General features: G+C 51.3%; 6 protein-coding genes, 1 long non-coding RNA gene and 4 pseudogenes across 11 annotated transcripts; 8 read left to right on the plus strand and 3 right to left on the minus strand.

The window, feature by feature from the left end:
- Positions 1–9,048: 9,048 nt before the first annotated feature.
- Positions 9,049–10,194, minus strand: LOC133264296 (olfactory receptor 14A16-like; annotated as a pseudogene).
- A 10,428-nt stretch (positions 10,195–20,622) lies between these two features.
- On the plus strand, positions 20,623–21,923 carry LOC133264301 (uncharacterized). The gene is made up of 2 exons (XR_009741632.1): positions 20,623–20,660; positions 21,627–21,923. It is a non-coding gene; the product is annotated as an uncharacterized LOC133264301 (long non-coding RNA).
- Positions 21,924–22,664: 741 nt separating this feature from the next.
- LOC133264300 (ankyrin repeat and MYND domain-containing protein 1-like) lies at positions 22,665–26,971 on the plus strand. 3 transcript variants are annotated; one of them, XM_061444247.1, is made up of 4 exons: positions 22,710–22,784; positions 24,498–24,556; positions 26,011–26,157; positions 26,664–26,971. In XM_061444247.1, exons 1-4 carry the CDS (start codon positions 22,710–22,712, stop codon positions 26,665–26,667), a joined length of 285 nt encoding a protein of 94 aa, XP_061300231.1. In that variant the 3' UTR covers positions 26,668–26,971. The 3 variants fall into 3 exon arrangements, 2 of the variants coding, with proteins under 2 accessions (XP_061300231.1, XP_061300230.1); XM_061444246.1 differs by having other exon boundaries at positions 26,011–26,182; positions 26,664–26,963; XR_009741631.1 differs by lacking the exon at positions 24,498–24,556 and having other exon boundaries at positions 22,665–22,784; positions 26,011–26,182; positions 26,664–26,967.
- A 5,739-nt stretch (positions 26,972–32,710) lies between these two features.
- On the minus strand, positions 32,711–37,477 carry LOC133264299 (sperm-associated antigen 4 protein-like). Of its 2 annotated transcripts, XM_061444244.1 has the most exons (7): positions 37,327–37,477; positions 36,431–36,527; positions 35,833–35,917; positions 35,180–35,292; positions 34,461–34,628; positions 33,989–34,078; positions 32,711–33,196 (listed from the first exon to the last, which is right to left on the minus strand). In XM_061444244.1, the coding sequence occupies exons 1-7, from the start codon at positions 37,332–37,334 to the stop codon at positions 33,071–33,073; spliced, it is 687 nt and encodes a 228-aa protein (XP_061300228.1). In that variant the 5' UTR covers positions 37,335–37,477; the 3' UTR covers positions 32,711–33,070. The 2 variants fall into 2 exon arrangements, with proteins under 2 accessions (XP_061300228.1, XP_061300229.1); XM_061444245.1 differs by lacking the exon at positions 33,989–34,078.
- Positions 37,478–42,720: 5,243 nt separating this feature from the next.
- LOC133264297 (olfactory receptor 14A16-like) lies at positions 42,721–43,812 on the plus strand (annotated as a pseudogene).
- Positions 43,813–56,162: 12,350 nt separating this feature from the next.
- LOC133264302 (sperm-associated antigen 4 protein-like) lies at positions 56,163–58,571 on the plus strand. 2 transcript variants are annotated; one of them, XM_061444248.1, is made up of 4 exons: positions 56,163–56,394; positions 56,946–57,113; positions 57,496–57,585; positions 58,378–58,571. In XM_061444248.1, the coding sequence occupies exons 1-4, from the start codon at positions 56,296–56,298 to the stop codon at positions 58,501–58,503; spliced, it is 483 nt and encodes a 160-aa protein (XP_061300232.1). In that variant the 5' UTR covers positions 56,163–56,295; the 3' UTR covers positions 58,504–58,571. The 2 variants fall into 2 exon arrangements, with proteins under 2 accessions (XP_061300232.1, XP_061300233.1); XM_061444249.1 differs by lacking the exon at positions 57,496–57,585.
- Positions 58,572–64,005: 5,434 nt separating this feature from the next.
- Positions 64,006–71,338, minus strand: LOC133264298 (ankyrin repeat and MYND domain-containing protein 1-like; annotated as a pseudogene).
- A 14,057-nt stretch (positions 71,339–85,395) lies between these two features.
- On the plus strand, positions 85,396–88,742 carry LOC133264306 (olfactory receptor 14C36-like; annotated as a pseudogene).
- A 2,871-nt stretch (positions 88,743–91,613) lies between these two features.
- Positions 91,614–95,317, plus strand: LOC133264294 (SUN domain-containing protein 5-like). The gene is made up of 5 exons (XM_061444240.1): positions 91,614–91,743; positions 92,257–92,341; positions 92,896–93,008; positions 93,565–93,732; positions 94,984–95,317. Exons 3-5 carry the CDS (start codon positions 92,910–92,912, stop codon positions 95,107–95,109), a joined length of 393 nt encoding a protein of 130 aa, XP_061300224.1. The 5' UTR covers positions 91,614–91,743; positions 92,257–92,341; positions 92,896–92,909; the 3' UTR covers positions 95,110–95,317.
- Positions 95,318–108,021: 12,704 nt separating this feature from the next.
- Positions 108,022–111,727, plus strand: LOC133264304 (SUN domain-containing protein 5-like). Its single transcript, XM_061444252.1, has 5 exons — positions 108,022–108,151; positions 108,665–108,749; positions 109,306–109,418; positions 109,975–110,142; positions 111,394–111,727. Exons 3-5 carry the CDS (start codon positions 109,320–109,322, stop codon positions 111,517–111,519), a joined length of 393 nt encoding a protein of 130 aa, XP_061300236.1. The 5' UTR covers positions 108,022–108,151; positions 108,665–108,749; positions 109,306–109,319; the 3' UTR covers positions 111,520–111,727.
- A 12,721-nt stretch (positions 111,728–124,448) lies between these two features.
- Positions 124,449–128,152, plus strand: LOC133264305 (SUN domain-containing protein 5-like). The gene is made up of 5 exons (XM_061444253.1): positions 124,449–124,578; positions 125,092–125,176; positions 125,731–125,843; positions 126,400–126,567; positions 127,819–128,152. Exons 3-5 carry the CDS (start codon positions 125,745–125,747, stop codon positions 127,942–127,944), a joined length of 393 nt encoding a protein of 130 aa, XP_061300237.1. The 5' UTR covers positions 124,449–124,578; positions 125,092–125,176; positions 125,731–125,744; the 3' UTR covers positions 127,945–128,152.
- The last annotated feature ends 10,024 nt before the right edge of the window (positions 128,153–138,176 follow it).

Raw genomic sequence — 138,176 nt, forward strand, 5'->3', positions numbered from 1 at the left:
TGTTTTGGCACTTGAAACTGCATGTGCGTTCTACTTTGGTGAGCACTTTTGGCTGTCCTGGACCATGGCTTACACTTTCTCCGACAAAAAAGAAGAAACCTTCTCAAAAAAGAAAAAGATACGGCGTACAAACAGCCCCCATCCCCAGCCCACGGCTGTGTGCGCCAAGCTCCTGCCTGCGTGCAGCCGCCAGCACTGAGCGCGGGACTCGTCCCCCGGCAAGAGCAACCCCCCTTTCCTCGCGGGTGGCGGGAGACTCGCTTGCTGGGCTCGGGGAGCGAGCGCGCAGGCGCAGAGCATGAGGCCGCGGACCCCCGCCCCACCGCCCAGCTGCTCCGGGGCGGTGCTGCTCTCCGGGGACTGGGGCTGCCCCCAGCGGCCGGCGGGTCCGGAGCGGCAGCAGGGAGGGGGGTGTATACACAGGGCTCTGTGTGTGTGTGTATGTGTGTGTGTGTGTGTGTGTGCGCGTGTGCGTGTGCGCGTGTGCGTGCGCGTGTGTCCGTGTGTGCGTGTGTGCGCATGCCGCGGGGGGTGCTTGCGGGGGGTGGGTGTGGCGGCGTCTGCAGAATGCCAGATGCAAACGCTACTATATTTCAGTGTCAACCAAAACTAGGCTGACTAAATGAAACTTGATACCAGAGAGCTCTCGGCTGTCCTGCCGCGTGGCTCACAGAGCGTGAATGTCCAGCCCCTGCTCCCACAGCTGAAGAGCTACGACAGAAAGACGGTGCTGGGCATCACCTACACACGGGGAGGTCCGCAAGGGCGCCACCAACATGGCAATCTGCCCTGGCTTTGTGCATGTGTGTGTGCCGCGGGGGGCGGTGTGTGGGGGTGGGGTGCGCACGCCGCAGAATCCCAGGTGCATCAGCGCCTGTATTTCAGTGCGTCCCGGGTTCAGCAGCAGCAGCAGTCATTTTTCTGCACTGACGGTGCAGTGCTGTGTTTTCGAATTTAGTCTGGGAGCAGTGCTGATGATAACACAGTGATGCTTTTAGTTCTTGCTAAGTAATGTTTACTCCGATCAAGGACTTTCTCAGTCTCAGGCTCTGCCAGTGAGGAGGGGCACGGGAAGCTAGGAGGAAGCAGAGACAGGAGACATGACCCAAACTACGGTATCGTGGTATTCTGTTGTGGTATTGTGGTGTTCCATCTGTTATAAATTGGGACCACAACGGATCATAATCCAATTGAATTTTATTAATTATAGCAAGTAGAATATGAGCAAAGACAGCGCTGGACGACAGGGGAGTCTGTGCTCCGACAACTGCCGTACTGAACAGTTCTAACAGTCCCTTTTTATCAGTCCTCCAGTTCCGCATTCGTATCTTCAACGGAGTACTCTGCGCATGCCCCAGTTGCTTGAGGCTGAAGGCTTGAAGTCCTCCTCGGTTACCTTTAGATATCCTTTTCCATATATGGTCTTGTTATAAATTGGGACCACAACGGATCATAATCCAATTGAAATTTTATTAATTATAGCAAGTAGAATATGAGCAAAGACAGCGCTGGACGACAGGGGAGTCTGCGCTCCGACAACTGCCGTGCTGAACAGTTCTAACAGTCCCTTTTTATCAGTCCTCCAGTTCCGCATTCGTATCTTCAACGGAGTACTCTGCGCATGCCCCAGTTGCTTGAGGCTGAAGGCTTGAAGTCCTCCTCGGTTACCTTTAGATATCCTTTTCCATATATGGTCTTCAACTTGCTGTGCAATAATTTTTAGAATTGTTTTGCAAAAGCCCTTAGTAAGCGTCTCGGTTTGTAAATAATTTTGGTGTCAACTTATGCAAGTAAAGCACTTAAGCAAAGCAATAGTTGCCCCCACCCATATGTCTGCCAGTTTTTTTTTTAGAACATCTTGCAGATATTTCCTCAAAACTTGCAGATGTTTCCTCAAAACTTGCGCAAGCGGTGTCTGGTTTAATCTGCACAAGTGACCACGGTTATCTTTTCTTTTGTTGTCTAATCTTTACATCAGGCTTAGCATAAATCTTAATAAACAATACCATAGTCCCTAGTTTTTCACAATCCCCCCTTTTTCTTTTTATCCTATTATTGTTTATTAGATGTTACTTTCATTTTCATTCTCAGTACTGTAAGCTAATTTGTTCCCACACTCCCAACACTTATCATAACATTCACAAGGTAATACCTCGCAGTTACATTCATAGCATTTTCGTGGTATAGTACATTCACAGTATTCTTCCTCTTCATTGATAGATACCTTCTTATACTTTGTTTCGAATTTTGTAGTTAGAATAAGCAATTTGGCTATGTCAAGCCTTTCCTTAATAAAATGTAAAATATAACGCAATATACAAGGTCCAAATACAAGTCCTAAGATTAGCATAATAAGCGGTCCTGCTAAAGTAGATAACAAAGTGGTTAGCCAGGGTGAAACATTAAACCAGTTCTCATACCATGACCTGCCCGCCTCACGATTGTTCTATTTTTGCTAAATCCTCATCTACAGCCATCTGCAAACTTTGTAATTCCTGACTTTTTACTAGGGAGGCTATGCCTGTGCCTGCTCCAACTCCGCCCGCTATCAGCAGTGTAGCTAAGGTTACCACTGTAATTGGCTCTCGTTTTTGTCTATTCAGGTCTCCTTCAAAATGGCGTAACACCTCCTCAGAGGTGTGATAGATCAGACGAGGAACAATAATCACCTGTACGCAAAACTGAGATTTATTAAACACCTTTAGGGATAGGCAAGGCGTTACTCCGATGTCTGAACAAACCCATTTAGCTCCTGGTGTCGGGATAACCCATTTGTCATTTTTATTCTTGTGTTTCTCTATAGTGTGTTTTTCTATAGTGACTGTTCGGTTGCACAAAGGCTGATACTTTTTGGGCACTGTACCTATACATGTTCCTTGGCCTGTTACTAATTGAATAGTAATGCCTTGCGTATGGTTTCTCTGGTCATCCCATGGGCATTCTTGTGGGTTTGAACCACTAGACCATTGAATCTTCCCTACTTTTCCAATTGCCTCAAAATATGGTGGTCTAACATTGTAACATAACCAGCATTCCTTAGTTAGATCTGGTTTGCTTTCATTAAGGGCACGATAAGAGGCTTGCATTAAATCCCATAAAGGGTCTTTGAATTCTGACTTTCCTGAATCCCTAACTACAGAAGACTCAGTCACCGCGTCTGTTACTGATAGGGAGTTAACACTTGTGGGGACAATCTTTTCCTTAGGAAAAGTGGGTGGATTCAATACTTTATTCGGCCCAACAGGGAGTGGATCATGTGGTATTTTAACTTTTCTTATGAGAAAGTGCCCTCCCCTGTCTTTAGGAGTTCCTGTATGGATACGTATTCCCCATGTTCGTCCTATTAACCACTTGTCATCTTGGGGATTTAATACTTGAAATTTGATGTAGGTACAGATTTCCCTGTCACGTGAAGATACATATTCGTCACGTAGACCTGTAAGATCTACACCTGTGCCTTCAGGTACACATCCGTTAGGAGTCCAGGTTGCTTTTATATATTTATCAGGAGTATTTACTGACCAGCCTGAGGCTATTGTCTCACATCCCCAATACCCACAATAGTAATGTCCGGGATAATTACAGTAAGTTGGTCCAGAGGCCGGGCATATATAAAATGGAGGCCCCTTTTCACAAGGTATTGGTATTAATTCACAAAGTTCCACTATGAATTCAGGTGGCCCTGGGTCGCTAAAAGTGGCTATTGTTCGTTCCTTCCCAAGATACTAGTTCCCACTTAAATGGTTCATGTGGGTTTTCCCCTTTTGCCTGGGTTATTATCAATATCAAGACTAATGGTATACCAGGAGAAAGGGTGTTTGTCAATTTTGCCAATTTAAATATATTCTTACCAGTCCTGGGGAAGTTCGGCCATGGCTGCTTCTGCATCCCATTTTTCTGGCTCTTTTCTCCACGGTTTGTTTCTCTTCTGCCTCGCCCGTCGACTCGGTTGCTTCGAGCCACGGGGTGTACCATCTTCTCGGCAGCAAGGGAATTCTTCAGGAGAATAGCTGTTTCGGGCTTTTTGCCTGCTTACATAGGCTTCCCACTTTACAGCCTTAATTAATGGGGCCAAGCAAGACACGGTTAGTACTTCCCTCCGGCACTGGACAGCCACGATTTCAATCACAAAAGGGACTGGTTGATTTGAGTGGTAACAATAATATTGGGGGTGTATTCCCTTAGTAAAAATATCCCACCATTGGGGGAATCCTTTTACAATTTCTCGTCTTTGTTCAAATTGTTTTAATTTCCAATCGGTTAACCATCTTTCAAATTTATAGCATTGTTCACAGACTCCGTTCGGAGGGTACCCCTCATAACAGTGCACCCACCATTTGTCCTGGCATACCTTGCATTTAAAACATACAAATGGATAACAATCACACTGTGGGTTGCTACACCTTAATCGTAGGTTTTGTATATAATTGTTCCTTATTCCCGTGGGGTCTCTATAGTCTATATCAGGTTGCATGGGTATTTAACAATTCTTACGACCGCACTTGGTATGTTTCCACAGGTAATACACTATTAAAGACATTATAACAGCAATTGCAAAACAAATCACACACTTAACTCCAAAGGGTAAAGCTTTAAAATAATCAAACCAAGTCTCTATCATAACTTTATCTTCTTAATATTATCTTGGTATCACCTGGTGCACTGATTACTTTCCAGTGGGGTTTCGTCACTGGGCCTTTAATGCGACTGGCATGAGTCCATCCGCGCTCAGCAGTCCGGACAGCTGTTTCTTCCACGATTCGTGATGACCCGTCTATAAATAGTATCTCTCCACATCGTAGTTCTTCTTCCTCTAAGTCTGGTCTAATACGTGTCTGCTGTTCAATTGTTTGAAAGCAATTGTGCAATAGTTCATTACCTTCTCCTGGGTACAAAAATTCAGCGGGGTTAACTGCCCCAATAGTTTTTAAAGATAATTTAGGGGATTCTACAAGTATTCCCTCTTAAATCATGTACGAGCCGATACTTCCCATTTGGTTTCTTTACAGGCAGAATGGGAGTATTAAAGGGTGACATACAAGGCTCTAAGACTCCTTTTGCCAACAATCGATCGATTTCTGGTTTTAATCCTCTCCGTCCTTCTAGGGAGATGGGATATTGTTTCACCCTCACAGGTATGTGGGGTTCGGAAATCTGGATCTTAATTGGTGGGATTTCCAGTCTACTTATTGTATCCGGAGAGTACCAGACATCGGGGTTAATTTGTTTTTGATCATCCACGGTCAAAGGATAAGTAGACACTGTTAGTTCATTATTTTTTACTTTAATTTCTAATTGCAATTCAACAATTAAATCTCGTCCTAACAGATTAAATTCTGCTTCAGGGACGAGCAAGAGTTCACCCATTCCAAATTTATTTTCAGTTTTGAATACTACATTTTTGATTCTGCTTACTTTAAAGGGTTCTCCTTTTGCCCCAATTACTTGTACTTTTTCAGGGGAAACTTTACATCCCTCAGGTATTTGCTTAATAGTTGATTTTTCAGCCCCAGTGTCTACTAAAAAGGTGAACTCTTGTTTATGGGGACCTATTCTTAATTTTATCAAGGGCTCATGATGACTCCGGTCCCCTAAGATATAGAGCCCCTGACTCTCCTATTCTGTTTTCAACATTTCCTCATCCCTGATCCTTTGTCTGCAATTCTTCTTTATATGTCCCTTCTTTCCACAGTAAAAACAATATCTCTGTTCCTTCTCTACTACTACGTTCCCTTGTTTCGTTCCAGCAGATCTGTGTTCACCAGTTCGCCCTTTGCGATCCTCTCTGACCACTGCTACCATCATTTTTACTTGTCGCTTGCTGCTCTCTTCTTCCCGCCTTACATAAACTTTCTGAGCTTCTCTCAGTAATTCATCCAGCCCTCTATTCTGCCAGTCTTCTAACTTTTCAATCTTCTTTCTGATATCTTCCCATGATTTTGCCACAAACTGAGTTTTGAGGAGCGCTTGCCCTAAAGGGTCGTCTGGATTTACCCCAGAGTACAGTTGAAGGGCTTTCCTCAGTCGTTCTAGCCACTCAGTAGGGCTTTCATCTTTCTTTTGCATTTCATTAAATGCTTTATTGATATTCTGGCCACGGGGTACTGCTTCTCTAATTCCCTGAATTACTATTGTTCTCAGATCCTGCATATGAGTTCTATGTACCGGATCTTGATTATCCCAATTAGGTCTTTGGAGTGGCCATTTAATATCTGCTTGGGGTCCCTGGACATGTTGAGCATCCCACAGTCTCATTCCTGCTCGTCTAATCATATCTCTTTCCTCAGTAGTAAATAATTGACCAAGGATAGATTGCATCTCCTCCCAAGTATAAAGGTTTGGTCCCAAAAATTGATCTAATCTTTCTGCCACTCCGAGTGGGTCCTCAATTAAGTTTCCCATCTCGGTTCTTTTAAAATCTCGTAGGTCAGCCGAATTTAAAGGTACGGAAATATATCCGATCACAGGTTGAGGTCCCCCCATGGGTATTTCCCTTAGAGGGTACATCTGAGCTGCCCCTTTTTGACTTCTAGTTACGCGTCTAGGAGGAGGGGGAGACTCTTGTTCCGACTCTGGTGGGGGAGTGAATGCTCTGGGGGCCTCTGGAGGGGCTGTGGGAGCAGGAGGAGGAATATAAGGGGGGGGGGGTCAGAAGGGTTTCATCCAATTCTTCCTTCTTTTTCTTTAATTTAGTTTTCAGTTCATTCAATGGATAAAGTCTAGTTCCTGGTTTTTCCAGCCAGACTTCTGCATATTGGCTCTCCTCCGGGTTAAGGGGTTTTTTTTACTATTAACCCAGAGGTTTAATTGCTGTCTTACCCAATCTTCTTCTGACCCATAGACTGGCCAAAAGACATTTTTTTAAAAATCTTCTTCCCTCCCCATATCTTAGTACAATATTCTATCATCTTCTGCTTATCTTTCCCTTGGGTTCCAGGGAAATATCTCCAATTATCTAAGATATATGCCAGAGGGGTATTCTTAGGTACAGTAGGTACCCTTCCCATGGGAGCCGAAGGCTTGCTGCCCTTCGCCCCCATCTTCTGGAATATCCACAAACACACACTCAGTCACTCCCCTTGTTCCTGGCCCAGTCCCTCGCGGGAGATGGAAAACGCAGTACTTAAGGGTCCACACTCGCTTGGTTCAGTATATCGAACCTCTCATTTGTTATATTCCAGGAAACCCAATCCCGCCCGAACGGCAAACCCGCGAAAAATTTCGCAATATACTTACGCGTCCTGCGTCTTCGTCCGGACTCCTGTGCACAGAATTTTATGGGATTTTACCGGTTTCTCCTTTGCTCATTATTCTAGAATTTAGGTTCGTCGGTAAGGTTGGGGTGAGCTGTTGGTCGCGGGGCCGCGAAATGTCGCGGGGCGCCTCCCCGGAGGACCAAAGCCCACCGTTCCTTATCCGAGTCACGGCACCAAGAAATTGTTATAAATTGGGACCACAACGGATCATAATCCAATTGAAATTTTATTAATTATAGCAAGTAGAATATGAGCAAAGACAGCGCTGGACGACAGGGGAGTCTGCGCTCCGACAACTGCCGTGCTGAACAGTTCTAACAGTCCCTTTTTATCAGTCCTCCAGTTCCGCATTCGTATCTTCAACGGAGTACTCTGCGCATGCCCCAGTTGCTTGAGGCTGAAGGCTTGAAGTCCTCCTCGGTTACCTTTAGATATCCTTTTCCATATATGGTCTTCAACTTGCTGTGCAATAATTTTTAGAATTATTTTGCAAAAGCCCTTAGTAAGCGTCTTGCGGTTTGTAAGTAATTTTGGTGTCAATTTATGCAAGTAAAGCACTTAAGCAAAGCAATAGTTGCCCCCACCCATATGTCTGCCAGTTTTTTAGAACATCTTGCAGATATTTCCTCAAAACTTGCAGATATTTCCTCAAAACTTGCAGATGTTTCCTCAAAACTTGCGCAAGCGGTGTCTGGTTTAATCTGCACAAGCGACCACGGTTATCTTTTCTTTTGTTGTCTAATCTTTACATCAGGCTTAGCATAAATCTTAATAAACAATACCATAGTCCCTAGTTTTTCACACATCCCACAGCACGTCATGCCCACTACATAAACTCGGGGAACTATACAGAAGGCCTAGAAGGAGGAACGGGTGTGTGGAGAACAATGGTCAAGGATGATCCTCCCAAGAAAGTTGCTGCTCCAGTCCTTGGTGAGCAGCTTCCCAGATGGAGTGGAAGAGCTGATTTTACTCCAACTCCTGTGATAAGGAATACTAATCCCTTTCTAGTCTGCTGAACCCAGGACAACAAGACATAAGTGGACAATCTTATGATCATTAGAGGGGCCCTGCCTCCAGCCATGTAGAGGAGCGGGAAATTCGGGTTTGCTGGACTGTGTGGATCAGATGGCCTGGCACATCAGTCCCACAGAAGTATAAGGCTTTGGTAAATACCAGTGCACAGTGCACCCTGACGCCACCAAACTGTTGAGGGGAGGAACCCATTTGTATCTCTGGAGTGACAGGAGGATCCCAAGAGTTGACTGTACTGGAGGCTGAAATCAGCCTAATTGTGAAGGAGTGGCAAAAGCACCCTATTGTGACGGGTTCAGAGGCTCCATGCGTCCTTGGCATAGACTGTCTGAGGAGATGGTACTTCAAAGACCCAGAAGGGTACAGGTGGGCTTTTGATATAGCTGCCTTGGAGGAAATTAAGCTAGGCTGGGTGTCAGTGGGTGGGTGATGAGCAATTGTATTGTGCATCACTTGTGTTTATTGTTGGGTTTTTTCCTTATCCCCTTTTAGTTCTGTATTATCTCCCCTTGTTATTTCCCTTATCATTATTATTATTAGTGGTAGTAGTAGCAGTGTTATATTATACTTTAGTTATTGGAATGTTCTTACCTCAACTGATGGGATTTACATTTTTTCAGTTCTCCCCATCGCTCCAGGAGTGGGGAAAAGGGAAGAACTGGGGGGGGGGGGGGAATGAGCTAGCAGCTGCATGGGTCTGAGTTACCAACTGGGCTTAAACCACAACACACAGAGAAGAAGTTGCTGCAGAATCATTTATTTCCCTTAAGTACAGTGAGAGCCCCCCACTGACACAAAGTCTGCAGGTCACACAAGATGGGCAGATACTGAAGTAGCAGGGGATGAAAATTGACATGTCTTAGAGGACAACATCACAAGTGGAAAAAGGAAAACAAATGTAAAGGAGGAAAGACAGACATGGCCTGTCATGACCTACACTTGGAGCCCTTTGCAGAGGAAAGCAGGCAGTGTATGGCTGCTGAAACACATCCAGTCATCAGCATCCCCAGAACATCCTTGAGCTCCTAGTTCCTCAGGCTGAAGAGGAGGGGGTTCACTGTTGGAGGCACCACCGAGTACAGCACGACACCACCAGATCTAGGGATGGGGAGGAGCTGGAGGGGTGCTTCAGGTAGGCAAATGTGCCAGTGCTGACAAAGAGGGAGACCACGGCCAGCTGAGGGAGGCACGTGGAAAAGGCTTTGTGGCATCCCTGCTCAGAGGGGATCCTCAGCACGGCCCTGAAGGTCTGCACATAGTACCCCACAGCGAAAACAAAACACCCACATGTTATAGAGGTACCAACCACAAGAAGCCCAGCTTTTCTGAGATATGATTCTGAGCAGGAGAGCTTGAGGATCTGGGAAAATTCACAGAAGCACTGCTCCACAGCATTGCCTTGGCAGAAAGGTAAAGAAAATGTATTAGCTGTTTGCAGCCCCGCACAGAGAAACCCACTGCCTCATGCAGCTGCTGCTATGTGGACACAAGCTCTGCTGCCCTGAAGGGTCCTGTAGTGCAGGGATTTGCAAATGGCCACGTAGTGGCCATAGGACATGACATTGAGAAGAGAAAATTCTGCTGAAATAAAAAAGACAAACAGAAGAACCTGTGCAGCACATCCCAGGTAGAAGATGGCCCCGGTGTTCTGGAGGGAATTGGCCATGGATTTAGGGACAATGGTAGAGGTGGAGCCCAGGTCCAGGAGGGAGGGGCTGAGGAGGAAGAAGTACATGGGGGTGTGGAGGTGCTGGTCGCAGGCTGTGCTGCTGCTGCTGAGGCCGTTGCGCAGGAGCGCAGCCAGGAGTATGCCCCGGAAGAGCCAGAAGTTCCGGAGCTGCAGCTCCCGCTTGTCTGAGAATGGCAGGAGGAGGAGCTGGGTGATGGAGCTGCTGTTGGACATTTACTGCCTCTGGGCATGGGGCGCTGTCATCGGAGAAAAAGGCAGTGACAGGTTAGGACAGGAGGGATGTCCGATACAGAAGTTCAATTTACACACGACTCTGCTCCCACTGCGCAACCTACTCACCAAGAGTAAAAAAACATCAATGCTCAGGATCCTTCCCTAGCAGGTAAATGCTGCCTCAGTGTCTTTCAGAAGGACGCTCTGAAGAAGTGCTCAGAGGGACTGGAAATTGGAGCAGCATCACCCACCCAGCACTTCCCTTTCCTGCGAGGGGTTGTTCCTTCCCGCTGTGATAAACACATAAATGTATTGGCTTTCACAAATCATGGGTGTTGCTATGTGGCTATAACTGTATGAGTTTGCAAAGCCTGCTAAAGGCAGAAGATTAGACAGCAAGTTGAAAATGGCCAGAACTCTTGAGCAAAATGGAGTCACATAGCAAAAGAACTTGTAAAGGTAAAAGAAAAGGGGGGGGGGGGGGGGGGGGCAGAGGGGTTGATATAAGAAAAGCTAGTGCCTGGAAAACACAGGGTTAAAGTACTTTTAGACTAACTTAGGTCGAAGATAAAGAACAATGTTTGTCTGGCAGAACGAGTTGCTGAATGTGCATTTGCCTTTCGCTGTGTGTTGCTGTGTGCATGCCTGGGCACCTTTAGCTAAAGTCCCCCTGTCACAGCGGCATGCTTGATGGAAAACTCCCGTGTTACCAGGACATTGCTAATGGTCTGCTGCTGTTACTGACTGGCATTTCTCCCCTCTTTGGTGAGGAAGGTAAAGGCAAGAGAGACAAAGCCAAGGGGCAGATAAAATACATCCCTCAAGGGCTTTTAGAAGGCCTCCCAAAGGAAAGATCTACTCTCTGATACAGACTGGAGTGACATGCCCAGAGAGTCCATGTGGCAGGGCAAGCTCATGGCTGGAACTGAGCTGGCACTGGAACTGGTTCCAAGTCCAGAGCCCTCCTAGCTCCAGCCAGACATTGCTGGATGCCCCTGCTCTGACAGCTGATCCCCAGTGTGTGAGAAGTGTCTGATCCACCGTCTGCTTATGCCCTTTGAACAGCTTGTGATGTGTGAGCGCGCATCAGCATTGAATAGCTGAGCTAGTGAAAGGCAAAGATGTGTTCCTTGGCCTCCCTCTGGGCCAAGGCAGGGGAGCAGGGCTGCTGTGCTGTGGCTGGTCACTCCGCCAAGGTGGTCGTGTGTTCTCAGAAGGTGGGGATGTTCAAGGGCTGGTAGCTGCAAAGCAGAGGAGGAGGGGCAGGCAGACTGCCTTACCTTACCCAGGTAGTAGTCCTGGTTTTGGCTGAGTTCATTCTCTTCCCTGTAGCTGGTGCAGTGCTCTCTTTTGGCTTTAGTCTGAGAACAATGCTGGTAACACACCAGTGGTTTAGTTGTTGCTGGGTAGCACTTACCCTGATCAAGGACTTTTCAGTCTCTCATGCTCTGCCAGTGAGGAGGGGCACAAGAAGCCAGGAGGAACCTGACCTGAACTAGCCACAGAGGTATTCCAGACCACAGCATGTTATGACCGGTATAGAAACTGGGGGAGTTGGACGGAAAGGACCGTTTGATGCTGGATCAGGCTGGGTATTGGTCAGCGGGTGCTGAGCAATTGTATTGGGCAACACTTGTGTTTTCTGGATTTTCATTTTTTCTGTTGCTTCCTAGTATTATTATCATTTCTGTTATTGTTGGTATTATTTATATTATCACTGTATTTTACTTGCTTTCAATTATTAAACTGTTCTTACCTCCACGTACAGGTTTTCTATTCTTCCGATTCCCGTCACCGTCCCACCAGGGGATGGGCGAGCGGCTGCCTGGTGCTGAGTTACCAGCTGGATTTAAACCAGGACAGAGGGACGCTCCAGTTTGCCCTCATCTGCCCTTACCTGGGGCACACGGTGTGTGGGAAGGGAATCTCCTTTACACAGACACCACAGGAGCCCACACTCCCTCAGCCACTCTGCTCACTGTGGTGATGCAGCCAGAGAGGATCCAGGCATGCGGCCGCTGGCAGAGGAGAGGGGGCACAGACACACAGAGCGCAGCTTTGCTGAACGGGTTTATTGATCATGAGAGGGAGATGGCCCAGGGCTCCCCAGGGCTCAGGTGGGGTCCTCCAGGGACGACCACCTCCTCATGCCGCTGGAGGGGGACACGATAAGGATATCACCACCACTTCCGGTCCTGAAAAACAGATCCCAAAATGAAACAGTCGCCCATGGTGTCTGCTGGCACATGAGAGGGGCCTTGTCCCCAGTGTCTCTCTCTGCAGAGACCTGGGGAAGGAGAAGGGAATTGGAGACCCCAGTAAGCCTAGGATAGGGCTTGGCTCTTGTGAGATCCATAGGGCGCCCAGAATCCCTTACAACAGGATGCCTTGAAACCTCCCGGAGCCCTGCCCAGCCCTCACGGTGATCCTGGGGGTCTGCATGGCACCAGAGCCCTTGCCTGTCCGGCACGGTGATCCTCTGGGTCTGCTGAGCCCCGCTGAGTGCAAGGAAAGGCAGCTCTGTCCAGCTTGCCCTGGCACATGGATCATGGACAGTCCCCTCTGTTTCCGTCTTCCATACCCAAGCTCTGGCCAACCCTGAGGGCTCAGGGATTTCCTGGGTCTCAGAATCCCTTGTGGGGCTGGAAATGCCCTGATGCTGCTCACCTAGACACGAAGACCTACAGCCAGGCGTTTTTGGCGGAGAAGCACCTCGAAAGGAACCTGGGGAGAAAGGGAGGGTTAGGGACACCCTTGGGTGCACTGGGGTGTACTGGCAGGCAGGGAAGGCAGTGAGCAATGGGGTCCTTGGAGAAGGTGCTTTCAGGGAGAAATTGGGTATGTGAATTTGTACGGTGGCACAGAGAAAGCAGTGGGGATCCTGGGGAAGGGGCCCACCTGGGTGCATGGCCGTGTATTGGGGCATCCTGGGGTGCTCTGGGTTGTAATGGGATGGATGGGAGTGCAAGGGGGACCCAGGGGAAGGGGGCCTCCCTGGAAAAACACTGGGGTGTGGGGCTGCTCTCGAGGGTTGTAGTGGGATGCACTGGGCTGCGCAGGGGCACACTGGGATGTCCTGGAGTGTTGTGGCCGTGAGGGGAGCATCTGGGGACAGCAGAACTCATGGTACCTACCTCAGGCTTCTTCCCTTCCTCTATTTTGAGTTCCCCCTGTAGAGAGACCACAAAAGCTCACTGGTCACTGGCATGTCCCAGTACCAGCAAGGGACCAGCAAGGGATGGGAGGCGCAAACTGCCATCCAGTTCCCCAGACTGGTTGCCCTCTGAGTCCACCCCAGTACTTACATTCAGGCTATCATCTCCACTTTCTTCTAAGACTGCCTGGGAAAGAGAGCAAAGAGCTTGTCCGGATTGGACCTTGGTGGGGCTTTGCGTGGGGTACAGGGGTCCCCAGCCCCATGGCTTCCCTCTGGTCTGAGCAGGAAGATCCTTTCTGCTCCCCCCACCCCATTGCTCCAAGTTGCGCCTGGGATACCTGTTCATGCAGTGACCAGGGGTGGGGACAGAGGGAAGGACAGCCTGGGGAATTAGGGATCTCCAAAGGGGATGGGGTGACTGGGACGCAAAGACAGGGCACTGGCGTGAATTAACCAGGCTGATGGCGCAGAAGGGACAGGACTGTATGGGATGTTAAGGTGGGGTAGAGGAATTCAAGTGCAGAAGATACTGGGACTTCAAGCGTGGTGGTTGGTAGAGGCAGAAGGACGACTGCAGAGGACCACAGTGAGGGGACTGGGAGAGTTTTTGGGAGCTGGGGTTCAAGGAAGCGTTTTGGGGGACATTACCACAGTAGACAGGATGAAAGGCAAAGGACTGAGGGGGGCGACGTCCCAAAGGCATTGGGAACGATCAAAGGGAGGGCATCTGGGGACCCTAGGTAGGATAGAGAGGAGGTCCCAGGGAGGAGATGCCTGAGGGGACCAAAAGGACGAAGGGGCCCAAAAGGGAGGGGTGTGGGGGCACCGAGAGAAGGAATGGGTCAGGCCCTCCTAGGGCGGAGATAGGTCCAACCATTCAGGGAAGAAGCTGGGCTCTGGGTATCAGGAGCTATACTGCGTGGAAGCTTGGGAACAAACAGAACTGTGGAAGGCAGAAAGCTGCATCACCTGGGGCTTCTCCCTTTCCTCTTGCTTGGGAAAGGGAGAAGCCAACTCAAGGGGTTTCATGCTCACCACTATGATTTCATCCTGCAGGGGAGCTGATATCTTGCAGCCAAGACCTGTTCCCAGCCTTGAGCCCCTCCACGGGGCACTGGGGACTCACCTGAGCATCTGCTGGGGTGCACAGCAGGATGGTGAAGAGCAGGGCCATGCTGAGCACTGCGACTTTCATGTTTATCTGCGGTGTGGTGAGTCCTGGATGAGGCTGGAGAAGGTGAGGGGCAGATTTATCCCTCCCAGGACTCCTCCTTGCCCTCCCCGAGAGCCCCCAGGGCAAAGCCAGACTTGGCAGAGACACCAGCCCTGGCAGCAAGCCCGGCCTAGGCACAGAGTCACCCCTGCCTCCAGCATGGCTTCAGCCACCTTAGCTGGCATCAGTCCAGCTTCCTGCACGGGGCAGCTGGACATGCAAGTGCCCAGGCATCTGGGGATGTTGAAGGGGAACAAAGGACCCCTGACAGCCAGGCGTCCTATGGTGTCTGCCCACTGCTCCAACACAAAAGCACCTTCCAACAGCCCCCAAAGCCAGATCCCCCTATCTCCCAGTGCCCCTCACCTCCCAGCACTACCATCTCCCAGCACCGCCTGGCATCAGCTTAGGACGGTAGCTGGGACACGGCCTAATACAGCCAGCAGGTCATGGATCAGCATGGGGAAGCTGACAGACGCTTCTGCGCAAGAGCCCTGTGCATTGCCCACCCCCTTTCTGGTGGGCCGTGGCTGAAAGCATGGCTTGCTCTCCCAGCAAGCACTGCGAGCAATCGGCATCTTTTTTGTTTTCCTCCCACAGGAGCCTTTTCACAGAGGTGGAGCTGGTGAAATGCCTTCCTCAGTCCACTCCCAGCTCATCCTCTCCAGGGCCACCCAAGCGTCATGACAAGGCCACTGCACTTGCAAGTAAGCTCAGCACTGGCTCTTGCTGCAAAGTCCTTGGGGTGAACTCCGAGCGCTGCACTGTGCCAGAAGTCTGGCAAAATGTCACAAGTGGCTGGAGAAATGCAGGCTGCTCTGCTCTTCACCCCAGAGAGGTGGTGCCCAGGCCTCGGTGCTTGCCTCCCTGCAGGGAGCCAAAACACTCTTGGCTGAGCGTCCTGGAGAAGAGACCTCAAGACAGAGGCCTAACTTTTCCCTGGTTTCTTTGCCCAGGGACGGTCTTCAGCCTTGTTTGCCATGCGGCAGGTACCCTTGCATCCCTGTGGAGATACCTGCTGATCGTGTGTATCTTCACTGTGTACATACTGCTTGTTTCTGTAGTTGGGCTTTTGGGGAGGGGGCAGCCTCATGCTGCAGGGGTCAGGGTGCATGGAGGGAGCGGGTGAGAATTGGGTTGTGCTGCCAGCTGTGCTTTGAGCAGTGGGGACTGCTGCTGCCGCTGCCAACTTCTTCCTGTTGCTCCACTGCAGGCTGCATCTTTGCTGTCAAGCAGAGATGGGGAAAGGAGTATGTATGTACTCCGTGTTTCTGTGTTGGACACGGGGAGAAAGGAGATGTCTGAGGGCCAGTGCAAGCAAAGGGGAGAGCAAGGGGTGTTCCTCAGCCAGCTCCCCGCTCCCACAAGCACTGCTCATGTTGTGGCCGTTCTCAGGGAGAGCCAAGAGTAAAGCCACTGGGCAGTCTCCTTGCCACACATTCACCAGAGGCCCAGACTTTGGTCATGGTAGGACAGCCTGCTGTGTAGCCAGACGCAGGGGTGCGGAGCCGAAAGTCTTGATTTGCTCTACCTCTTTAGGTGGAGATAAGCAGTTTGAAGAAGGTAACCCTGCATTTTGGAGAAGAAGGCTTGGCTGGGCAGAAGCCCTGAGGAAGCACTACCTGGGATTAGTAGTGGGCTCAGCCTGCTGAGCGCAGCAAGCCAGCTTGTGCCAGGGGATTGCTGGGTGAGCTTTGGCACTGCCCAGGCCCTTCTCTGGGCCCAGGTTAACTGGTGCTTCAGGCAGTAGGAATCTTCCAGCATTCTTCCCTTGGCACGGGCACCTTTGGCTGCTCTGGCTGGGCCCTGAGCAGCAGGGAGACCCAGGCCCACTCCCATGGCCAGCCTTTGTGGACATGGCCTGAGCATGGAAGGTGGGAACAAGGGAGTGAGGACCCCATGGTCGTGGCCACATATACTGTGCTTGTGGCTCATGTCAGCTGCAGTCTCTCAGCTTACTGGACAAGGCTTGCCTTGTGTTTCTGACACTGACCCTTTGCCTTCCTGGGTGCTGGTAGCCATGCTGAACTGACTGCTGACGTGCTCATTTTCTGTGCTTGTTTGTGTCTTTCCCAGGAGAGGCAGGAGATGAACCAGGCAGCCCTGGAGTTGGCTTCGGAAGTCTACATCAGAAGATCTGACTGGGCCCTGAAAAGATCTGGTATGGACACAGCAGCCCATTCTCCTTGCCATGCACTTGTCTGTAGCACTCCCCAAAGGAGGATGTCCTCCAGGTGCTGCTCTCCTAAGCAGGGGAGCTGAAAGCAGGGGAGCTTCATGAGGTCCGAGAGCAAGTCTGTGGCAGTGGCTCTCTTGGATTCCCTCCTGGTCCCGCTTCTGCGCAGGTGCCTCTGGCACTGCCCCTCCCACATTCCAGGGCTGACGGAGGGGCTCTCTTCCTCATCAATGCATTTGGAAAGAGAACGGATGGGTCATCCTTTATTGCCCACGCAGCAAGCCCTCAGCTTTGGTCTGCCCTCATTCACCAGCACCCTCAGGCCTTCTACTTGTGGCGCTGAGAGGAGCAGACACCAGGCATATGGGTGCTGTCATCCTGCGCAGCTAGGCACCCCTACCAGCATGGAGATGAGGAGAGGACTGACAGACGTGGAGCTGTCCAGCAGCATCAGAAAGGGCGTCTGAGCACAGGGTCCTCCTACTCGGTGGCCTCGTGCAGTCACCTGCTCTCCCTTCCTTACAGGTGCCACCATTGACATGCAGAGAACTTCAAAGACCTATGACTGCAAAGAGAATTGGGGCTGCAGGGTTTTATGGTTCTTCCACACTCCCAACCCTCCTGATACGATTTTGGAGGTATTGTAGCAGAAACCACCAGTGCATGTTTCCTTCCTGAGAAGCTGGGGACTGACCTTGGGCATTGTCCTCTCAGTCCAGTGGTAATGCTCAAGCCCACAGTGCTGATCTGTTGCCTGAAGCCAAAGCTTGGACTCAGGGCTGGCCTCGATAGAAAGCAGTGGCTCCCCTCAGGAGGGGAACAGAGCTCAACTGCAGCATCTTGCCCAGAGTCCTCAGTCACAGCCGGGTGAACGACTTTCTCCCTGGTGACCTCATTTCCATACTCAGCCCTAACAGTTCTTTTCTGGGGTGGGAGGCAGGGGGTCCTCTGCAGAGCCACTGGGCAGAGAGCTGTGTCTGTAAGGGCCTGACTAGGTTGGCTTAGTAACAGGTATTCTCCTCTTTTCATCATACTGAGGCGCTGCTGCTTGTGTCTCATTTTCAAGCCTCATTTTCAAGCTGGACTAGACAGCAATAGAAGAAGTGAAGAATTGTGATTGTTATTTAAGTGTTTTTTGCTTTTAATTAACAATTTTTGATCGATTTATATAAAATATCTTCCAAATGTTTGGTTTTGCTTCAAAGTGGTGAATACCTTAAGGTGTTTGTGACTTAAATAAATGACGATCAGATTTCAGTCAGGTACAGTCAGGTGAGCAGGTTGGTAGCTAAGGTTTTCTTCACTGAAGAGAGGGGGTTATGGACAACTTTTTTACGGAGCATCTGCCACTTTTGTACAGTCCAGCACTTTGTTTACCTATGGTACAAAATTTCATCAGTGCTTTCTACGGAAGGGTGAAAGTGACAGTTCTGGAGCACTTTTAAAGCAAGTGGTGTGTAAAGTTTTAATAATCCATTCACATGCGTCTGACAGTTGAAGATTTTTACCTTTTGTTTTGAATGCAGAATGCTCAAGGTGCGTTGGCATACAGGTCTTTATGACAGCTGTTGAGTGATTGAATAGATGTTGGTTTATCCTCTGTCGTTTAGCAATGAGAATATGAACACTGAGATACATCTACTGAAGTAGTATGAACTACTGATTGCTATGTGATGGAAGAGCTTCTAGAGAAATTGGTAAAATCTTGGCTGGGCTTTGAAGACCACAGCTAAAGTGAAGTTGAGACTGTGCCCAGTCTTCACTGTGTAACAGATTCATCCTCTTCACGTGTCAGTTGCCTGCATCTTGTTAGTCCTGCTCTGTTGCAGTAAGAATGCGATTTCACTTATTTTTGTCCTACCAGTTGTATCATTCTTGTTGTCTTGTCCTCTTTTGTGGATTACAGAGATATGTGGGAAAGTTGTACGTAGGTCACCGCCACAGAAACGGGATTTACTACTGGCCTGATGGTTCCAAATTCACAGCTCTTTATCTTGGCTGTGTAGAAGGCTATGGGACGCTGGAATGGAAGGATGGCAGAAAATTTCAGGTAACTGGGAAATTGCTGTGCTAATACTGCAATTCCCGTGCCTTTCAAAGTCAGCAGTGTTTTGCTTTGGTTTGGTTTTTTTATTTATTTTTTTTTCGAGTCGCTCCCTTAGTGTTTTAGTTCTTTAGAGCAAAATTGTCATGCTTTGATCTGCCATGATTTAGGATGCTATTTCAACAGCTTAGCTTCTGCTGTACTCCACTTTTCCACGGGGAAATGTTGAAGGAGGTGATAATAGGATCATTTGAGCTGGAAAAGGCCCTTAAGACCATCAAGTCCAACCATTAACCCAGCACTGCCATGTCCACCATTAAGTGGTGTACATCCGTTAAGTGCCACATCTACATGTCTTTTTAAATACCTCCAGGATGGTGACTCTACCACTTCCCTGGGCAGGCTGTTCCGAGGCCTGACCGCCCTTTCAGTGAAGAAATGTTTCCTAATATCCAGACTAAACCTCCTGTGGTGCAACTTGAGGCCATTTTCTCTTTTTACTCTGCAAAAGAGACCAACCCCCACCTCACTACAGCCTTCTTTGAGGTAGTTGTAGGGAGTGATAAGGTCTCCCCTGAGCCTCCTTTTCTCCAGGCTAAACACCCCCAGTTCCTTCACCACACTTGTGCTCCAGGCCTTTCACCAGCTCCATTGCCATTCTCTGGACCAGCTCCAGCACTTTAATGTCTTTTTTGTAGTGAGAGGCCTGAAACTGAACACAGTATTTGAGGTGCAGCCTCGCCAGTGCTGCCTGGGAAAGTTTCTTGTTCACGTATCTAATGTATATAATTTTGGTACTTATTCTCCTTCTTTGATGAAGAGCTTATTTGTTAGACAGTACTCTCAAAAGGCATATTAGGATGCCAGCAGTAAGAAACTGGAAAAGTACTGCATATTAGAATGCCAGCAGTAAGAAACTGGAAAAATACTGCATTTTAGGAAACTGTGAAGATAGCACTCTGAAGTTTCCAGGTAGCTGGTTGGCTGTTGGGCATCATTTTCAGCCCTGATGTTGCTAGTAGAAGCTGGAAGTCTTGTTTTCTAAGATCGTGCAGTCCTTCTTCATTTTCCTAAGAGGTATAGCTGAAAAGTCCCAAGTGTAGGAGAGCAGTGCCCACCTGTTCCTGCTGATCCCTGGGTATCTCTGCAATTCATCAAATAATCTAAAACATAGAGAGAAACAATGTAAGAGTCTTTGCATTTAGAGGATCAATCAACACTGAGGAGACATCAACAAGGACACAGCATTCTTGCTCAGTGTTGATAATGTGGCATTAATTACAGATTCAGGAGAGCTTTAGTTTGGGTATATGATGTAAAATCTAAAGCTAGGGGAAAAAGAGAGACACTTCAGATCATAACCATACTCAGAATTTTATGCTTGCCAGCATATTCTGCCAGTGATAGTGCTTTTCTCCTACTCGTTTATCTTTGTAGCTAAACAGTTCAGTGTGACGTTGCTGATTTTTGCTCCAAATGGCTGTTTTGAGGTTGTGATAGCTTCGTGTGAACCTGTCTTGAGCCATCTGTGGACACTCAGAGATCATCTAATTAAACTATGTACTGAAGTACCTGGTTATTTTTCTGTCTTGGATTATCCAGCACACTGCAGATACATTGATGACAGATCTCAGAAGGAGTATATTTCACTTGAGGAAGACCCATTTCTCCATAGCTATAAACATCTCCCTTTTGATGATAAGGATATTTTACCTGAAGGAGTCTTTGCATATTCCCTTAACATGGATCATCTTGCTTTGACTCACTCCTTCCTGGAAGAGTGTGATGCTCTGTATTTTCAGAACACCTGGAAGCTTTCTGAGGAGGACCCTTGGCATGTTAGAATGCAGATGCATGTGTATAAGCACAGGTAACTGTTGATGGTTTGTTTATTATGTGTGGGTTTTTATCAGTTACTATCCATGGGTGTTCATTATTTTCGAATTTGCGTTGCAGGATAAAAGCTGCACTCCAGATTGGGTTTTGTGGCCTTGAGATTACAAGTTGTCAATAAGGTTGTTTTTTTTTTAAAAAAAGGAAGCAAATAACGTATTCACCTCTCAATTTATAGATTTTATTCCTTTAAGTTAAAGGTTAGGTTTCTCCTGGTCACACCTAGAAAAATAATCCCATTACTCATTACCAAGTCAGGGTTTGTGGAAGTCCAGTTTTGAAAAGAATTGGGAGTCAAGGGCTGTGGAGACCTGTTCTGATCTTCGCTGTCCTGAGAATGTAGTCTTGCATGGAAATAAAAATACGGAGAAGCATAGTGCCAGGTTTTCGAAAGTACTGAAAATGTGGCTGTTGATAACTCGCTGTGGTTGTCTTGACTCTTGTTCTTCTTCAAGGCTATACAAAATACGCTGTAACAAAAAAGTCTACAGCCAGTAGAACTGCCAACTGCACATCAGTTTTTATGTAGCTTGATACTTGTATGCGGAGATGCTTTTTGAGCCCACAGAGTATTTCCTTATTTGCTTTTTTGATAGGAACACAAGCTACATATGTATATTTTATAGTCAAAGCAGGCGATGAAAATTAAATCATAAACAAATGTCATGACTCTGCATGCTAAATTGGTTCATAAAAACACATGGAAGTTACATTTTGTTTTCTTATCCATCCATCAAACATCTAAAATACTTTTAACTTGTCTACATAAAAGCTGTATGCTACTGCCAGCACCCCATTAATATAAGCAAGCTCACACTATCTAAAATAGCTCTTAAAATGATAGCTAGCCTTATTTTCCCATCTTGCTGACCAGCATATTTTATTCTTGATGCATTTTCTGTAACTGCAGCAGTGGTCTGAGAGTACCTGGCTGCTTAAACGGAGTCAGTCAAATGGAGTTCAGTTCAGATGTCAGCTTCATTCTCAGCGGAGCCCGCAATGCTTACGGGCCTCCACGCCCCAGAGAACTTGCCTCGGAGCAGCTAATTAAGAAGGCAGCAAGAGGAGAATATGATGGGGTCTGTTTGATTCTGAGGAACGGGCTTGCTCATCCAGACGTAGCTGACAAGCGTGGATACACAGCACTTGCTGCTGCAGCTGCAAGATTCTAAGCATGACTCTTTACCACATGATAAGAAAATTCCTGGGGTAGTAGGCTGGATTAAATTTTTCTCTTGTTTCTTTACATAGTACGAAGGAATGTTCAACAAGCAGGAAAACCAGAAAAGCGGTGTGGCATGAGTAGTGTCCGTAATGACTGGTATCGTGCCAACCCCTGTGGTGAATAAATAACCTAAAAGAAGCCCTTCAGTAAATATTAGCAGTGATTTCGAATGCCAGGTTTGATTTCAGGTTGTGATTATGCGGTGTTACGTTCTTGGATGTGACTGTGCACTTATTATTTTTTCTCCTATTTGAAATCAGATGCACACAGAGTTGTTTTGGTTTTGCTGAAAAGTGGTGGTGGCTGAAGCTATGCGTGTACAACTCCGATTTCTGTCGGAGGGGGATGCAGTCTCTCCCCCTGCCTTTCTTCTTTGTTTTGCTGTCAGCTGTACTCAGTATTCACTGTAAATGCCAAGCAGAAGCTAGATAATTTCAAACGCTGTATTTCTCCTATAGCCATCTCAGTCATTTCTAGTCTCTCTGTGCACGAATCCTCGATGAATTCCTGCAAAATCCATTAGTTTAAAATTAACCAAAAAATGTTCTGTTCTGAACCCTGTAAGACACTGAGCTTCTGTTTTGAGGAAAATATAAATGTGAATTAGACAAACAGTGTAGAGCATCATTACCTCAAAATTGTGTTGTCAGTTCTTTCCATGTCCCACGCTAGAAGTGTGTTCTTATATGTGCAAATATGGATGTTTCCCCTCTACAGGTTCATTCCCATAATGCTGTTGTCAATCTTCTTCTTCATAGTGGAGCTGATGTGAGTAAGTGTAGTGATGAAGGATTACCTGCTCTCTCCATGTGTTTTATTCTCATTTATCCAGAAGAATCTTTTAAGGGTAATACTGCTGAGAGGAGCTTGCACAGTTACAAGGTTTGTTTACTTCTAATCTAAAATAACAGAATCATAATGCATTATTTTGTCAACCTGTAAGCTTGCTTTTAAAATTTACTGTATATACTCCCTAGGACAAACTCAGAAGTTTAATACATTTTGCACTCTGAGACTACAGAATAATCTCTGCTCTCACTGCTGACTCCTAACTCGAAGGAACATGCCCCTGTGCAGTTAGTTACAAGCTTACTCAGCAATTGAAATAAGGCACTGTGTCCATAGCAGAATGCGAGGCTATGCTGGCGAGGTGTTTAACACGGTGAGGATGCAGTGGGAGAGTTAATGGGAATTACAAAAGTGTAAGTAGAACAGTAGGATGTAGGTGATTCTCCTGGTGCTAGGTAACCTTGCTGGCATCATGGAGGTGGCTACTAAAAAGCAATTGTTCTGTCAGAAGTCTGCTGATGCTTGGGGAGTACTCAAAAAGGAAGAGTCGTATCCCTAACCTTTCTTCTGCCACAAAATGAAACACCTGCTCTTGCTTCCTGTGTAGGAACAGGATATGAATTTTGTAAGAGTACAAACATGGGAATGGGAAAGCAATGAAAGCAAGGATGTCGGGAATCACCAGCCAGGATGAGAAAACGGCTGAAAAAGGGGTCTGGGCAGGAACTGTGTGGTCTTAGAAGTGTTTCAACGTAGTCTAGAAATGGAAGGGGTGCCTCTGGGACTTTCGCATGAGGTTAGACAGATTAGGCCCATGCTTCGAGGAAACTTGTTGGAAATTAAGTCCCAAGTAATCCTTGGTTGCTCTGAAGTCACTCTTCTAGTGCCAAGAGTATGATCATGTGATCATGCGAAACACTGCTGAAGTTGCAAGGCAATTATGGGAAAGGGAGAAGGGGAGTGAGAGAGAGCTGCTGCTGGAAACTGCACAGAAAATCAGTGTAGAGCTGGTAACTCTCATAGTACTATAATGTAATGAGGAGTAGAGAGGGGATCTTTCTATGTTGGTCCGTGTCTGTAACAGTTGTGAGATTTGACGAGTAGACATACACTGCTTTCACTTTTCCTCTGAGTTGAACGTGCACCCAGATTTGGAAGAATTAACCTTGTAGATCCTAGTATCAGATTCTCATGCAAGCTAATGCAGGTTGAAAATCTGTGTGTGTCTCGTTTTATTTCAGCAATTCTTTTTCTCTTAAATTAGGTGATGTATACTGGAAGAAAGATTTAACTGTTCTAAACATGCTTTAGACACCATGGAATCATAGTAAAATTAGGGTTGGAAACGACCTTAAGATCATCCAGTTCCAACCCCCCCTGCCATGGGCAGGGATGCCTCACCCTAGACCGTGTTGCCCAAGGCTCTGTCCAACCTGGCGTTGAACACTGCCAGGGTTGGAGCATTTACCCACTTCTTTTTTGGGCAACCTGTTCCAGTGCCTCACCACCCTCACAGTAAAGAACTTCTTCCTTATATCTGACCTGAACTTCCCCTGAAATTGAAGAAGAAAAATATTCTGTTATTTTAAGAAATTAAACCAAACGAACAAGCAAAAACGTAGTTACAATTTACTTCTAAATTATTTCCCTAACAGTGGTTAACAAAATTCCAGTATCATTATACGCTGTATTGCATTAAAGGTGTGATTAACAGGTGTGTTAGTATACTCAGTCATGCACAGGAAGAAGATTTTTTTAACCTTTTTAGTAACCTTTCTTTTCTTTTTTTTTTTTTTAATCTTTAAGTGGACTGAAAAATCAGAATCCTCAGAAACTGTCAGTGATGCTGAAGGCATAATGTCAGAGTAAGTCTCATGCGCTAGGAATGGGAGACCAACTCTCATAAATGGTTTTGCAAAAAGGAGGTAACATTTTTTCACATATGTCACATAAGCGTGCATCCATTGCAAGGAAAGATATTTTTTGATTGTTTAACTGTACAAATCTTGCTTTCAAGTAGAAACCACTAATTGTTTATACACTCTAATGTGGCTCATGGCAGCAGCGACAAAGATTATAAGTTGAAAAATGCAGTTCAAGCAAAGGACATTGTGCTTGAGCAAGACGTCTTGTTAGAAGAGTGTGAAAAGCTTCTAAATATGCCATGGACACTTGCAGTGTAGTGCAGAGCTGAGGAAGGAGAATATATTTGTTTGTTACTTGAAGTCTTGACTGCATATGAACTTGCTTGTTGTGTTCTGCAAGTGTCTGTTCAGCAGTGATAACTGAAACGTAGGCCAACTGTTTCGCATCTGTGGATCTTTGAAAGGGGCACTTTTTGCTTTGCTTACAGAGCAGTCACCAAAGATGTCAAAATTTTTGTGTGGGTTTTATGGCAGTGTAGGTCATTTTGACATCTCAAAACCCCCAGACTGAAAGTTCATGGTTGGCCTTCTGACCTTCATCCCTTACTTGTGCCACATTTTACTTTTGTGGCACATCCTCCCACCTCCCATGATTCTTGTTGTCTGAAATAGTGTGCATACTGCATATCGTTCATTGGAATATAGAGATCTGCTGAATGTAGGGCTTGTGGGTAAAGCAGAGTTACTGCAATGCCTGAAAAGATGAGTATACCGTGAGAACACTTTGTGATGCAATTTCTGGGTGATATCCAAGTATTGGTGATATCCAAGTGCTGTTTGCTTTATTTTGTTGGGGTGTCAGATTCTTTTGTGTGTGTGTGTGTGGATAGTTTGCCTCCATAGAAATGCAGATGGCACCTGGAATATACTGTCCTAATCTAGCATAGCTCCAGTGCCAGCTTTTGTTTAAGAGAAACACTGTACCTTTGTTTTGTTGGGATGGATGGGTAAATGAAGTTTACTTGAGGAAAGAAACTTCCAAGCAGTCTTTGATGGCAGGAAGGAGGACTCTGTTTCTTTCATTAAACAATACTAAGATTAAATGTTTTACAAGTCACATGTGAGATGGGTGAAGATGCAGAGAACCTTGCCTAGCTTCTTTTATCTGTCCCCATGCTGCAGCTTTTCATGACTGCAGAGGCTGCTCTTTGCATGCCACTGCTTTAGTTTAGAGGGCTGAGATACACTGACTGTACCATCTCCTCTTCAGGTCATAATATTGTTGCCTGCTTGGGGTATGACAGTTGTGATGTGGTCCTAAAGACTGCTATGTCTTCCCTCTGCTAAGTGACAGTTATAGTCTATTACCTGCAAGCCATTTTAGTCCACTAGCTTTTAGAGTTTTCTTGGAAAGTGCCAAGATGTTATTCTGGTATTTTCTATGTCAATTCTAGACGACAGAAGAGATGGGAAACAATCCAGCTACTGCTTCGTCGAGGTGCAGATCGCAGCGCATCCTGGGCCCCACCACACCTCCTGTTCTTTGCTGTTAAAGGTGCGGATGCAGAAGCAGTGGAACTCCTCTTAAAAAGGGGAGCCAGGTCTGATGTGCGGCTTCCATCGAAGGTTTTACTGAATGGTAATTCATAATAATGGGATTCTAGATGTGTACTGCAGCTTCAGTGCCCTACCGTAAAATATCTTGCACGTCAGAATCAGCCTTAGAACGGCCAGAAAGCTGTTTAAAGCAATTATCCTATTCAAAGATTTATTTTTTTTTTTTTAGTAGAAAGAACTCAAAGCTCCTTACTGTCCAAGTATTTTTTTCTTATTATGTTTTCTGGTTGCCAAGCTTGTGAGTGGTTGAGGAATATTTGCAAAGCTGCTCCTCACGTTGGTTACAGCTGTTGTGATATTTAACAGGCTAAGCGTCTGGGGCCTTTAGTATTCCACAGTCTTATAAGTCCGGGCTCTAGATTTCTGGTGGCCATTCTGAGGCACAGCATATGGGAAGAGTGAGCTTGGATTATTCTTAAAATACTATTTATCACTACTTAAGTGCTGCTTCTGGTAAACAGGAGTCTTAATGCTATGTTTGTGTTTTCAGTTAGGGGGGTTAACTCCTCTCCACATGGCTGCCTCGATTCCTGGGGAGGAAGGGGTCCAGGTAACCCAGTACCTCCTGCATTCTGCCCCAGATCTTAATGCAAGGGCAGAAGATGGAAATGAGATAAATGGTCCAGACAAGGTATGTTGCTTTTTGAGCTCATCTTTCAGCTCTTGAAATTCAGATTGCAGAGGACCTGAGCAGGCAGTTGAGATTACTGCCTGCCTGTTCTTATAGTGAAAGCTTTGCATTTCACTGAAAGAACCTTAAAAAAAAAGAAAACCAACCCCCCCCAAAACCCCCAAACTAAATTCACTTTGAGGTCTATTGTATTAAGTTGTAAATAACACATCCTTCTGGTGCCCCAGAACACTCTGCTATCATGTCTTTTATATAAGACAGAGTCTTATATAAGACAGAGGTTTCTTATGTGTAGTCCAGTACAAATCATAAAATCATTGAATCATAGAATAGTTACGGAAAGGACCTGAAAATCATCTAGTTCCCCCCCCCTGCCATGGGCAGGGACACCTCACCCTAGATCATATCACCCAAGGCTCTGTCCTGATTTCATCAGGTTCCATGGGCTTGCGCACGTTCAGGTTCTTAAGATGATCTTGAACCTGATCCTCTCCTACAGTGGGCCTAAGGTCTTCATTCTCACAGTCCCTGTGTCTGCCTTCCAAGACTTGGGCAGCGTGGTCAGAGCACTTGCTGGTGGAGACTGAGGCAAAGAAGTCATTGCAAACCTCAGCCTTCTCGAAATCCAGGGTAGCCAGTTCTTCTGATAGCTTCTGGAGAGGGCCTACATTATCCCTAGTCTGTGTTTTGTTTGCTCCATACCTATAGAAGCCCTTCGCGTTATCTTTCACATCCCTTGCCAGATTTAATTCTAACTGGGCCTTAGCTTTCCTAACCTGGTCCCTAGCTTCCCGGACGATGTCCCTGTATTCTGCACAGGCTGCCTGTCCTTGCTTCCACCTTTTATAAGCTTCTTTTTTCCTTCTAAGTTTTCTCAGCTGTTTCTTATCCACCCATGGAGGTCTCCTGGCCTTCCTGCCACATTTCCTTCTAGTCCTTACACAACACTCCTGAGTTTGTAGGTCAGGATACAAGCATCCCTTTCCTCAAGCCGGTTGATCGTTGAATATAGACCAGCAGTCTTGGGCCCTCCTGCCCTTCAGGGCTTTATCCTGTGGAACCTTACTAAGCAGGTTCCAGAAGAGGCCAAAGTCTGCTTTCGTGAAGCCCAGGGCAGTGAGCTTGCTGTATACCCTTCTTACTGTCCTGAGGATCTCAAACTCAACCATCTCGTGATTGCTACAGCCAAGGCTGCCCTGGAGTATCCCTTTCCCAACCAGCCGCTCCTTGGTGAGTACAAGATAAAGCATGGCACCTCTCCTTGTTGGCTCCTCTATTACTTGCAAGAGGACGTTGCAGACGCAGAGGATCACCGTGCCGGACAGGCAAGGGCTCTGGTGCCATGCAGACCCCCAGGATCACCGTGAGGGCTGGGCAGGGCTCCGGGAGGTTTCAAGGCATCCTGTTGTAAGGGATTCTGGGTGCCCTATGGATCTCACAAGAGCCAAGCCCTATCCTAGGCTTACTGGGGTCTCCAATTCCCTTCTCCTTCCCCAGGTCTCTGCAGAGAGAGACACTGGGGACAAGGCCCCTCTCATGTGCCAGCAGACACCATGGGCGACTGTTTCATTTTGGGATCTGTTTTTCAGGACCGGAAGTGGTGGTGACATCCTTATCGTGTCCCCCTCCAGCGGCATGAGGAGGTGGTCGTCCCTGGAGGACCCCACCTGAGCCCTGGGGAGCCCTGGGCCATTTCCCTCTCATGATCAATAAACCCGTTCAGCAAAGCTGCGCTCTGTGTGCCTGTGTCTGTGCCCCCTCTCCTCTGCCAGCGGCCGCATGCCTGGATCCTCTCTGGCTGCATCACCACAGTGAGCAGAGTGGCTGAGGGAGTGTGGGCTCCTGTGGTGTCTGTGTAAAGGAGATTCCCTTCCCACACACCGTGTGCCCCAGGTAAGGGCAGATGAGGGCAAACTGGAGCGTCCCTCTGTCCTGGTTTAAATCCAGCTGGTAACTCAGCACCAGGCAGCCGCTCGCCCATCCCCTGGTGGGACGGTGACGGGAATCGGAAGAATAGAAAACCTGTACGTGGAGATAAGAACAGTTTAATAATTGAAAGCAAGTAAAATACAGTGATAATATAAATAATACCAACAATAACAGAAATTGTAATAATTTAGGGGAGAATTCTCTGGGTGAAACCTGATGCATTTCTCACAGAGCACCCTGAAACTGCCTCTTCTCTGGTTTCAGGAAGACTTTTGGCAGGTCCCTTCCCTGAGCTCTGGTACTTTATGCTGAAATTGGGCTAGGATAAAGCCAATAGCCTTCCTTTGGGCACTTCAGAGTGCACACAGCTTGCAGGGTTAACTCCTGTAAGTGACAATTGCTGTTTTGGTTTGAGGTGCTTTGCAGTCTTTCAAAAAATACCCCCACACAACACTTTCTCCAGCAAAAGAGATAACTTTTTTTTTAATTCTAAAGGAGAAATCCAGATGTTCCAAATGGAAGGTACATGTCTTCTAGATATGATGCTGTGTGTAGCTTGTGGCACAGGTTCACAGACTGGACTTTTGAGCGTGAAGAAAACAGAAGCTACATCTTACTGATGCCCCCAAACTGACAAAACATGCTTTGCTGGAATTCCTCTGCTCAGCCAACGGCTCATAGAGAGCATGTATCTTCTCCAGTGGGAGGTCTTGTACCATGCTGTTAAAGGATGCTGCTATACACTTATTTAGGCTACCCAGAGGGATTAATTTATCAGTTTTTTCTTCTTCTTGTTGCTGTAGACCCTGTCTTTTGGTTATTTCTGAGCACTGTAGTAGAACCAGAGAGCTGGAGGATCTCCAGTTAGGTTTGTGTTTTCACCACCAGTCCCTAGGGTGAATAATTCAGCAGGGCTGTTGCTAAAGAGCAGCAGCTTCCATAACAAAAAGTAGAGGAAAACCAAAACCTCGTTCCAAAACATACTGCATGCAGCAGGCCTTGTCCTCAGCAGACTTCTCTTTAAAATCCAGAGAGGAGGTATGTCTTGCAGTTACCCTGGAAGTGGGTAATTTGGGAATTTCTGACATAAATAAAACTACAGTGAGCAGTTCTAGAAATGGCTTGATTTTTTTTACATGCTGGCAAGTCATTCGTATTCCTGCAAAGGTCAATATGCCTTCCCACAGAGCAACAGTGAGCCGTGTTTTAATATAAAGTAGCCTCTTCTTTTTCTAAAAGATGAATGAAGGAGACATTTGAACACTGACACTTTATACAGTCTCTTGTATTCAGTTTTGGAATACCTGCTCTCTCTTTTGGCCTCCGACATTCCCTCTGCATGGCTCCTCTACTACTTCCAATATGAGTCTAATAAAAAACACTCCCAAAGAGCTGGTCTCTTGCCTTCAGCTGCAGTGCGAGGGGGTGTGCATGGCTGAGGATGACTGTCTGTCTTCATTCCATGTCTGTGCCGCAGCCAAAACCCAGCAAGGTGAGGACGAAGGGAGAGGAGCAGCGTGAGCAAGGCAGAGAGCTCTGAGAGCATCATGTCACTTGAGTGGAGCTAAACACTGCCCTGTGAATGCAGCACAGCCCTTCTCTACATGCTCTCTCCCAGGCAGGGCTGTGTGTCCCGCAGGAACAGGGGTTTCGCCAAGGACACAGCCCATCTCAACACTCCCCTTTGCAGTGCACACAGGTGGCTTCTCTGAAGGGTGTAGCCAGAAGCGCAGATGCTCTGCATGACCTTTGCCATGGGTTAAATGCCACAGACAAGTCCCCCGGAACACCAACAGTTAAGGAGAGAGAATCGCAAATTACAGTCTGAAAGACTCCTAGAATCTTGGAAGTCGGGGACCTCTTTGAATAGGAACCTTGTGATGTTATGGGATGTGCTCTGGTGACGAAGCTTGTGCTCGCTGCTGGGGGGACCCACAGAGAAAAGGCTGAGTGGGAGGAGGGCTCAGGACTCGCCCTGCTCCCCTGGGACAAGCCCTGTCTCAACGGGTCTCCCAGAGCTGCCCTGGGACAGGACCTTCCCTCAACCCTCAGGTGTCACGCAGCAGGCAGGAGCACACAGACAGGGGCTGTCCCTGGCTTGGACAGGAAGAACTGGTGAGATGAAGCTCCACTCTTGGGCCCAGGACCTTGCTGCTCTCCCCGCAGACCCCAGCGCAGGGGGTCAGCCATGGGTGGGGGAGTGTCGTGGTTTAAACCCAGTCAGACAGCTTGTTCACTCACTTGCCCCCCCTTCTTGCTCTCCCCCTACTCCCGGAGGGACAGAGAGGAGAATCGAAAAGAATGCAACTCCCACGGCTTGAGATAAGAACAGTTTAGTAACTAAGGTATAACACAGATCACTGCTGCTACCACCAATAACAACGATAAAGGAAATAACAAGGGAAGAGAATACATCACCTCACCACCAGCCGACCGATAACTCACCCCGCAGGCCCGACCAAGCACTGACCCATACCTCCTCCCACCCTGCAGTCCCAGCCCTTCCGGCTAACTCCCAGTTACATCCTGGGCATGACGTGCTGTGGTATGGAATACCTCTTTGGTCAGTTTGGGTCAGGTGTCCTGTCTCTGCATCCTCCTGGCTTCCCCTCCTCCCTGGCAGAGCATGAGGCTCACAAAGTCCTTGGCCAAACCAAAACATCGCTATCAGCTCTGTTCCCAGGCCGAAAGTCAAAACACAGCACTGCACCAGCTACCAAGAAGGAGAAAAATGACTGCTACTGCTGAACCCAGGACAGGGAGTAAGGGGGAAAAGCCTGGCAGATGTGCCCCATGGAGGGGAGCCACTGAACATGGGCAACTGAACCTTGCCTGCTTCTTCCATGCTGAGCTGTAACCGATCTCCTCATACATGGCCTCAGGGAAGGGCTCCCAAGCTCTCCCAGAGCTTCTGGACAGTGGCAGAACTGTCCCAGAACAGGCAGAGTGGGGACAGGAACCCACTCTGCTCCACCAGCTTTGGTCCTTTGGGCATTGCCTTAGCAGAGGGAAGTGACAAAGTCCCACAGTGTGCAGCCGAGAACTGGGGAACCCTCTGGCCCAGTCAGCTGCTGCCATTGTGGACACAAAAGCTGTGCTGCCCAGGAGGGTCCCGTCATGCAGGGGCTGGCAGATGGACACATAGTGGTTGTAGGGCGTGATGGTGAGAAGATAAAACTCGTCTGTGTTTGAGGAGAGAAAGAAAAAGACCTGGGCAGCACATCCCAGGAAGAAGGTGGCCCTGGTGTTCCAGAGGGACCTGGCAATGGCTTTAGTGACAGCGGTGGACATGGAGCACAGGTCCAGCAGGGGGAGGTCGAGGAGGAAGAAGTCCATGGGGTGTGAAGGCACTGGTTGCAGGCTGTGGTGGTGATGAGGAGTTCGTTGCCCAGGAGTACAGTCAGGTAGATGCCGAGGAAGAGTCAGACATCCAAGAGCTGCAGCTCCCATGTGCCTGCAAATGGCAGGAGGAGGAAGTGGGTGACGGAGCTGCCACTGGACATTTGCTTGAGCCTGTTATGGGGGGCTTTCCAAAAGGGAAAGGACAGTGACAATTTAGGGGAGAATTCTCTGGGGGAAACCTGATGCATTTCTCACTGAGCACCCTGAAACTGCCTCTTCTCTGGTTTCAGGAAGACTTTTGGCAGGTCCCTTCCATGAGCTCTGGTTGGTGCAGGCTGAGGGTGTCCCTGGAAGGAGCGGGCTCTGCCGGGGCTCTGGCAGAGCCAGTCCTGCCCTCCAGCAGTAAGGAAAGAGGAACACGGCAGGAGCGCATATGGGGCTGTTGTGTCAAATGAAATTCACACGAGATATCAAAGAGCTTTTCAGAAGATCTCACCTGTCCATCAGCTTTGGTCTCAGCTGCCCTGCGCTGGCTCTTTCAGCAGGGAGATGACTTCACCCAGGCTGCTCCAACTCGCAGCCCCTGGGGTGCAGGGACCCTACTTGGAATGACAACCCGCGGTACCCCTGGCTGCACAGCTGGCTGCACACCCCTGAAACCACCCCCGGGAGAAGGCAGGCATCACACACACCCCTTTGATGGTGCACTGGGGAATCCAATGCTTCTCCAGCCCCGCTACTGGGAAATTAAAAGAGGAAGCTCACAAGCCCCTGGCAGCCCCAAGGAGCTGTCCCAAGGATTGTGGGTGACCCACATCCGCTGCCTGCAGGCTGCCCTGTAGCCCTGTCAGCGGGTGCTGCTACCCATCCCCCAATGGACCTTCCTGCACACCTTACTTTAGAGACAGATCCTCTACACCACTCTGATCTGACAAACCATTTATTCCTCCTCCCCCATTTCTCTTTTTTACTTGTGTTCTTTTTCTTGTCTGGTTTCAGCTGAGGTTTTCTTGTTCTTCCATCTTTCCATGAACCTGCACTCGATAAATGCAGGTGTAGGCCGTGTTTCCCCAGTTGCTCTTCACAATAAGTTTGATGTGCGCAAAGGCTCTGTGTGTGTTCTGTGAAGAGAGTGACAAGAAAACTGAGGTGTTAAGTGTGACGGTGCAATTGACGTTTCTCCCCCTGCCTGCCCTGCTCCTGCTCAGGAACAAGCTTCCAAAAGTGGGTAGGAGTGGCTGTAGGCATCTGAGGCTCACTGCTGGTACCAGGGCTCCTGCAGAGACTGGAGGCACGGGAAGGGAGAAGACACCCTCTGGAACCTGGCCTGCTGGGGACTGCGCCTCCCTTCCCTTTGCCCCCTTCCCTCTGCAGCTTGCTGTGTGCTGACAGAGAGGCTGGGGAGGTCCTCCTATGCGTGAGACAGTTGGTGTGAAAGTCCATTAAGCTCCCGCCATGCTCTCTGCCTGCCTTCCTCCTGGCAGGTGTGAGGGCACCAGGAGAAAAGGGACGTGTTGTGCTGGGAGGAAAGGACACTGTCCAGCCTGTCAGCAGGCCAAAGGGTGGAGCGACAATGCTGTCCGGCAGCTTTCCCCACCAGGTATCCCTATTTCTCCTGGCACAAAGATGTTGCTTTGGTGGAGAGGCCATGTGTGCAGCTGGCTCTGCTGAAGGCAGCAGCTGCAGCCAGGGGTCTCTCAGGACTTAAGCTCCCACAGGAGCAACCCTGCCCTTGCAAACCTGTTGCTGCTACCCCCACGGCATGCTACTCAGTCCTCCCAGCTCCACCAGGCCTCCTCGGCAGTGGTCTGGGCCCCTGCGCCAGGGGAGAGAGCATTCACGCTCTTCCTGCCACGGACTTGCAGGCACTGCTGGTTTTCTCTGGGCATCTTGCCTTCATGCACAGACTGTACCTTCAGAGGGAAGGTTTGAATAGCCTCTTTTGCCACGTTGTACACGAACATCCCAAGGAGAGTTTCCTCTTCTCTGTCTGCATTCAATCCCTCAAGGGAAAAGCACAAGGAGGAAGGAGAGAAGCTCAGACTTGTCCCGGCAAAGAGGATGTTTGTATGTGCTGGATCAGCATATACTGCATGGGCTGTTACCTACTGAGCCTCTCCTGGGGCTCTAGCAGTAGTTAAGCACTGTCTCCACCTTGTGTTTTATTCAAGAGCCCTGAGGTGCTCTCACCAGAATGAGTCTTGAGAGGGATGGAACCCCTAGAGCCCCTGAAGTATCCTGCAAGTGCACTGCAGGGCTTAGGAGAAAGCAGGACACAAATCTCCAAGGACTTGCTTGCACAAAGCTTGCACAAAGCAAGCAAGTTCCAGTCACGGCTTTGCCCCAGGGCCACGTGCCAGCCAGAAGCACCCAGCAGAGACTTACAAAGACAGCGATGTCTCGGGGGGCACTGGTGACGGTCCCAGATGGAGAGACCTCTTTGTAGGTGTGCTGCACACTGACAGCAGTCAGATGGACTCGTGCTGGCAACCTGATGACCACCTGGCCCTGGTGCCCTTGTAATGGCCAGCAGTTTCCTGGGGAAATATCCGGCTGCAATCAGAATGTGAGAGTTAATGAAACGTGAGCCCATGTTCAGTTCAACACAGCTGCTCATGTAGCCTGAAGCACAGGTGCTGGTGTGTCTGGGGGGTCTAGTCCATCTTGAAAATGAGGCTTGAAAATGAGACACAAGCAGCAGCCTCTCAGTATTATGAAAAGAGGAGAATACCTGTTACTAAGCCAACCTAGTCAGGCCCTTACAGACACAGCTCTCTGCCCAGTGGCTCTGCAGAGGACCCCCTGCCTCCCACCCCAGAAAGGAACTGCTAGGGCTGAGTATGGAAATGAGGTCACCAGGGAGAAAGTCGTTCACCCGGCTGTGACTGAGGACTGTGGGCAAGATGCTGCAGTTGAGCTCTGTTCCCCTCCTGAGGGGAGCCACTGCTTTCTATCGAGGCCAGCCCTGAGTCCAAGCTTTGGCTTCAGGCAACAGATCAGCACTGTGGGCTTGAGCATTACCACTGGACTGAGAGGACAATGCCCAAGGTCAGTCCCCAGCTTCTCAGGAAGGAAACATGCACTGGTGGTTTCTGCTACAATACCTCCAAAATCGTATCAGGAGGGTTGGGAGTGTGGAAGAACCATAAAACCCTGCAGCCCCAATTCTCTTTGCAGTCATAGGTCTTTGAAGTTCTCTGCATGTCAATGGTGGCACCTGTAAGGAAGGGAGAGCAGGTGACTGCACGAGGCCACCGAGTAGGAGGACCCTGTGCTCAGACGCCCTTTCTGATGCTGCTGGACAGCTCCACGTCTGTCAGTCCTCTCCTCATCTCCATGCTGGTAGGGGTGCCTAGCTGCGCAGGATGACAGCACCCATATGCCTGGTGTCTGCTCCTCTCAGCGCCACAAGTAGAAGGCCTGAGGGTGCTGGTGAATGAGGGCAGACCAAAGCTGAGGGCTTGCTGTGTGGGCAATAAAGGATGACCCATCCGTTCTCTTTCCAAATGCATTGATGAGGAAGAGAGCCCCTCCGTCAGCCCTGGAATGTGGGGGGGGCAGTGCCAGAGGCACCAGCGCAGAAGCGGGACCAGGAGGGAATCCAAGAGAGCCACTGCCACAGACATGCTCTCGGACCTCATGAAGCTCCCCTGCTTTCAGCTCCCCTGCTTAGGAGAGCAGCACCTGGAGGACATCCTCCTTTGGGGAGTGCTACAGACAAGTGCATGGCAAGGAGAATGGGCTGCTGTGTCCATACCAGAACTTTTCAGGGCCCAGTCAGATCTTCTGATGTAGACTTCCGAAGCCAACTCCAGGGCTGCCTGGTTCACCTCCTGCCTCTCCTGGGAAACACACAAACAAGCACAGAAAATGAGCACGTCAGCAGTCAGTTCAGCATGGCTACCAGCACCCAGAAAGGCAGAGGGTCAGTGTCAGAAACACAAGGCAAGCCTTGTCCAGTAAGCTGAGAGACTGCAGCTGACGTGAGCCACAAGCACAGTATATGTGGCCACGACCATGGGGTCCTCACTCCCTTGTTCCCACCTTCCATGCTCAGGCCATGTCCACAAAGGCTGGCCATGGGAGTGGGCCTGGGTCTCCCTGCTGCTCAGGGCCCAGCCAGAGCAGCCAAAGGTGCCCGTGCCAAGGGAAGAATGCTGGAAGATTCCTACTGCCTGAAGCACCAGTTAACCTGGGCCCAGAGAAGGGCCTGGGCAGTGCCAAAGCTCACCCAGCAATACCCTGGCACAAGCTGGCTTGCTGCGCTCAGCAGGCTGAGCCCACTACTAATCCCAGGTAGTGCTTCCTCAGGGCTTCTGCCCAGCCAAGCCTTCTTCTCCAAAATGCAGGGTTACCTTCTTCAAACGGCTTATCTCCACCTTCAGCTGAGCCACCTCCTCCAGCAGAAGCTGCAACTTTTGGGTCTGCTCTGTCAACAAGGTGTGCAAATTCCTGCAGGAACAGGAAAGCAGATGTTGTCAGAGAGCAGCCCATTCCCTCTGCAAGGAGCAGAGACACAGGGCTTTCTGGTTTGTGAATGCTTCCCTTGCTCCCCACGCTGAAAGAAAGGCAATGGCCAGAGGGAAGTACAGGAGCCGTGGCTGTTAGAAAAATGGGTGCAGGTAGCACGAGGTTGTCCTGGGTTCAGCCGTAGCAGGAATTTTTCTCCTTCTCAGTAGCTGGTGCAGCACTGTGGTTTTGACTTTCAGCCTGGGAACAGCGCTGATAACACCGCTGGTTTTAGTTGGTGCTCAGTAATGTTTACTCTGACCAAGGACATTCTGAGTCTCATGCTTTGCCAGGGAGGAGGGGAAGCCGGGAGGAAGCAGAGAGAGGACGCTGCACCCAAACTAGCCAAAGAGGTATTCCATACCACAGCACGTCATGCCCAGTATATAAACGGGGCAGTTACCCGGAAGGGCTAGATCACGGCTCTGGTCGGGCTGGGAACCATTAGCCGGTGGGGAGCGGTTGTATTCTCTTCCCTTGTTATTCCCTTTATCATTATTATTACTGGTGGTAGCAGCAGTGGTTTGTGCTACACCTTAGTTACTGGAGCGTTCTTGTCTCAACCCGCGGGAGTTACATTCTCTTGATTCTCCTCCCCATTCCTCGGGGAGCAGGGGGACAGAGAAGAGGGGGAGTGAGCGAGCGGCTGTGTGGTTCTGAGTTACGGGCTGGGCTTAAACCATGACAGGTTGGCTGATGCTGTTTGCATAGGTCCAATTCCAGCTCAGGAAACATCTCTTACCTCAGCATCTTTGTTTCTGCTGCGGCTGCCCGTGTCAGAGCCTGAAAGGGAAAAACTCTCTGTTAGAGTATCCACCACCAGAGCTGCTGGGGCTTCCCAGGAGAGGCTTCCCTAGGAAGCCCCGGCAAAAGCCACTGCTTCTTTGGCTCACTCTGTGGGGACACAGAAAAGCCCACGATTTAGCCAGCCACTGTCAGCAATGCTCCCTTGCAGGAGCTGCCTGTCCCAGAGGGTCCACCAACCTCTCTCTGTGCCTTTGCCTGCATTGTCCACGCTGGCAGTGAGGTCCCACAGTAAACACCAGCTGCAATTCACATCACCAAGAGACAGTCACTTGACCTGGGTTGCTAGTGGTCCCTGAAGCACCATGGTCTCCTCCTGGTTGCCTTGTGGATGGGGCAGCAGCTAAGCTGAGGAGGTGGGGAACACAGGGTGCAGAGACAGGACGTGCCTCTGACTGGAAACCATCACCACAGGCTTCAGGGCATTGTGTAGCCATGAGCTTCAGGTGTGCTCGGTGACCCAGAGCTCTTTCCCATTTCCCCTTACTGCTCCTGTGAGCCCTGAGACCAGGCTACATCAGCCAGGAGAGGTATCAGGAGGGGCATCAGTCACCCTGCACAGCCCCTCTGGGTATCCCCCAGTTCAGGCTTGGAAATACATGCTCCCTTCTCTCGCAGGCTTGCAGACTAAGCAAGCCCTTTGGTCCTGTGGCCAGTGCAGCAGCATGGCTGGGAGGCTACCAGTCTTACTGCTAGCTGAAAAGCAAGTCCTTGTCAAGGATGCACACCAGAAGCACTTGGACAATGCGAGTTTCCACACATATGGGCCAAAAAGAAAAGCTGGCACCCAGCACAACCAGGCTGTTACTCTCAAATGGTTGCTCACACAGACTCACCAAGAACCACTGGAAGCAAGAAGACAATGAATCTCAAGAACCTCTTCTTGTGCACGGCCATCTTTTGCCTGAAAAAGGAGGGTGTCCTATGTCTGTCAATGAGCCAGGTTTCGAGCAAACCAGCTGGATTACCACTTCCAGGCACGAAAGCCACTGTTTTGGAAGCCTGCTGCTGACAGACAGCTGCCAGGGAAGAGCCCAGGAGGGGCACTTTCTGTCCACACCTTTCAAAACTGCCAGCAGCTCTTCCCCCAAAGAAGAACTCCAGGACTCACTACTCCCCGAAAGTAAAGAGGTTGAGCAAATCAGGACTTCCGCCTCCGCACCCCTGCGTCTGGCTACACAGCAGGTTGTCCTACCATGACCAAAGTCTGGGCCTCTGGTGAATGTGTGGCAGGGAGACTGCCCAGTGGCTTTACTCTTGGCTCTCCCTGAGAACGGCCACAACATGAGCAGTGCTTGTGAGAGTGGGGAGCTGGCTGAGGAACACCCCTTGCTCTCCCCTTTGCTTGCACTGGCCCTCAGACATCTCCTTTCTCCCCGTGTCCAACACAGAAACACGGAGTACATACATACTCCTTTCCCCATCTCTGCTTGACAGCAAAGATGCAGCCTGCAGCGGAGGAACAGGAAGAAGCTGGCGGCGGCAGCAGCAGTCCCCATTGCTCGAAGCACAGCCGGCAGCACAGCCCAATTCTCACCCGCTCCCTCCCTGCACCCTGACCCCTGCAGCATGAGGCTACCGCCTCCCCAAAAGCCCAACAGCAGAAACAGGTAGTACGTACACAGTGAAGATGCACACGATCAGCAGGTATCTCCACAGGGATGCAAGGGTACCTGCCGCATGGCAAACAAGGCTGAAGACCGTCCCTGGGCAAAGAAACCAGGGAAAAGTTAGGCCTCTGTCTTGAGGTCTCTTCTCCAGGATGCTCAGCCAAGAGCGTTTTGGCTCCCTGCAGGGAGGCAAGCACCGAGGCCTAGGCACCACCTCTCTGGGGTGAAGAGCAGAGCAGCCTGCATTTCTCCAGCCACTTGTGACATTTTGCCAGACTTCTGGCACAGTGCAGCGCTCGGAGTTCACCCCAAGGACTTTGCAGCAAGAGCCAGTGCTGAGCTTACTTGCAAGTGCAGTGGCCTTGTCATGACGCTTTGGTGGCCCTGGAGAGGATGAGCTGGGAGTGGACTGAGGAAGGCGTTTCACCAGCTCCACCTCTGTGAAAAGGCTCCTGTGGGAGGAAAACAAAAAAGATGCCGATTGCTCTCAGTGCTTGCTGGGAGAGCAAGCCATGCTTTCAGCCACGGCCCACCAGAAAGGGGGTGGGCAATGCACAGGGCTCTTGCGCAGAAGCGTCTGTCAGCTTCCCCATGCTGATCCGTGACCTGCTGGCTGTATTAGGCCGTGTCCCAGCTACCGTCCTAAGCTGATGCCCCATGCATGAGCAGCCAACTTCGTACCTACTCGCCTGGCTGTGGCTCCGCCCTGCAGCATCTCGTGCTGACCGTTGGTCAGCTGTGGTCTCAAAGGAGACATTTAAGGTCTCTTGGTCTCTTTTCCACGGTGCCTTTCTCCTTGCCATCTCTGGGCAAAGGCAGCCTCCCTGCTCAGTTCTTCCTCCTAAGCCTCAGCAGTCTGGGCTCCTCAGGCAAAACCAGTTCCAGCAGCAGCTCCACGCCGCCCTTCCACGGGAGTGTCCCTGCCCCGGGCAACAGTCACGTGCAGCTGTGGGCTCTTTCCCTGCCCCACAACGCTGTATGGGTGCCCAGTTCTGCGTCAAGATTGGCGGCTCTGATGTCACAGTGGGGCTGAGCAGGGCTCCCTCTGGGCTCCCCTGGGGCAACATGGGGACTGGACCAGACTGGGGCCTGCAGGGTATGGGAAATGGGGTGGGCTGGAGCTGGGCACCGTGACCACCCCAGCACTTCCTGGCCCTAGGCAAATAAAGCTTATCAGCTACACACAGACAGGAGGGATGACAAGAACAAACATCTCTCCTGTTGCCATGGGAACTCTGTTGTCCCTGCAATTAGCTCCAAGTGGCTGCCTGAGGACAAGCATCTGCTTCACGGTGTCCCTCCGGGTGGCCACATCCTGCTCGGGGACAGAGCTGGCCTGGCCAAGGATGAGGGCATTGAAGGGACATCCCTTGGGGACAAGGGCCTTGGGTGACCAGTGTCCGAGTGCCACCCAGGGAGCCAGAGCCTTGCTGGGGACAGAGTCATTGGGACCCACCATCTGGAGGCAGCTCTGCAGAGTGGGACTCCAGTGACCTGGGTGGGTATGGTGGCCCCAGGCAGTGGCAGGCTGGTGGTCAGGGCAGGGGATATTCTGCTCCGTTCTCTGCACTGGGGAGGCCATGGCTGTGGACTGCCCAAGACTGGGGACTACAGTGCATGGGAAATGGGGTGGGCTGGAGCTGGGCCTTCTGACCACCCCAGCACTCCTTCAAGCCGAACCCTCATCTCCCTGTGCCCAGCATTCACCAGTGCTCCCCATCGCCTCCTGTGACTGAAGATCCCAGTCACCCGGCAGTATCCCCACCTGCCAGTGCACCGCAGCTGTCCTCCCACCTCCCAGTGTTCCCTAATCCCGGGATCCTTCATGCCCCAGGAAGAGGGGTCATTCCCAGCCCCCTGGTTACCCAAGGGATGGAGAGGGGGCAGGGAGAGTCCTGCTCAGAGACCCCTGGTCTGAGGCTAGCAACATTCCTGGGGGAGTCCTGGGGGAAAACACAGTCCTGGGAGGCAGGCGGGGCTGGGAGATGGTAGTGCTGGGAGGTGAGGGGCACTGGGAGATAGGGGGATCTGGCTTTGGGGGCTGTTGGAAGGTGCTTTTGTGTTGGAGCAGTGGGCAGACACCATAGGACGCCTGGCTGGAGCGTCCCTCTGTCCTGGTTTAAACCCAGCTGGTAACTCAGCACCAGGCAGCCGCTCGCCCATCCCCTGGTGGGACGGTGGTGGGAATCGGAAGAATAGAAAACCTGTACGTGGAGATAAGAACAGTTTAATAATTGAAAGCAAGTAAAATACAGTGATAATATAAATAATACCAACAATAACAGAAATGATAATAATACTAGGAAGCAACAGAAAAAAAAAGAAATGAAAATCCAGAAAACACAAGTGTTGCCCAATACAATTGCTCAGCACCCGCTGACCAATACCCAGCCTGATCCAGCATCAAACGGTCCTTTCTGTCCAACTCCCCCAGTTTCTATACGGGTCATAACATGCTGTGGTCTGGAATACCTCTGTGGCTAGTTCAGGTCAGGTTCCTCCTGGCTTCTTGTGCCCCTCCTCACTGGCAGAGCATGAGAGACTGAAAAGTCCTTGATCAGGGTAAGTGCTACCCAGCAACAACTAAACCACTGGTGTGTTACCAGCATTGTTCTCAGACTAAAGCCAAAAGAGAGCACTGCACCAGCTACAGGGAAGAGAATGAACTCAGCCAAAACCAGGACTACTACCTGGGTAAGGTAAGGCAGTCTGCCCGCCCCTCCTCCTCTGCTTTGCAGCTACCAGCCCTTGAGCATCCCCACCTTCTGTTGGGGCTTCTGAGAACACACGACCACCTTAGCAGAGTGACCAGCCACAGCATAGCAGGCCTGCTCCCCTGCCTTGGCCCAGAGGGAGGCCAAGGAACACATCTTTGCCTTTCACTAGCTCAGCTATTCAATGCTGATGCGCGCTCACACATCACAAGCTGTTCAAAGGGCATAAGCAGACGGTGGATCAGACACTTCTCACACACTGGGGATCAGCTGTCAAAGCAGGGACATCCAGCAATGTCTGGCTGGAGCTAGGAGGGCTCTGGACTTGGAACCAGTTCCAGTGCCAGCTCAGTTCCAGCCATGAGCTTGCCCTGCCACATGGACAGGGCATGTCAGTCCAGTCTGTATCAGAGACTAGATCTTTCCTTTGGGAGGCCTTCTAAAAGCCCTTGAGGGATGTATTTTATCTGCCCCTTGGCTTTGTCTCTCTTGCCTTTACCTTCCTCACCAAAGAGGGGAGAAATGCCAGTCAGTAACAGCAGCAGACCATTAGCAATGTCCTGGTAACACGGGAGTTTTCCATCAAGCATGCCGCTGTGACAGGGGGACTTTAGCTAAAGGTGCCCAGGCATGCACACAGCAACACACAGCAAAAGGCAAATGCACATTCAGCAACTCGTTCTGCCAGGCAAACATTGTTCTTTATCTTCGACCTAAGTTAGTCTAAAAGTACTTTAACCCTGTGTTAAAGTGCTTTGTGGGTGATGCTGCTCCAATTTCCAGTCCCTCTGAGCACTTCTTCAGAGCATCCTTCTGAAAGACACTGAGGCAGCATTTACCTGCTAGGGAAGGATCCTGAGCATTGATGTTTTTTTACTCTTGGTGAGTAGGTTGGGCAGTGGGAGCAGAGTCGTGTGTAAATTGAACTTCTGTATCGGACATCCCTCCTGTCCTAACCTGTCACTGCCTTTTTCTCCGATGACAGCGCCCCATGCCCAGAGGCAGTAAATGTCCAACAGCAGCTCCATCACCCAGCTCCTCCTCCTGCCATTCTCAGACAAGCGGGAGCTGCAGCTCCGGAACTTCTGGCTCTTCCGGGGCATACTCCTGGCTGCGCTCCTGCGCAACGGCCTCAGCAGCAGCAGCACAGCCTGCGACCAGCACCTCCACACCCCCATGTACTTCTTCCTCCTCAGCCCCTCCCTCCTGGACCTGGGCTCCACCTCTACCATTGTCCCTAAATCCATGGCCAATTCCCTCCAGAACACCGGGGCCATCTTCTACCTGGGATGTGCTGCACAGGTTCTTCTGTTTGTCTTTTTTATTTCAGCAGAATTTTCTCTTCTCAATGTCATGTCCTATGGCCACTACGTGGCCATTTGCAAATCCCTGCACTACAGGACCCTTCAGGGCAGCAGAGCTTGTGTCCACATAGCAGCAGCTGCATGAGGCAGTGGGTTTCTCTGTGCAGGGCTGCAAACAGCTAATACATTTTCTTTACCTTTCTGCCAAGGCAATGCTGTGGAGCAGTGCTTCTGTGAATTTTCCCAGATCCTCAAGCTCTCCTGCTCAGAATCATATCTCAGAAAAGCTGGGCTTCTTGTGGTTGGTACCTCTATAACATGTGGGTGTTTTGTTTTCGCTGTGGGGTACTATGTGCAGACCTTCAGGGCCGTGCTGAGGATCCCCTCTGAGCAGGGATGCCACAAAGCCTTTTCCATGCGCCTCCCTCAGCTGGCCGTGGTCTCCCTCTTTGTCAGCACTGGCACATTTGCCTACCTGAAGCACCCCTCCAGCTCCTCCCCATCCCTAGATCTGGTGGTGTCGTGCTGTACTCGGTGGTGCCTCCAACAGTGAACCCCCTCCTCTTCAGCCTGAGGAACTAGGAGCTCAAGGATGTTCTGGGGATGCTGATGACTGGATGTGTTTCAGCAGCCATACACTGCCTGCTTTCCTCTGCAAAGGGCTCCAAGTGTAGGTCATGACAGGCCATGTCTGTCTTTCCTCCTTTACATTTGTTTTCCTTTTTCCACTTGTGATGTTGTCCTCTAAGACATGTCAATTTTCATCCCCTGCTACTTCAGTATCTGCCCATCTTGTGTGACCTGCAGACTTTGTGTCAGTGGGGGCTCTCACTGTACTTAAGGGAAATAAATGATTCTGCAGCAACTTCTTCTCTGTGTGTTGTGGTTTAAGCCCAGTTGGTAACTCAGACCCATGCAGCTGCTAGCTCATTCCCCCCCCCCCCCCCCCCCCCCCCCCCCAGTTCTTCCCTTTTCCCCACTCCTGGAGCGATGGGGAGAACTGAAAAAATGTAAATCCCATCAGTTGAGGTAAGAACATTCCAATAACTAAAGTATAATATAACACTGCTACTACTACCACTAATAATAATAATGATAAGGGAAATAACAAGGGGAGATAATACAGAACTAAAAGGGGATAAGGAAAAAACCCAACAATAAACACAAGTGATGCACAATACAATTGCTCATCACCCACCCACTGACACCCAGCCTAGCTTAATTTCCTCCAAGGCAGCTATACCAAAAGCCCACCGGTACCCTTCTGGGTCTTTGAAGTACCATCTCCTCAGACAGTCTATGCCAAGGACGCATGGAGCCTCTGAACCCGTCACAATAGGGTGCTTTTGCCACTCCTTCACAATTAGGCTGATTTCAGCCTCCAGTACAGTCAACTCTTGGGATCCTCCTGTCACTCCAGAGATACAAATGGGTTCCTCCCCTCAACAGTTTGGTGGCGTCAGGGTGCACTGTGCACTGGTATTTACCAAAGCCTTATACTTCTGTGGGACTGATGTGCCAGGCCATCTGATCCACACAGTCCAGCAAACCCGATTTTCCCGCTCCTCTACATGGCTGGAGGCAGGGCCCCTCCAATGATCATAAGATTGTCCACTTATGTCTTCTTGTCCTGGGTTCAGCAGACTAGAAAGGGATTAGTATTCCTTATCACAGGAGTTGGAGTAAAATCAGCTCTTCCACTCCATCTGGGAAGCTGCTCACCAAGGACTGGAGCAGCAACTTTCTTGGGAGGATCATCCTTGACCATTGGTCTCCACACACCCGTTCCTCCTTCTAGGCCTTCTGTATAGTTCCCCGAGTTTATGTAGTGGGCATGACGTGCTGTGGGATGGAACACCACAATACCACAACAGAATACCACGATACCGTAGTTTGGGTCATGTCTCCTGTCTCTGCTTCCTCCTAGCTTCCCGTGCCCCTCCTCACTGGCAGAGCATGAGACTGAGAAAGTCCTTGATCGGAGTAAACATTACTTAGCAAGAACTAAAAGCATCACTGTGTTATCATCAGCACTGCTCCCAGACTAAATTCGAAAACACAGCACTGCACCGTCAGTGCAGAAAAATGACTGCTGCTGCTGCTGAACCCGGGACGCACTGAAATACAGGCGCTGATGCACCTGGGATTCTGCGGCGTGCGCACCCCACCCCCACACACCGCCCCCCGCGGCACACACACATGCACAAAGCCAGGGCAGATTGCCATGTTGGTGGCGCCCTTGCGGACCTCCCCGTGTGTAGGTGATGCCCAGCACCGTCTTTCTGTCGTAGCTCTTCAGCTGTGGGAGCAGGGGCTGGACATTCACGCTCTGTGAGCCACGCGGCAGGACAGCCGAGAGCTCTCTGGTATCAAGTTTCATTTAGTCAGCCTAGTTTTGGTTGACACTGAAATATAGTAGCGTTTGCATCTGGCATTCTGCAGACGCCGCCACACCCACCCCCCGCAAGCACCCCCCGCGGCATGCGCACACACGCACACACGGACACACGCGCACGCACACGCGCACACGCACACGCGCACACACACACACACACACACATACACACACACACAGAGCCCTGTGTATACACCCCCCTCCCTGCTGCCGCTCCGGACCCGCCGGCCGCTGGGGGCAGCCCCAGTCCCCGGAGAGCAGCACCGCCCCGGAGCAGCTGGGCGGTGGGGCGGGGGTCCGCGGCCTCATGCTCTGCGCCTGCGCGCTCGCTCCCCGAGCCCAGCAAGCGAGTCTCCCGCCACCCGCGAGGAAAGGGGGGTTGCTCTTGCCGGGGGACGAGTCCCGCGCTCAGTGCTGGCGGCTGCACGCAGGCAGGAGCTTGGCGCACACAGCCGTGGGCTGGGGATGGGGGCTGTTTGTACGCCGTATCTTTTTCTTTTTTGAGAAGGTTTCTTCTTTTTTGTCGGAGAAAGTGTAAGCCATGGTCCAGGACAGCCAAAAGTGCTCACCAAAGTAGAACGCACATGCAGTTTCAAGTGCCAAAACACGGGCGGATTACCGTGTTGGTGGCACTGCTGTGGAGCTCACGTTGTGTGCGCGCGATGGCTAGCAATAGCTTCCTGTCCTGGCATCTCGGCTGTTTGAGCGGAGGCTGGAAGTCTGCACTCTGTGGGTCGTGCCCCAGGACAGCTGGAAGTGCTCACCAGGAAAGCAGAATGCACGTGCAGTTTTATGTGCCAAAGCGAGAGCGCCTTGCTGTGTCGGTGGAACCGTTAGGAAGCTCATTGTACTTTTCACCTTTGGCACAGTTGGATGCCCCAGTAATCACAAAACTAGCTGAAACCAGCCGTATCTGTAATTCTTCGTATAGCTGGCAAAGATTCAGAACAGTGTGACCTTCGTGCAAAATTTATTGCAAGCAAAACAGGATGGGCAGACAAGGAGTATCCAAAACCAGCAGATGTTTGGGAGGCACTGTCTCTAACTGATAAGTAGAAGGGTGGTGTGAAATAATTCCCTCATGTTTAGTGGGGCCACTAAATCCTGTTATCTCACCACAGACTTACAACACAAACATTGTTCTTTATCTTCTACCTAAGTTAAGCTAAAAGTACACATTTCTATCATATCATAATACACATTATCTATCTTACATGACCCTGGTTCTAACATCTTCCTTTTCCCTTTTATCTTCACTACAATATTTTAACCTTCCAGTCATAAAACAAAGGCAAATAGCCTGCACACAGTGTCAGTTTGGATAAATATTTCAAACAGCACGGGTGGAGTCCTAGCTCTGCAGATGCTTGTTATACCAACAGACGATTGGATCTTTTCCCCTTTCTCTCCTACAGCGTTATCCCATGGAGAGTCAGTTTTATGATCACATCTCTGTGCTGTCCAAGATTTGCTATATCAGTTTCTTACAGGAAGCAAAGCTAACACGAAATTGCCATCTCTGTGTCTGCTTGAGCCCTTGTCAGATTTTCTGTTTCCCCATCCCTCAAGAATTAAAGCTGTTTTATGAATAAAAAAGAGACATACGCAACCAACTGCTGCCTACACGGAAACTAGAAAACTGTGCCCTTAGATGATCTGAAAGCCCATGAGCCTGTCAGCACATAACAAATAACGGATTAGTTTTCAAGAGCTCTAACCAAATGAATGGCAACCAGGAAAAACAGGCTTGGGAAGGTTGATGGATGAACTGTAGAGGGGTTTGGATATGAAGAGTGTTAGCAACATAGCAAGGAGGATTGGCAGACACAAGAGCGCTGGTGGAAAATTGTAGGAGCTGTAGGGAGAAGATTCTGGTAGCGGGGAGAGTATCCCGAGGATGAATTGGAGTGATTCCAGTAAAAACTACAAGCTGCTGCTTGGAAGTTTCTATTCAGGTACCGCAGGGAGGTACTAGATGCTCTCACCACATTTCATGACACTAGGAAACCCTACAAAGCTGAGCAATCGTATTGGGCAACACTTGTGTTTTCTGGATTTTCATTTCTTTTTTTCTGTTGCTTCCTAGTATTATTATAATTTCTGTTATTGTTGGTATTATTTATATTATCACTGTATTTTACTTGCTTTCAATTATTAAACTGTTCTTACCTCCACGTACAGGTTTTCTATTCTTCCGATTCCCGTCACCGTCCCACCAGGGGATGGGCGAGCGGCTGCCTGGTGCTGAGTTACCAGCTGGGTTTAAACCAGGACAGAGGGACGCTCCAGTTTGCCCTCCTCTGCCCTTACCTGGGGCACACGGTGTGTGGGAAGGGAATCTCCTTTACACAGACACCACAGGAGCCCACACTCCCTCAGCCACTCTGCTCACTGTGGTGATGCAGCCAGAGAGGATCCAGGCATGCGGCCGCTGGCAGAGGAGAGGGCCACAGACACAGGCACACAGAGCGCAGCTTTGCTGAACGGGTTTATTGATCATGAGAGGGAAATGGCCCAGGGCTCCCCAGGGCTCAGGGGGGGGTCCTCCAGGGATGACCACCTCCTCATGCCGCTGGAGGGGGACACGATAAGGATGTCACCACCACTTCCGGTCCTGAAAAACAGATCCCAAAATGAAACAGTCGCCCATGGTGTCTGCTGGCACATGAGAGGGGCCTTGTCCCCAGTGTCTCTCAGAGAGACCTGGGGAAGGAGAAGGGAATTGGGAGACCCCAGTAAGCCTAGGATAGGGCTTGGCTCTTGTGAGATCCATAGGGCACCCAGAATCCCTTACAACAGGATGCCTTGAAACCTCCCGGAGCCCTGCCCAGCCCTCACGGTGATCCTGGGGGTCTGCATGGCACCAGAGCCCTTGCCTGTCCGGCACGGTGATCCTCTGGGTCTGCTGAGCCCCGCTGAGTGCAAGGAAAGGCAGCTCTGTCCAGCTTGCCCTGGCACATGGATCATGGACAGTCCCCTCTGTTTCCGTCTTCCATACCCAAGCTCTGGCCACCCCTGAGGGCTCAGGGATTTCCTGGGTCTCAGAATCCCTTGTGGGGCTGGAAATGCCCTGATGCTGCTCACCTAGACACGAAGACCTACAGCCAGGCGTTTTTGGCGGAGAAGCACCTCGAAAGGAACCTGGGGAGAAAGGGAGGGTTAGGGACACCCTTGGGTGCACTGGGGTGTACTGGCAGGCAGGGAAGGCAGTGAGCAATGGGGTCCTTGGAGAAGGTGCTTTCAGGGAGAAATTGGGTATGTGAATTTGTACGGTGGCACAGAGAAAAGCAGTGGGGATCCTGGGGAAGGGGCCCACCTGGGTGCATGGCCGTGTATTGGGGCATCCTGGGGTGCTCTGGGTTGTAATGGGATGGATGGGAGTGCAAGGGGGACCCAGGGGAAGGGGGCCTCCCTGGAAAAACACTGGGGTGTGGGCTGCTCTCGAGGGTTGTAGTGGGATGCACTGGGCTGCGCAGGGGCACACTGGGATGTCCTGGAGTGTTGTGGCCGTGAGGGGAGCATCTGGGGACAGCAGAACTCATGGTACCTACCTCAGGCTTCTTCCTTTCCTCTATTTTGAGTTCCCCCTGTAGAGAGACCACAAAAGCTCACTGGTCACTGGCATGTCCCAGTACCAGCAAGGGACCAGCAAGGGATGGGAGGCGCAAACTGCCATCCAGTTCCCCAGACTGGTTGCCCTCTGAGTCCACCCCAGTACTTACATTCAAGCTATCATCTCCACTTTCTTCTAAGACTGCCTGGGAAAGAGAGCAAAGAGCTTGTCCGGATTGGACCTTGGTGGGGCTTTGTGTGGGGTACAGGGGTCCCCAGCCTCCCCAGGCCCATGGCTTCCCTCTGGTCTGAGCAGGAAGATCCCTTCTGCTCCCCCCACCCCATTGCTCCAAGTTGCACCTGGGGTACCGGTTCATGCAGTGACCAGGGGTGAGGACAGAGGGAAGGACAGCCTGGGGAATTAGGGATCTCCAGAGGGGATGGGATGACTGGGACGCAAAGACAGGGCACTGGCGTGAATTAACCAGGCTGATGGCGCAGAAGGGACAGGACTGTATGGGATGTTAATGTCGGGTAGAGGAATTCAAGTGCAGAAGATACGGGGACTTCAAGCGTGGTGGTTGGTAGAGGCAGAAGGACGACTGCAGAGGACCAAAGTGAGGGGACTGGGAGAGTGTTTGGAGCTGGGGTTCAAGGAAGCGTTTTTGGGGACATTACCACAGTGGACAGGATGAAAGGCAAAGGACTGAGGGGGGCGACGTCCCAAAGGCATTGGGAACGATCAAAGGGAGGGCATCTGGGGACCCTAGGTAGGATAGAGAGGAGATCCCAGGGAGGAGATGCCTGAGGGGACCAAAAGCACGAAGGGGCCCAAAGGGAGGGGTGTGGGGGCACCGAGAGAAGGAATGGGTCAGGCCCTCCTAGGGCGGAGATAGGTCCGACCATTCAGGGAAGAAGCTGGGCTCTGGGTATCAGGAGCTATACTGCGTGGAAGCTTGGGAAGAAACAGAACTGTGGAAGGCAGAAAGCTGCATCACCTGGGGCTTCTCCCTTTCCTCTTGCTTGGGAAAGGGAGAAGCCAACTCAAGGGGTTTCATGCTCACCACTATGATTTCATCTTGCAGGGGAGCTGATATCTTGCAGCCAAGACCTGTTCCCAGCCTTGAGCCCCTCCACGAGGCACTGGGGACTCACCTGAGCATCTGCTGGGGTGCACAGCAGGATGGTGAAGAGCAGGGCCATGCTGAGCACTGCGACCTTCATGTTTCTCTGCGGTGTGGTGAGTCCTGGATGAGGCTGGAGAAGGTGAGGGGCAGATTTATCCCTCCCAGGACTCCTCCTTGCCCTCCCCGAGAGCCCCCAGGGCAAAGCCAGACTTGGCAGAGACACCAGCCCTGGCAGCAAGCCGGCCTAGGCACAGAGTCACCCCTGCCTCCAGCATGGCTTCAGCCACCTTTGCTGGCATCAGTCCAGCTTCCTGCACGGGGCAGCTGGACATGCAAGTGCCCAGGCGTCTGGGGCTGGTGAAGGGGAACAAAGGACCCCTGACAGCCAGGCGTCCTATGGTGTCTGCCCACTGCTCCAACACAAAAGCACCTTCCAACAGCCCCCAAAGCCAGATCCCCCTATCTCCCAGTGCCCCTCACCTCCCAGCACTACCATCTCCCAGCCCCGCCTGCCTCCCAGGACTGTGTTTTCCCCCAGGACTCCCCCAGGAATGTTGCTAGCCTCAGACCAGGGGTCTCTGAGCAGGACTCTCCCTGCCCCCTCTCCATTCCTTGGGTAGCCAGGGGGCTGGGAATGACCCCTCTTCCTGGGGCATGAAGGATCCCGGGATTAGGGAACACTGGGAGGTGGGAAGACAGCTGCGGTGCACTGGCAGGTGGGGATACTGCCGGGTGACTGGGATCTTCAGTCACAGGAGGCGATGGGGAGCACTGGTGAATGCTGGGCACTGGGAGATGAGGGTTTGGCTTGAAGGAGTGCTGGGGTGGTCAGAAGGCCCAGCTCTAGCCCACCCCATTTCCCATGCACTGTAGTCCCCAGTCTTGGGCAGTCCACAGCCATGGCCTCCCCAGTGCAGAGAACGGAGCAGAATATCCCCTGCCCTGACCACCAGCCTGCCACTGCCTGGGGCCACCATACCCACCCAGGTCACTGGAGTCCCACTCTGCAGAGCTGCCTCCAGATGGTGGGTCCCAATGACTCTGTCCCCAGCAAGGCTCTGGCTCCCTGGATGGCACTCGGACACTGGTCACCCAAGGCCCTTGTCCCCAAGGGATGTCCCTTCAATGCCCTCATCCTTGGCCAGGCCAGCTCTGTCCCTCAGCAGGATGTGGCCACCCGGAGGGACACCGTGAAGCAGATGCTTGTCCTCAGGCAGCCAGTTGGAGCTAATTGCAGGGACAACAGAGTTCCCATGGCAACAGGAGAGATGTTTGTTCTTGTCATCCCTCTGGTCTGTGTGTAACTGATAAGCTTTATTTGCCTAGGGCCAGGAAGTGCTGGGGTGGTCACGATGCCCAGCTCCAGCCCACCCCATTTCCCATACACTGCAGGCCCCAGTCTGGTCCAGTCCCCACGTTGCCCCAGGGGAGCCCAGAGGGAGCCCTGCTGAGCCCCACTGTGACATCAGAGCCGCCAATCTTGACTCAGAACTGGGCACCCATACAGCGTTGTGGGGCAGGGAAAGAGCCCACAGCTGCACGTGACTGTTGCCCCGGGCAGGGAAACTCCCGTGGAAGGGCAGCGTGGAGCTGCTGCTGGAACTGGTTTTCCTGAGGAGCCCAGACTGCTGAGGCTTAGGAGGAAGAGCTGAGCAGGGAGGCTGCCTTTGCCCAGAGATGGCAAGCAGAAAGGCACCGCATAAAATTATCCAAGGGACCTTAAATGTCTCCTTGGAGACCACAGCTGACCAACGGTCAGCACGAGAGGCTGCAGGGCGGAGCCACAGCCAGGCGAGTAGGTACGAAGTTGGCTGCTCGTGCATGGGGCATCAGCTTAGGACGGTAGCTGGGACACGGCCTAATACAGCCAGCAGGTCACGGATCAGCATGGGGAAGCTGACAGACGCTTCTGCGCAAGAGCCCTGTGCATTGCCCACCCCCCTTCTGGTGGGCCGTGGCTGAAAGCATGGCTTGCTCTCCCAGCAAGCACTGCGAGCAATCGGCATCTTTTTTGTTTTCCTCCCACAGGAGCCTTTTCACAGAGGTGGAGCTGGTGAAACGCCTTCCTCAGTCCACTCCCAGCTCATCCTCTCCAGGGCCACCCAAGCGTCATGACAAGGCCACTGCACTTGCAAGTAAGCTCAGCACTGGCTCTTGCTGCAAAGTCCTTGGGGTGAACTCCGAGCGCTGCACTGTGCCAGAAGTCTGGCAAAATTTCACAAGTGGCTGGAGAAATGCAGGCTGCTCTGCTCTTCACCCCAGAGAGGTGGTGCCTAGGCCTCGGTGCTTGCCTCCCTGCAGGGAGCCAAAACGCTCTTGGCTGAGCATCCTGGAGAAGAGACCTCAAGACAGAGGCCTAACTTTTCCCTGGTTTCTTTGCCCAGGGACGGTCTTCAGCCTTGTTTGCCATGCGGCAGGTACCCTTGCATCCCTGTGGACATACCTGCTGATCGTGTGCATCTTCACTGTGTACGTACTACCTGTTTCTGCTGTTGGGCTTTTGGGGAGGCGGTAGCCTCATGCTGCAGGGGTCAGGGTGCAGGGAGGGAGCGGGTGAGAATTGGGCTGTGCTGCCGGCTGTGCTTCGAGCAATGGGGACTGCTGCTGCCGCCGCCAGCTTCTTCCTGTTCCTCCGCTGCAGGCTGCATCTTTGCTGTCAAGCAGAGATGGGGAAAGGAGTATGTATGTACTCCGTGTTTCTGTGTTGGACACGGGGAGAAAGGAGATGTCTGAGGGCCAGTGCAAGCAAAGGGGAGAGCAAGGGGTGTTCCTCAGCCAGCTCCCCACTCTCACAAGCACTGCTCATGTTGTGGCCGTTCTCAGGGAGAGCCAAGAGTAAAGCCACTGGGCAGTCTCCCTGCCACACATTCACCAGAGGCCCAGACTTTGGTCATGGTAGGACAACCTGCTGTGTAGCCAGACGCAGGGGTGCGGAGGCGGAAGTCCTGATTTGCTCAACCTCTTTACTTTCGGGGAGTAGTGAGTCCTGGAGTTCTTCTTTGGGGGAAGAGCTGCTGGCAGTTTTGAAAGGTGTGGACAGAAAGTGCCCCTCCTGGGCTCTTCCCTGGCAGCTGTCTGTCAGCAGCAGGCTTCCAAAACAGTGGCTTTCGTGCCTGGAAGTGGTAATCCAGCTGGTTTGCTCGAAACCTGGCTCATTGACAGACATAGGACACCCTCCTTTTTCAGGCAAAAGATGGCCGTGCACAAGAAGAGGTTCTTGAGATTCATTGTCTTCTTGCTTCCAGTGGTTCTTGGTGAGTCTGTGTGAGCAACCATTTGAGAGTAACAGCCTGGTTGTGCTGGGTGCCAGCTTTTCTTTTTGGCCCATATGTGTGGAAACTCGCATGGTCCAAGTGCTTCTGGTGTGCATCCTTGACAAGGACTTGCTTTTCAGCTAGCAGTAAGACTGGTAGCCTCCCAGCCATGCTGCTGCACTGGCCACAGGACCAAAGGGCTTGCTTAGTCTGCAAGCCTGCGAGAGAAGGGAGCATGTATTTCCAAGCCTGAACTGGGGGATACCCAGAGGGGCTGTGCAGGGTGACTGATGCCCCTCCTGATACCTCTCCTGGCTGATGTAGCCTGCTCTCAGGGCTCACAGGAGCAGTAAGGGGAAATGGGAAAGAGCTCTGGGTCACCGAGCACACCTGAAGCTCATGGCTACACAATGCCCTGAAGCCTGTGGTGATGGTTTCCAGTCAGAGGCACGTCCTGTCTCTGCACCCTGTGTTCCCCACCTCCTCAGCTTAGCTGCTGCCCCATCCACAAGGCAACCAGGAGGAGACCACGGTGCTTCAGGGACCACTAGCAACCCAGGTCAAGTGACTGTCTCTTGGTGATGTGAATTGCAGCTGGTGTTTACTGTGGGACCTCACTGCCAGCGTGGACAATGCAGGCAAAGGCACAGAGAGAGGTTGGTGGACCCTCTGGGACAGGCAGCTCCTGCAAGGGAGCATTGCTGACAGTGGCTGGCTAAATCGTGGGCTTTTCTGTGTCCACACAGAGTGAGCCAAAGAAGCAGTGGCTTTTGCCGGGGCTTCCTAGGGAAGCCTCTCCTGGGAAGCCCCAGCAGCTCTGGTGGTGGATACTCTAACAGAGAGTTTTTCCCTTTCAGGCTCTGACACGGGCAGCCGCAGCAGAAACAAAGATGCTGAGGTAAGAGATGTTTCCTGAGCTGGAATTGGACCTATGCAAACAGCATCAGCCAACCTGTCATGGTTTAAGCCCAGCCCGTAACTCAGAACCACACAGCCGCTCGCTCACTCCCCCTCTTCTCTGTCCCCCTGCTCCCCGAGGGATGGGGAGGAGAATCAAGAGAATGTAACTCCCGCGGGTTGAGACAAGAACGCTCCAGTAACTAAGGTGTAGCACAAACCACTGCTGCTACCACCAGTAATAATAATGATAAAGGGAATAACAAGGGAAGAGAATACAACCGCTCCCCACCGGCTAATGGTTCCCCGCCCGACCAGAGCCGTGATCTAGCCCTTCCGGGTAACTGCCCCGTTTATATACTGGGCATGACGTGCTGTGGTATGGAATACCTCTTTGGCTAGTTTGGGTGCAGCGTCCTCTCTCTGCTTCCTCCCGGCTTCCCCTCCTCCCTGGCAAAGCATGAGACTCAGAATGTCCTTGGTCAGAGTAAACATTACTGAGCACCAACTAAAACCAGCGGTGTTATCAGCGCTGTTCCCAGGCTGAAAATCAAAACCACAGTGCTGCACCAGCTACTGAGAAGGAGAAAAATTCCTGCTACGGCTGAACCCAGGACAACCTCGTGCTACCTGCACCCATTTTTCTAACAGCCACGGCTCCTGTACTTCCCTCTGGCCATTGCCTTTCTTTCAGCGTGGGGAGCAAGGGAAGCATTCACAAACCAGAAAGCCCTGTGTCTCTGCTCCTTGCAGAGGGAATGGGCTGCTCTCTGACAACATCTGCTTTCCTGTTCCTGCAGGAATTTGCACACCTTGTTGACAGAGCAGACCCAAAAGTTGCAGCTTCTGCTGGAGGAGGTGGCTCAGCTGAAGGTGGAGATAAGCCGTTTGAAGAAGGTAACCCTGCATTTTGGAGAAGAAGGCTTGGCTGGGCAGAAGCCCTGAGGAAGCACTACCTGGGATTAGTAGTGGGCTCAGCCTGCTGAGCGCAGCAAGCCAGCTTGTGCCAGGGGATTGCTGGGTGAGCTTTGGCACTGCCCAGGCCCTATTCTGGGCCCAGGTTAACTGGTGCTTCAGGCAGTAGGAATCTTCCAGCATTCTTCCCTTGGCACGGGCACCTTTGGCTGCTCTGGCTGGGCCCTGAGCAGCAGGGAGACCCAGGCCCACTCCCATGGCCAGCCTTTGTGGACATGGCCTGAGCATGGAAGGTGGGAACAAGGGAGTGAGGACCCCATGGTCGTGGCCACATATACTGTGCTTGTGGCTCACGTCAGCTGCAGTCTCTCAGCTTACTGGACAAGGCTTGCCTTGTGTTTCTGACACTGACCCTCTGCCTTTCTGGGTGCTGGTAGCCATGCTGAACTGACTGCTGACGTGCTCATTTTCTGTGCTTGTTTGTGTGTTTCCCAGGAGAGGCAGGAGGTGAACCAGGCAGCCCTGGAGTTGGCTTCGGAAGTCTACATCAGAAGATCTGACTGGGCCCTGGAAAGTTCTGGTATGGACACAGCAGCCCATTCTCCTTGCCATGCACTTGTCTGTAGCACTCCCCAAAGGAGGATGTCCTCCAGGTGCTGCTCTCCTAAGCAGGGGAGCTGAAAGCAGGGGAGCTTCATGAGGTCCGAGAGCATGTCTGTGGCAGTGGCTCTCTTGGATTCCCTCCTGGTCCCGCTTCTGCGCAGGTGCCTCTGGCACTGCCCCCCCCACATTCCAGGGCTGACGGAGGGGCTCTCTTCCTCATCAATGCATTTGGAAAGAGAACGGATGGGTCATCCTATCCTTTATTGCCCACACAGCAAGCCCTCAGCTTTGGTCTGCCCTCATTCACCAGCACCCTCAGGCCTTCTACTTGTGGCGCTGAGAGGAGCAGACACCAGGCATATGGGTGCTGTCATCCTGCGCAGCTAGGCACCCCTACCAGCATGGAGATGAGGAGAGGACTGACAGACGTGGAGCTGTCCAGCAGCATCAGAAAGGGCGTCTGAGCACAGGGTCCTCCTACTCGGTGGCCTCGTGCAGTCACCTGCTCTCCCTTCCTTACAGGTGCCACCATTGACATGCAGAGAACTTCAAAGACCTATGACTGCAAAGAGAATTGGGGCTGCAGGGTTTTATGGTTCTTCCACACTCCCAACCCTCCTGATACGATTTTGGAGGTATTGTAGCAGAAACCACCAGTGCATGTTTCCTTCCTGAGAAGCTGGGGACTGACCTTGGGCATTGTCCTCTCAGTCCAGTGGTAATGCTCAAGCCCACAGTGCTGATCTGTTGCCTGAAGCCAAAGCTTGGACTCAGGGCTGGCCTCGATAGAAAGCAGTGGCTCCCCTCAGGAGGGGAACAGAGCTCAACTGCAGCATCTTGCCCACAGTCCTCAGTCACAGCCGGGTGAACGACTTTCTCCCTGGTGACCTCATTTCCATACTCAGCCCTAGCAGTTCCTTTCTGGGGTGGGAGGCAGGGGGTCCTCTGCAGAGCCACTGGGCAGAGAGCTGTGTCTGTAAGGGCCTGACTAGGTTGGCTTAGTAACAGGTATTCTCCTCTTTTCATAATACTGAGAGGCTGCTGCTTGTGTCTCATTTTCAAGCCTCATTTTCAAGATGGACTAGACCCCCCAGACACACCAGCACCTGTGCTTCAGGCTACATGAGCAGCTGTGTTGAACTGAACATGGGCTCACGTTTCATTAACTCTCACATTCTGATTGCAGCCGGATATTTCCCCAGGAAACTGCTGGCCATTACAAGGGCACCAGGGCCAGGTGGTCATCAGGTTGCCAGCACGAGTCCATCTGACTGCTGTCAGTGTGCAGCACACCTACAAAGAGGTCTCTCCATCTGGGACCGTCACCAGTGCCCCCCGAGACATCGCTGTCTTTGTAAGTCTCTGCTGGGTGCTTCTGGCTGGCACGTGGCCCTGGGGCAAAGCCGTGACTGGAACTTGCTTGCTTTGTGCAAGCTTTGTGCAAGCAAGTCCTTGGAGATTTGTGTCCTGCTTTCTCCTAAGCCCTGCAGTGCACTTGCAGGATACTTCAGGGGCTCTAGGGGTTCCATCCCTCTCAAGACTCATTCTGGTGAGAGCACCTCAGGGCTCTTGAATAAAACACAAGGTGGAGACAGTGCTTAACTACTGCTAGAGCCCCAGGAGAGGCTCAGTAGGTAACAGCCCATGCAGTATATGCTGATCCAGCACATACAAACATCCTCTTTGCCGGGACAAGTCTGAGCTTCTCTCCTTCCTCCTTGTGCTTTTCCCTTGAGGGATTGAATGCAGACAGAGAAGAGGAAACTCTCCTTGGGATGTTCGTGTACAACGTGGCAAAAGAGGCTATTCAAACCTTCCCTCTGAAGGTACAGTCTGTGCATGAAGGCAAGATGCCCAGAGAAAACCAGCAGTGCCTGCAAGTCCGTGGCAGGAAGAGCGTGAATGCTCTCTCCCCTGGCGCAGGGGCCCAGACCACTGCCGAGGAGGCCTGGTGGAGCTGGGAGGACTGAGTAGCATGCCGTGGGGGTAGCAGCAACAGGTTTGCAAGGGCAGGGTTGTTCCTGTGGGAGCTTAAGTCCTGAGAGACCCCTGGCTGCAGCTGCTGCCTTCAGCAGAGCCAGCTGCACACATGGCCTCTCCACCAAAGCAACATCTTTGTGCCAGGAGAAATAGGGATACCTGGTGGGGAAAGCTGCCGGACAGCATTGTCGCTCCACCCTTTGGCCTGCTGACAGGCTGGACAGTGTCCTTTCCTCCCAGCACAACACGTCCCTTTTCTCCTGGTGCCCTCACACCTGCCAGGAGGAAGGCAGGCAGAGAGCATGGCGGGAGCTTAATGGACTTTCACACCAACTGTCTCACGCATAGGAGGACCTCCCCAGCCTCTCTGTCAGCACACAGCAAGCTGCAGAGGGAAGGGGGCAAAGGGAAGGGAGGCGCAGTCCCCAGCAGGCCAGGTTCCAGAGGGTGTCTTCTCCCTTCCCGTGCCTCCAGTCTCTGCAGGAGCCCTGGTACCAGCAGTGAGCCTCAGATGCCTACAGCCACTCCTACCCACTTTTGGAAGCTTGTTCCTGAGCAGGAGCAGGGCAGGCAGGGGGAGAAACGTCAATTGCACCGTCACACTTAACACCTCAGTTTTCTTGTCACTCTCTTCACAGAACACACACAGAGCCTTTGCGCACATCAAACTTATTGTGAAGAGCAACTGGGGAAACACGGCCTACACCTGCATTTATCGAGTGCAGGTTCATGGAAAGATGGAAGAACAAGAAAACCTCAGCTGAAACCAGACAAGAAAAAGAACACAAGTAAAAAAGAGAAATGGGGGAGGAGGAATAAATGGTTTGTCAGATCAGAGTGGTGTAGAGGATCTGTCTCTAAAGTAAGGTGTGCAGGAAGGTCCATTTGGGGATGGGTAGCAGCAGCCGCTCACAGGGCTACAGGGCAGCCTGCAGGCAGCGGATGTGGGTCACCCACAATCCTTGGGACAGCTCCTTGGGGCTGCCAGGGGCTTGTGAGCTTCCTCTTTTAATTTCCCAGTAGCGGGGCTGGAGAAGCATTGGATTCCCCAGTGCACCATCAAAGGGGTGTGTGTGATGCCTGCCTTCTCCCGGGGGTGGTTTCAGGGGTGTGCAGCCAGCTGTGCAGCCAGGGGTACCGCGGGTTGTCATTCCAAGTAGGGTCCCTGCACCCCAGGGGCTGCGAGTTGGAGCAGCCTGGGTGAAGTCATCTCCCTGCTGAAAGAGCCAGCGCAGGGCAGCTGAGACCAAAGCTGATGGACAGGTGAGATCTTCTGAAAAGCTCTTTGATATCTCGTGTGAATTTCATTTGACACAACAGCCCCATATGCGCTCCTGCCGTGTTCCTCTTTCCTTACTGCTGGAGGGCAGGACTGGCTCTGCCAGAGCCCCAGCAGAGCCCCCTCCTTCCAGGGACACCCTCAGCCTGCACCAACCAGAGCTCATGGAAGGGACCTGCCAAAAGTCTTCCTGAAACCAGAGAAGAGGCAGTTTCAGGGTGCTCTGTGAGAAATGCATCAGGTTTCCCCCAGAGAATTCTCCCCTAAATTGTCACTGTCCTTTCCCTTTTGGAAAGCCCCCCATAACAGGCTCAAGCAAATGTCCAGTGGCAGCTCCGTCACCCACTTCCTCCTCCTGCCATTTGCAGGCACATGGGAGCTGCAGCTCTTGGATGTCTGACTCTTCCTCGGCATCTACCTGACTGTACTCCTGGGCAACGAACTCCTCATCACCACCACAGCCTGCAACCAGTGCCTTCACACCCCATGGACTTCTTCCTCCTCGACCTCCCCCTGCTGGACCTGTGCTCCATGTCCACCGCTGTCACTAAAGCCATTGCCAAGTCCCTCTGGAACACCAGGGCCACCTTCTTCCTGGGATGTGCTGCCCAGGTCTTTTTCTTTCTCTCCTCAAACACACACGAGTTTTATCTTCTCACCATCACGCCCTACAACCACTATGTGTCCATCTGCCAGCCCCTGCATGACGGGACCCTCCTGGGCAGCACAGCTTTTGTGTCCACAATGGCAGCAGCTGACTGGGCCAGAGGGTTCCCCAGTTCTCGGCTGCACACTGTGGGACTTTGTCACTTCCCTCTGCTAAGGCAATGCCCAAAGGACCAAAGCTGGTGGAGCAGAGTGGGTTCCTGTCCCCACTCTGCCTGTTCTGGGACAGTTCTGCCACTGTCCAGAAGCTCTGGGAGAGCTTGGGAGCCCTTCCCTGAGGCCATGTATGAGGAGATCGGTTACAGCTCAGCATGGAAGAAGCAGGCAAGGTTCAGTTGCCCATGTTCAGTGGCTCCCCTCCATGGGGCACATCTGCCAGGCTTTTCCCCCTTACTCCCTGTCCTGGGTTCAGCAGTAGCAGTCATTTTTCTCCTTCTTGGTAGCTGGTGCAGTGCTGTGTTTTGACTTTCGGCCTGGGAACAGAGCTGATAGCGATGTTTTGGTTTGGCCAAGGACTTTGTGAGCCTCATGCTCTGCCAGGGAGGAGGGGAAGCCAGGAGGATGCAGAGACAGGACACCTGACCCAAACTGACCAAAGAGGTATTCCATACCACAGCACGTCATGCCCAGGATGTAACTGGGAGTTAGCCGGAAGGGCTGGGACTGCAGGGTGGGAGGAGGTATGGGCCAGTGCTTGGTCGGGCCTGCGGGGTGAGTTATCGGTCGGCTGGTGGTGAGGTGATGTATTCTCTTCCCTTGTTATTTCCTTTATCGTTGTTATTGGTGGTAGCAGCAGTGATCTGTGTTATACCTTAGTTACTAAACTGTTCTTATCTCAAGCCGTGGGAGTTGCATTCTTTTCGATTCTCCTCTCTGTCCCTCCGGGAGTAGGGGGAGAGCAAGAAGGGGGGGCAAGTGAGTGAACAAGCTGTCTGACTGGGTTTAAACCACGACACTCCCCCACCCAGGGCTGTGCTGCATTCACAGGGCAGTGTTTAGCTCCACTCAAGTGACATGATGCTCTCAGAGCTCTCTGCCTTGCTCACGCTGCTCCTCTCCCTTCGTCCTCACCTTGCTGGGTTTTGGCTGCGGCACAGACATGGAATGAAGACAGACAGTCATCCTCAGCCATGCACACCCCCTCGCACTGCAGCTGAAGGCAAGAGACCAGCTCTTTGGGAGTGTTTTTTATTAGACTCATATTGGAAGTAGTAGAGGAGCCATGCAGAGGGAATGTCGGAGGCCAAAAGAGAGAGCAGGTATTCCAAAACTGAATACAAGAGACTGTATAAAGTGTCAGTGTTCAAATGTCTCCTTCATTCATCTTTTAGAAAAAGAAGAGGCTACTTTATATTAAAACACGGCTCACTGTTGCTCTGTGGGAAGGCATATTGACCTTTGCAGGAATACGAATGACTTGCCAGCATGTAAAAAAAATCAAGCCATTTCTAGAACTGCTCACTGTAGTTTTATTTATGTCAGAAATTCCCAAATTACCCACTTCCAGGGTAACTGCAAGACATACCTCCTCTCTGGATTTTAAAGAGAAGTCTGCTGAGGACAAGGCCTGCTGCATGCAGTATGTTTTGGAACGAGGTTTTGGTTTTCCTCTACTTTTTGTTATGGAAGCTGCTGCTCTTTAGCAACAGCCCTGCTGAATTATTCACCCTAGGGACTGGTGGTGAAAACACAAACCTAACTGGAGATCCTCCAGCTCTCTGGTTCTACTACAGTGCTCAGAAATAACCAAAAGACAGGGTCTACAGCAACAAGAAGAAGAAAAAACTGATAAATTAATCCCTCTGGGTAGCCTAAATAAGTGTATAGCAGCATCCTTTAACAGCATGGTACAAGACCTCCCACTGGAGAAGATACATGCTCTCTATGAGCCGTTGGCTGAGCAGAGGAATTCCAGCAAAGCATGTTTTGTCAGTTTGGGGGCATCAGTAAGATGTAGCTTCTGTTTTCTTCACGCTCAAAAGTCCAGTCTGTGAACCTGTGCCACAAGCTACACACAGCATCATATCTAGAAGACATGTACCTTCCATTTGGAACATCTGGATTTCTCCTTTAGAATTAAAAAAAAAGTTATCTCTTTTGCTGGAGAAAGTGTTGTGTGGGGGTATTTTCTGAAAGACTGCAAAGCACCTCAAACCAAAACAGCAATTGTCACTTACAGGAGTTAACCCTGCAAGCTGTGTGCACTCTGAAGTGCCCAAAGGAAGGCTATTGGCTTTATCCTAGCCCAATTTCAGCATAAAGTACCAGAGCTCAGGGAAGGGACCTGCCAAAAGTCTTCCTGAAACCAGAGAAGAGGCAGTTTCAGGGTGCTCTGTGAGAAATGCATCAGGTTTCACCCAGAGAATTCTCCCCTAAATTATTACAATTTCTGTTATTGTTGGTATTATTTATATTATCACTGTATTTTACTTGCTTTCAATTATTAAACTGTTCTTATCTCCACGTACAGGTTTTCTATTCTTCCGATTCCCGTCACCGTCCCACCAGGGGATGGGCGAGCGGCTGCCTGGTGCTTAGTTACCAGCTGGATTTAAACCAGGACAGAGGGACGCTCCAGTTTGCCCTCATCTGCCCTTACCTGGGGCACACGGTGTGTGGGAAGGGAATCTCCTTTACACAGACACCACAGGAGCCCACACTCCCTCAGCCACTCTGCTCACTGTGGTGATGCAGCCAGAGAGGATCCAGGCATGCGGCCGCTGGCAGAGGAGAGGGGGCACAGACACAGGCACACAGAGCGCAGCTTTGCTGAACGGGTTTATTGATCATGAGAGGGAAATGGCCCAGGGCTCCCCAGGGCTCAGGTGGGGTCCTCCAGGGACGACCACCTCCTCATGCCGCTGGAGGGGGACACGATAAGGATGTCACCACCACTTCCGGTCCTGAAAAACAGATCCCAAAATGAAACAGTCGCCCATGGTGTCTGCTGGCACATGAGAGGGGCCTTGTCCCCAGTGTCTCTCTCTGCAGAGACCTGGGGAAGGAGAAGGGAATTGGAGACCCCAGTAAGCCTAGGATAGGGCTTGGCTCTTGTGAGATCCATAGGGCACCCAGAATCCCTTACAACAGGATGCCTTGAAACCTCCCGGAGCCCTGCCCAGCCCTCACGGTGATCCTGGGGGTCTGCATGGCACCAGAGCCCTTGCCTGTCCGGCACGGTGATCCTCTGCGTCTGCAACGTCCTCTTGCAAGTAATAGAGGAGCTTACAAGGAGAGGTGCCATGCTTTATCTTGTACTCACCAAGGAGCGGCTGGTTGGGAAAGGGATACTCCAGGGCAGCCTTGGCTGTAGCAATCACGAGATGGTTGAGTTTGAGATCCTCAGGACAGTAAGAAGGGTATACAGCAAGCTCACTGCCCTGGGCTTCACGAAAGCAGACTTTGGCCTCTTCTGGAACCTGCTTAGTAAGGTTCCACAGGATAAAGCCCTGAAGGGCAGGAGGGCCCAAGACTGCTGGTCTATATTCAACGATCAACCGGCTTGAGGAAAGGGATGCTTGTATCCTGACCTACAAACTCAGGAGTGTTGTGTAAGGACTAGAAGGAAATGTGGCAGGAAGGCCAGGAGACCTCCATGGGTGGATAAGAAACAGCTGAGAAAACTTAGAAGGAAAAAAGAAGCTTATAAAAGGTGGAAGCAAGGACAGGCAGCCTGTGCAGAATACAGGGACATCGTCCGGGAAGCTAGGGACCAGGTTAGGAAAGCTAAGGCCCAGTTAGAATTAAATCTGGCAAGGGATGTGAAAGATAACGCGAAGGGCTTCTATAGGTATGGAGCAAACAAAACACAGACTAGGGATAATGTAGGCCCTCTCCAGAAGCTATCAGAAGAACTGGCTACCCTGGATTTCGAGAAGGCTGAGGTTTGCAATGACTTCTTTGCCTCAGTCTCCACCAGCAAGTGCTCTGACCACGCTGCCCAAGTCTTGGAAGGCAGACACAGGGACTGTGAGAATGAAGACCTTAGGCCCACTGTAGGAGAGGATCAGGTTCAAGATCATCTTAAGAACCTGAACGTGCGCAAGCCCATGGAACCTGATGAAATCAGGACAGAGCCTTGGGTGATATGATCTAGGGTGAGGTGTCCCTGCCCATGGCAGGGGGGGGGAACTAGATGATCTTCAGGTCCTTTCCGTAACTATTCTATGATTCAATGATTTTATGATTTGTACTGGACTACACATAAGAAACCTCTGTCTTATATAAGACTCTGTCTTATATAAAAGACATGATAGCAGAGTGTTCTGGGGCACCAGAAGGATGTGTTATTTACAACTTAATACAATAGACCTCAAAGTGAATTTAGTTTGGGGGTTTTGGGGGGGGTTGGTTTTCTTTTTTTTTAAGGTTCTTTCAGTGAAATGCAAAGCTTTCACTATAAGAACAGGCAGGCAGTAATCTCAACTGCCTGCTCAGGTCCTCTGCAATCTGAATTTCAAGAGCTGAAAGATGAGCTCAAAAAGCAACATACCTTGTCTGGACCATTTATCTCATTTCCATCTTCTGCCCTTGCATTAAGATCTGGGGCAGAATGCAGGAGGTACTGGGTTACCTGGACCCCTTCCTCCCCAGGAATCGAGGCAGCCATGTGGAGAGGAGTTAACCCCCCTAACTGAAAACACAAACATAGCATTAAGACTCCTGTTTACCAGAAGCAGCACTTAAGTAGTGATAAATAGTATTTTAAGAATAATCCAAGCTCACTCTTCCCATATGCTGTGCCTCAGAATGGCCACCAGAAATCTAGAGCCCGGACTTATAAGACTGTGGAATACTAAAGGCCCCAGACGCTTAGCCTGTTAAATATCACAACAGCTGTAACCAACGTGAGGAGCAGCTTTGCAAATATTCCTCAACCACTCACAAGCTTGGCAACCAGAAAACATAATAAGAAAAAAATACTTGGACAGTAAGGAGCTTTGAGTTCTTTCTACTAAAAAAAAAAAAATAAATCTTTGAATAGGATAATTGCTTTAAACAGCTTTCTGGCCGTTCTAAGGCTGATTCTGACGTGCAAGATATTTTACGGTAGGGCACTGAAGCTGCAGTACACATCTAGAATCCCATTATTATGAATTACCATTCAGTAAAACCTTCGATGGAAGCCGCACATCAGACCTGGCTCCCCTTTTTAAGAGGAGTTCCACTGCTTTTGCATCCGCACCTTTAACAGCAAAGAACAGGAGGTGTGGTGGGGCCCAGGATGCGCTGCGATCTGCACCTCGACGAAGCAGTAGCTGGATTGTTTCCCATCTCTTCTGTCGTCTAGAATTGACATAGAAAATACCAGAATAACATCTTGGCACTTTCCAAGAAAACTCTAAAAGCTAGTGGACTAAAATGGCTTGCAGGTAATAGACTATAACTGTCACTTAGCAGAGGGAAGACATAGCAGTCTTTAGGACCACATCACAACTGTCATACCCCAAGCAGGCAACAATATTATGACCTGAAGAGGAGATGGTACAGTCAGTGTATCTCAGCCCTCTAAACTAAAGCAGTGGCATGCAAAGAGCAGCCTCTGCAGTCATGAAAAGCTGCAGCATGGGGACAGATAAAAGAAGCTAGGCAAGGTTCTCTGCATCTTCACCCATCTCACATGTGACTTGTAAAACATTTAATCTTAGTATTGTTTAATGAAAGAAACAGAGTCCTCCTTCCTGCCATCAAAGACTGCTTGGAAGTTTCTTTCCTCAAGTAAACTTCATTTACCCATCCATCCCAACAAAACAAAGGTACAGTGTTTCTCTTAAACAAAAGCTGGCACTGGAGCTATGCTAGATTAGGACAGTATATTCCAGGTGCCATCTGCATTTCTATGGAGGCAAACTATCCACACACACACACACAAAAGAATCTGACACCCCAACAAAATAAAGCAAACAGCACTTGGATATCACCAATACTTGGATATCACCCAGAAATTGCATCACAAAGTGTTCTCACGGTATACTCATCTTTTCAGGCATTGCAGTAACTCTGCTTTACCCACAAGCCCTACATTCAGCAGATCTCTATATTCCAATGAACGATATGCAGTATGCACACTATTTCAGACAACAAGAATCATGGGAGGTGGGAGGATGTGCCACAAAAGTAAAATGTGGCACAAGTAAGGGATGAAGGTCAGAAGGCCAACCATGAACTTTCAGTCTGGGGGTTTTGAGATGTCAAAATGACCTACACTGCCATAAAACCCACACAAAAATTTTGACATCTTTGGTGACTGCTCTGTAAGCAAAGCAAAAAGTGCCCCTTTCAAAGATCCACAGATGCGAAACAGTTGGCCTACGTTTCAGTTATCACTGCTGAACAGACACTTGCAGAACACAACAAGCAAGTTCATATGCAGTCAAGACTTCAAGTAACAAACAAATATATTCTCCTTCCTCAGCTCTGCACTACACTGCAAGTGTCCATGGCATATTTAGAAGCTTTTCACACTCTTCTAACAAGACGTCTTGCTCAAGCACAATGTCCTTTGCTTGAACTGCATTTTTCAACTTATAATCTTTGTCGCTGCTGCCATGAGCCACATTAGAGTGTATAAACAATTAGTGGTTTCTACTTGAAAGCAAGATTTGTACAGTTAAACAATCAAAAAATATCTTTCCTTGCAATGGATGCACGCTTATGTGACATATGTGAAAAAATGTTACCTCCTTTTTGCAAAACCATTTATGAGAGTTGGTCTCCCATTCCTAGCGCATGAGACTTACTCTGACATTATGCCTTCAGCATCACTGACAGTTTCTGAGGATTCTGATTTTTCAGTCCACTTAAAGATTAAAAAAAAAAAAAAGAAAAGAAAGGTTACTAAAAAGGTTAAAAAAATCTTCTTCCTGTGCATGACTGAGTATACTAACACACCTGTTAATCACACCTTTAATATACGCTGTATACCTATACAGCGTATAATGATACTGGAATTTTGTTAACCACTGTTAGGGAAATAATTTAGAAGTAAATTGTAACTACGTTTTTGCTTGTTCGTTTGGTTTAATTTCTTAAAATAACAGAATATTTTTCTTCTTCAATTTCAGGGGAAGTTCAGGTCAGATATAAGGAAGAAGTTCTTTACTGTGAGGGTGGTGAGGCACTGGAACAGGTTGCCCAAAAAAGAAGTGGGTAAATGCTCCAACCCTGGCAGTGTTCAACGCCAGGTTGGACAGAGCCTTGGGCAACACGGTCTAGGGTGAGGCATCCCTGCCCATGGCAGGGGGGGTTGGAACTGGATGATCTTAAGGTCGTTTCCAACCCTAATTTTACTATGATTCCATGGTGTCTAAAGCATGTTTAGAACAGTTAAATCTTTCTTCCAGTATACATCACCTAATTTAAGAGAAAAAGAATTGCTGAAATAAAACGAGACACACACAGATTTTCAACCTGCATTAGCTTGCATGAGAATCTGATACTAGGATCTACAAGGTTAATTCTTCCAAATCTGGGTGCACGTTCAACTCAGAGGAAAAGTGAAAGCAGTGTATGTCTACTCGTCAAATCTCACAACTGTTACAGACACGGACCAACATAGAAAGATCCCCTCTCTACTCCTCATTACATTATAGTACTATGAGAGTTACCAGCTCTACACTGATTTTCTGTGCAGTTTCCAGCAGCAGCTCTCTCTCACTCCCCTTCTCCCTTTCCCATAATTGCCTTGCAACTTCAGCAGTGTTTCGCATGATCACATGATCATACTCTTGGCACTGGAAGAGTGACTTCAGAGCAACCAAGGATTACTTGGGACTTAATTTCCAACAAGTTTCCTCGAAGCATGGGCCTAATCTGTCTAACCTCATGCGAAAGTCCCAGAGGCACCCTTTCCATTTCTAGACTACGTTGAAACACTTCTAAGACCACACAGTTCCTGCCCAGACCCCTTTTTCAGCCGTTTTCTCATCCTGGCTGGTGATTCCCGACATCCTTGCTTTCATTGCTTTCCCATTCCCATGTTTGTACTCTTACAAAATTCATATCCTGTTCCTACACAGGAAGCAAGAGCAGGTGTTTCATTTTGTGGCAGAAGAAAGGTTAGGGATACGACTCTTCCTTTTTGAGTACTCCCCAAGCATCAGCAGACTTCTGACAGAACAATTGCTTTTTAGTAGCCACCTCCATGATGCCAGCAAGGTTACCTAGCACCAGGAGAATCACCTACATCCTACTGTTCTACTTACACTTTTGTAATTCCCATTAACTCTCCCACTGCATCCTCACCGTGTTAAACACCTCGCCAGCATAGCCTCGCATTCTGCTATGGACACAGTGCCTTATTTCAATTGCTGAGTAAGCTTGTAACTAACTGCACAGGGGCATGTTCCTTCGAGTTAGGAGTCAGCAGTGAGAGCAGAGATTATTCTGCAGTCTCAGAGTGCAAAATGTATTAAACTTCTGAGTTTGTCCTAGGGAGTATATACAGTAAATTTTAAAAGCAAGCTTACAGGTTGACAAAATAATGCATTATGATTCTGTTATTTTAGATTAGAAGTAAACAAACCTTGTAACTGTGCAAGCTCCTCTCAGCAGTATTACCCTTAAAAGATTCTTCTGGATAAATGAGAATAAAACACATGGAGAGAGCAGATAATCCTTCATCACTACACTTACTCACATCAGCTCCACTATGAAGAAGAAGATTGACAACAGCATTATGGGAATGAACCTGTAGAGGGGAAACATCCATATTTGCACACACTTCTAGCGTGGGACATGGACAGAACTGACAACACAATTTTGAGGTAATGATGCTCTACACTGTTTGTCTAATTCACATTTATATTTTCCTCAAAACAGAAGCTCAATGTCTTACAGGGTTCAGAACAGAACATTTTTTGGTTAATTTTAAACTAATGGATTTTGCAGGAATTCATCGAGGATTCGTGCACAGAGAGACTAGAAATGACTGAGATGGCTATAGGAGAAATACAGCGTTTGAAATTATCTAGCTTCTGCTTGGCATTTACAGTGAATACTGAGTACAGCTGACAGCAAAACAAAGAAGAAAGGCAGGGGGAGAGACTGCATCCCCCTCCGACAGAAATCGGAGTTGTACACGCATAGCTTCAGCCACCACCACTTTTCAGCAAAACCAAAACAACTCTGTGTGCATCTGATTTCAAATAGGAGAAAAAATAATAAGTGCACAGTCACATCCAAGAACGTAACACCGCATAATCACAACCTGAAATCAAACCTGGCATTCGAAATCACTGCTAATATTTACTGAAGGGCTTCTTTTAGGTTATTTATTCACCACAGGGGTTGGCACGATACCAGTCATTACGGACACTACTCATGCCACACCGCTTTTCTGGTTTTCCTGCTTGTTGAACATTCCTTCGTACTATGTAAAGAAACAAGAGAAAAATTTAATCCAGCCTACTACCCCAGGAATTTTCTTATCATGTGGTAAAGAGTCATGCTTAGAATCTTGCAGCTGCAGCAGCAAGTGCTGTGTATCCACGCTTGTCAGCTACGTCTGGATGAGCAAGCCCGTTCCTCAGAATCAAACAGACCCCATCATATTCTCCTCTTGCTGCCTTCTTAATTAGCTGCTCCGAGGCAAGTTCTCTGGGGCGTGGAGGCCCGTAAGCATTGCGGGCTCCGCTGAGAATGAAGCTGACATCTGAACTGAACTCCATTTGACTGACTCCGTTTAAGCAGCCAGGTACTCTCAGACCACTGCTGCAGTTACAGAAAATGCATCAAGAATAAAATATGCTGGTCAGCAAGATGGGAAAATAAGGCTAGCTATCATTTTAAGAGCTATTTTAGATAGTGTGAGCTTGCTTATATTAATGGGGTGCTGGCAGTAGCATACAGCTTTTATGTAGACAAGTTAAAAGTATTTTAGATGTTTGATGGATGGATAAGAAAACAAAATGTAACTTCCATGTGTTTTTATGAACCAATTTAGCATGCAGAGTCATGACATTTGTTTATGATTTAATTTTCATCGCCTGCTTTGACTATAAAATATACATATGTAGCTTGTGTTCCTATCAGAAAAGCAAATAAGGAAATACTCTGTGGGCTCAAAAAGCATCTCCGCATACAAGTATCAAGCTGCATAAAAACTGATGTGCAGTTGGCAGTTCTACTGGCTGTAGACTTTTTTGTTACAGCGTATTTTGTATAGCCTTGAAGAAGAACAAGAGTCAAGACAACCACAGCGAGTTATCAACAGCCACATTTTCAGTACTTTCGAAAACCTGGCACTATGCTTCTCCGTATTTTTATTTCCATGCAAGACTACACTCTCAGGACAGCGAAGATCAGAACAGGTCTCCACAGCCCTTGACTCCCAATTCTTTTCAAAACTGGACTTCCACAAACCCTGACTTGGTAATGAGTAATGGGATTATTTTTCTAGATGTGACCAGGAGAAACCTAACCTTTAACTTAAAGGAATAAAATCTATAAATTGAGAGGTGAATACGTTATTTGCTTCCTTTTTTTAAAAAAAAAACAACCTTATTGACAACTTGTAATCTCAAGGCCACAAAACCCAATCTGGAGTGCAGCTTTTATCCTGCAACGCAAATTCGAAAATAATGAACACCCATGGATAGTAACTGATAAAAACCCACACATAATAAACAAACCATCAACAGTTACCTGTGCTTATACACATGCATCTGCATTCTAACATGCCAAGGGTCCTCCTCAGAAAGCTTCCAGGTGTTCTGAAAATACAGAGCATCACACTCTTCCAGGAAGGAGTGAGTCAAAGCAAGATGATCCATGTTAAGGGAATATGCAAAGACTCCTTCAGGTAAAATATCCTTATCATCAAAAGGGAGATGTTTATAGCTATGGAGAAATGGGTCTTCCTCAAGTGAAATATACTCCTTCTGAGATCTGTCATCAATGTATCTGCAGTGTGCTGGATAATCCAAGACAGAAAAATAACCAGGTACTTCAGTACATAGTTTAATTAGATGATCTCTGAGTGTCCACAGATGGCTCAAGACAGGTTCACACGAAGCTATCACAACCTCAAAACAGCCATTTGGAGCAAAAATCAGCAACGTCACACTGAACTGTTTAGCTACAAAGATAAACGAGTAGGAGAAAAGCACTATCACTGGCAGAATATGCTGGCAAGCATAAAATTCTGAGTATGGTTATGATCTGAAGTGTCTCTCTTTTTCCCCTAGCTTTAGATTTTACATCATATACCCAAACTAAAGCTCTCCTGAATCTGTAATTAATGCCACATTATCAACACTGAGCAAGAATGCTGTGTCCTTGTTGATGTCTCCTCAGTGTTGATTGATCCTCTAAATGCAAAGACTCTTACATTGTTTCTCTCTATGTTTTAGATTATTTGATGAATTGCAGAGATACCCAGGGATCAGCAGGAACAGGTGGGCACTGCTCTCCTACACTTGGGACTTTTCAGCTATACCTCTTAGGAAAATGAAGAAGGACTGCACGATCTTAGAAAACAAGACTTCCAGCTTCTACTAGCAACATCAGGGCTGAAAATGATGCCCAACAGCCAACCAGCTACCTGGAAACTTCAGAGTGCTATCTTCACAGTTTCCTAAAATGCAGTATTTTTCCAGTTTCTTACTGCTGGCATTCTAATATGCAGTACTTTTCCAGTTTCTTACTGCTGGCATCCTAATATGCCTTTTGAGAGTACTGTCTAACAAATAAGCTCTTCATCAAAGAAGGAGAATAAGTACCAAAATTATATACATTAGATACGTGAACAAGAAACTTTCCCAGGCAGCACTGGCGAGGCTGCACCTCAAATACTGTGTTCAGTTTCAGGCCTCTCACTACAAAAAAGACATTAAAGTGCTGGAGCTGGTCCAGAGAATGGCAATGGAGCTGGTGAAAGGCCTGGAGCACAAGTGTGGTGAAGGAACTGGGGGTGTTTAGCCTGGAGAAAAGGAGGCTCAGGGGAGACCTTATCACTCCCTACAACTACCTCAAAGAAGGCTGTAGTGAGGTGGGGGTTGGTCTCTTTTGCAGAGTAAAAAGAGAAAATGGCCTCAAGTTGCACCACAGGAGGTTTAGTCTGGATATTAGGAAACATTTCTTCACTGAAAGGGCGGTCAGGCCTCGGAACAGCCTGCCCAGGGAAGTGGTAGAGTCACCATCCTGGAGGTATTTAAAAAGACATGTAGATGTGGCACTTAACGGATGTACACCACTTAATGGTGGACATGGCAGTGCTGGGTTAATGGTTGGACTTGATGGTCTTAAGGGCCTTTTCCAGCTCAAATGATCCTATTATCACCTCCTTCAACATTTCCCCGTGGAAAAGTGGAGTACAGCAGAAGCTAAGCTGTTGAAATAGCATCCTAAATCATGGCAGATCAAAGCATGACAATTTTGCTCTAAAGAACTAAAACACTAAGGGAGCGACTCGAAAAAAAAATAAATAAAAAAACCAAACCAAAGCAAAACACTGCTGACTTTGAAAGGCACGGGAATTGCAGTATTAGCACAGCAATTTCCCAGTTACCTGAAATTTTCTGCCATCCTTCCATTCCAGCGTCCCATAGCCTTCTACACAGCCAAGATAAAGAGCTGTGAATTTGGAACCATCAGGCCAGTAGTAAATCCCGTTTCTGTGGCGGTGGCCTACGTACAACTTTCCCACATATCTCTGTAATCCACAAAAGAGGACAAGACAACAAGAATGATACAACTGGTAGGACAAAAATAAGTGAAATCGCATTCTTACTGCAACAGAGCAGGACTAACAAGATGCAGGCAACTGACACGTGAAGAGGATGAATCTGTTACACAGTGAAGACTGGGCACAGTCTCAACTTCACTTTAGCTGTGGTCTTCAAAGCCCAGCCAAGATTTTACCAATTTCTCTAGAAGCTCTTCCATCACATAGCAATCAGTAGTTCATACTACTTCAGTAGATGTATCTCAGTGTTCATATTCTCATTGCTAAACGACAGAGGATAAACCAACATCTATTCAATCACTCAACAGCTGTCATAAAGACCTGTATGCCAACGCACCTTGAGCATTCTGCATTCAAAACAAAAGGTAAAAATCTTCAACTGTCAGACGCATGTGAATGGATTATTAAAACTTTACACACCACTTGCTTTAAAAGTGCTCCAGAACTGTCACTTTCACCCTTCCGTAGAAAGCACTGATGAAATTTTGTACCATAGGTAAACAAAGTGCTGGACTGTACAAAAGTGGCAGATGCTCCGTAAAAAAGTTGTCCATAACCCCCTCTCTTCAGTGAAGAAAACCTTAGCTACCAACCTGCTCACCTGACTGTACCTGACTGAAATCTGATCGTCATTTATTTAAGTCACAAACACCTTAAGGTATTCACCACTTTGAAGCAAAACCAAACATTTGGAAGATATTTTATATAAATCGATCAAAAATTGTTAATTAAAAGCAAAAAACATTTAAATAACAATCTCAATTCTTCACTTCTTCTATTGCATTAAAAATAATCAAAAAGTGCAGCCCTGCCATAGTCCTGGCACTTTGTGGCATAAAAGGAGTGAGTGCCCCTGGCTTAAAACAAAAGAACATTATGGTGCTAATAAGAGCACTCACAGGAACCATTTACCGTTATCTCTGGGACTGAGGACAGACTCAGCGGTCCAAGGGAGAGCACAGAGGGTGTTACTGTGAAAACGTGGAGCTGTTTTTATTTTCACAGTGGACATGTTACCAACCCAGCCACGGACTGACAGGAACACCAGGAAGAGCAGCGAGGGCTGATTCAACAGCTGAACGTGCTCTCAGACATCACACGGACGCTCTGAAAGCTCTTGCCTTACTCAGAATAAGCGAAAACTTGGCTTGGCACCAGTACAGGGCGAGCAGGGAGAGAAAGCCCAGGGAAGCCGGCATCCGAGCCGTTCTCCTTACAAGGAGGAAGCACGGCCTCCAGACCACCCCTCGCCTGCCCACGGGCGGGCAGGGCTCCCATCACCGACAGCCGTCCCAGGCCCGCGGAACGATCGTACCCGGGAGGCAGAGCCTCCGGCGCTCGCTCCGCGCAGCCCAGCACCAGCACCCCGTACCTCGCCGGTCCCCGGCGCGCGGGGCAGGCCCTGCCTGGAGCCGTGGCCACAGCTAGCCGCCTTCGCCTCTTCCGTGCCCTTGGCCGCCGGCAGAGCGTAAATTCGCCCCGCGTCGGCGACCATAGCTGCGCCCCCGACAACACTCCCGACTCCGCCTGGTGCCGTGGCAGGCCCCGTATCATGCATGGCCCGCGCGTTGCCGTGGACACCCCGGCGGCCCCGCCAGGAGCTGGGACCTAAAGGGAGGCTCGCGTAGCCACCCTGCGCCGCCGCCCCCCCCCGCACTGCTCTCGCGAAGCTCGGCCGGGCTGCGCTCGCGGCCGCGGCAGTACCGTCTGGAGCAGCAGGTCTAACCGCGAGGCTGGCCGTGCTCACTCCAGCCGTTTGACCTGCTTTTTTCGCCAGCGGTCCTTGTCTCTTCTGCAGGCTCTCGCAGCTCTCCTGGCCGACTTGCTCAACCTTGACCACGCTGCCAGTGTACCAGACCCATACAGCTGTTCCAATCGATTTGATACCGGGAAATAAAGGGTTAACATTGTGCCTGCTTGCTTAAGCAGTCGCTGTGCTTGGTGAAGCAGAACCGTAGGAGTCAAAGTTGCAAGAACGGTGAAGCAGAATTGTAGGAGTTACAGCTGCTAGGCAGAATTGTAGTAGATAAGATTTCATAGCTTAATATTTAAGACATTCTTGTTTAAATAGTATCTTTAGAAAGAAAAGGAACAAAAGATAGCCAGAGTAACAAAATTTGCAAACCTGACAAGTTTCTGCTTCAAGATACATAAAACCAGCTTGTACCCAACCTGAGGTTTGGATAGGAGCTGAAACCCTATTGAATCTGCCTGAAAGCAAGAGGTTACTCGCGGTGATGAAGAGGAACTACAGGCCTTCATCCTCACGTCCGCCTAACGACCACCACCAGGAGGCACTGGCTTATCAGTGGATGCACCTCACTGTGTAGATGGCTTTTCTGACAGCCTGGGAAGTGATTTGTGGAACTCATGTGCTCAGAGTTACCTGCCGGCAAACATAAAACATTCTTACTTGCTGAAACCACATCAAGTAACTCCAAAAGAGGCTTTCAAAAGTAGTGAGTACCTCTAAGTGGCATAATCTCCCTGAACCTCAGATCGTAACACAGCCTGCTGATCTCACGGAAGTCCTATGAAAGTTAATTATTTTGTGTGTGTGTGAAACTCACAGATTCTGTAATTAAGCCTTTCGTTGAAAAGAAAGAAAAGAAATCAATAATGCTGGATTCAGGGAGTAATTTGCAACACAAACGGTTTAGTATCCCACATTAAGCATAGGAAGCGAGACAAAATACTGAAGTCTGAGCACTCTTCGCTTTGTGCCCTGAGAGGGGCAGGGAAAAAATAGCAGACGTTAATGGAATTTAAAGTAACATGCTACATAACCACCAGAGGGATAGCTCCCGGTATGGTTGCTCACACATAATACACATTTCTATCATATCATAATACACATTATCTATCTTACATGACCCTGGTTCTAACATCTTCCTTTTCCCTTTTATCTTCACTACAATATTTTAACATTCCAGACAAGCTAAGCAGGGAGCTTAAATCCTGTAAAGTAGAGGAGCTGGTATCTCAAAAAAACAGTTTTGCTCAGGTAACTGCAGTTACCATTTTCATTTAATATTGCATTACTACTTTATGCTGAAATTGGGCTAGGATAAAGCCAATAGCCTTCCTTTGGACCCTTCAGAGTGCACACGGCTTGCAGGGTTAACTCCTGTAAGTGACAATTGCTGTTTTGGTTTGAGGTGCTTTGCAGTCTTTCAGAAAATACCCCCACACAACACTTCCTCCAGCAAAAGAGATAACTTTTTTTTTTAATTCTAAAGGAGAAATCCAGATGTTCCAAATGGAAGGTACATGTCTTCTAGATATGATGCTGTGTGTAGCTTGTGGCACAGGTTCACAGACTGGACTTTTGAGCGTGAAGAAAACAGAAGCTACATCTTACTGATGCCCCCAAACTGACAAAACATGCTTTGCTGGAATTCCTCTGCTCAGCCAACGGCTCATAGAGAGCATGTATCTTCTCCAGTGGGAGGTCTTGTACCATGCTGTTAAAGGATGCTGCTATACACTTATTTAGGCTACCCAGAGGGATTAATTTATCAGTTTTTTCTTCTTCTTGTTGCTGTAGACCCTGTCTTTTGGTTATTTCTGAGCACTGTAGTAGAACCAGAGTGCTGGAGGATCTCCAGTTAGGTTTGTGTTTTCACCACCAGTCCCTAGGGTGAGGAATTCAGCAGGGCTGTTGCTAAAGAGCAGCAGCTTCCATAACAAAAAGTAGAGGAAAACCAAAACCTCGTTCCAAAACATACTGCATGCAGCAGGCCTTGTCCTCAGCAGACTTCTCTTTAAAATCCAGCGAGGAGGTATGTCTTGCAGTTACCCTGGAAGTGAGTAATTTGGGAATTTCTGACATAAATAAAATTACAGTGAGCAGTTCTAGAAATGGCTTGATTTTTTTTACATGCTGGCAAGTCATTCGTATTCCTGCAAGGGTCAATATGCCTTCCCACAGAGCAACAGTGAGCCGTGTTTTAATATAAAGTAGCCTCTTCTTTTTCTAAAAGATGAATGAAGGAGACATTTGAACACTGACACTTTATACAGTCTCTTGTATTCAGTTTTGGAATACCTGCTCTCTCTTTTGGCCTCCGACATTCCCTCTGCATGGCTCCTCTACTACTTCCAATATGAGTCTAATAAAAAACACTCCCAAAGAGCTGGTCTCTTGCCTTCAGCTGCAGTGCAAGGGGGAGTGCATGGCTGAGGATGACTGTCTGTCTTCATTCCATGTCTGTGCCGCAGCCAAAACCCAGCAAGGTGAGGACGAAGGGAGAGGAGCAGCGTGAGCAAGGCAGAGAGCTCTGAGAGCATCATGTCACTTGAGTGGAGCTAAACACTGCCCTGTGAATGCAGCACAGCCCTTCTCTACATGCTCTCTCCCAGGCAGGGCTGTGTGTCCCGCAGGAACAGGGGTTTCGCCAAGGACACAGCCCATCTCAACACTCCCCTTTGCAGTGCACACAGGTGGCTTCTCTGAAGGGTGTAGCCAGAAGCGCAGATGCTCTGCATGACCTTTGCCATGGGTTAAATGCCACAGACAAGTCCCCCGGAACACCAACAGTTAAGGAGAGAGAATCGCAAATTACAGTCTGAAAGACTCCTAGAATCTTGGAAGTCGGGGACCTCTTTGAATAGGAACCTTGTGATGTTATGGGATGTGCTCTGGTGACGAAGCTTGTGCTCGCTGCTGGGGGGACCCACAGAGAAAAGGCTGAGTGGGAGGAGGGCTCAGGACTCGCCCTGCTCCCCTGGGACAAGCCCTGTCTCAACGGGTCTCCCAGAGCTGCCCTGGTACTGGACCTTCCCTCAACCCTCAGGTGTCACACAGCAGGCAGGAGCACACAGACAGGGGCTGTCCCTGGCTTGGACAGGAAGAACTGGTGAGATGAAGGGCCCAGGACATTGGGCCCAGGACCTTGCTGCTCTGCCCGCAGACCCCAGCGCAGGGGGTCAGCCATGGGTGGGGGAGTGTCGTGGTTTAAACCCAGTCAGACAGCTTGTTCACTCACTTCCCCCCCCTTCTTGCTCTCCCCCTACTCCCGGAGGGACAGAGAGGAGAATCGAAAAGAATGCAACTCCCACGGCTTGAGATAAGAACAGTTTAGTAACTAAGGTATAACACAGATCACTGCTGCTACCACCAATAACAACAATGATAAAGGAAATAACAAGGGAAGAGAATACATCACCTCACCACCAGCCAACCGATAACTCACCCCCCAGGCCCGACCAAGCACCGACCCATACCTCCTCCCACCCTGCAGTCCCAGCCCTTCCGGCTAACTCCCAGTTACATCCTGGGCATGACGTGCTGTGGTATGGAATACCTCTTTGGTCAGTTTGGGTCAGGTGTCCTGTCTCTGCTTCCTCCCGGCTTCCCCTCCTCCCTGGCAGAGCATGAGGCTCACAAATTCCTTGGCCAAACCAAAACATCGCTATCAGCTCTGTTCCCAGGCCGAAAGTCAAAACACAGCACTGCACCAGCTACCAAGAAGGAGAAAAATGACTGCTACTGCTGAACCCAGGACAGGGAGTAAGGGGGAAAAGCCTGGCAGATGTGCCCCATGGAGGGGAGCCACTGAACATGGGCAACTGAACCTTGCCTGCTTCTTCCATGCTGAGCTGTAACCGATCTCCTCATACATGGCCTCAGGGAAGGGCTCCCAAGCTCTCCCAGAGCTTCTGGAAAGTGGCAGAACTGCCCCAGAACAGGCAGAGAGGGGACAGGAACCCACTCTGCCCCCCCAGCTTTGGTCCTTTGGGCATTGCCTTAGCAGAGGGAAGTGACAAAGTCCCACAGTGTGCAGCCGAGAACTGGGGAACCCTCTGGCCCAGGCAGCTGCTGCCATTGTGGACACAAAAGCTGTGCTGCCCAGGAGGGTCCCGTCATGCAGGGGCTGGCAGATAGACACATAGTGGTTGTAGGGCGTGATGGTGAGAAGATAAAACTCGTGTGCGTTTGAGGAGAGAAAGAAAAAGACCTGGGCAGCACATCCCAGGAAGAAGGTGGCCCTGGTGTTCCAGAGGGACCTGGCAATGGCTTTAGTGACAGCGGTGGACATGGAGCACAGGTCCAGCAGGGGGAGGTCGAGGAGGAAGAAGTCCATGGGGTGTGAAGGCACTGGTTGCAGGCTGTGGTGGTGATGAGGAGTTCGTTGCCCAGGAGTACAGTCAGGTAGATGCCGAGGAAGAGTCAGACATCCAAGAGCTGCAGCTCCCACGTGCCTGCAAATGGCAGAAGGAGGAAATGGGTGACGGAGCTGCCACTGGATATTTGCAAGAACCTGTTATGGGGGGCTTTCCAAAAGGGAAAAGACAGTGACAATTTAGGGGAGAATTCTCTGGGTGAAACCTGATGCATTTCTCACAGAGCACCCTGAATCTGCCTCTTCTCTGGTTTCAGGAAGACTTTTGGCAGGTCCCTTCCATGAGCTCTGGTTGGTGCAGGCTGAGGGTGTCCCTGGAAGGAGGGGGCTCTGCTGGGGCTCTGGCAGAGCCAGTCCTGCCCTCCAGCAGTAAGGAAAGAGAAACACGGCAGGAGCGCATATGGGGCTGTTGTGTCAAATGAAATTCACACGAGATATCAAAGAGCTTTTCAGAAGATCTCACCTGTCCATCAGCTTTGGTCTCAGCTGCCCTGCGTTGGCTCTTTCAGCAGGGAGATGACTTCACCCAGGCTGCTCCAACTCGCAGCCCCTGGGGTGCAGGGACCCTACTTGGAATGACAACCCGCGGTACCCCTGGCTGCACAGCTGGCTGCACACCCCTGAAACCACCCCCGGGAGAAGGCAGGCATCACACACACCCCTTTGATGGTGCACTGGGGAATCCAATGCTTCTCCAGCCCCGCTACTGGGAAATTAAAAGAGGAAGCTCACAAGCCCCTGGCAGCCCCAAGGAGCTGTCCCAAGGATTGTCGGTGACCCACATCCGCTGCCTGCAGGCTGCCCTGTACCCTGTGACCGGGTGCTGCTACCCATCCCCCAATGGACCTTCCTGCACACCTTACTTTAGAGACAGATCCTCTACACCACTCTGATCTGACAAACCATTTATCCCTCCTCCCCCATTTCTCTTTTTTATTCGTGTTCTTTTTCTTGTCTGGTTTCAGCTGAGGTTTTCTTGTTCTTCCATCTTTCCATGAACCTGCACTCGATAAATGCAGGTGTAGGCCGTGTTTCCCCAGTTGCTCTTCACAATAAGTTTGATGTGCGCAAAGGCTCTGTGCGTGTTCTGTGAAGAGAGTGACAAGAAAACTGAGGTGTTAAGTGTGACGGTGCAATTGACGTTTCTCCCCCTGCCCGCCCTGCTCCTGCTCAGGAACAAGCTTCCAAAAGTGGGTAGGAGTGGCTGTAGGCATCTGAGGCTCACTGCTGGTACCAGGGCTCCTGCAGAGACTGGAGGCACGGGAAGGGAGAAGACACCCTCTGGAACCTGGCCTGCTGGGGACTGCGCCTCCCTTCCCAGTCCCCACTGCTCGAAGCACAGCCGGCAGCACAACCCAATTCTCACCCGCTCCCTCCCTGCACCCTGACCCCTGCAGCATGAGGCTGCCCCCTCCCCAAAAGCCTAACTACAGAAACAAGCAGTATGTACACAGTGAAGATACACACGATCAGCAGGTATCTCCACAGGGATGCAAGGGTACCTGCCGCATGGCAAACAAGGCTGAAGACCGTCCCTGGGCAAAGAAACCAGGGAAAAGTTAGGCCTCTGTCTTGCGGTGTCTTCTCCAGGATGCTCAGCCAAGAGCGTTTTGGCTCCCTGCAGGGAGGCAAGCACCGAGGCCTAGGCACCACCTCTCTGGGGTGAAGAGCAGAGCAGCCTGCATTTCTCCAGCCACTTGTGACATTTTGCCAGACTTCTGGCACAGTGCAGCGCTCTGAGTTCACCCCAAGGACTTTGCAGCAAGAACCAGTGCTGAGCTTACTTGCAAGTGCTGTGGCCTTGTCATGACGCTTGGGTGGCCCTGGAGAGGATGAGCTGGGAGTGGACTGAGGAAGGCGTTTCACCAGCTCCACCTCTGTGAAAAGGCTCCTGTGGGAGGAAAACAAAAAAGATGCCGATTGCTCGCAGTGCTTGCTGGGAGAGCAAGCCATGCTTTCAGCCACGGCCCACCAGAAGGGGGGTGGGCAATGCACAGGGCTCTTGCGCAGAAGCGTCTGTCAGCTTCCCCATGCTGATCCATGACCTGCTGGCTGTATTAGGCCGTGTCCCAGCTACCGTCCTAAGCTGATGCCAGGCGGTGCTGGGAGATGGTAGTGCTGGGAGGTGAGGGGCACTGGGAGATAGGGGGATCTGGCTTTGGGGGCTGTTGGAAGGTGCTTTTGTGTTGGAGCAGTGAGCAGACACCATAGGACGCCTGGCTGTCAGGGGTCCTTTGTTCCCCTTCACCACCCCCAGATGCCTGGGCACTTGCATGTCCAGATGCCCCGTGCTGGAAGCTGGACTGATGCCAGCAAAGGTGGCTGAAGCCATGCTGGAGGCAGGGGTGACTCTGTGCCTAGGCCAGGCTTGCTGCCAGGTCTGGTGTCTCTGCCAAGTCTGGCTTTGCCCTGGGAGCTCTCAGGGAGGGCAAGGAGGAGTCCTGGGAGGGATAAATCTGCCCCTCACCTTCTCCAGCCTCATCCAGGACTCACCAAACCGCAGAGAAACCTGAAGGTCACAGTGCTCAGCATGGCCCTGCTCTTCACCATCCTGCTGTGCACCCCAGCAGATGCTCAGGTGAGTCCCCAGTGCCTCGTGGAGGGGCTCAAGGCTGGGAACAGGTCTTGGCTGCAAGATATCAGCTCCCCTGCAGGATGAAATCATAGTGGTGAGCATGAAACCCCTTGAGTTGGCTTCTCCCTTTCCCAAGCAAGAGGAAAGGGAGAAGCCCCAGGTGATGCAGCTTTCTGCCTTCCACAGTTCTGTTTGTTCCCAAGCTTCCGCGCAGTATAGCTCCTGATACCCAGAGCCCAGCTTCTTCCCTGAATGGTCGGACCTATGGAGGTCGCCCTAGGAGGGCCTGACCCATTCCTTCTCTCGGTGCCCCCACACCCCTCCCTTTTGGGCCCCTTCGTCCTTTTGGTCCCCTCAGGCATCTCCTCCCTGGGATCTCCTCTCTATCCTACCTAGGGTCCCCAGATGCCCTCCCTTTGATCGTTCCCAATGCCTTTGGGACGTCGCCCCCCTCAGTCCTTTGCCTTTCATCCTGTCCACTGTGGTAATGTCCCCAAAAACACTTCCTTGAACCCCAGCTCCCAAACACTCTCCCAGTCCCCTCACTTTGGTCCTCTGCAGTCGTCCTTCTGCCTCTACCAACCACCACGCTTGAAGTCCCCGTATCTTCCGCACTTGAATTCCTCTACCCGACATTAACATCCCATACAGTCCTGTCCCTTCAACGCCATCAGCATGGTTAATTCACGCCAGTGCCCTGTCTTTGCGTCCCAGTCATCCCATCCCCTTTGGAGATCCCTAATTCCCCAGGCTGTCCTTCCCTCTGTCCTCACCCCTGGTCACTGCATGAACAGGTATCCCAGGTGCAACTTGGAGCAATGGGGTGGGGGGAGCAGAAGGGATCTTCCTGCTCAGACCAGATGGAAGCCATGGGCCTGGGGAGGCTGGGGACCCCTGTACCCCACACAAAGCCCCACCAAGGTCCAATCCGGACAAGCTCTTTGCTCTCTTTCCCAGGCAGTCTTAGAAGAAAGTGGAGATGATAGCCTGAATGTAAGTACTGGGGTGGACTCAGAGGGCAACCAGTCTGGGGAACTAGATGGCAGTTTGCGCCTCCCATCCCTTGCTGGTCCCTTGCTGGTACTGGGACATACCAGTGACCAGTGAGCTTTTGTGGTCTCTCTACAGGGGGAAATCAAAATAGAGGAAGGGAAGAAGCCTGAGGTAGGTACCATGAGTTCTGCTGTCCCCAGATGCTCCCCTCACGGCCACAACACTCCAGGACATCCCAGTGTGCCCCTGCGCAGCCCAGTGCATCCCACTACAACCCTCGAGAGCAGCCCCACACCCCAGTGTTTTTCCAGGGAGGCCCCCTTCCCCTGGGTCCCCCTTGCACTCCCATCCATCCCATTACAACCCAGAGCACCCCAGGATGCCCCAATACACGGCCATGCACCCAGGTGGGCCCCTTCCCCAGGATCCCCACTGCTTTCTCTGTGCCACCGTACAAATTCACATACCCAATTTCTCCCTGAAAGCACCTTCTCCAAGGACCCCATTGCTCACTGCTTTCCCTGCCTGCCAGTACACCCCAGTGCACCCAAGGGTGTCCCTAACCCTCCCTTTCTCCCCAGGTTCCTTTCGAGGTGCTTCTCCGCCAAAAACGCCTGGCTGTAGGTCTTCGTGTCTAGTTGAGCAGGGCATCCCAGCATCAGGGCATTTCCAGCCCCACAAGGGATTCTGAGACCCAGGAAATCGCTGAGCCCTCAGGGGTGGCCAGAGCTTGGGTATGGAAGACGGAAACAGAGGGGACTGTCCATGATCCATGTGCCAGGGCAAGCTGGACAGAGCTGCCTTTCCTTGCACTCAGCGGGGCTCAGCAGACCCAGAGGATCACCGTGCCGGACAGGCAAGGGCTCTGGTGCCATGCAGACCCCCAGGATCACCGTGAGGGCTGGGCAGGGCTCCGGGAGGTTTCAAGGCATCCTGTTGTAAGGGATTCTGGGTGCCCTATGGATCTCACAAGAGCCAAGCCCTATCCTAGGCTTACTGGGGTCTCCAATTCCCTTCTCCTTCCCCAGGTCTCTGCAGAGAGAGACACTGGGGACACGGCCCCTCTCATGTGCCAGCAGACACCATGGGCGACTGTTTCATTTTGGGATCTGTTTTTCAGGACCGGAAGTGGTGGTGACATCCTTATCGTGTCCCCCTCCAGCGGCATGAGGAGGTGGTCGTCCCTGGAGGACCCCACCTGAGCCCTGGGGAGCCCTGGGCCATTTCCCTCTCATGATCAATAAACCCGTTCAGCAAAGCTGCGCTCTGTGTGCCTGTGTCTGTGCCCCCTCTCCTCTGCCAGCGGCCGCATGCCTGGATCCTCTCTGGCTGCATCACCACAGTGAGCAGAGTGGCTGAGGGAGTGTGGGCTCCTGTGGTGTCTGTGTAAAGGAGATTCCCTTCCCACACACCGTGTGCCCCAGGTAAGGGCAGATGAGGGCAAACTGGAGCGTCCCTCTGTCCTGGTTTAAACCCAGCTGGTAACTCAGCACCAGGCAGCCGCTCGCCCATCCCCTGGTGGGACGGTGACGGGAATCGGAAGAATAGAAAACCTGTACGTGGAGATAAGAACAGTTTAATAATTGAAAGCAAGTAAAATACAGTGATAATATAAATAATACCAACAATAACAGAAATTATAATAATACTAAGAAGCAACAGAAAAAAAGAAATGAAAATCCAGAAAACACAAGTGTTGCCCAATACAATTGCTCAGCACCCGCTGACCAATACCCAGCCTGATCCAGCATCAAACGGTCCTTTCCGTCCAACTCCCCCAGTTTCTATACGGGTCATAACATGCTGTGGTCTGGAATATCTCTGTGGCTAGTTCAGGTCAGGTTCCTCCTGGCTTCTTGTGCCCCTCCTCACTGGCAGAGCATGAGAGACTGAAAAGTCCTTGATCAGGGTAAGTGCTACCCAGCAACAACTAAACCACTTGGTGTGTTACCAGCATTGTTCTCAGACTAAAGCCAAAAGAGAGCACTGCACCAGCTACAGGGAAGAGAATGAACTCAGCCAAAACCAGGACTACTACCTGGGTAAGGTAAGGCAGTCTGCCCGCCCCTCCTCCTCTGCTTTGCAGCTACCAGCCCTTGAGCATCCCCACCTTCTGAGAACACACGACCACCTTAGCGGAGTGACCAGCCACAGCACAGCAGCCCTGCTCCCCTGCCTTGGCCCAGAGGGAGGCCAAGGAACACATCTTTGCCTTTCACTAGCTCAGCTATTCAATGCTGATGCGCGCTCACACATCACAAGCTGTTCAAAGGGCATAAGCAGACGGTGGATCAGACACTTCTCACACACTGGGGATCAGCTGTCAGAGCAGGGGCATCCAGCAATGTCTGGCTGGAGCTAGGAGGGCTCTGGACTTGGAACCAGTTCCATTGCCAGCTCAGTTCCAGCCATGATCTTGCCCTGCCACATGGACAGGGCATGTCAGTCCAGTCTGTATCAGAGACTAGATCTTTCCTTTGGGAGGCCTTCTAAAAGCCCTTGAGGGATGTATTTTATCTGCCCCTTGGCTTTGTCTCTCTTGCCTTTACCTTCCTCACCAAAGAGGGGAGAAATGCCAGTCAGTAACAGCAGCAGACCATTAGCAATGTCCTGGTAACACGGGAGTTTTCCATCAAGCATGCCGCTGTGACAGGGGGACTTTAGCTAAAGGTGCCCAGGCATGCACACAGCAACACACAGCGAAAGGCAAATGCACATTCAGCAACTCGTTCTGCCAGACAAACATTGTTCTTTATCTTCGACCTAAGTTAGTCTCAAAGTACTTTAACCCTATGTTTTCCAGGCACTAGCTTTTCTTATATCAACCCCTCCGCCCCCCCCCCCCCCTTCCCCCCCCCCCCCCTTTTCTTTTACCTTTACAAGTTCTTTTGCTATGTGACTCCATTTTGCTCAAGAGTTCTGGCCATTTTCAACTTGTTGTCTAATCTTCTGCCTTTAGCAGGCTTTGCAAACTCATACAGTTATAGCCACATAGCAACACCCATGATTTGTGAAAGCCAATACATTTATGTGTTTATCACAGCGGGAAGGAACAACCCCTCGCAGGAAAGGGAAGTGCTGGGTGGGTGATGCTGCTCCAATTTCCAGTCCCTCTGAGCACTTCTTCAGAGCGTCCTTCTGAAAGACACTGAGGCAGCATTTACCTGCTAGGGAAGGATCCTGAGCATTGATGTTTTTTTACTCTTGGTGAGTAGGTTGGGCAGTGGGAGCAGAGTCGTGTGTAAATTGAACTTCTGTATCGGACATCCCTCCTGTCCTAACCTGTCACTGCCTTTTTCTCCGATGACAGCGCCCCATGCCCAGAGGCAGTAAATGTCCAACAGCAGCTCCATCACCCAGCTCCTCCTCCTGCCATTCTCAGACAAGCGGGAGCTGCAGCTCCGGAACTTCTGGCTCTTCCGGGGCATACTCCTGGCTGCGCTCCTGCGCAACGGCCTCAGCAGCAGCAGCACAGCCTGCGACCAGCACCTCCACACCCCCATGTACTTCTTCCTCATCAGCCCCTCCCTCCTGGACCTGGGCTCCACCTCTACCATTGTCCCTAAATCCATGGCAAATTCCCTCCAGAACACCAGGGCCATCTTCTACCTGGGATGTGCTGCACAGGTTCTTCTGTTTGTCTTTTTTATTTCAGCAGAATTTTCTCTTCTCAGTGTCATGTCCTATGGCCACTACGTGGCCATTTGCAAATCCCTGCACTACAGGACCCTTCAGGGCAGCAGAGCTTGTGTCCACATAGCAGCAGCTGCATGAGGCAGTGGGTTTCTCTGTGCGGGGCTGCAAACAGCTAATACATTTTCTTTACCTTTCTGCCAAGGCAATGCTGTGGAGCAGTTCTGTGAATTTTCCCAGATCCTCAAGCTCTCCTGAGAGAGACCACAAAAGCTCACTGGTCACTGGCATGTCCCAGTACCAGCAAGGGACCAGCAAGGGATGGGAGACGCAAACTGCCATCTAGTTCCCCAGACTGGTTGCCCTCTGGGTCCACCCCAGTACTTACATTCAGGCTATCATCTCCACTTTCTTCTAAGACTGCCTGGGAAAGAGAGCAAAGAGCTTATCCGGATTGGACCTTGGTGGGGCTTTGTGTGGGGTACAGGGGTCCCCAGCCTCCCCAGGCCCATGGCTTCCCTCTGGTCTGAGCAGGAAGATCCCTTCTGCTCCCCCCACCCCATTGCTCCAAGTTGCACCTGGGATACCTGTTCATGCAGTGACCAGGGGTGAGGACAGAGGGAAGGACAGCCTGGGGAATTAGGGATCTCCAAAGGGGATGGGATGACTGGGACGCAAAGACAGGGCACTGGCGTGAATTAACCAGGCTGATGGCGTTGAAGGGACAGGACTGTATGGGATGTTAATGTCGGGTAGAGGAAGGAACCGAGAGAAGGAATGGGTCAGGCCCTCCTAGGGCGGAGATAGGTCCGACCATTCAGGGAAGGAGCTGGGCTCTGGGTATCAGGAGCTATACTGCATGGAAGCTTGGGAACAAACAGAACTGTGGAAGGCAGAAAGCTGCATCACCTTGGGCTTCTCCCTTTCCTCTTGCTTGGGAAAGGGAGAAGCCAACTCAAGGGGTTTCATGCTCACCACTATGATTTCATCCTGCAGGGGAGCTGATATCTTGCAGCCAAGACCTGTTCCCAGCCTTGAGCCCCTCCTCGAGGCACTGGGGACTCACATGAGCATCTGCTGGAGTTCACAGCAGGATAGTGAAGAGCAGGGCCATGCTGAGCACTGTGACCGTCATGTTTCTCTACGGTTTGGTGAGTCCTGGATGAGGCTGGAGAAGGTGAGGGGCAGATTTATCCCTCCCAGGACTCCTCCTTGCCCTCCCTGAGAGCTCCCAGGGCAAAGCCAGACTTGGCAGAGACACCAGCCCTGGCAGCAAGCCTGGCCTAGGCACAGAGTCACCCCTGCCTCCAGCATGGCTTCAGCCACCTTTGCTGGCATCAGTCCAGCTTCCTGCACGGGGCAGCTGGACATGCAAGTGCCCAGGCATCTGGGGCTAGTGAAGGGAAGTAAAGGACCCCTGACAGCCAGGCCTCCTATGGTGTCTGCCCACTGCTCCAACACAAAAGCACCTTCCAGCAGCCCCCAAAGCCAGATCCCCCTATCTCCCAGTGCCCCTCACCTCCCAGCACTATCGTCTCCCAGCCCCGCCTGCCTCCCAGGACTGTGTTTTCGCCCAGAACTCCCCCAGGAATGTTGCTAGCCTCAGACCAGGGGTCTCTGAGCAGAACTCTCCCTGCCCCCTCTCCATCCCTTGGGTAACCAGGGGGCTGGGAATGACCCCTCTTCCTGGGGCACGAAGGATCCCGGGCTTAGGGAACACTGGGAGGTTGGAGGACAGCTGCGGTGCACTGGCAGGTGGGGATACTGCCGGGTGACTGGGATCTTGAGTCACAGGAGGCGATGGGGAGCACTGGTGAATGCTGGGCACTGGGAGATGAGGGTTCGGCTTGAAGGAGTGCTGGGGTGGTCAGAAGGCCCAGCTCCAGCCCACCCCATTTCCCATGCACTGTAGTCCCCAGTCTTGGGCAGTCCACAGCCATGGCCTCCTCAGTGCAGAGAACGGAGCAGAATATCCCCTGCCCTGACCACCAGCCTGCCACTGCCTGGGGCCACCATACCCACCCAGGTCACTGGAGTCCCACTCTGCAGAGCTGCCTCCAGATGGTGGGTCCCAATGACTCTGTCCCCAGCAAGGCTCTGGCTCCCTGGATGGCACTCGGACACTGGTCACCCAAGGCCCTTGTCCTCAAGGGATGTCCCTTCAATGTCCTCATCCTTGGCCAGGCCAGCTCTGTCCCCGAGCAGGATGTGGCCACCCGGAGGGACACCGTGAAGCAGACGCTTGTCCTCAGGCAGCCACTTGGAGCTAATTGCAGGGACAACAGAGTTCCCATGGCAACAGGAGAGATGTTTGTTCTTGTCATCCCTCCTGTCTGTGTGTAGCTGATAAGCTTTATTTGCCTAGGGCCAGGAAGTGCTGGGGTGGTCACAGTGCCCAGCTCCAGCCCACCCCATTTCCCATACCCTGCAGCCCCCAGTCTGGTCCAGTCCCCATGTTGCCCCAGGGGAGCCCAGAGGGAGCCCTGCTCAGCCCCACTGTGACATCAGAGCCGCCAATCTTGACTGAGAACTGGGCACCCATACAGCGTTGTGGGGCAGGGAAAGAGCCCACAGCTGCACGTGACTGTTGCCCCGGGCAGGGACACTCCCGTGGAAGGGCAGCGTGGAGCTGCTGCTGGAACTGGTTTTGCCTGAGGAGCCCAGACTGCTGAGGCTTAGGAGGAAGAGCTGAGCAGGGAGGCTGCCTTTGCCCAGAGATGGCAAGGAGAAAGGCACCACGGAAAAGAGTCCAAGGGACCTTAAATGTCTCCTTTGAGACCACAGCTGACCAACGGTCAGCACGAGAGGCTGCAGGGCGGAGCCACGGCCAGGCGAGTAGGTACGAAGTTGGCTGCTCGTGCATGGGGCATCAGCTTAGGACGGTAGCTGGGACACGGCCTAATACAGCCAGCAGGTCACGGATCAGCATGGGGAAGCTGACAGACGCTTCTGCACAAGAGCCCTGTGCATTGCCCACCCCCCTTCTGGTGGGCCGTGGCTGAAAGCATGGCTTGCTCTCCCAGCAAGCACTGCGAGCAATCGGCATCTTTTTTGTTTTCCTCCCACAGGAGCCTTTTCACAGAGGTGGAGCTGGTGGAACGCTTTCCTCAGTCCACTCCCAGCTCATCCTCTCGAGGGCCACCAAAGCGTCAAGACAAGGCCACAGCACTTGCAAGTAAGCTCAGCACTGGCTCTTGCTGCAAAGTCCTTGGGGTGAACTCAGAGCGCTGCACTGTGCCAGAAGTCTGGCAAAATGTCACAAGTGGCTGGGGAAATGCAGGCTGCTCTGCTCCTCACCCCAGAGAGGTGGTGCCTAGTTCTCGGTGCTTGCCTCCCTGCAGGGAGCCAAAACGCTCTTGGCTGAGCATCCTGGAGAAGAGACCTCAAGACATAGGCCTAACTTTTCTCTGGTTTCTTTGCCCAGGGACGGTCTTCAGCCTCATTTGCCATCTGGCAGGTACCTTGTGGAGATACCTGCTGATCGTGTGCATCTTCACTGTGTACGTACAACCTGTTTCTGCTGTTGGGCTTTTGGGGAGGCGGTAGCCTCATGCTGCAGGGGTCAGGGTGCAGGGAGGGAGCGGGTGAGAATTGGGCTGTGCTGCCGGCTGTGCTTCGAGCAGTGGGGACTGCTGCTGCTGCTGCCAACTTCCTCCTCTTCCTCCGCTGCAGGCTGCATCTTTGCTGTCAAGCAGAGATGGGGAAAGGAGTATGTATGTACTCCGTGTTTCTGTGTTGGACACGGGGAGAAAGGAGGTGTCTGAGGGCCCTCAGCCAGCTTCCCACTCTCACGAGCACTGCTCGTGTTGTGGCCGTTCTCAGGGAGAGCCAAGAGTAAAGCCGCTGGGCAGACTCCCTGCCACACATTCGCCAGAGGCCCAGACTTTGGTCATGGTAGGAGAACCTGCTGTGTAGCCAGACGCAGGGGTGCGGAGGCGGAAGTCTTGATTTGCTCAACCTCTTTACTTTCGGGGAGTAGTGAGTCCTGGCGTTCTTCTTTGGGGGAAGAGCTGCTGGCAGTTTTGAAAGGTGTGGACCGAAAGTGCTCCTCCTGGGCTCTTCCCTGGCAGCTGTGTTGTCAGGAGCAGGCTTCCAAAACAGTGGCTTTTGTGCCTGGAAGTGGTAATCCAGCTGGTTTGCTCGAAACTTGCCTCATTGACAGACATAGGACACCCTCCTTTTTCAGGCAAAAGATGGCCGTGCACAAGAAGAGGTTCCTGAGATTCATTGTCTTCTTGCTTCCAGTGGTTCTTGGTGAGTCTGTGTGAGCAAATGTTTGAGAGTAACAGCCTGGTTGTGCTGGATGCCAGCTTTCCTTTTTGGCCCATATGTGTGGAAACTCGCATGGTCCAAGTGCTTCTGGTGTGCGTCCTTGACGAGGACTTGCTTTTCAGCTACCAGTAAGACTGGTAGCCTCCCAGCCATGCTGCTGCACTGGCCACAGGACCAAAGGGCTTGCTTAGTCTGCAAGCCTGCGAGAGAAGGGAGTATGTATTTCCAAGCCTGAACTGGGGGATACCCAGAGGGGCTGTGCAGGGCGACTGATGGCCCTCCTGATACTTCTCCTGGCTGATGTAGCCTGGTCTCAGGGCTCACAGGAGCAGTAAGGGGAAATGGGAAAGAGCTCTGGGTCAGCGAGCACACCTGAAGCTCATGGCTACACAATGCCCTGAAGCCTGTGGTGATGGTTTCTGGTCAGAGGCAGGTCCTGTCTCTGCACCCTGTGTTCCCCACCTCCTCAGCTTAGCTGCTGCCCCATCCACAAGGCAACCAGGAGGAGACCACGGTGCTTCAGGGACCACTAGCAACCCAGGTCAAGTGACTGTCTCTTGGTGATGTGAATTGCAGCTGGTGTTTACTGTGGGACCTCACTGCCAGCGTGGACAATGCAGGCAAAGGCACAGAGAGAGGTTGGTGGACCCTCTGGGACAGGCAGCTCCTGCAAGGGAGCATTGCTGACAGTGGCTGGCTAAATCGTGGGCTTTTCTGTGTCCACACAGAGTGAGCCAAAGAAGCAGTGGCTTTTGCCGGGGCTTCCTAGGGAAGCCTCTCCTGGGAAGCCCCAGCAGCTCTGGTGGTGGATACTCTAACAGAGAGTTTTTCCCTTTCAGGCTCTGACATGGGCATCGGCAGCAGAAACAAAGATGCTGAGGTAAGAGATGTTTCCTGAGCTGGAATTGGACCTGTGCAGGAACATCAGCCAACCTGTCATGGTTTAAGCCCAGCCCGTAACTCAGAACCACGCAGGCGCTCGCTCACTCCCCCTCTTCTCTGTCCCCCTGCTCCCCGAGGGATGGGGAGGAGAATCAAAAGAATGTAACTCCCACGGGTTGAGACAAGAACACTCCAGTAACTAAGGTGTAACACAAACCACTGCTGCTACCACCAGTAATAATAATGATAAAGGGAATGACAAGGGAAGAGAATACAACCGCTCCCCACCGGCTTAATGGTTCCCAGCCCGACCAGAGCCGTGATCTAGCCCTTCCGGGTAACTGCCCCGTTTATATACTGGGCATGACGTGCTGTGGTATGGAATACCTCTTTGGCTAGTTTGGGTGCAGCGTCCTCTCTCTGCTTCCTCCCGGCTTCCCCTCCTCCCTGGCAAAGCATGAGACTCAGAATGTCCTTGGTCAGAGTAAACATTACTGAGCACCAACTAAAACCAGCGGTGTTATCAGCGCTGTTCCCAGGCTGAAAGTCAAAACCACAGTGCTGCACCAGCTACTAAGAAGGAGAGAAATTCCTGCTACGGCTGAACCCAGGACAACCTCGTGCTACCTGCACCCATTTTTCTAACAGCCACGGCTCCTGTACTTCCCTCTGGCCATTGCCTTTCTTTCAGCGTGGGGAGGAAGGGAAGCATTCACAAACCAGAAAGCCCTGTGTCTCTGCTCCTTGCAGAGGGAATGGGCTGCTCTCTGACAACATCTGCTTTCCTGTTCCTGCAGGAATTTGCACGCCTTGTTGACAGAGCAAACCCAAAAGTTGCAGCTTCTGCTGGAGGAGGTGGCTCAGCTGGAGGTGGAGATAAGCAGTTTGAAGAAGGTAACCCTGCATTTTGGAGAAGAAGGCTTGGCTGGGCAGAAGCCCTGAGGAAGCACTACCTGGGATTAGTAGTGGGCTCAGCCTGCTGAGCGCAGCAAGCCAGCTTGTGCCAGGGGATTGCTGGGTGAGCTTTGGCACTGCCCAGGCCCTTCTCTAGGCCCAGGTTAACTGGTGCTTCAGGCAGTAGAAATCTTCCAGCATCCTTCCCTTGGCACGGGCACCTTTGGCTGCTCTGGCTGGGCCCTGAGCAGCAGGGAGACCCAGGCCCACTCCCATGGCCAGCCTTTGTGGACATGGCCTGAGCATGGAAGGTGGGAACAAGGGAGTGAGGACCCCATGGTCGTGGCCACATATACTGTGCTTGTGGCTCACGTCAGCTGCAGTCTCTCAGCTTACTGGACAAGGCTTGCCTTGTATTTCTGACACTGACTCTTTGCCTTTCTGGGCGCTGGTAGCCATGCTGAACTGACTGCTGAAGTGCTCATTTTCTGTGCTTGTTTGTGTCTTTCCCAGGAGAGGCAGGAGGTGAACCCGGCAGCACTGGAGTTGGCTTTGGAAGTCTTCGTCGGAAGATCTGACTGGGCCCTGAAAAGTTCTGGTATGGACACAGCAGCCCATTCTCCTTGCCATGCACTTGTCTGTAGCACTCCCCAAAGGAGGATGTCCTCCAGGTGCTGCTCTCCTAAGCAGGGGAGCTGAAAGCAGGGGAGCTTCATGAGGTCTGAGAGCAAGTCTGTGGCAGTGGCTCTCTTGGATTCCCTCCTGGTTCCGCCTCTGCGCAGGTGCCTCTGGCACTGTTCCCCCCCCCCCCCCCCCCACACATTCCAGGGCTGACGGAGGGGCTCTCTTCCTCATCAATGCATTTGGAAAGAGAACGGATGCGTCATCCTTTATTGCCCACACAGCAAGCCCTCAGCTTTGGTCTGCCCTCATTCACCAGCACCCTCAGGCCTTCTACTTGTGGCGCTGAGAGGAGCAGACACCAGGCATATGGGTGCTGTCATCCTGCGCAGCTAGGCACCCCTACCAGCATGGAGATGAGGAGAGGACTGACAGACGTGGAGCTGTCCAGCAGCATCAGAAAGGGCGTCTGAGCACAGGGTCCTCCTACTCGGTGGCCTCGTGCAGTCACCTGCTCTCCCTTCCTTACAGGTGCCACCATTGACATGCAGAGAACTTCAAAGACCTATGACTGCAAAGAGAATTGGGGCTGCAGGGTTTTATGGTTCTTCCACACTCCCAACCCTCCTGATACGATTTTGGAGGTATTGTAGCAGAAACCACCAGTGCATGTTTCCTTCCTGAGAAGCTGGGGACTGACCTTGGGCATTGTCCTCTCAGTCCAGTGGTAATGCTCAAGCCCACAGTGCTGATCTGTTGCCTGAAGCCAAAGCTTGGACTCAGGGCTGGCCTCGATCGAAAGCAGTGGCTCCCCTCAGGAGGGGAACAGAGCTCAACTGCGGCATCTTGCCCAGAGTCCTCAGTCACAGCTGGGTGAACGACATTCTCCCTGGTGACCTCATTTCCATACTCAGCCCTAACAGTTCTTTTCTGGGGTGGGAGGCAGGGGGTCCTCTGCAGAGCCACTGGGCAGAGAGCTGTGTCTGTAAGGGCCTGACTAGGTTGGCTTAGTAACAGGTATTCTCCTCTTTTCATAATACTGAGAGGCTGCTGCTTTTGTCCATTTCCTCACACGTGCCTCATTTTCAAGCTGGACTAGACCCCCCAGACACACCAGCACCTGTGCTTCAGGCTACATGAGCAGCTGTGTTGAACTGAACATGGGCTCACGTTTCATTAACTCTCACGTTCTGATTGCAGCCGGATATTTCCCCAGGAAACTGCTGGCCATTACAAGGGCACCAGGGCCAGGTGGTCATCAGGTTGCGAGCACGAGTCCATCTGACTGCTGTCAGTGTGCAGCACATCTACAAAGAGGTCTCTCCATCCGGGACCGTCACCAGTGCCCCCCGAGACATCGCTGTCTTTGTAAGTCTCTGCTGGGTGCTTCTGGCTGGCATGGCCCTGGGGCAAAGCCGTGACTGGAACTTGCTTGCTTTGTGCAAGCAAGTCCTTGGAGATTTGTGTCCTGCTTTCTCCTAAGCCCTGCAGTGCACTTGCACGATACTTCAGGGGCTCTAGGGGTTCCATCCCTCTCAAGACTCATTCTGGTGAGAGCACCTCAGGGCTCTTGAATAAAACACAAGGTTGAGACAGTGCTTAACTACTGCTAGAGCCCCAGGAGAGGCTCAGTAGACAACAGCCCATGCAGTATATGCTGATCCAGCACATACAAACATCCTCTTTGCCGGGACAAGTCTGAGCTTCTCTCCTTTCTCCTTGTGCTTTTCCCTTGAGGGATCGAATGCAGACAGAGAAGAGGAAACTCTCCTTGGGATGTTCATGTACAACGTGACAAAAGAGGCTATTCAAACCTTCCCTCTGAAGGTACAGTCTGTGCATGAAGGCAAGATGCCCAGGAGAAAACCAGCAGTGCCTGCAAGTCCGTGGCAGGAAGAGCGTGAATGCTCTCTCCCCTGGCGCAGGGGCCCAGACCACTGCCGAGGAGGCCTGGTGGAGCTGGGAGGACTGAGTAGCATGCGGTAGGGGTAGCAGCAACAGGTTTGCAAGGGCAGGGTTGCTCCTGTGGGAGCTTAAGTCCTGAGAGACCCCTGCTGCAGCTGCTGCCTTCAGCAGAGCCAGCTGCACACATGGCCTCTCCACCAAAGCAACATCTTCGTGCCAGGAGAAATAGGGATACCTGGTGGGGGAAGCTGCCGGGCAGCATTGTCGCTCCACCCTGTGGCCTGCTGACAGGCTGGACAGTGTCCTTTCCTCCCAGCACAACACGTCCCTTTTCTCCTGGTGCCCTCACACCTGCCAGGAGGAAGGCAGGCAGAGAGCATGGCGGGAGCTTAATGGACTTTCACACCAACTGTCTCACGCATAGGAGGACCTCCCCAGCCTCTCTGTCAGCTCAGAGCAAGCTGCAGAGGTAAAGGGGCAAAGGGAAGGGAGGCGCGGTCGCCAGCAGGCCAGGTTCCAGAGGATGTCTTCTCCCTTCCCGTGCCTCCAGTCTCTGCAGGAGCCCTGGTACCAGCAGTGAGCCTCAGATGCCTACAGCCACTCCTACCCACTTTTGGAAGCTTGTTCCTGAGCAGGAGCAGGGCGGGCAGGGGGAGAAACGTCAATTGCACCGTCACACTTAACACCTCAGTTTTCTTGTCACTCTCTTCACAGAACACGCACAGAGCCTTTGCGCACATCAAACTTATTGTGAAGAGCAACTGGGGAAACACAGCCTACACCTGCATTTATCGAGTGCAGGTTCATGGAAAGATGGAAGAACAAGAAAACCTCAGCTGAAACCAGACAAGAAAAAGAGCACAAATAAAAAAGAGAAATGAGGGAGGAGGGATAAATGGTTTGTCAGATCAGAGTGGTGTAGAGGATCTGTCTCTAAAGTAAGGTGTGCAGGAAGGTCCACTGGGGGATGGGTAGCAGCACCCGCTGACAGGGCTACAGGGCAGCCTGCAGGCAGCGGATGTGGGTCACCCACAACCCTTGGGACAGCTCCTTGGGGCTGCCAGGGGCTTGTGAGCTTCCTCTTTTAATTTCCCAGTAGCAGGGCTGGAGAAGCATTGGATTCCCCAGTGCACCATCAAAGGGCTGTGTGTGATGCCTGCCTTCTCCCGGGGGTGGTTTCAGGGGTGTGCAGCCAGCTGTGCAGCCAGGGGTACCCAGGGTTGTCATTTCAAGTAGGGTCCCTGCACCCCAGGGGCTGCGAGTTGGAGCAGTCTGGGTAAAGTCCTCTCCCTGCTGAAAGAGCCAGCACAGGGCAGCTGAGACCAAAGCTGATGGACAGGTGAGATCTTCTGAAAAACTCTTTGATATCTCGTGTGAATTTCATCTGACACAACACCTCCATACGCGCTCCTGCCGTGTTCCTCTTTCCTTACTGCTGGAGGGCAGGACTGGCTCTGCCAGAGCCCCAGCAGAGCCCCCTCCTTCCAGGGACACCCTCAGCCTGCACCAACCAGAGCTCATGGAAGGGACCTGCCAAAAGTCTTCCTGAAACCAGAGAAGAGGCAGTTTCAGGGTGTTCTGTGAGAAATGCATCAGGTTTCACCCAGAGAATTCTCCCCTAAATTGTCACTGTCTTTTCCCTTTTGGAAAGCCCCCCATAACAGGCTCAAGCAAATGTCCAGTGGCAGCTCCGTCACCCAATTCCTCCTTCTGCCATTTGCATGCACATGGGAGCTGCAGCTCTTGCATGTCTGACTCTTCCTCGGCATCTACCTGACTGTACTCCTGGGCAACGAACTCCTCATCACCACCACAGCTTGCAACCGGTGCCTTCACACCCCATGTACTTCTTCCTCCTCGACCTCCCCCTGCTGGACCTGTGCTCCATGTCCACCGCTGTCACTAAAGCCATTGCCAGGTCCCTCTGGAACACCAGGGCCACCTTCTTCCTGGGATGTGCTGCCCAGGTCCTTTTCTTTCTCTCCTCAAACACAGACGATTTTATCGTCTCACCATCACGCCCTACAACCACTATGTGTCCATCTGCCAGCCCCTGCATGACGGGACCCTCCTGGGCAGCACAGCTTTTGTGTCCACAATGGCAGCAGCTGCCTGGGCCAGAGGGTTCCCCAGTTCTCGGCTGCACACTGTGGGACTTTGTCACTTCCCTCTGCTAAGGCAATGCCCAAAGGACCAAAGCTGGGGGAGCAGAGTGGGTTCCTGTCCCCTCTCTGCCTGTTCTGGGACAGTTCTGCCACTGTCCAGAAGCTCTGGGAGAGCTTGGGAGCCCTTCCCTGAGGCCGTGTATGAGGAGATCGGTTACAGCTCAGCATGGAAGAAGCAGGCAAGGTTCAGTTGCTCATGTTCAGTGGCTCCCCTCCATGGGGCACATCTGCCAGGCTTTTCCCCCTTACTCCCCCATCCATGGCTGATCCCCTGCGCTGGGGTCTGCGGGCAGAGCAGCAAGGTCCTGGGCCCAAGAGTGGAGCTTCATCTCACCAGTTCTTCCTGTCCAAGCCAGGGACAGCCCCTGTCTGTGTGCTCCTGCCTGCTGCGTGACACCTGAGGGTTGAGGGAAGGTCCTGTCCCAGGGCAGCTCTGGGAGACCCGTTGAGACAGGGCTTGTCCCAGGGGAGCAGGGTGAGTCCTGAGCCCTCCTCCCACTCAGCCTTTTCTCTGTGGGTCCCCCCAGCAGCAAGCACAAGCTTCGTCACCAGAGCACATCCCATAACATCTCAAGGTTCCTATTCAAAAAGGTCCCCGTCTTCTAAGATTCTAGGAGTCTTTCAGGCTGTAATTTGTGATTCTCTCTCCTTAAGTGTTGGTGCTCCAGGGGACTTGTCTGTGGTATTTAACCCATGGCAAAGGTCATGCAGAGCATCTGTGTTTCTGGCTACACGCTTCAGAGAAGCCACCTGTGTGCACTGCAAAGGGGAGTGTTGAGATGGGCTGTGTCCTTGGCGAAACCCCTGTTCCTGCGGGACACACAGCCCTGCCTGGGAGAGAGCATGTAGAGAAGGGCTGTGCTGCATTCACAGGGCAGTGTTTAGCTCCACTCAAGTGACATGATGCTCTCAGAGCTCTGTGCCTTGCTCACGCTGCTCCTCTCCCTTCGTCCTCACCTTGCTGGGTTTTGGCTGCGGCACAGACATGGAATGAAGACAGACAGTCATCCTCAGCCATGCACACCCCCTCGCACTGCAGCTGAAGGCAAGAGACCAGCTCTTGGGGAGTGTTTTTTATTAGACTCATATTGGAAGCAGTAGAGGAGCCATGTAGAGGGAATGTCGGAGGTCAAAAGAGAGAGCAGGTATTCCAAAACTGAATACAAGAGACTGTATAAAATGTCAGTGTTCAAATGTCTCCTTCATTCATCTTCTAGAAAAGAAGAGGCTACTTTATATTAAAACACGGCTCACTGTTGCTCTGTGGGAAGACATACTGACCCTTACCTGCCAGCACGTAAAAAAAATCAAGCCACTTCTAGAACTGCTCACTGTAATTTTATTTATGTCAGAAATTCCCAAATTACTCACTTCCAGGGTAACTGCAAGACATACCTCCTCGCTGGATTTTAAAGAGAAGTCTAGTAAGGACAAGGCCTGCTGCATGCAGTATGTTTTGGAATGAGGTTTTGGTTTTCCTCTACTTTTTGTTACGGAAGCTGCTGCTCTTTAGCAACAGCCTTGCTGAATTCCTCACCCTAGGGACTGGTGGTGAAAACACAAACCTAACTGGAGATCCTCCAGCTCTCTGGTTCTACTACAGTGCTCAGAAATAACCAAAAGACAGGGTCTACAGCAACAAGAAGAAGAAAAAACTGATAAATTAATCCCTCTGGGTAGCCTAAATAAGTGTATAGCAGCATCCTTTAACAGCATGGTACAAGACCTCTCACCGGAGAAGATACATGCTCTCTACGAGCTGTTGGCTGAGCAGAGGAATTCCAGTAAAGCATGTTTTGGCAGTTTGGGGGCATCAGTAAGATGTAGCTTTTATTTTCTTCACGCTCAGATGTCCAGGCTGTGAACCTGTGCCACAAGCTACACACAGCATCATATCTAGAAGACATGTACCTTCCATTTGGAGCATCTGGATTTCTCCTTTAGAATTAAAAAAAAAGTTATCTCTTTTGCTGAAGAAAGCGTTGTGTGGGGGTATTTTCTGAAAGACTGCAAAGCACCTCAAACCAAAATAGCAATTGTCTCTTACAGGAGTTAACCCTGCAAGCCGTGTGCACTCTGAAGGGTCCAAAGGAAGGCTATTGGCTTTATCCTAGCCCAATTTCAGCATAAAGTAGTAATGCAATATTAAATGAAAATGGTAACTGCAGTTACCTGAGCAAAACTGTTTTTTTGAGATACCAGCTCCTCTACTTTACAGGATTTAAGCTCCCTGCTTAGCTTGTCTCATGGGAAGTATCCTAAAGGTCAGTGTACAGGTACAGGACTTGAGTAAGGATTCGGTATTTTGCTCTTTGCTTGTCTTGGCTTTGTAGGGTTTCCTAGTGTCATGAAATGTGGAGGGAGCATCCAGTACCTCCCTGCGGTACCTGAATAGAAACTTCTAAGCAGCCGCTTGTAGATTTTACTGGAATCACTCCAATTCACCCTCAGGATACTCTCCCCACTACCAAAATCTTCTCCCTACAGCTCCTACAATTTTCCACCAGTGCTCTTATGTCTGCCAATGCTCCTTGCTCCTTGTAGGCAGCAGTTGGTTGCGTATGTCTCTTTTTTATTCATAAAACAGCTTTTTCGTGTTAGCTTTACTTCCTGTAAGAAACTGATATAGCAAATCTTGGACAGCACGGAGATGTGATCATAAAACTGACTCTCCATGGGATAATGCTGTAGGTGAGAAAGGGGAAAAGATCCAATCGTCTGTTGGTATAACAAGCATCTGCAGAGCTAGGACTCCACCAGTGCTGTTTGAAATATTTATCCAAACTGACGCTGTGTGCAGGCTATTTGCCTTTGTTTTATGACTGGAAGGTTAAAATATTGTAGTGAAGATAAAAGGGAAAAGGAAGATGTTAGAACCAGGGTCATGTAAGATAGATAATGTGTATTATGATATGGTAGCAATGTGTATTATGTGTGAGCAACCATACCGGGAGCTATCCCTCTGGTGGTTATATAGCATGTTACTTTAAATTCCATTAACGTCTGCTATTTTTTCCCTGCCCCTCTCAGGGCACAAAGCGAAGAGTGCTCAGACTTCAGTATTTTGTCTCGCTTCCTATGCTTAATGTGGGATACTAAACCATTTGTGTTGCAAATTACTCCCTGAATCTAGCATTATTGATTTCTTTACTTTCTTTTCAACGAAAGGCTTAATTACAGAATCTGTGAGTTTCACACACACACAAAATAATTAACTTTCATAAGATTTCCGTGAGATCAGCAGGCTGTGTTACGATCTGAGGTTCAGGGAGATTATGCCACTTAGAGGTACTCACTACTTTTGAAAGCCTCTTTTGGAGTTACTTGATGTGGTTTCAGCAAGTAAGAATGTTTTATGTGCAGCCTTTGCAGCATGCAACTCTGAGCACATGAGTTCCACAAATCACTTCCCAGGCGGTCAGAAAGGTCATCTACGCAGCGAGGTGCGTCCATTGATAAGCCAGTTTAGTGAACCTGGGTAGGTAACTGAGCACTGAACTGTGGAAAGAGCTGAACATCAGGTTGCCTGACAGAATAAAACTGTCGTGGATAGACTTGAAAGAAACCTCTATTAACCTCCATCCTGCCTCTTTTGCTTCTGCTTTCCCAAAAAGCTTTCACCTTTCTGATGGATCTTTTCAAGGTTAATTCATGGCAATTGCTAAATCCAGGTGTCATGTCAAAACTAACAAGGGAAAACAATCCATTACAGTTGGCAATTCCTAGCCCTGAACAAATGGACTTTTAAAAAACTTTTTTTCTTTTTTTAGGGTCAGAGTGCGTTAAGAAACAAAGTCATGCATTAAATTTGCTGCCAAGCCATTTGTAATTTCAGTCACTGCTAGTGAAAATCACACCATTTTTTATAATTACTTTCAGTAAGAAAAAGACCTCTGTATATGATTAATTTCAAATATGTATGATTAATTTCAGTCCCAGTTTGTGCAGTCCTTCCTGTTACCCTGCTTCTAGGATCCAGACTCTGATCTCTCTGGGCAAACTTATCCAGAAAAAAACCAAGAAAAGTGTATATATATAGGCAAACCTGTCCCAAGTATGCAGAGTGGCGTGCTGCAAATTTTATGAAAGCAATTATATTCCCTCCAGCTGCTTTTAAATCCTTCAGGTTTCTTAGAGCTGCCGGCAATGGGTCGTCATTTAAATCACACCTTGCTATTGAATCTGTTCTTCCAAGGCTGCCAGGAAAGTTATTTAATTTCATTTAGAGCATCTAGTCAAATACTAATGAACTGACTCCAACCTGGAGAGTATGGCAAGCATCATATCAAAGAGCATTTTGCTTTTGTTCCTTCTTCAGAAGGGAACATGCAGAAATATCCGCTAGAAACAGCCCCACATTGAGAGTTGCCAGTGGTGATGACAGACGAGGAAGATGGAAAGGAATCTTCTTTTGCTTCCATATGCCTGCTCAAATAAGCATAGAGGGAAAAGAGGGCATGATACTTGGTCTGTCAGACAGAAGCCACCTAGAGTGGGAGATGGGACGCTTCATGCAGATGATTTAGGGAGGGTAGAGTATGAGAGCTTGCCAGCCTGTTAACAAAACAGTGGAGAGAAGAGGAAATTTCCTTGCAGTTGCATTTTTTTTTGATGGGACTGGGAAATGGGTACATCAAATCTGAGGAAGAAGTCTTCTCCAAGGCCCTGTGACCATCTTCCCAAGGTCTCTCTTTCCCAAGGGATCTTTGGCTGAAAACCAACTGCATTTCTGCCAGAGCCTCCTCTGAGCCTGTGACACTGAAGCTGCCACATTTGTGCAAGCGGCTCTCCCTGGCTGGTGATCATCGAGAATGTGACAGAGGCAGAGTTTATTTGCTGTTTCTCATGCCCTAAGTAGCCGCTTTGCCCCGCAACCTGTATGAGTGCTCACTCAGAAGAAAACAAAGGAAGCCTGCAGAACTGCAGGAGGGTATCATAGGATCCTGGTCTAAACAGAGCACTGGTCTCAAACAGTTGGCATTCCAGGAGTCTGCTGGCACACTGCAAGTAAGGAGAGGGTAATCCTCCTCTTCTGGCTTGCTCATGTTCTGATCAAGCACTTACCCTGATCAAGGACTTTTCAGTCTCTCATTGCTCTGCCAGTGAGGAGGGGCACAAGAAGCCAGGAGGAAGCAGAGACAGGACACCTGACCTGAACTAGCCACAGAGATATTCCAGACCACAGCATGTCATGACCGGTATAGAAACTGGGGGAGTTGGACGAAAAGGACCGTTTGATGCTGGATCAGGCTGGGTATTGGTCAGCGGGTGCTGAGCAATTGTATTGGGCAACACTTGTGTTTTCTGGATTTTCATTTCTCTTTTTCTGTTGCCTCTTAGTATTATTATCATTTCTGTTATTGTTGGTATTATTTATTTTATCACTGTATTTTACTTGCTTTCAATTATTAAACTGTTCTTATCTCCACGTACAGGTTTTATATTCTTCCGATTCCCGTCACCGTCCCACCCAGGGGATGGGTGAGCGGCTGCCTGGTGCTGAGTTACCATCTGGGTTTAAACCAGGACAGAGGGACACTCCAGTTTGCCCTCATCTGCCCTTACCTGGGGCACACGGCATGTGGGAAGGGAATCACCTTTACACAGACACCACAGGAGCCCACACTCTCTCAGCCACTCTGCTCTCTGTGGTGATGCAGCCAGAGAGGATGTATGTCCCTAGTACCAGCAAGGGACCAGCAAGGGATGTGAGTCGCAAGCTGCCATCTAGTTCCCCAGACTGGTTGCCCTCTAAGTCCACCCCAGTACTTACATTCAGGCTATCATCTCCACTTTCTTCTAAGACTGCCTGGGAAAGAGAGCAAAGAGCTTGTCCGGATTGGACCTTGGTGGGGCTTTGCGTGGGGTACAGGGGTCCCCAGCCCCATGGCTTCCCTCTGGTCTGAGCAGGAAGATCCTTTCTGCTCCCCCCACCCCATTGCTCCAAGTTGCACCTGGGATACCTGTTCATGCAGTGACCAGGGGTGGGGACAGAGGGAAGGACAGGCTGGGGAATTAGGGATCTCCAAAGGGGATGGGGTGACTGGGACGCAAAGACAGGGCACTGGCGTGAATTAACCAGGCTGATGGCGTTGAAGGGACAGGACTGTATGGGATGTTAAGGTGGGGTAGAGGAATTCAAGTGCAGAAGATACGGGGACTTCAAGCGTGGTGGTTGGTAGAGGCAGAAGGACGACTGCAGAGGACCAAAGTGAGGGGACTGGGAGAGTGTTTGGGAGCTGGGGTTCAAGGAAGCGTTTTTGGGGACATTACCACAGTGGACAGGATGAAAGGCAAAGGACTGAGGGGGGCGACGTCCCAAAGGCATTGGGAACGATCAAAGGGAGGGCATCTGGGGACCCTAGGTAGGATAGAGAGGAGGTCCCAGGGAGGAGATGCCTGAGGGGACCAAAAGGACGAAGGGGCCCAAAAGGGAGGGGTGTGGGGGCACCGAGAGAAGGAATGGGTCAGGCCCTCCTAGGGCGGAGATAGGTCCGACCATTCAGGGAAGGAGCTGGGCTCTGGGTATCAGGAGCTATACTGCGTGGAAGCTTGGGAACAAACAGAACTGTGGAAGGCAGAAAGCTGTATCTCCTGGGGCTTCTCCCTTTCCTCTTGCTTGGGAAAGGGAGAAGCCAACTCAAGGGGTTTCATGCTCACCACTATGATTTCATCCTGCAGGGGAGCTGATATCTTGCAGCCAAGACCTGTTCCCAGCCTTGAGCCCCTCCACGGGGCACTGGGGACTCACCTGAGTATCTGCTGGGGTTCACAGCAGGATAGTGAAGAGCAGGGCCATGCTGAGCACTGTGACCTTCATGTTTCTCTGCGGTTTGGTGAGTCCTGGATGAGGCTGGAGAAGGTGAGGGGCAGATTTATCCCTCCCAGGACTCCTCCTTGCCCTCCCTGAGAGCTCCCAGGGCAAAGCCAGACTTGGCAGAGACACCAGCCCTGGCAGCAAGCCTGGCCTAGGCCCCTGCCTCCAGCATGGCTTCAGCCACCTTTGCTGGCATCAGTCCAGCTTCCCGCACGGGGCAGCTGGACATGCAAGTGCCCAGGCATCTGGGGCTGGTGAAGGGGAACAAAGGACCCCTGACAGCCAGGCCTCCTATGGTGTCTGCCCACTGCTCCAACACAAAAGCACCCTCCAACAGCCCCCCAAAGCCAGATCCCCCTATCTCCCAGTGCCCCTCACCTCCCAGCACTATCATCTCCCAGCACCGCCTGCCTCCCAGGACTGTCTTTCCACCCAGGACTCCCCCAGGGATGATGTTAGCCTCAGACCAGGGGTCTCTGAGCAGAACTCTCCCTGCCCCCTCTCCATCCCTTGGGTAACCAGGGGGCTGGGAATGACCCCTCTTCCTGGGGCACGAAGGATCCCGGGATTAGGGAACACTGGGAGGTGGGAGGACAGCTGCGGTGCACTGGCAGGTGGGGATACTGCCGGGTAACTGGGATCTTGAGTCACAGGAGGCGATGGGGAGCACTGGTGAATGCTGGGCACTGGGAGATGAGGGTTCGGCTTGAAGGAGTGCTGGGGTGGTCAGAAGGCCCAGCTCCAGCCCACCCCATTTCCCATACACTGTAGTCCCCAGTCTTGGGCAGTCCACAGCCATGGCCTCCCCAGTGCAGAGAACGGAGCAGAATATCCCCTGCCCTGACCACCAGCCTGCCACTGCCTGGGGCCACCATACCCACCCAGGTCACTGGAGTCCCACTCTGCAGAGCTGCCTCCAGATGGTGGGTCCCAATGACTCTGTCCCCAGCAAGGCTCTGGCTCCCTGGATGGCACTCGGACACTGGTCACCCAAGGCCCTTGTCCTCAAGGGATGTCCCCTCAATGTCCTCATCCTTGGCCAGGCCAGCTCTGTCCCCGAGCAGGATGTGGCCACCCGGAGGGACACCGTGAAGCAGACGCTTGTCCTCAGGCAGCCACTTGGAGCTAATTGCAGGGACAACAGAGTTCCCATGGCAACAGGAGAGATGTTTGTTCTTGTCATCCCTCCTGTCTGTGTGTAGCTGATAAGCTTTATTTGCCTAGGGCCAGGATGTGCTGGGGTGGTCATGGTGCCCAGCTCCAGCCCACCCCATTTCCCATACACTGCAGGCCCCAGTCTGGTCTAGTCCCCATGTTGCCCCAGGGGAGCCCAGAGGGAGCCCTGCTCAGCCCCACTGTGACATCAGAGCCGCCAATCTTGACTGAGAACCTGGCACACATACAGCGTTGTGGGGCAGGGAAAGAGCCCACAGCTGCACGTGACTGTTGCCCCGGGCAGGGACACTCCCGTGGAAGGGCAGCGTGGAGCTGCTGCTGGAACTGGTTTTGCCTGAGGAGCCCAGACTGCTGAGGCTTAGGAGGAAGAGCTGAGCAGGGAGGCTGCCTTTGCCCAGAGATGGCAAGGAGAAAGGCACCACGGAAAAGAGTCCAAGGGACCTTAAATGTCTCCTTTGAGACCACAGCTGACCAACGGTCAGCACGAGAGGCTGCAAGGCGGAGCCACGGCCAGGCGAGTAGGTACGAAGTTGGCTGCTCGTGCATGGGGCATCAGCTTAGGACGGTAGCTGGCCTAATACAGCCAGCAGGTCACGGATCAGCATGGGGAAGCTGACAGACGCTTCTGCACAAGAGCCCTGTGCATTGCCCACCCCCCTTCTGGTGGGCCGTGGCTGAAAGCATGGCTTGCTCTCCCAGCAAGCACTGCGAGCAATCGGCATCTTTTTTGTTTTCCTCCCACAGGAGCCTTTTCACAGAGGTGGAGCTGGTGGAACGCTTTCCTCAGTCCACTCCCAGCTCATCCTCTCGAGGGCCACCAAAGCGTCAAGACAAGGCCACAGCACTTGCAAGTAAGCTCAGCACTGGCTCTTGCTGCAAAGTCCTTGGGGTGAACTCCGAGCGCTGCACTGTGCCAGAAGTCTGGCAAAATGTCACAAGTGGCTGGGGAAATGCAGGCTGCTCTGCTCTTCACCCCAGAGAGATGGTGCCTAGTCCTTGGTGCTTGCCTCCCTGCAGGGAGCCAAAACGCTCTTGGCTGAGCATCCTGGAGAAGAGACCTCAAGACAGAGGCCTAACTTTTCTCTGGTTTCTTTGCCCAGGGACGGTCTTCAGCCTCATTTGCCATCTGGCAGGTACCTTGTGGAGATACCTGCTGATCGTGTGCATCTTCACTGTGAACGTACAACCTGTTTCTGCTGTTGGGCTTTTGGGGAGGCGGTAGCCTCATGCTGCAGGGGTCAGGGTGCAGGGAGGGAGCGGGTGAGAATTGGGCTGTGCTGCCGGCTGTGCTTCGAGCAGTGGGGACTGCTGCTGCTGCTGCCAACTTCCTCCTCTTCCTCCGCTGCAGGCTGCATCTTTGCTGTCAAGCAGAGATGGGGAAAGGAGTATGTATGTACTCCGTGTTTCTGTGTTGGACACGGGGAGAAAGGAGGTGTCTGAGGGCCCTCAGCCAGCTTCCCACTCTCACGAGCACTGCTCGTGTTGTGGCCGTTCTCAGGGAGAGCCAAGAGTAAAGCCGCTGGGCAGACTCCCTGCCACACATTCGCCAGAGGCCCAGACTTTGGTCATGGTAGGAGAACCTGCTGTGTAGCCAGACGCAGGGGTGCGGAGGCGGAAGTCTTGATTTGCTCAACCTCTTTACTTTCGGGGAGTAGTGAGTCCTGGCGTTCTTCTTTGGGGGAAGAGCTGCTGGCAGTTTTGAAAGGTGTGGACCGAAAGTGCTCCTCCTGGGCTCTTCCCTGGCAGCTGTGTTGTCAGGAGCAGGCTTCCAAAACAGTGGCTTTTGTGCCTGGAAGTGGTAATCCAGCTGGTTTGCTCGAAACTTGCCTCATTGACAGACATAGGACACCCTCCTTTTTCAGGCAAAAGATGGCCGTGCACAAGAAGAGGTTCCTGAGATTCATTGTCTTCTTGCTTCCAGTGGTTCTTGGTGAGTCTGTGTGAGCAAATATTTGAGAGTAACAGCCTGGTTGTGCTGGATGCCAGCTTTCCTTTTTGGCCCATATGTGTGGAAACTCGCATGGTCCAAGTGCTTCTGGTGTGCGTCCTTGACGAGGACTTGCTTTTCAGCTACCAGTAAGACTGGTAGCCTCCCAGCCATGCTGCTGCACTGGCCACAGGACCAAAGGGCTTGCTTAGTCTGCAAGCCTGCGAGAGAAGGGAGTATGTATTTCCAAGCCTGAACTGGGGGATACCCAGAGGGGCTGTGCAGGGCGACTGATGGCCCTCCTGATACTTCTCCTGGCTGATGTAGCCTGGTCTCAGGGCTCACAGGAGCAGTAAGGGGAAATGGGAAAGAGCTCTGGGTCAGCGAGCACACCTGAAGCTCATGGCTACACAATGCCCTGAAGCCTGTGGTGATGGTTTCCGGTCAGAGGCAGGTCCTGTCTCTGCACCCTGTGTTCCCCACCTCCTCAGCTTAGCTGCTGCCCCATCCACAAGGCAACCAGGAGGAGACCACGGTGCTTCAGGGACCACTAGCAACCCAGGTCAAGTGACTGTCTCTTGGTGATGTGAATTGCAGCTGGTGTTTACTGTGGGACCTCACTGCCAGCGTGGACAATGCAGGCAAAGGCACAGAGAGAGGTTGGTGGACCCTCTGGGACAGGCAGCTCCTGCAAGGGAGCATTGCTGACAGTGGCTGGCTAAATCGTGGGCTTTTCTGTGTCCACACAGAGTGAGCCAAAGAAGCAGTGGCTTTTGCCGGGGCTTCCTAGGGAAGCCTCTCCTGGGAAGCCCCAGCAGCTCTGGTGGTGGATACTCTAACAGAGAGTTTTTCCCTTTCAGGCTCTGACATGGGCATCGGCAGCAGAAACAAAGATGCTGAGGTAAGAGATGTTTCCTGAGCTGGAATTGGACCTGTGCAGGAACATCAGCCAACCTGTCATGGTTTAAGCCCAGCCCGTAACTCAGAACCACGCAGGCGCTCGCTCACTCCCCCTCTTCTCTGTCCCCCTGCTCCCCGAGGGATGGGGAGGAGAATCAAAAGAATGTAACTCCCACGGGTTGAGACAAGAACACTCCAGTAACTAAGGTGTAACACAAACCACTGCTGCTACCACCAGTAATAATAATGATAAAGGGAATGACAAGGGAAGAGAATACAACCGCTCCCCACCGGCTTAATGGTTCCCAGCCCGACCAGAGCCGTGATCTAGCCCTTCCGGGTAACTGCCCCGTTTATATACTGGGCATGACGTGCTGTGGTATGGAATACCTCTTTGGCTAGTTTGGGTGCAGTGTCCTCTCTCTGCTTCCTCCCGGCTTCCCCTCCTCCCTGGCAAAGCATGAGACTCAGAATGTCCTTGGTCAGAGTAAACATTACTGAGCACCAACTAAAACCAGCGGTGTTATCAGCGCTGTTCCCAGGCTGAAAGTCAAAACCACAGTGCTGCACCAGCTACTAAGAAGGAGAGAAATTCCTGCTACGGCTGAACCCAGGACAACCTCGTGCTACCTGCACCCATTTTTCTAACAGCCACGGCTCCTGTACTTCCCTCTGGCCATTGCCTTTCTTTCAGCGTGGGGAGGAAGGGAAGCATTCACAAACCAGAAAGCCCTGTGTCTCTGCTCCTTGCAGAGGGAATGGGCTGCTCTCTGACAACATCTGCTTTCCTGTTCCTGCAGGAATTTGCACGCCTTGTTGACAGAGCAAACCCAAAAGTTGCAGCTTCTGCTGGAGGAGGTGGCTCAGCTGGAGGTGGAGATAAGCAGTTTGAAGAAGGTAACCCTGCATTTTGGAGAAGAAGGCTTGGCTGGGCAGAAGCCCTGAGGAAGCACTACCTGGGATTAGTAGTGGGCTCAGCCTGCTGAGCGCAGCAAGCCAGCTTGTGCCAGGGGATTGCTGGGTGAGCTTTGGCACTGCCCAGGCCCTTCTCTAGGCCCAGGTTAACTGGTGCTTCAGGCAGTAGAAATCTTCCAGCATCCTTCCCTTGGCACGGGCACCTTTGGCTGCTCTGGCTGGGCCCTGAGCAGCAGGGAGACCCAGGCCCACTCCCATGGCCAGCCTTTGTGGACATGGCCTGAGCATGGAAGGTGGGAACAAGGGAGTGAGGACCCCATGGTCGTGGCCACATATACTGTGCTTGTGGCTCACGTCAGCTGCAGTCTCTCAGCTTACTGGACAAGGCTTGCCTTGTATTTCTGACACTGACTCTTTGCCTTTCTGGGCGCTGGTAGCCATGCTGAACTGACTGCTGAAGTGCTCATTTTCTGTGCTTGTTTGTGTCTTTCCCAGGAGAGGCAGGAGGTGAACCCGGCAGCACTGGAGTTGGCTTTGGAAGTCTTCGTCGGAAGATCTGACTGGGCCCTGAAAAGTTCTGGTATGGACACAGCAGCCCATTCTCCTTGCCATGCACTTGTCTGTAGCACTCCCCAAAGGAGGATGTCCTCCAGGTGCTGCTCTCCTAAGCAGGGGAGCTGAAAGCAGGGGAGCTTCATGAGGTCTGAGAGCAAGTCTGTGGCAGTGGCTCTCTTGGATTCCCTCCTGGTTCCGCCTCTGCGCAGGTGCCTCTGGCACTGTTCCCCCCCCCCCCCCCCCCCCCCACATTCCAGGGCTGACGGAGGGGCTCTCTTCCTCATCAATGCATTTGGAAAGAGAACGGATGCGTCATCCTTTATTGCCCACACAGCAAGCCCTCAGCTTTGGTCTGCCCTCATTCACCAGCACCCTCAGGCCTTCTACTTGTGGCGCTGAGAGGAGCAGACACCAGGCATATGGGTGCTGTCATCCTGCGCAGCTAGGCACCCCTACCAGCATGGAGATGAGGAGAGGACTGACAGACGTGGAGCTGTCCAGCAGCATCAGAAAGGGCGTCTGAGCACAGGGTCCTCCTACTCGGTGGCCTCGTGCAGTCACCTGCTCTCCCTTCCTTACAGGTGCCACCATTGACATGCAGAGAACTTCAAAGACCTATGACTGCAAAGAGAATTGGGGCTGCAGGGTTTTATGGTTCTTCCACACTCCCAACCCTCCTGATACGATTTTGGAGGTATTGTAGCAGAAACCACCAGTGCATGTTTCCTTCCTGAGAAGCTGGGGACTGACCTTGGGCATTGTCCTCTCAGTCCAGTGGTAATGCTCAAGCCCACAGTGCTGATCTGTTGCCTGAAGCCAAAGCTTGGACTCAGGGCTGGCCTCGATCGAAAGCAGTGGCTCCCCTCAGGAGGGGAACAGAGCTCAACTGCGGCATCTTGCCCAGAGTCCTCAGTCACAGCTGGGTGAACGACATTCTCCCTGGTGACCTCATTTCCATACTCAGCCCTAACAGTTCTTTTCTGGGGTGGGAGGCAGGGGGTCCTCTGCAGAGCCACTGGGCAGAGAGCTGTGTCTGTAAGGGCCTGACTAGGTTGGCTTAGTAACAGGTATTCTCCTCTTTTCATAATACTGAGAGGCTGCTGCTTTTGTCCATTTCCTCACACGTGCCTCATTTTCAAGCTGGACTAGACCCCCCAGACACACCAGCACCTGTGCTTCAGGCTACATGAGCAGCTGTGTTGAACTGAACATGGGCTCACGTTTCATTAACTCTCACGTTCTGATTGCAGCCGGATATTTCCCCAGGAAACTGCTGGCCATTACAAGGGCACCAGGGCCAGGTGGTCATCAGGTTGCGAGCACGAGTCCATCTGACTGCTGTCAGTGTGCAGCACATCTACAAAGAGGTCTCTCCATCCGGGACCGTCACCAGTGCCCCCCGAGACATCGCTGTCTTTGTAAGTCTCTGCTGGGTGCTTCTGGCTGGCATGGCCCTGGGGCAAAGCCGTGACTGGAACTTGCTTGCTTTGTGCAAGCAAGTCCTTGGAGATTTGTGTCCTGCTTTCTCCTAAGCCCTGCAGTGCACTTGCAGGATACTTCAGGGGCTCTAGGGGTTCCATCCCTCTCAAGACTCATTCTGGTGAGAGCACCTCAGGGCTCTTGAATAAAACACAAGGTTGAGACAGTGCTTAACTACTGCTAGAGCCCCAGGAGAGGCTCAGTAGACAACAGCCCATGCAGTATATGCTGATCCAGCACATACAAACATCCTCTTTGCCGGGACAAGTCTGAGCTTCTCTCCTTCCTCCTTGTGCTTTTCCCTTGAGGGATCGAATGCAGACAGAGAAGAGGAAACTCTCCTTGGGATGTTCATGTACAACGTGACAAAAGAGGCTATTCAAACCTTCCCTCTGAAGGTACAGTCTGTGCATGAAGGCAAGATGCCCAGGAGAAAACCAGCAGTGCCTGCAAGTCCGTGGCAGGAAGAGCGTGAATGCTCTCTCCCCTGGCGCAGGGGCCCAGACCACTGCCGAGGAGGCCTGGTGGAGCTGGGAGGACTGAGTAGCATGCGGTAGGGGTAGCAGCAACAGGTTTGCAAGGGCAGGGTTGCTCCTGTGGGAGCTTAAGTCCTGAGAGACCCCTGCTGCAGCTGCTGCCTTCAGCAGAGCCAGCTGCACACATGGCCTCTCCACCAAAGCAACATCTTCGTGCCAGGAGAAATAGGGATACCTGGTGGGGGAAGCTGCCGGGCAGCATTGTCGCTCCACCCTGTGGCCTGCTGACAGGCTGGACAGTGTCCTTTCCTCCCAGCACAACACGTCCCTTTTCTCCTGGTGCCCTCACACCTGCCAGGAGGAAGGCAGGCAGAGAGCATGGCGGGAGCTTAATGGACTTTCACACCAACTGTCTCACGCATAGGAGGACCTCCCCAGCCTCTCTGTCAGCTCAGAGCAAGCTGCAGAGGTAAAGGGGCAAAGGGAAGGGAGGCGCGGTCGCCAGCAGGCCAGGTTCCAGAGGATGTCTTCTCCCTTCCCGTGCCTCCAGTCTCTGCAGGAGCCCTGGTACCAGCAGTGAGCCTCAGATGCCTACAGCCACTCCTACCCACTTTTGGAAGCTTGTTCCTGAGCAGGAGCAGGGCGGGCAGGGGGAGAAACGTCAATTGCACCGTCACACTTAACACCTCAGTTTTCTTGTCACTCTCTTCACAGAACACGCACAGAGCCTTTGCGCACATCAAACTTATTGTGAAGAGCAACTGGGGAAACACAGCCTACACCTGCATTTATCGAGTGCAGGTTCATGGAAAGATGGAAGAACAAGAAAACCTCAGCTGAAACCAGACAAGAAAAAGAGCACAAATAAAAAAGAGAAATGAGGGAGGAGGGATAAATGGTTTGTCAGATCAGAGTGGTGTAGAGGATCTGTCTCTAAAGTAAGGTGTGCAGGAAGGTCCACTGGGGGATGGGTAGCAGCACCCGCTGACAGGGCTACAGGGCAGCCTGCAGGCAGCGGATGTGGGTCACCCACAACCCTTGGGACAGCTCCTTGGGGCTGCCAGGGGCTTGTGAGCTTCCTCTTTTAATTTCCCAGTAGCAGGGCTGGAGAAGCATTGGATTCCCCAGTGCACCATCAAAGGGCTGTGTGTGATGCCTGCCTTCTCCCGGGGGTGGTTTCAGGGGTGTGCAGCCAGCTGTGCAGCCAGGGGTACCCAGGGTTGTCATTTCAAGTAGGGTCCCTGCACCCCAGGGGCTGCGAGTTGGAGCAGTCTGGGTAAAGTCCTCTCCCTGCTGAAAGAGCCAGCACAGGGCAGCTGAGACCAAAGCTGATGGACAGGTGAGATCTTCTGAAAAACTCTTTGATATCTCGTGTGAATTTCATCTGACACAACACCTCCATACGCGCTCCTGCCGTGTTCCTCTTTCCTTACTGCTGGAGGGCAGGACTGGCTCTGCCAGAGCCCCAGCAGAGCCCCCTCCTTCCAGGGACACCCTCAGCCTGCACCAACCAGAGCTCATGGAAGGGACCTGCCAAAAGTCTTCCTGAAACCAGAGAAGAGGCAGTTTCAGGGTGTTCTGTGAGAAATGCATCAGGTTTCACCCAGAGAATTCTCCCCTAAATTGTCACTGTCTTTTCCCTTTTGGAAAGCCCCCCATAACAGGCTCAAGCAAATGTCCAGTGGCAGCTCCGTCACCCAATTCCTCCTTCTGCCATTTGCATGCACATGGGAGCTGCAGCTCTTGCATGTCTGACTCTTCCTCGGCATCTACCTGACTGTACTCCTGGGCAACGAACTCCTCATCACCACCACAGCTTGCAACCGGTGCCTTCACACCCCATGTACTTCTTCCTCCTCGACCTCCCCCTGCTGGACCTGTGCTCCATGTCCACCGCTGTCACTAAAGCCATTGCCAGGTCCCTCTGGAACACCAGGGCCACCTTCTTCCTGGGATGTGCTGCCCAGGTCCTTTTCTTTCTCTCCTCAAACACAGACGATTTTATCGTCTCACCATCACGCCCTACAACCACTATGTGTCCATCTGCCAGCCCCTGCATGACGGGACCCTCCTGGGCAGCACAGCTTTTGTGTCCACAATGGCAGCAGCTGCCTGGGCCAGAGGGTTCCCCAGTTCTCGGCTGCACACTGTGGGACTTTGTCACTTCCCTCTGCTAAGGCAATGCCCAAAGGACCAAAGCTGGGGGAGCAGAGTGGGTTCCTGTCCCCTCTCTGCCTGTTCTGGGACAGTTCTGCCACTGTCCAGAAGCTCTGGGAGAGCTTGGGAGCCCTTCCCTGAGGCCGTGTATGAGGAGATCGGTTACAGCTCAGCATGGAAGAAGCAGGCAAGGTTCAGTTGCTCATGTTCAGTGGCTCCCCTCCATGGGGCACATCTGCCAGGCTTTTCCCCCTTACTCCCCCATCCATGGCTGATCCCCTGCGCTGGGGTCTGCGGGCAGAGCAGCAAGGTCCTGGGCCCAAGAGTGGAGCTTCATCTCACCAGTTCTTCCTGTCCAAGCCAGGGACAGCCCCTGTCTGTGTGCTCCTGCCTGCTGCGTGACACCTGAGGGTTGAGGGAAGGTCCTGTCCCAGGGCAGCTCTGGGAGACCCGTTGAGACAGGGCTTGTCCCAGGGGAGCAGGGTGAGTCCTGAGCCCTCCTCCCACTCAGCCTTTTCTCTGTGGGTCCCCCCAGCAGCAAGCACAAGCTTCGTCACCAGAGCACATCCCATAACATCTCAAGGTTCCTATTCAAAAAGGTCCCCGTCTTCTAAGATTCTAGGAGTCTTTCAGGCTGTAATTTGTGATTCTCTCTCCTTAAGTGTTGGTGCTCCAGGGGACTTGTCTGTGGTATTTAACCCATGGCAAAGGTCATGCAGAGCATCTGTGTTTCTGGCTACACCCTTCAGAGAAGCCACCTGTGTGCACTGCAAAGGGGAGTGTTGAGATGGGCTGTGTCCTTGGCGAAACCCCTGTTCCTGCGGGACACACAGCCCTGCCTGGGAGAGAGCATGTAGAGAAGGGCTGTGCTGCATTCACAGGGCAGTGTTTAGCTCCACTCAAGTGACATGATGCTCTCAGAGCTCTGTGCCTTGCTCACGCTGCTCCTCTCCCTTCGTCCTCACCTTGCTGGGTTTTGGCTGCGGCACAGACATGGAATGAAGACAGACAGTCATCCTCAGCCATGCACACCCCCTCGCACTGCAGCTGAAGGCAAGAGACCAGCTCTTGGGGAGTGTTTTTTATTAGACTCATATTGGAAGCAGTAGAGGAGCCATGTAGAGGGAATGTCGGAGGTCAAAAGAGAGAGCAGGTATTCCAAAACTGAATACAAGAGACTGTATAAAATGTCAGTGTTCAAATGTCTCCTTCATTCATCTTCTAGAAAAGAAGAGGCTACTTTATATTAAAACACGGCTCACTGTTGCTCTGTGGGAAGACATACTGACCCTTACCTGCCAGCACGTAAAAAAAATCAAGCCACTTCTAGAACTGCTCACTGTAATTTTATTTATGTCAGAAATTCCCAAATTACTCACTTCCAGGGTAACTGCAAGACATACCTCCTCTCTGGATTTTAAAGAGAAGTCTAGTAAGGACAAGGCCTGCTGCATGCAGTATGTTTTGGAATGAGGTTTTGGTTTTCCTCTACTTTTTGTTACGGAAGCTGCTGCTCTTTAGCAACAGCCTTGCTGAATTCCTCACCCTAGGGACTGGTGGTGAAAACACAAACCTAACTGGAGATCCTCCAGCTCTCTGGTTCTACTACAGTGCTCAGAAATAACCAAAAGACAGGGTCTACAGCAGCAAGAAGAAGAAAAAACTGATAAATTAATCCCTCTGGGTAGCCTAAATAAGTGTATAGCAGCATCCTTTAACAGCATGGTACAAGACCTCTCACCGGAGAAGATACATGCTCTCTACGAGCTGTTGGCTGAGCAGAGGAATTCCAGTAAAGCATGTTTTGGCAGTTTGGGGGCATCAGTAAGATGTAGCTTTTATTTTCTTCACGCTCAGATGTCCAGGCTGTGAACCTGTGCCACAAGCTACACACAGCATCATATCTAGAAGACATGTACCTTCCATTTGGAGCATCTGGATTTCTCCTTTAGAATTAAAAAAAAAGTTATCTCTTTTGCTGAAGAAAGCGTTGTGTGGGGGTATTTTCTGAAAGACTGCAAAGCACCTCAAACCAAAATAGCAATTGTCTCTTACAGGAGTTAACCCTGCAAGCCGTGTGCACTCTGAAGGGTCCAAAGGAAGGCTATTGGCTTTATCCTAGCCCAATTTCAGCATAAAGTAGTAATGCAATATTAAATGAAAATGGTAACTGCAGTTACCTGAGCAAAACTGTTTTTTTGAGATACCAGCTCCTCTACTTTACAGGATTTAAGCTCCCTGCTTAGCTTGTCTCATGGGAAGTATCCTAAAGGTCAGTGTACAGGTACAGGACTTGAGTAAGGATTCGGTATTTTGCTCTTTGCTTGTCTTGGCTTTGTAGGGTTTCCTAGTGTCATGAAATGTGGAGGGAGCATCCAGTACCTCCCTGCGGTACCTGACTAGAAACTTCTAAGCAGCCGCTTGTAGATTTTACTGGAATCACTCCAATTCACCCTCAGGATACTCTCCCCACTACCAAAATCTTCTCCCTACAGCTCCTACAATTTTCCACCAGTGCTCTTATGTCTGCCAATGCTCCTTGCTCCTTGTAGGCAGCAGTTGGTTGCGTATGTCTCTTTTTTATTCATAAAACAGCTTTTTCGTGTTAGCTTTACTTCCTGTAAGAAACTGATATAGCAAATCTTGGACAGCACGGAGATGTGATCATAAAACTGACTCTCCATGGGATAATGCTGTAGGTGAGAAAGGGGAAAAGATCCAATCGTCTGTTGGTATAACAAGCATCTGCAGAGCTAGGACTCCACCAGTGCTGTTTGAAATATTTATCCAAACTGACGCTGTGTGCAGGCTATTTGCCTTTGTTTTATGACTGGAAGGTTAAAATATTGTAGTGAAGATAAAAGGGAAAAGGAAGATGTTAGAACCAGGGTCATGTAAGATAGATAATGTGTATTATGATATGGTAGCAATGTGTATTATGTGTGAGCAACCATACCGGGAGCTATCCCTCTGGTGGTTATATAGCATGTTACTTTAAATTCCATTAACGTCTGCTATTTTTTCCCTGCCCCTCTCAGGGCACAAAGCGAAGAGTGCTCAGACTTCAGTATTTTGTCTCGCTTCCTATGCTTAATGTGGGATACTAAACCATTTGTGTTGCAAATTACTCCCTGAATCTAGCATTATTGATTTCTTTACTTTCTTTTCAACGAAAGGCTTAATTACAGAATCTGTGAGTTTCACACACACACAAAATAATTAACTTTCATAAGATTTCCGTGAGATCAGCAGGCTGTGTTACGATCTGAGGTTCAGGGAGATTATGCCACTTAGAGGTACTCACTACTTTTGAAAGCCTCTTTTGGAGTTACTTGATGTGGTTTCAGCAAGTAAGAATGTTTTATGTGCAGCCTTTGCAGCATGCAACTCTGAGCACATGAGTTCCACAAATCACTTCCCAGGCGGTCAGAAAGGTCATCTACGCAGCGAGGTGCGTCCATTGATAAGCCAGTTTAGTGAACCTGGGTAGGTAACTGAGCACTGAACTGTGGAAAGAGCTGAACATCAGGTTGCCTGACAGAATAAAACTGTCGTGGATAGACTTGAAAGAAACCTCTATTAACCTCCATCCTGCCTCTTTTGCTTCTGCTTTCCCAAAAAGCTTTCACCTTTCTGATGGATCTTTTCAAGGTTAATTCATGGCAATTGCTAAATCCAGGTGTCATGTCAAAACTAACAAGGGAAAACAATCCATTACAGTTGGCAATTCCTAGCCCTGAACAAATGGACTTTTAAAAAACTTTTTTTCTTTTTTTAGGGTCAGAGTGCGTTAAGAAACAAAGTCATGCATTAAATTTGCTGCCAAGCCATTTGTAATTTCAGTCACTGCTAGTGAAAATCACACCATTTTTTATAATTACTTTCAGTAAGAAAAAGACCTCTGTATATGATTAATTTCAAATATGTATGATTAATTTCAGTCCCAGTTTGTGCAGTCCTTCCTGTTACCCTGCTTCTAGGATCCAGACTCTGATCTCTCTGGGCAAACTTATCCAGAAAAAACCAAGAAAAGTGTATATATATAGGCAAACCTGTCCCAAGTATGCAGAGTGGCGTGCTGCAAATTTTATGAAAGCAATTATATTCCCTCCAGCTGCTTTTAAATCCTTCAGGTTTCTTAGAGCTGCCGGCAATGGGTCGTCATTTAAATCACACCTTGCTATTGAATCTGTTCTTCCAAGGCTGCCAGGAAAGTTATTTAATTTCATTTAGAGCATCTAGTCAAATACTAATGAACTGACTCCAACCTGGAGAGTATGGCAAGCATCATATCAAAGAGCATTTTGCTTTTGTTCCTTCTTCAGAAGGGAACATGCAGAAATATCCGCTAGAAACAGCCCCACATTGAGAGTTGCCAGTGGTGATGACAGACGAGGAAGATGGAAAGGAATCTTCTTTTGCTTCCATATGCCTGCTCAAATAAGCATAGAGGGAAAAGAGGGCATGATACTTGGTCTGTCAGACAGAAGCCACCTAGAGTGGGAGATGGGACGCTTCATGCAGATGATTTAGGGAGGGTAGAGTATGAGAGCTTGCCAGCCTGTTAACAAAACAGTGGAGAGAAGAGGAAATTTCCTTGCAGTTGCATTTTTTTTTGATGGGACTGGGAAATGGGTACATCAAATCTGAGGAAGAAGTCTTCTCCAAGGCCCTGTGACCATCTTCCCAAGGTCTCTCTTTCCCAAGGGATCTTTGGCTGAAAACCAACTGCATTTCTGCCAGAGCCTCCTCTGAGCCTGTGACACTGAAGCTGCCACATTTGTGCAAGCGGCTCTCCCTGGCTGGTGATCATCGAGAATGTGACAGAGGCAGAGTTTATTTGCTGTTTCTCATGCCCTAAGTAGCCGCTTTGCCCCGCAACCTGTATGAGTGCTCACTCAGAAGAAAACAAAGGAAGCCTGCAGAACTGCAGGAGGGTATCATAGGATCCTGGTCTAAACAGAGCACTGGTCTCAAACAGTTGGCATTCCAGGAGTCTGCTGGCACACTGCAAGTAAGGAGAGGGTAATCCTCCTCTTCTGGCTTGCTCACGTTCTGATCAAGCACTTACCCTGATCAAGGACTTTTCAGTCTCTCATTGCTCTGCCAGTGAGGAGGGGCACAAGAAGCCAGGAGGAAGCAGAGACAGGACACCTGACCTGAACTAGCCACAGAGATATTCCAGACCACAGCATGTCATGACCGGTATAGAAACTGGGGGAGTTGGACGAAAAGGACCGTTTGATGCTGGATCAGGCTGGGTATTGGTCAGCGGGTGCTGAGCAATTGTATTGGGCAACACTTGTGTTTTCTGGATTTTCATTTCTCTTTTTCTGTTGCCTCTTAGTATTATTATCATTTCTGTTATTGTTGGTATTATTTATTTTATCACTGTATTTTACTTGCTTTCAATTATTAAACTGTTCTTATCTCCACGTACAGGTTTTATATTCTTCCGATTCCCGTCACCGTCCCACCCAGGGGATGGGTGAGCGGCTGCCTGGTGCTGAGTTACCATCTGGGTTTAAACCAGGACAGAGGGACACTCCAGTTTGCCCTCATCTGCCCTTACCTGGGGCACACGGCATGTGGGAAGGGAATCACCTTTACACAGACACCACAGGAGCCCACACTCTCTCAGCCACTCTGCTCTCTGTGGTGATGCAGCCAGAGAGGATGTATGTCCCTAGTACCAGCAAGGGACCAGCAAGGGATGTGAGTCGCAAGCTGCCATCTAGTTCCCCAGACTGGTTGCCCTCTAAGTCCACCCCAGTACTTACATTCAGGCTATCATCTCCACTTTCTTCTAAGACTGCCTGGGAAAGAGAGCAAAGAGCTTGTCCGGATTGGACCTTGGTGGGGCTTTGCGTGGGGTACAGGGGTCCCCAGCCCCATGGCTTCCCTCTGGTCTGAGCAGGAAGATCCTTTCTGCTCCCCCCACCCCATTGCTCCAAGTTGCACCTGGGATACCTGTTCATGCAGTGACCAGGGGTGGGGACAGAGGGAAGGACAGGCTGGGGAATTAGGGATCTCCAAAGGGGATGGGGTGACTGGGACGCAAAGACAGGGCACTGGCGTGAATTAACCAGGCTGATGGCGTTGAAGGGATAGGACTGTATGGGATGTTAAGGTGGGGTAGAGGAATTCAAGTGCAGAAGATACGGGGACTTCAAGCGTGGTGGTTGGTAGAGGCAGAAGGACGACTGCAGAGGACCAAAGTGAGGGGACTGGGAGAGTGTTTGGGAGCTGGGGTTCAAGGAAGCGTTTTTGGGGACATTACCACAGTGGACAGGATGAAAGGCAAAGGACTGAGGGGGGCGACGTCCCAAAGGCATTGGGAACGATCAAAGGGAGGGCATCTGGGGACCCTAGGTAGGATAGAGAGGAGGTCCCAGGGAGGAGATGCCTGAGGGGACCAAAAGGACGAAGGGGCCCAAAAGGGAGGGGTGTGGGGGCACCGAGAGAAGGAATGGGTCAGGCCCTCCTAGGGCGGAGATAGGTCCGACCATTCAGGGAAGGAGCTGGGCTCTGGGTATCAGGAGCTATACTGCATGGAAGCTTGGGAACAAACAGAACTGTGGAAGGCAGAAAGCTGTATCTCCTGGGGCTTCTCCCTTTCCTCTTGCTTGGGAAAGGGAGAAGCCAACTCAAGGGGTTTCATGCTCACCACTATGATTTCATCCTGCAGGGGAGCTGATATCTTGCAGCCAAGACCTGTTCCCAGCCTTGAGCCCCTCCATGGGGCACTGGGGACTCACCTGAGTATCTGCTGGAGTTCACAGCAGGATAAGTGAAGAGCAGGGCCATGCTGAGCACTGTGACCGTCATGTTTCTCTGCGGTTTGGTGAGTCCTGGATGAGGCTGGAGAAGGTGAGGGGCAGATTTATCCCTCCCAGGACTCCTCCTTGCCCTCCCTGAGAGCTCCCAGGGCAAAGCCAGACTTGGCAGAGACACCAGCCCTGGCAGCAAGCCTGGCCTAGGCACAGAGTCACCCCTGCCTCCAGCATGGCTTCAGCCACCTTAGCTGGCATCAGTCCAGCTTCCTGCACGGGGCAGCTGGACATGCAAGTGCCCAGGCATCTGGGGCTAGTGAAGGGAAGTAAAGGACCCCTGACAGCCAGGCCTCCAATGGTGTCTGCCCACTGCTCCAACACAAAAGCACCCTCCAACAGCCCCCCCAAAGCCAGATCCCCCTATCTCCCAGGGCCCCTCACCTCCCAGCACTATCATCTCCCAGCACCGCCTGCCTCCCAGGACTGTCTTTCCACCCAGGACTCCCCCAGGGATGATGCTAGCCTCAGACCAGGGGTCTCTGAGCAGAACTCTCCCTGCCCCCTCTCCATCCCTTGGGTAACCAGGGGGCTGGGAATGACCCCTCTTCCTGGGGCACGAAGGATCCCGGGCTTAGGGAACACTGGGAGGTTGGAGGACAGCTGCGGTGCACTGGCAGGTGGGGATACTGCCGGGTGACTGGGATCTTGAGTCACAGGAGGCGATGGGGAGCACTGGTGAATGCTGGGCACTGGGAGATGAGGGTTCGGCTTGAAGGAGTGCTGGGGTGGTCAGAAGGCCCAGCTCCAGCCCACCCCATTTCCCATGCACTGTAGTCCCCAGTCTTGGGCAGTCCACAGCCATGGCCTCCCCAGTGCAGAGAACGGAGCAGAATATCCCCTGCCCTGACCACCAGCCTGCCACTGCCTGGGGCCACCATACCCACCCAGGTCACTGGAGTCCCACTCTGCAGAGCTGCCTCCAGATGGTGGGTCCCAATGACTCTGTCCCCAGCAAGGCTCTGGCTCCCTGGATGGCACTCGGACACTGGTCACCCAAGGCCCTTGTCCTCAAGGGATGTCCCTTCAATGTCCTCATCCTTGGCCAGGCCAGCTCTGTCCCCGAGCAGGATGTGGCCACCCGGAGGGACACCGTGAAGCAGACGCTTGTCCTCAGGCAGCCACTTGGAGCTAATTGCAGGGACAACAGAGTTCCCATGGCAACAGGAGAGATGTTTGTTCTTGTCATCCCTCCTGTCTGTGTGTAGCTGATAAGCTTTATTTGCCTAGGGCCAGGAAGTGCTGGGGTGGTCACGGTGCCCAGCTCCAGCCCACCCCATTTCCCATACACTGCAGGCCCCAGTCTGGTCCAGTCCCCATGTTGCCCCAGGGGAGCCCAGAGGGAGCCCTGCTCAGCCCCACTGTGACATCAGAGCCGCCAATCTTGACTGAGAACTGGGCACCCATACAGCGTTGTGGGGCAGGGAAAGAGCCCACAGCTGCACGTGACTGTTGCCCCGGGCAGGGACACTCCCGTGGAAGGGCAGCGTGGAGCTGCTGCTGGAACTGGTTTTGCCTGAGGAGCCCAGACTGCTGAGGCTTAGGAGGAAGAGCTGAGCAGGGAGGCTGCCTTTGCCCAGAGATGGCAAGGAGAAAGGCACCACGGAAAAGAGTCCAAGGGACCTTAAATGTCTCCTTTGAGACCACAGCTGACCAACGGTCAGCACGAGAGGCTGCAGGGCGGAGCCACGGCCAGGCGAGTAGGTACGAAGTTGGCTGCTCGTGCATGGGGCATCAGCTTAGGACGGTAGCTGGGACACGGCCTAATACAGCCAGCAGGTCACGGATCAGCATGGGGAAGCTGACAGACGCTTCTGCACAAGAGCCCTGTGCATTGCCCATCCCCCTTCTGGTGGGCCGTGGCTGAAAGCATGGCTTGCTCTCCCAGCAAGCACTGAGAGCAATCGGCATCTTTTTTGTTTTCCTCCCACAGGAGCCTTTTCACAGAGGTGGAGCTGGTGGAACGCTTTCCTCAGTCCACTCCCAGCTCATCCTCTCGAGGGCCACCAAAGCGTCAAGACAAGGCCACAGCACTTGCAAGTAAGCTCAGCACTGGCTCTTGCTGCAAAGTCCTTGGGGTGAACTCAGAGCGCTGCACTGTGCCAGAAGTCTGGCAAAATGTCACAAGTGTCTGGGGAAATGCAGGCTGCTCTGCTCCTCACCCCAGAGAGGTGGTGCCTAGTTCTCGGTGCTTGCCTCCCTGCAGGGAGCCAAAACGCTCTTGGCTGAGCATCCTGGAGAAGAGACCTCAAGACATAGGCCTAACTTTTCTCTGGTTTCTTTGCCCAGGGACGGTCTTCAGCCTCATTTGCCATCTGGCAGGTACCTTGTGGAGATACCTGCTGATCGTGTGCATCTTCACTGTGTACGTACAACCTGTTTCTGCTGTTGGGCTTTTGGGGAGGCGGTAGCCTCATGCTGCAGGGGTCAGGGTGCAGGGAGGGAGCGGGTGAGAATTGGGCTGTGCTGCCGGCTGTGCTTCGAGCAGTGGGGACTGCTGCTGCTGCTGCCAACTTCCTCCTCTTCCTCCGCTGCAGGCTGCATCTTTGCTGTCAAGCAGAGATGGGGAAAGGAGTATGTATGTACTCCGTGTTTCTGTGTTGGACACGGGGAGAAAGGAGGTGTCTGAGGGCCCTCAGCCAGCTTCCCACTCTCACGAGCACTGCTCGTGTTGTGGCCGTTCTCAGGGAGAGCCAAGAGTAAAGCCGCTGGGCAGACTCCCTGCCACACATTCGCCAGAGGCCCAGACTTTGGTCATGGTAGGAGAACCTGCTGTGTAGCCAGACGCAGGGGTGCGGAGGCGGAAGTCTTGATTTGCTCAACCTCTTTACTTTCGGGGAGTAGTGAGTCCTGGCGTTCTTCTTTGGGGGAAGAGCTGCTGGCAGTTTTGAAAGGTGTGGACCGAAAGTGCTCCTCCTGGGCTCTTCCCTGGCAGCTGTGTTGTCAGGAGCAGGCTTCCAAAACAGTGGCTTTTGTGCCTGGAAGTGGTAATCCAGCTGGTTTGCTCGAAACTTGCCTCATTGACAGACATAGGACACCCTCCTTTTTCAGGCAAAAGATGGCCGTGCACAAGAAGAGGTTCCTGAGATTCATTGTCTTCTTGCTTCCAGTGGTTCTTGGTGAGTCTGTGTGAGCAAATATTTGAGAGTAACAGCCTGGTTGTGCTGGATGCCAGCTTTCCTTTTTGGCCCATATGTGTGGAAACTCGCATGGTCCAAGTGCTTCTGGTGTGCGTCCTTGACGAGGACTTGCTTTTCAGCTACCAGTAAGACTGGTAGCCTCCCAGCCATGCTGCTGCACTGGCCACAGGACCAAAGGGCTTGCTTAGTCTGCAAGCCTGCGAGAGAAGGGAGTATGTATTTCCAAGCCTGAACTGGGGGATACCCAGAGGGGCTGTGCAGGGCGACTGATGGCCCTCCTGATACTTCTCCTGGCTGATGTAGCCTGGTCTCAGGGCTCACAGGAGCAGTAAGGGGAAATGGGAAAGAGCTCTGGGTCAGCGAGCACACCTGAAGCTCATGGCTACACAATGCCCTGAAGCCTGTGGTGATGGTTTCCGGTCAGAGGCAGGTCCTGTCTCTGCACCCTGTGTTCCCCACCTCCTCAGCTTAGCTGCTGCCCCATCCACAAGGCAACCAGGAGGAGACCACGGTGCTTCAGGGACCACTAGCAACCCAGGTCAAGTGACTGTCTCTTGGTGATGTGAATTGCAGCTGGTGTTTACTGTGGGACCTCACTGCCAGCGTGGACAATGCAGGCAAAGGCGCAGAGAGAGGTTGGTGGACCCTCTGGGACAGGCAGCTCCTGCAAGGGAGCATTGCTGACAGTGGCTGGCTAAATCGTGGGCTTTTCTGTGTCCACACAGAGTGAGCCAAAGAAGCAGTGGCTTTTGCCGGGGCTTCCTAGGGAAGCCTCTCCTGGGAAGCCCCAGCAGCTCTGGTGGTGGATACTCTAACAGAGAGTTTTTCCCTTTCAGGCTCTGACATGGGCATCGGCAGCAGAAACAAAGATGCTGAGGTAAGAGATGTTTCCTGAGCTGGAATTGGACCTGTGCAGGAACATCAGCCAACCTGTCATGGTTTAAGCCCAGCCCGTAACTCAGAACCACGCAGGCGCTCGCTCACTCCCCCTCTTCTCTGTCCCCCTGCTCCCCGAGGGATGGGGAGGAGAATCAAAAGAATGTAACTCCCACGGGTTGAGACAAGAACACTCCAGTAACTAAGGTGTAACACAAACCACTGCTGCTACCACCAGTAATAATAATGATAAAGGGAATGACAAGGGAAGAGAATACAACCGCTCCCCACCGGCTTAATGGTTCCCAGCCCGACCAGAGCCGTGATCTAGCCCTTCCGGGTAACTGCCCCGTTTATATACTGGGCATGACGTGCTGTGGTATGGAATACCTCTTTGGCTAGTTTGGGTGCAGCGTCCTCTCTCTGCTTCCTCCCGGCTTCCCCTCCTCCCTGGCAAAGCATGAGACTCAGAATGTCCTTGGTCAGAGTAAACATTACTGAGCACCAACTAAAACCAGCGGTGTTATCAGCGCTGTTCCCAGGCTGAAAGTCAAAACCACAGTGCTGCACCAGCTACTAAGAAGGAGAGAAATTCCTGCTACGGCTGAACCCAGGACAACCTCGTGCTACCTGCACCCATTTTTCTAACAGCCACGGCTCCTGTACTTCCCTCTGGCCATTGCCTTTCTTTCAGCGTGGGGAGGAAGGGAAGCATTCACAAACCAGAAAGCCCTGTGTCTTGCTCCTTGCAGAGGGAATGGGCTGCTCTCTGACAACATCTGCTTTCCTGTTCCTGCAGGAATTTGCACGCCTTGTTGACAGAGCAAACCCAAAAGTTGCAGCTTCTGCTGGAGGAGGTGGCTCAGCTGGAGGTGGAGATAAGCAGTTTGAAGAAGGTAACCCTGCATTTTGGAGAAGAAGGCTTGGCTGGGCAGAAGCCCTGAGGAAGCACTACCTGGGATTAGTAGTGGGCTCAGCCTGCTGAGCGCAGCAAGCCAGCTTGTGCCAGGGGATTGCTGGGTGAGCTTTGGCACTGCCCAGGCCCTTCTCTAGGCCCAGGTTAACTGGTGCTTCAGGCAGTAGAAATCTTCCAGCATCCTTCCCTTGGCACGGGCACCTTTGGCTGCTCTGGCTGGGCCCTGAGCAGCAGGGAGACCCAGGCCCACTCCCATGGCCAGCCTTTGTGGACATGGCCTGAGCATGGAAGGTGGGAACAAGGGAGTGAGGACCCCATGGTCGTGGCCACATATACTGTGCTTGTGGCTCACGTCAGCTGCAGTCTCTCAGCTTACTGGACAAGGCTTGCCTTGTATTTCTGACACTGACTCTTTGCCTTTCTGGGCGCTGGTAGCCATGCTGAACTGACTGCTGAAGTGCTCATTTTCTGTGCTTGTTTGTGTCTTTCCCAGGAGAGGCAGGAGGTGAACCCGGCAGCACTGGAGTTGGCTTTGGAAGTCTTCGTCGGAAGATCTGACTGGGCCCTGAAAAGTTCTGGTATGGACACAGCAGCCCATTCTCCTTGCCATGCACTTGTCTGTAGCACTCCCCAAAGGAGGATGTCCTCCAGGTGCTGCTCTCCTAAGCAGGGGAGCTGAAAGCAGGGGAGCTTCATGAGGTCTGAGAGCAAGTCTGTGGCAGTGGCTCTCTTGGATTCCCTCCTGGTTCCGCCTCTGCGCAGGTGCCTCTGGCACTGTTCCCCCCCCCCCCCCCCCCCCACATTCCAGGGCTGACGGAGGGGCTCTCTTCCTCATCAATGCATTTGGAAAGAGAACGGATGCGTCATCCTTTATTGCCCACACAGCAAGCCCTCAGCTTTGGTCTGCCCTCATTCACCAGCACCCTCAGGCCTTCTACTTGTGGCGCTGAGAGGAGCAGACACCAGGCATATGGGTGCTGTCATCCTGCGCAGCTAGGCACCCCTACCAGCATGGAGATGAGGAGAGGACTGACAGACGTGGAGCTGTCCAGCAGCATCAGAAAGGGCGTCTGAGCACAGGGTCCTCCTACTCGGTGGCCTCGTGCAGTCACCTGCTCTCCCTTCCTTACAGGTGCCACCATTGACATGCAGAGAACTTCAAAGACCTATGACTGCAAAGAGAATTGGGGCTGCAGGGTTTTATGGTTCTTCCACACTCCCAACCCTCCTGATACGATTTTGGAGGTATTGTAGCAGAAACCACCAGTGCATGTTTCCTTCCTGAGAAGCTGGGGACTGACCTTGGGCATTGTCCTCTCAGTCCAGTGGTAATGCTCAAGCCCACAGTGCTGATCTGTTGCCTGAAGCCAAAGCTTGGACTCAGGGCTGGCCTCGATCGAAAGCAGTGGCTCCCCTCAGGAGGGGAACAGAGCTCAACTGCGGCATCTTGCCCAGAGTCCTCAGTCACAGCTGGGTGAACGACATTCTCCCTGGTGACCTCATTTCCATACTCAGCCCTAACAGTTCTTTTCTGGGGTGGGAGGCAGGGGGTCCTCTGCAGAGCCACTGGGCAGAGAGCTGTGTCTGTAAGGGCCTGACTAGGTTGGCTTAGTAACAGGTATTCTCCTCTTTTCATAATACTGAGAGGCTGCTGCTTTTGTCCATTTCCTCACACGTGCCTCATTTTCAAGCTGGACTAGACCCCCCAGACACACCAGCACCTGTGCTTCAGGCTACATGAGCAGCTGTGTTGAACTGAACATGGGCTCACGTTTCATTAACTCTCACGTTCTGATTGCAGCCGGATATTTCCCCAGGAAACTGCTGGCCATTACAAGGGCACCAGGGCCAGGTGGTCATCAGGTTGCGAGCACGAGTCCATCTGACTGCTGTCAGTGTGCAGCACATCTACAAAGAGGTCTCTCCATCCGGGACCGTCACCAGTGCCCCCCGAGACATCGCTGTCTTTGTAAGTCTCTGCTGGGTGCTTCTGGCTGGCATGGCCCTGGGGCAAAGCCGTGACTGGAACTTGCTTGCTTTGTGCAAGCAAGTCCTTGGAGATTTGTGTCCTGCTTTCTCCTAAGCCCTGCAGTGCACTTGCAGGATACTTCAGGGGCTCTAGGGGTTCCATCCCTCTCAAGACTCATTCTGGTGAGAGCACCTCAGGGCTCTTGAATAAAACACAAGGTTGAGACAGTGCTTAACTACTGCTAGAGCCCCAGGAGAGGCTCAGTAGACAACAGCCCATGCAGTATATGCTGATCCAGCACATACAAACATCCTCTTTGCCGGGACAAGTCTGAGCTTCTCTCCTTCCTCCTTGTGCTTTTCCCTTGAGGGATCGAATGCAGACAGAGAAGAGGAAACTCTCCTTGGGATGTTCATGTACAACGTGACAAAAGAGGCTATTCAAACCTTCCCTCTGAAGGTACAGTCTGTGCATGAAGGCAAGATGCCCAGGAGAAAACCAGCAGTGCCTGCAAGTCCGTGGCAGGAAGAGCGTGAATGCTCTCTCCCCTGGCGCAGGGGCCCAGACCACTGCCGAGGAGGCCTGGTGGAGCTGGGAGGACTGAGTAGCATGCGGTAGGGGTAGCAGCAACAGGTTTGCAAGGGCAGGGTTGCTCCTGTGGGAGCTTAAGTCCTGAGAGACCCCTGCTGCAGCTGCTGCCTTCAGCAGAGCCAGCTGCACACATGGCCTCTCCACCAAAGCAACATCTTCGTGCCAGGAGAAATAGGGATACCTGGTGGGGGAAGCTGCCGGGCAGCATTGTCGCTCCACCCTGTGGCCTGCTGACAGGCTGGACAGTGTCCTTTCCTCCCAGCACAACACGTCCCTTTTCTCCTGGTACCCTCACACCTGCCAGGAGGAAGGCAGGCAGAGAGCATGGCGGGAGCTTAATGGACTTTCACACCAACTGTCTCACGCATAGGAGGACCTCCCCAGCCTCTCTGTCAGCTCAGAGCAAGCTGCAGAGGTAAAGGGGCAAAGGGAAGGGAGGCGCGGTCGCCAGCAGGCCAGGTTCCAGAGGATGTCTTCTCCCTTCCCGTGCCTCCAGTCTCTGCAGGAGCCCTGGTACCAGCAGTGAGCCTCAGATGCCTACAGCCACTCCTACCCACTTTTGGAAGCTTGTTCCTGAGCAGGAGCAGGGCAGGCAGGGGGAGAAACGTCAATTGCACCGTCACACTTAACACCTCAGTTTTCTTGTCACTCTCTTCACAGAACACGCACAGAGCCTTTGCGCACATCAAACTTATTGTGAAGAGCAACTGGGGAAACACAGCCTACACCTGCATTTATCGAGTGCAGGTTCATGGAAAGATGGAAGAACAAGAAAACCTCAGCTGAAACCAGACAAGAAAAAGAGCACAAATAAAAAAGAGAAATGAGGGAGGAGGGATAAATGGTTTGTCAGATCAGAGTGGTGTAGAGGATCTGTCTCTAAAGTAAGGTGTGCAGGAAGGTCCACTGGGGGATGGGTAGCAGCACCCGCTGACAGGGCTACAGGGCAGCCTGCAGGCAGCGGATGTGGGTCACCCACAACCCTTGGGACAGCTCCTTGGGGCTGCCAGGGGCTTGTGAGCTTCCTCTTTTAATTTCCCAGTAGCAGGGCTGGAGAAGCATTGGATTCCCCAGTGCACCATCAAAGGGCTGTGTGTGATGCCTGCCTTCTCCCGGGGGTGGTTTCAGGGGTGTGCAGCCAGCTGTGCAGCCAGGGGTACCCAGGGTTGTCATTTCAAGTAGGGTCCCTGCACCCCAGGGGCTGCGAGTTGGAGCAGTCTGGGTAAAGTCCTCTCCCTGCTGAAAGAGCCAGCACAGGGCAGCTGAGACCAAAGCTGATGGACAGGTGAGATCTTCTGAAAAACTCTTTGATATCTCGTGTGAATTTCATCTGACACAACACCTCCATACGCGCTCCTGCCGTGTTCCTCTTTCCTTACTGCTGGAGGGCAGGACTGGCTCTGCCAGAGCCCCAGCAGAGCCCCCTCCTTCCAGGGACACCCTCAGCCTGCACCAACCAGAGCTCATGGAAGGGACCTGCCAAAAGTCTTCCTGAAACCAGAGAAGAGGCAGTTTCAGGGTGTTCTGTGAGAAATGCATCAGGTTTCACCCAGAGAATTCTCCCCTAAATTGTCACTGTCTTTTCCCTTTTGGAAAGCCCCCCATAACAGGCTCAAGCAAATGTCCAGTGGCAGCTCCGTCACCCAATTCCTCCTTCTGCCATTTGCATGCACATGGGAGCTGCAGCTCTTGCATGTCTGACTCTTCCTCGGCATCTACCTGACTGTACTCCTGGGCAACGAACTCCTCATCACCACCACAGCTTGCAACCGGTGCCTTCACACCCCATGTACTTCTTCCTCCTCGACCTCCCCCTGCTGGACCTGTGCTCCATGTCCACCGCTGTCACTAAAGCCATTGCCAGGTCCCTCTGGAACACCAGGGCCACCTTCTTCCTGGGATGTGCTGCCCAGGTCCTTTTCTTTCTCTCCTCAAACACAGACGATTTTATCGTCTCACCATCACGCCCTACAACCACTATGTGTCCATCTGCCAGCCCCTGCATGACGGGACCCTCCTGGGCAGCACAGCTTTTGTGTCCACAATGGCAGCAGCTGCCTGGGCCAGAGGGTTCCCCAGTTCTCGGCTGCACACTGTGGGACTTTGTCACTTCCCTCTGCTAAGGCAATGCCCAAAGGACCAAAGCTGGGGGAGCAGAGTGGGTTCCTGTCCCCTCTCTGCCTGTTCTGGGACAGTTCTGCCACTGTCCAGAAGCTCTGGGAGAGCTTGGGAGCCCTTCCCTGAGGCCGTGTATGAGGAGATCGGTTACAGCTCAGCATGGAAGAAGCAGGCAAGGTTCAGTTGCTCATGTTCAGTGGCTCCCCTCCATGGGGCACATCTGCCAGGCTTTTCCCCCTTACTCCCCCATCCATGGCTGATCCCCTGCGCTGGGGTCTGCGGGCAGAGCAGCAAGGTCCTGGGCCCAAGAGTGGAGCTTCATCTCACCAGTTCTTCCTGTCCAAGCCAGGGACAGCCCCTGTCTGTGTGCTCCTGCCTGCTGCGTGACACCTGAGGGTTGAGGGAAGGTCCTGTCCCAGGGCAGCTCTGGGAGACCCGTTGAGACAGGGCTTGTCCCAGGGGAGCAGGGTGAGTCCTGAGCCCTCCTCCCACTCAGCCTTTTCTCTGTGGGTCCCCCCAGCAGCAAGCACAAGCTTCGTCACCAGAGCACATCCCATAACATCTCAAGGTTCCTATTCAAAAAGGTCCCCATCTTCTAAGATTCTAGGAGTCTTTCAGGCTGTAATTTGTGATTCTCTCTCCTTAAGTGTTGGTGCTCCAGGGGACTTGTCTGTGGTATTTAACCCATGGCAAAGGTCATGCAGAGCATCTGTGTTTCTGGCTACACCCTTCAGAGAAGCCACCTGTGTGCACTGCAAAGGGGAGTGTTGAGATGGGCTGTGTCCTTGGCGAAACCCCTGTTCCTGCGGGACACACAGCCCTGCCTGGGAGAGAGCATGTAGAGAAGGGCTGTGCTGCATTCACAGGGCAGTGTTTAGCTCCACTCAAGTGACATGATGCTCTCAGAGCTCTCTGCCTTGCTCACGCTGCTCCTCTCCCTTCGTCCTCACCTTGCTGGGTTTTGGCTGCGGCACAGACATGGAATGAAGACAGACAGTCATCCTCAGCCATGCACACCCCCTCGCACTGCAGCTGAAGGCAAGAGACCAGCTCTTGGGGAGTGTTTTTTATTAGACTCATATTGGAAGCAGTAGAGGAGCCATGTAGAGGGAATGTCGGAGGTCAAAAGAGAGAGCAGGTATTCCAAAACTGAATACAAGAGACTGTATAAAATGTCAGTGTTCAAATGTCTCCTTCATTCATCTTCTAGAAAAGAAGAGGCTACTTTATATTAAAACACGGCTCACTGTTGCTCTGTGGGAAGACATACTGACCCTTACCTGCCAGCACGTAAAAAAAATCAAGCCACTTCTAGAACTGCTCACTGTAATTTTATTTATGTCAGAAATTCCCAAATTACTCACTTCCAGGGTAACTGCAAGACATACCTCCTCTCTGGATTTTAAAGAGAAGTCTAGTAAGGACAAGGCCTGCTGCATGCAGTATGTTTTGGAATGAGGTTTTGGTTTTCCTCTACTTTTTGTTACGGAAGCTGCTGCTCTTTAGCAACAGCCTTGCTGAATTCCTCACCCTAGGGACTGGTGGTGAAAACACAAACCTAACTGGAGATCCTCCAGCTCTCTGGTTCTACTACAGTGCTCAGAAATAACCAAAAGACAGGGTCTACAGCAGCAAGAAGAAGAAAAAACTGATAAATTAATCCCTCTGGGTAGCCTAAATAAGTGTATAGCAGCATCCTTTAACAGCATGGTACAAGACCTCTCACCGGAGAAGATACATGCTCTCTACGAGCTGTTGGCTGAGCAGAGGAATTCCAGTAAAGCATGTTTTGGCAGTTTGGGGGCATCAGTAAGATGTAGCTTTTATTTTCTTCACGCTCAGATGTCCAGGCTGTGAACCTGTGCCACAAGCTACACACAGCATCATATCTAGAAGACATGTACCTTCCATTTGGAACATCTGGATTTCTCCTTTAGAATTAAAAAAAAAGTTATCTCTTTTGCTGAAGAAAGCGTTGTGTGGGGGTATTTTCTGAAAGACTGCAAAGCACCTCAAACCAAAATAGCAATTGTCTCTTACAGGAGTTAACCCTGCAAGCCGTGTGCACTCTGAAGGGTCCAAAGGAAGGCTATTGGCTTTATCCTAGCCCAATTTCAGCATAAAGTAGTAATGCAATATTAAATGAAAATGGTAACTGCAGTTACCTGAGCAAAACTGTTTTTTTGAGATACCAGCTCCTCTACTTTACAGGATTTAAGCTCCCTGCTTAGCTTGTCTCATGGGAAGTATCCTAAAGGTCAGTGTACAGGTACAGGACTTGAGTAAGGATTCGGTATTTTGCTCTTTGCTTGTCTTGGCTTTGTAGGGTTTCCTAGTGTCATGAAATGTGGAGGGAGCATCCAGTACCTCCCTGCGGTACCTGAATAGAAACTTCTAAGCAGCCGCTTGTAGATTTTACTGGAATCACTCCAATTCACCCTCAGGATACTCTCCCCACTACCAAAATCTTCTCCCTACAGCTCCTACAATTTTCCACCAGTGCTCTTATGTCTGCCAATGCTCCTTGCTCCTTGTAGGCAGCAGTTGGTTGCGTATGTCTCTTTTTTATTCATAAAACAGCTTTTTCGTGTTAGCTTTACTTCCTGTAAGAAACTGATATAGCAAATCTTGGACAGCACGGAGATGTGATCATAAAACTGACTCTCCATGGGATAATGCTGTAGGTGAGAAAGGGGAAAAGATCCAATCGTCTGTTGGTATAACAAGCATCTGCAGAGCTAGGACTCCACCAGTGCTGTTTGAAATATTTATCCAAACTGACGCTGTGTGCAGGCTATTTGCCTTTGTTTTATGACTGGAAGGTTAAAATATTGTAGTGAAGATAAAAGGGAAAAGGAAGATGTTAGAACCAGGGTCATGTAAGATAGATAATGTGTATTATGATATGGTAGCAATGTGTATTATGTGTGAGCAACCATACCGGGAGCTATCCCTCTGGTGGTTATATAGCATGTTACTTTAAATTCCATTAACGTCTGCTATTTTTTCCCTGCCCCTCTCAGGGCACAAAGCGAAGAGTGCTCAGACTTCAGTATTTTGTCTCGCTTCCTATGCTTAATGTGGGATACTAAACCATTTGTGTTGCAAATTACTCCCTGAATCTAGCATTATTGATTTCTTTACTTTCTTTTCAACGAAAGGCTTAATTACAGAATCTGTGAGTTTCACACACACACAAAATAATTAACTTTCATAAGATTTCCGTGAGATCAGCAGGCTGTGTTACGATCTGAGGTTCAGGGAGATTATGCCACTTAGAGGTACTCACTACTTTTGAAAGCCTCTTTTGGAGTTACTTGATGTGGTTTCAGCAAGTAAGAATGTTTTATGTGCAGCCTTTGCAGCATGCAACTCTGAGCACATGAGTTCCACAAATCACTTCCCAGGCGGTCAGAAAGGTCATCTACGCAGCGAGGTGCGTCCATTGATAAGCCAGTTTAGTGAACCTGGGTAGGTAACTGAGCACTGAACTGTGGAAAGAGCTGAACATCAGGTTGCCTGACAGAATAAAACTGTCGTGGATAGACTTGAAAGAAACCTCTATTAACCTCCATCCTGCCTCTTTTGCTTCTGCTTTCCCAAAAAGCTTTCACCTTTCTGATGGATCTTTTCAAGGTTAATTCATGGCAATTGCTAAATCCAGGTGTCATGTCAAAACTAACAAGGGAAAACAATCCATTACAGTTGGCAATTCCTAGCCCTGAACAAATGGACTTTTAAAAAACTTTTTTTCTTTTTTTAGGGTCAGAGTGCGTTAAGAAACAAAGTCATGCATTAAATTTGCTGCCAAGCCATTTGTAATTTCAGTCACTGCTAGTGAAAATCACACCATTTTTTATAATTACTTTCAGTAAGAAAAAGACCTCTGTATATGATTAATTTCAAATATGTATGATTAATTTCAGTCCCAGTTTGTGCAGTCCTTCCTGTTACCCTGCTTCTAGGATCCAGACTCTGATCTCTCTGGGCAAACTTATCCAGAAAAAAACCAAGAAAAGTGTATATATATAGGCAAACCTGTCCCAAGTATGCAGAGTGGCGTGCTGCAAATTTTATGAAAGCAATTATATTCCCTCCAGCTGCTTTTAAATCCTTCAGGTTTCTTAGAGCTGCCGGCAATGGGTCGTCATTTAAATCACACCTTGCTATTGAATCTGTTCTTCCAAGGCTGCCAGGAAAGTTATTTAATTTCATTTAGAGCATCTAGTCAAATACTAATGAACTGACTCCAACCTGGAGAGTATGGCAAGCATCATATCAAAGAGCATTTTGCTTTTGTTCCTTCTTCAGAAGGGAACATGCAGAAATATCCGCTAGAAACAGCCCCACATTGAGAGTTGCCAGTGGTGATGACAGACGAGGAAGATGGAAAGGAATCTTCTTTTGCTTCCATATGCCTGCTCAAATAAGCATAGAGGGAAAAGAGGGCATGATACTTGGTCTGTCAGACAGAAGCCACCTAGAGTGGGAGATGGGACGCTTCATGCAGATGATTTAGGGAGGGTAGAGTATGAGAGCTTGCCAGCCTGTTAACAAAACAGTGGAGAGAAGAGGAAATTTCCTTGCAGTTGCATTTTTTTTTGATGGGACTGGGAAATGGGTACATCAAATCTGAGGAAGAAGTCTTCTCCAAGGCCCTGTGACCATCTTCCCAAGGTCTCTCTTTCCCAAGGGATCTTTGGCTGAAAACCAACTGCATTTCTGCCAGAGCCTCCTCTGAGCCTGTGACACTGAAGCTGCCACATTTGTGCAAGCGGCTCTCCCTGGCTGGTGATCATCGAGAATGTGACAGAGGCAGAGTTTATTTGCTGTTTCTCATGCCCTAAGTAGCCGCTTTGCCCCGCAACCTGTATGAGTGCTCACTCAGAAGAAAACAAAGGAAGCCTGCAGAACTGCAGGAGGGTATCATAGGATCCTGGTCTAAACAGAGCACTGGTCTCAAACAGTTGGCATTCCAGGAGTCTGCTGGCACACTGCAAGTAAGGAGAGGGTAATCCTCCTCTTCTGGCTTGCTCACGTTCTGATCAAGCACTTACCCTGATCAAGGACTTTTCAGTCTCTCATTGCTCTGCCAGTGAGGAGGGGCACAAGAAGCCAGGAGGAAGCAGAGACAGGACACCTGACCTGAACTAGCCACAGAGATATTCCAGACCACAGCATGTCATGACCGGTATAGAAACTGGGGGAGTTGGACGAAAAGGACCGTTTGATGCTGGATCAGGCTGGGTATTGGTCAGCGGGTGCTGAGCAATTGTATTGGGCAACACTTGTGTTTTCTGGATTTTCATTTCTCTTTTTCTGTTGCCTCTTAGTATTATTATCATTTCTGTTATTGTTGGTATTATTTATTTTATCACTGTATTTTACTTGCTTTCAATTATTAAACTGTTCTTATCTCCACGTACAGGTTTTATATTCTTCCGATTCCCGTCACCGTCCCACCCAGGGGATGGGTGAGCGGCTGCCTGGTGCTGAGTTACCATCTGGGTTTAAACCAGGACAGAGGGACACTCCAGTTTGCCCTCATCTGCCCTTACCTGGGGCACACGGCATGTGGGAAGGGAATCACCTTTACACAGACACCACAGGAGCCCACACTCTCTCAGCCACTCTGCTCTCTGTGGTGATGCAGCCAGAGAGGATGTATGTCCCTAGTACCAGCAAGGGACCAGCAAGGGATGTGAGTCGCAAGCTGCCATCTAGTTCCCCAGACTGGTTGCCCTCTAAGTCCACCCCAGTACTTACATTCAGGCTATCATCTCCACTTTCTTCTAAGACTGCCTGGGAAAGAGAGCAAAGAGCTTGTCCGGATTGGACCTTGGTGGGGCTTTGCGTGGGGTACAGGGGTCCCCAGCCCCATGGCTTCCCTCTGGTCTGAGCAGGAAGATCCTTTCTGCTCCCCCCACCCCATTGCTCCAAGTTGCACCTGGGATACCTGTTCATGCAGTGACCAGGGGTGGGGACAGAGGGAAGGACAGGCTGGGGAATTAGGGATCTCCAAAGGGGATGGGGTGACTGGGACGCAAAGACAGGGCACTGGCGTGAATTAACCAGGCTGATGGCGTTGAAGGGATAGGACTGTATGGGATGTTAAGGTGGGGTAGAGGAATTCAAGTGCAGAAGATACGGGGACTTCAAGCGTGGTGGTTGGTAGAGGCAGAAGGACGACTGCAGAGGACCAAAGTGAGGGGACTGGGAGAGTGTTTGGGAGCTGGGGTTCAAGGAAGCGTTTTTGGGGACATTACCACAGTGGACAGGATGAAAGGCAAAGGACTGAGGGGGGCGACGTCCCAAAGGCATTGGGAACGATCAAAGGGAGGGCATCTGGGGACCCTAGGTAGGATAGAGAGGAGGTCCCAGGGAGGAGATGCCTGAGGGGACCAAAAGGACGAAGGGGCCCAAAAGGGAGGGGTGTGGGGGCACCGAGAGAAGGAATGGGTCAGGCCCTCCTAGGGCGGAGATAGGTCCGACCATTCAGGGAAGGAGCTGGGCTCTGGGTATCAGGAGCTATACTGCATGGAAGCTTGGGAACAAACAGAACTGTGGAAGGCAGAAAGCTGTATCTCCTGGGGCTTCTCCCTTTCCTCTTGCTTGGGAAAGGGAGAAGCCAACTCAAGGGGTTTCATGCTCACCACTATGATTTCATCCTGCAGGGGAGCTGATATCTTGCAGCCAAGACCTGTTCCCAGCCTTGAGCCCCTCCATGGGGCACTGGGGACTCACCTGAGTATCTGCTGGAGTTCACAGCAGGATAAGTGAAGAGCAGGGCCATGCTGAGCACTGTGACCGTCATGTTTCTCTGCGGTTTGGTGAGTCCTGGATGAGGCTGGAGAAGGTGAGGGGCAGATTTATCCCTCCCAGGACTCCTCCTTTCCCTCCCTGAGAGCTCCCAGGGCAAAGCCAGACTTGGCAGAGACACCAGCCCTGGCAGCAAGCCTGGCCTAGGCACAGAGTCACCCCTGCCTCCAGCATGGCTTCAGCCACCTTAGCTGGCATCAGTCCAGCTTCCTGCACGGGGCAGCTGGACATGCAAGTGCCCAGGCATCTGGGGCTAGTGAAGGGAAGTAAAGGACCCCTGACAGCCAGGCCTCCTATGGTGTCTGCCCACTGCTCCAACACAAAAGCACCCTCCAACAGCCCCCCCAAAGCCAGATCCCCCTATCTCCCAGGGCCCCTCACCTCCCAGCACTATCATCTCCCAGCACCGCCTGCCTCCCAGGACTGTCTTTCCACCCAGGACTCCCCCAGGGATGATGCTAGCCTCAGACCAGGGGTCTCTGAGCAGAACTCTCCCTGCCCCCTCTCCATCCCTTGGGTAACCAGGGGGCTGGGAATGACCCCTCTTCCTGGGGCACGAAGGATCCCGGGCTTAGGGAACACTGGGAGGTTGGAGGACAGCTGCGGTGCACTGGCAGGTGGGGATACTGCCGGGTGACTGGGATCTTGAGTCACAGGAGGCGATGGGGAGCACTGGTGAATGCTGGGCACTGGGAGATGAGGGTTCGGCTTGAAGGAGTGCTGGGGTGGTCAGAAGGCCCAGCTCCAGCCCACCCCATTTCCCATGCACTGTAGTCCCCAGTCTTGGGCAGTCCACAGCCATGGCCTCCCCAGTGCAGAGAACGGAGCAGAATATCCCCTGCCCTGACCACCAGCCTGCCACTGCCTGGGGCCACCATACCCACCCAGGTCACTGGAGTCCCACTCTGCAGAGCTGCCTCCAGATGGTGGGTCCCAATGACTCTGTCCCCAGCAAGGCTCTGGCTCCCTGGATGGCACTCGGACACTGGTCACCCAAGGCCCTTGTCCTCAAGGGATGTCCCTTCAATGTCCTCATCCTTGGCCAGGCCAGCTCTGTCCCCGAGCAGGATGTGGCCACCCGGAGGGACACCGTGAAGCAGACGCTTGTCCTCAGGCAGCCACTTGGAGCTAATTGCAGGGACAACAGAGTTCCCATGGCAACAGGAGAGATGTTTGTTCTTGTCATCCCTCCTGTCTGTGTGTAGCTGATAAGCTTTATTTGCCTAGGGCCAGGAAGTGCTGGGGTGGTCACGGTGCCCAGCTCCAGCCCACCCCATTTCCCATACACTGCAGGCCCCAGTCTGGTCCAGTCCCCATGTTGCCCCAGGGGAGCCCAGAGGGAGCCCTGCTCAGCCCCACTGTGACATCAGAGCCGCCAATCTTGACTGAGAACTGGGCACCCATACAGCGTTGTGGGGCAGGGAAAGAGCCCACAGCTGCACGTGACTGTTGCCCCGGGCAGGGACACTCCCGTGGAAGGGCAGCGTGGAGCTGCTGCTGGAACTGGTTTTGCCTGAGGAGCCCAGACTGCTGAGGCTTAGGAGGAAGAGCTGAGCAGGGAGGCTGCCTTTGCCCAGAGATGGCAAGGAGAAAGGCACCACGGAAAAGAGTCCAAGGGACCTTAAATGTCTCCTTTGAGACCACAGCTGACCAACGGTCAGCACGAGAGGCTGCAGGGCGGAGCCACGGCCAGGCGAGTAGGTACGAAGTTGGCTGCTCGTGCATGGGGCATCAGCTTAGGACGGTAGCTGGGACACGGCCTAATACAGCCAGCAGGTCACGGATCAGCATGGGGAAGCTGACAGACGCTTCTGCACAAGAGCCCTGTGCATTGCCCACCCCCCTTCTGGTGGGCCGTGGCTGAAAGCATGGCTTGCTCTCCCAGCAAGCACTGAGAGCAATCGGCATCTTTTTTGTTTTCCTCCCACAGGAGCCTTTTCACAGAGGTGGAGCTGGTGGAACGCTTTCCTCAGTCCACTCCCAGCTCATCCTCTCGAGGGCCACCAAAGCGTCAAGACAAGGCCACAGCACTTGCAAGTAAGCTCAGCACTGGCTCTTGCTGCAAAGTCCTTGGGGTGAAC

This window comes from Pezoporus flaviventris, unplaced genomic scaffold (assembly GCF_033815535.1).
Source record: "Pezoporus flaviventris isolate CSIRO_AGI_PZ_B2104156 unplaced genomic scaffold, CSIRO_AGI_Pfla_v1 ptg000739l, whole genome shotgun sequence".
Taxonomy (NCBI): Eukaryota; Metazoa; Chordata; class Aves; order Psittaciformes; family Psittacidae; genus Pezoporus; species Pezoporus flaviventris.

Excerpts from the sequence above, each read along its gene's own strand:
- LOC133264300 (XM_061444246.1), top strand. The coding sequence starts at position 22,710 with ATGTGTTTTATTCTCATTTATCCAGAAGAATCTTTTAAGGGTAATACT. Across the intron at positions 24,557-26,010 it reads GCTGAAGGCATAATGTCAGA|ACGACAGAAGAGATGGGAAA; the intron begins GTAAGTCTCATG and ends TGTCAATTCTAG. Across the intron at positions 26,183-26,663 it reads ATGTGCGGCTTCCATCGAAG|TTAGGGGGGTTAACTCCTCT; the intron begins GTTTTACTGAAT and ends TTGTGTTTTCAG.
- LOC133264294 (XM_061444240.1), top strand. The coding sequence starts at position 92,910 with ATGCAGAGAACTTCAAAGACCTATGACTGCAAAGAGAATTGGGGCTGC. Across the intron at positions 93,009-93,564 it reads CTCCTGATACGATTTTGGAG|CCGGATATTTCCCCAGGAAA; the intron begins GTATTGTAGCAG and ends TTCTGATTGCAG. Across the intron at positions 93,733-94,983 it reads CCCGAGACATCGCTGTCTTT|AACACGCACAGAGCCTTTGC; the intron begins GTAAGTCTCTGC and ends CTCTCTTCACAG.
- LOC133264305 (XM_061444253.1), top strand. The coding sequence starts at position 125,745 with ATGCAGAGAACTTCAAAGACCTATGACTGCAAAGAGAATTGGGGCTGC. Across the intron at positions 125,844-126,399 it reads CTCCTGATACGATTTTGGAG|CCGGATATTTCCCCAGGAAA; the intron begins GTATTGTAGCAG and ends TTCTGATTGCAG. Across the intron at positions 126,568-127,818 it reads CCCGAGACATCGCTGTCTTT|AACACGCACAGAGCCTTTGC; the intron begins GTAAGTCTCTGC and ends CTCTCTTCACAG.
- LOC133264299 (XM_061444244.1), bottom strand. Across the intron at positions 35,293-35,832 it reads CTGGGCCCTGAAAAGTTCTG|GTGCCACCATTGACATGCAG; the intron begins GTATGGACACAG and ends CCTTCCTTACAG. Across the intron at positions 34,629-35,179 it reads CTCCTGATACGATTTTGGAG|CCGGATATTTCCCCAGGAAA; the intron begins GTATTGTAGCAG and ends TTCTGATTGCAG.
- LOC133264302 (XM_061444248.1), top strand. The coding sequence starts at position 56,296 with ATGCAGAGAACTTCAAAGACCTATGACTGCAAAGAGAATTGGGGCTGC. Across the intron at positions 56,395-56,945 it reads CTCCTGATACGATTTTGGAG|CCGGATATTTCCCCAGGAAA; the intron begins GTATTGTAGCAG and ends TTCTGATTGCAG. Across the intron at positions 57,586-58,377 it reads TTCAAACCTTCCCTCTGAAG|AACACACACAGAGCCTTTGC; the intron begins GTACAGTCTGTG and ends CTCTCTTCACAG.
- LOC133264304 (XM_061444252.1), top strand. The coding sequence starts at position 109,320 with ATGCAGAGAACTTCAAAGACCTATGACTGCAAAGAGAATTGGGGCTGC. Across the intron at positions 109,419-109,974 it reads CTCCTGATACGATTTTGGAG|CCGGATATTTCCCCAGGAAA; the intron begins GTATTGTAGCAG and ends TTCTGATTGCAG. Across the intron at positions 110,143-111,393 it reads CCCGAGACATCGCTGTCTTT|AACACGCACAGAGCCTTTGC; the intron begins GTAAGTCTCTGC and ends CTCTCTTCACAG.